At 56.7% G+C, this 113,400-nt stretch overlaps 1 protein-coding gene across 1 annotated transcript; it reads right to left on the bottom strand.

Annotated features, from left to right (window-relative positions):
* Positions 1-20,412: 20,412 nt before the first annotated feature.
* CDH22 (cadherin 22) lies at positions 20,413-95,439 on the bottom strand. Its single transcript, XM_054173347.1, has 12 exons — positions 95,321-95,439; positions 66,204-67,219; positions 61,541-61,835; positions 53,637-53,756; positions 46,014-46,181; positions 44,927-45,114; positions 43,926-44,179; positions 35,947-36,083; positions 28,076-28,197; positions 27,642-27,759; positions 23,828-24,079; positions 20,413-22,056 (listed from the first exon to the last, which is right to left on the bottom strand). Exons 2-12 carry the CDS (start codon positions 66,426-66,428, stop codon positions 21,518-21,520), a joined length of 2,418 nt encoding a protein of 805 aa, XP_054029322.1. The 5' UTR covers positions 66,429-67,219; positions 95,321-95,439; the 3' UTR covers positions 20,413-21,517.
* Between the last annotated feature and the right edge of the window lie 17,961 nt (positions 95,440-113,400).

The raw sequence follows: 113,400 nt of genomic DNA, 5'->3' as shown, positions 1-113,400 counted from the left end.
GGCATGTGGGTGACACGGGGCCTGCCTGCTTCATTACCATGGCTACTGGGCTCTGCTTTCACAGAAGGCCAAATCCTGAGCAGGGAGCAAGGGTGTGGAGGATCCCAGCTCCCTGAGCCAGCAGCACCCTCACTGCAGGCAGCCACAGTCCCAGAAGGGAGTGCTTGGTGTGGGGCACAGGCCAAGGGGGTGTAAGAATCTCTGTGCTGCACATGGCCACAGGAGTTTTCACACCTGAGCCATGGGTGTCAGGACCAAGCCAAACTCTTGGCAATGGGATTGGCAGGAGTCCCTTCCCCAGGCAGCTTAAAGCCCCTGGCTGTGCAGAGCTGAGCTCCTTTCCCTGCTAGCAGCAGCAGGGAGAGCCCAGCCAGGACCCCACCAGGCACTGCTCAGCTCTGCAAAGCCTGCAGAAACAAAGCCCTTCCCAGGCTGGGGATCGTCCTGCCCCGTGCCAGCTGCCTTGCCATACCTGCCTGCAGCAGGGTAGCTGCTGGGAGTCCATCCTGTAGCCATCCTGTAGCCATCCTTCCCTTAAGGCTCGGCTGCCGATGGCAGCAGATCCCAGGCCCTTTAAGGGCAGCAGACCTCTCATGGCTGCTCCTCCCCGCGGTGATTAGCTCAGGAGGCGCTGGGGCAGGGGTCTGCATGGCAGGACTGCTGGAGGCCACAGCTTTGGTACAGAGATGGCACACAAGCACCCGAGGTAAGCGAGGCAGGAGGAGAGCCCACGGCTCAGCACAGCCCCTGCCCCAAACAGCTTTCACCTGCTCCTGCATCTCAAGGGCTCCCCGGGGCCCATCCCCGCCCAGTGCTTACTGGGCTCCTGCCTCCCTGGGTGCCCCTTGGGCGTTCTGCTCCCCAGTGCTCTCCCACCCTTGCCCTGCATTTCCCTTCACCCCCTCTAAATGTTCTCTCATGCTGTGAAAGATCCATCAGAACCCTTCCACTCCAGAGGGATGTATATTATCTAAATTTGATAAGACAACTTAATTTCTCTCCGTGTCTGTTACTGGCGATAAAACCAGGAGACTTTTATGACCCGGAGTCCTCTGTAAGATTGTCAGGAACTTATTATACAAGGTATAACTGGATTTCTCTCCACAGATGGCTCGCAGCCATGAGCTGTAACGCAATTCTGCAGCACATTTGGTGGAATAAATGCAAAGAGCTTGTTACAGCGAGTTAGATAAGAGAGATGGGAACACGGCTCTCGCAGGCTAATTCCGCATCCGATCCGCCTTTTCCCTGCCTCTGAAGGACGACTTGGAGAAGTGCATTTCACGCTATGGAAGGAGCCAAGCCCTTCCCAGCGACAGCCGGGAGGGGCTCGGCAGCCGGCGCAGTGCCCTCGGCAGGACGGGAGCCGCCGTGCCGCCGTGCCGCCGCCGCCCTGGCCCTTCGCCCACGCCGCGGCCGTTTCGCAGCGGAGCGGCACGGGTGGGTGCCCCCCTCCCGGCAGCGAGGGTCCCTCTCCGAGGCCCTCTGGGCAGCCTCATCCCTTACAGTTATCACACAGCCCCGTTCGGGCTCTGACCAGATAAAGACTGGTGATTTTTTATTCACTGCTTTTTCAGTTGAGCATCCTGCAGGCAGAGTGCCACGGAGCAAACTCATTTATCTCAATTTGCTCCCTCCCACCTCCCATCCCTAATTTTTCATCAGAGCCTCGGAGGTGAAAAACCTTATCTGTGTGGCTCTCCTGCACACGAGCAGTGATCATGGCCTCTCCTTGTAGGGGTCCTGATGGAGCTCCTTGCTGGAGGAGCAGTGGCTGCTTGGACTGGAGATGTGATCGGTCCCTGTGCAGCCCTGGCTCAAGCCAGACCCTGTACTGCTGTGCCCAAGGCTCAGGTGTGGGGCTGGCTGTAGAGGCCCCTCAAGGACCACCCCCAAACAACAAATACTGCCCTGAGCTCAGAACGTGTTAGAGCAAAGGGGAACTGCTGTAAAGGATCAGTTGGTGCCAACACCTTCCAGGTAGTGCTGGGCCCTGGCACTGTGGGCAGCAGTGCTGGGCCCTGGCCATCAGACCATGCCAGGCACAGCAGGGCCAGGAGCCTGGCTCAGGAGCAGAGGCTGCAGCACAACGTGGCCATGTTAGCACTGGGTGAAAGATGTGATGACGTGCATCAGGCTTTGAAACAGAACATGTTTAAAATTCAATGGAAAGAAAGATTAAAAAAAAAAATAAGTTTCTTATCTGAAGGAGCCATGGAGCCAGTGAGGAAATTATGAATGTCTCGTTGTCCAAGGTTAAAGAGTGAGAGTTGAGGCATGAAAAGGCAGGAGATAAGATGAAATGTTTTCTGTTCAAATGAATGGGCTCCACTCTGCTCCCTAATAAATGGTCAGTGTCAGCGTGACAAATTAATTCTGCATTGAGCTCCATTCAGCATGTGCAGGGTGCAGAGGGGCTGGTGGAGCAGCAGAGCCCAGCCACAGCCTCCATCACCAGACCTGTGCCATGGGACCACGCCAGGATGTCACAAGCTGCTGCTCCTGGAGTGTACCCTGCAGGATGGTGCAGGAAACACCCCTGTCCCCGCAGCTGCCTTTGCTCACAGCCACAGCCTGACCCTTCAGCCTCTCTCTGCAGCTGAGGGAGAGGAGGGGATGCTTTGGACCCCAGGCACTTGTGGGAGCTGCAGCCATCCCTGGGCGCCCCCATGGCCCTGGCTCCGAATGCTCCTCTGCTCATGGGGAGGGCAGGACCACAGCAGCACCCCAAGGACAAGGGGACAGGGATGGTGCATCCTGGGCTGACAGCTGCAGTGGCTGCAGCAGAGCTGTGCCAGCATAGGGAGCTGCTGGCAGAGCAGCCAGGTGACCCCGTGGAAGAGATTGGACCTTTCAAAAGAGACAGTGACAAATGGAGCTCCCTTCCAGCTCGAGGAAGGAGGCACTTCCAGGAGCTGCCTGCTGAATGTCACCCAGACAGTGCTGCTATGGGTGAGAGGGGGCCTGGGAGAGGACAGGGTGGGACAGAAGGGTGTGGACAGAGTGAGACCAGTGGGTGCAGGGTGTGGATGGTCAATGCCAGAGATGCTGACAGTGGAGGGGGTTAGCTGGAGCTGTCCTCACCCTGGGAGAGCACAGGCAGAGAGGAGGGAACCCCAGCAGCAGCAGTTGGCAGAGCCAGGTGGCAAAGCTCCCTTTGGAGCCTGGTTCTCCCGCAACGGTGCCTGGTTGAGCACCCCAGCAGGGGTGGGAGCTCTCGCTGTGCCATCCTGCTCCTCTTGCTCAGCACCACAGGTGCCAGGGGAGCCCAGGGAACTGCAGCAGCCAGGCTTCAGGGCCTGCTCCTGGAAGGGTTAAACAACCTTCCCCATCTTGTGTTCACAACACTGACACGGGAACGGAAATGGAAACAGCATCTCAGCAGCTGAGCCTAACACAAGAAAATGAGGACAGAAATGATGTTTGTTAAAGCAAAATAGCTAATATCACCCTCAAAGGAGTTTTCCTTTTGACTTAAAGAAAAAAAAGCTAATATCTTCATTTCCATACCTTTTTTTTGAGCTAATTTGTGGGAAATTAAAATGGTGAGCCCACAAAGCCTGCAGTTTAATTGAATCTTGCATCAGCCCTTGGTGAGCAGTCTCTCTTGGATTCCTTGATTAGTTCCCTCCATTAAATCATTTGTGCATCGTTTAGCTGAGCTGCTGTCATCTGGCAGGCCTGGGACCCGGGGACCTGGACAGCTCAGTCTCCACCTGAGCAGGTGCAGAGGGACCTGCCACGCTCTAGAACTGCCCGTGGGACTTACCCTGCACCTCGCTGGCAGACAGTGCCAAGGCGGGCTGCCTGCTGGCACTGGGCACAGACAGGGCTCAGCACGTCCCCAGGCACTGGACATGGCACTGCGTGACTGGCACCTGGCAGAGGGAGTGGTTGGAGCAAGCCCAGGGGCAGCGGGATGGAAAACAGCAGGAGCAGCAGCACTCGGACATCTCAAAGCAGGTGGTGGCCAGGCTGTGGGGAGCGCAGAACAACTGTGGGTCATCCTGGAAATCCCTCTGCTCTGCCAGCCTGGCAGTGCCCTGTGCACGGTGCTGCGGGCACCAGGTCCTCAGGATGGAATACAGATGAAGGATGCATCTGCAGTGCTGGGAGCTGTGTGAAGTTCACCTTCTGTCCCTCCCTGCTGAACCTCCCCTCTCTCTAAGCGCAGATAAATCGCACCTACCAGGGACAGCTCCGAACGCGGTGGGAAGAGCATTCACAGCCTCCCTGTCCCGTGGCACAACACCCTGAGAGGGAAAGAGCCACTAAACCTCACTGAAGCCGCCAGGACAACCAGCACGGTGAGCCACAGCCCAGCCCTGCCAGCTGCCTGACTCTGCCCTGCTGCACCCCAGAGACGTGGGCACTTGAGGAGCCAACCCTCCCTCCTGGGTCTGCCCAGCTCCCCTGGCACTGCTCCCTGTCCCAGCCATGGCACACTGGGTTTCTGATGGCCTTGTCAAGGCTATCATGTCCTGTAGATTTAAACAGATTTATATAAAGTCCTTTTCACCCCATTAGATTACTCTGGATTAACCTTGATCTCAGTAATAGATGCTATAAATGTAAGTCCTGCTCAGGGGGATTTCATCCATATGTTCTTGGAAGGCAGAAAGTAGATAAATTCTTAGAGAAGGTCTTACTGAGCGATTAGAAAGATTTAACCTCTTCAGAGCCAGCCAGAGCAGAATGCCCCTCTGTGGGGCGAGTGCTCAGCCCTGCTGCCTCGGGCAGCGCCACCCCCACCACCCAGGGAACACAGCAGCTGGTGGGACGCTGGCATGACACCGCTTGGAGCCACCCCCTCAGCATGCTCACCCTGCCCAAAGCTCTAGAGGCAGCCCTGCCTTGATCCTCTCCTGAGGGACGCTGGCACATGAGCAGGGCTGGAAGGCAGGGCTCTGTGGGGCGAGCAGGGCAAGGCTCTGTCCAGCCACCCTACAGCAGAGCCCTGACTGTGCACCTGAGTGAGTCCCAAATGATTTCCCCCTGCACCCTGCAGGGCCGCGGGTGCCCTGCTGTGGGTGGCTGCCACTAGCAGCTGAGCTCTGCCTGGGAGTCTTGCATGGCCTCCTCAGAGCCAGGAGCTGCCCGGTGCTGCTGCTGCTGCAGTCCTTTCAGTGTCTGATGGCTAAGGAACAGTTAATTCAAGGAGTGGTGAAGGCAGGGCAGGGAAATTCAGGCAGCACTGAGAGCAGAGGAAGGAGGGAGCCAGCACATCGCTGTGCACAGCACGCCCGCGCCCGCAGGTGTGGCCCGGAGGAGCAGCGGCAACCAAAATTAATTCCCCATCCCCTCGTGCTGCTGATATTAAATTGCTCTAAGTGCAGGCTAGAGCCAGAGCCAAGCTCAGCTCTTCCAGGAGACTTTGGCCAGCAAAATTGCCTTCTGCTTCCTGATCAGAGAGGCACCTAATGGAGGAAGAAGAGTTTGGCAGTGGGCTGGGCTGCAGAGGGCTGGAAGCTGCTGCGATCACGCAGAAGACAGGCACAAGCTGTTGACAGCAAGCACCAGTAATGAAGAGGAGTAAGCTCTGCATTGCCACACAGTGCTGCAGGCAGCCAGGGTGCATCTGGAGTCATCCTGGCTCCTGGGGAGTCACTGCTTTTGGCTGCGGTGCTGCTGCAGAGTGCTCTCAGGGCTGGAGCTGGTGAGAGGGGCTGGCACCGCTGGCTTTGGCTTGACTTCAGCATTAATCACTGCCTGCCTGTCATGCTCCTGGCAGGGATGGGGCAGCAGTAGGAAGGGGCTGCAGTTTTGCCTCTGGCAGCTGAGCTGGGTCTGGCAGGCTTGGCAGTGCACTGCCCATCCCACCCCTCGTGCCCAGCACTGCCACAGGGTGCAGACAGCCACACCTGCCCTGCCAGCAAGTGCAGTCCTGCCTGGATGGGGTCACTCTTTGCACACCGACAGGATCCCCATGAACCACAGACCTACCTGCAGCAGGAGGGACAGGGAGAGGGGCTGCCCCCCAGCTCCTCTCCCCCAGGCAGGAACCTCTGCTCACGTGGCAGATGCCAGCACCAGAGGAGGACTCACTCTGGTAGCAAAGTTTGATGAATACGCAGACGGTCGGCAGTGGCCTGCAGTCAGGGTCTCCACCTGATGAACTGCAGCATGAGGACAGCTGATCCAATCAAGCTGGCATGAGCAAGAGCTCTCTGCTAGGCAGCAGGCACATGGGATGCAGGGTGGGGAATACACTGCCTGCCCTCAGAGGCCAGCGAGTTCTTTAGTGCATTGGCCTCCCTCCCCTGCCAGCATCCACAGCACAGCCTAGTCACACAGCTCCCCAGGCAGGGGAAGCCCCACATCCCCCACATCAGCCAGGGCCCATGCTCTGTTCTCACTCTTCTCCTGCAACAGGAGATGTTCCCCATGCTGGTTTTGGGTCTGTCTGCAGGGCTGCATCCTGCCCCACGCCCTGGGGCACAAAGCACTCTCTGCACCGCAGTGTGTGCTGTGGCTGGTGACTGCTCCCCATTAACCAGCAGTGGGATCAGGGCTGCTGGCAGCAGCACCGGGAGGAGAATGTCTCCTGACAGGCTGCTCCTCACCATGCCCCGAGCAGCCCTGCTTCATGACTGCACAGCACCACGGCAGCTCCAGGTCCTGCCTTAATGCTGCTGCCACTGTGGATTTGCAGAACAACTGTGCACACCCTGACAGGCTGCAGGTCCCCTGTCTGGAGGCACTTTCCTCCAGAGGGCAGCTCTCTGACCAGGCTGCTCCATGTGCCCAGCCAAGCCCATGCCTGGCTCAGCCCATGCCCCTGGCGCCAATTTCCCCAGGCCCCCATTCCTCCAGGCCCAGAAGCCTCCAGCACAATGCTGCTCCCTGGACCTTTGCTCAGAACATGACTGCTGTGGCCAGCACCAAAAATCTGGGGCATGCCAGCCCCTGCATGGTGCCAGTGAGAACCCCCAGAGCCCTGCCATACATCCCCTGTCCCACCAGCACTCAAAATGGCATGGTGGGCATGGGCAGTGCAGATGCTGCAGCTCACAGGGAGCAGCCAGGGGCAGACCAGGCACAGTGATAGCCTTGTCACCAGCCACCAGGTCACCAGCAACAGGGAGCAGAGAGAGCCCAGGTCAAGTGTGGTGTGGTCCCAGGCCACACTGTCCCCAGCCAGTGCCTGGAGGTGCCAGGGTTTGTCCTGCCGTGCTCCCTCTCCCTGGGGGCCAGGAGGTCTTCCTGAGATGCACAGAAATTCTGCCTGCTGCCATGAGCTGTCACCTCTCATTCTGCTGAATATTTAAAAACTGCCTGAATCTGAAGTGACAAATCCATCATTGACCATCTGCCACTCTGCACGGTCACCCTGCAGCAGTCCCTGACATTTCCAGCTCTGCCCTGACACGAGCCAGTAACTCGGAGATGAAAGGCAGCAGCCTGAGCAGGCTGACAGGCACTGCGCCCCCTCCCCCCAGCCCCAGGACACCGCATCCCACGCAGACAGGACAGCCAGGGTACAGGGACCCCTTCTGCCCCTCCCTGGAACAGGCTTGGTGACTGTCTGCCAACTGCTGCTAAGCACCTGCCCGCACACACACCAGCCCCACCGCTGGCACAATCTGCAGGGCAGAACCTTTGGGACACCCTGCTGAGGGCATGGCCATGCCCAGAGCTGGCTGGAGGTGCACCCCGGGCATCCCTCAGAGGGGTGCTGTCCCCATGAACAGTGCTGCCACAAGCCCTGTGGGCAGCACTGTGTCCTCCTGCAGTGGTGCCATGGGTTCCCTCAGCAGAGCCAGCATGTGGGGCTCCAGAACAGGATCCTTGGAATCCTGCCCCTCCTCAGGGCTGCACAGGAGCCTTGCCAGATCCCTGTGGTGGGACGAAGCAGCAGGGCTGCCACACTCTGCACAAGGACCTCTGCTAGTACAGGAAGGACAGCCCCCAAACAGGGTCCCCTCTGTCACCTGGGGTGTGTGTCCTGTTCACTCCAGGTGGATCAGCACTGGCATCCTGCACACTCCCAGTTTCCTGGAACAGGCTGCTCAAGGCAGGGTCATACCCAGGGCTTTAATTGCCACTTGTCCCCTTGGCAGCAAAACACTCAACACTCCTCTGCTTGGCTGCAGCAGCTCCTGCAAGGAACCCTCACTCAGCCCTGTCCCCCTCCAGCACCACAGGACTGGGCACACAGAGTCCCCTCACTGCAAGGTGCACCCTCCCCAGCTGGTCCCCACACTGGCTGCAGAACGAGGGGTGCCACTGCCAGCTTTCCAGCGAGGCTACTGCACCCTGGCAGCGTGGTCTGGGGCTCCATGACAAAGCTACCAGTGGCACTGCTCATCCCAGGCCCTGAGCCAGCAGCCAGTGCTGTGGCCAAGCCCCAGAGCCCCGACATGGCCAACAATGCCCACCAGGGCTGCTCCTGGCTGCCCTCCCACAGAGGAACCATGGCACAGCAAGCCCGCGGGGCTCCTCACTACCTCTGCTGTGCCCACAGAGGCCTCTTGGGGTGGGGGAGCAGGGCTGGGTGCCAGAAGACCCCCAGGGAGAATGCTGGGGACTGTGGCCCCGCACCTCCAGCTCGGCCCCGGGCACAGGCAGCAGGGCTGCAGGAGATCTCCTGCCTGCCGTTTGCTCTGTGCTTGTAGCTGGCTCAGAGCTGCAATTTACAATCAGCCTGCTGCTTGAGCTAATTGTGCTCTAATTGCTGAGCTGTGCTCCCTCCTGTTTCACCAGAGAGCAGTGCCTCTTAGCTCCTCTTGCCAAGCCGGCACATCCCGCCCTCAGCCCCGTGCTCACTCCCAGCCCAGCCGTGCCACAGGCAGAGGCAGTTTTCCTGCCACTCCCTCTGCCAGCAAACGTTTCCCGTGTCTGGGAGCTGCTGGTCCCTCTAAAGCCCTCCGTGGAAGAGGTTGCCGGAGGGCACAGGCTGATCAACATCGGCACAGCACGGGATGTGCGTGGGCAGGCGCAGGGCATGTCTCCAAGAGACGCCTCTGCCTCCTGGGAAGCCAGCTGGGCAGCGTTTCGTTGTGGTTAGAGAAGGTCTGTGCCAAGGGAGGAGCAGAGCAGACCACGCCTGTGCCCAGGGATCGGCAGGATGGGGTCTAGGGACCCCACTGCCCCGCTGTGGGGCACCGAGGGAGTGTCACCCGCTGTGATTAAAGGACACAGTGACTGGAGGTGCCAGGCTGGTGCCCAGCAGCTCCCCACCCTTCCCCCGTGCTGATACCGCAAAACTCGCACGTCCCCCCTGCTAATTAAGAATCCTACCGTTAACGGCTCCGGGACGTCGGGAACCGGCAGGGCAGGCGCAGGGCACATCAGGCACCGAGGGGGCAGGCGCAAGGGGAAGCTGGTCCCCGGGGAGCGGGGTGGGGGCTGCAGGCAGTCCCGGCCCCGACAGCAGGTGGGAGCTGGCCCCTGGACTCGATGCCCCCCGGCTAGGTGCGCCCAAGCCCGGTGGTCCTCGCCGTGCCCTGCGATCGCCCCTGGGGCCGGTGCGCAGTCGCGGCGGGCAGCGTCAGCAGCTCTGCAGGCAGCGCCGGGCTCGGGGGTGTTGGAGGGGAGCAATCAGCACTAATCAGGTCGCTCACTAATTGTTGGGCCTCCCGCCGGGCGGTGACGGCTGGAGGGCGGAGGGCTCCGGCTGTGCCCCGCTGCCTGCCCCTCGCAGGTGCCCAGGCTTCTGCCTACCAGCGCCTGCAAAGAACGGCGACGACAACAAAGACCCTGCCACTCTTCCGAGTGAAAAATGGGCTTCAAAGGCAATTTTTCTGGGAAAACTCTTCTTCCACATCCCAAGAGTTTTTCTCCAAGTGTTGTGCTCCCCACAAAGCATCGCTGCACGGTGCTGGCATGGGCAGTGTCCTCCCTGCCCACTGTGCCCACTGGCTGTCTGGCTGGGCAGGCGAGCTGGGCGCTGCAGGGTGTCTGCCCACACCAAGGGGCATTGTATCACAGTATCACAGTAACTAAGGTTGGAAGAGACCCCGAGGATCATCAAGTCCAACCTGTTCCAACAGACCTCACAACTAGACCATGGCACCAAGTGCCACGTCCAATCTCCCCTTGAACACCTCCAGGGACGGTGACTCCACCACCTCCCTGGGCAGCACATTCCAATGACGAACGACTCACTCAGTGAAGAACTTTCTCCTCACCTCGAGTCTAAACCTCCCCTGGCACAGCTTGAGACTGTGTCCCCTTGTTCTGGTGCTGGTTGCCTGGGAGAAGAGACCAACCCCCTCCTGTCTACAACCACCTTTCAGTAGTTGTAGAGGGCAATGAGGTCACATTTGTGCCACATTTGTGCCACAATTGTGCCACATTAAGGGGCATTGCACCACGCCAAGGGGCAGCACACCACACTGAGGGCCATCACTGCCCTGACAGAGGGCCCTGCCTGCAAGCACAGCCTGGCAGGATGTCCACAGCCCATCCTCAGCATAAGCTTGTTCCATCACACACACCTCCACCTGACAGGCTGGGCCCTCTGGAAATTCCCTCCATAATCACACCAAGAGCTATCAAGCTATCTAATTTAATTTCTTTCTGAAAATAAATAGCTAAAGTGGCCCTAGGTACATGCATAAACACTTCAGCTTTTTTGTTGGGCCTGTTATTACTTCTCCCAGCTTGTGTGGTTGTAATGCACACTTAATAAGTGCATATTTATTGCACATCTCGCCCTGGTGGAACACTGAGGAGTTTTTGCTGAGTAAGCAGGATAACAGCTTAGCCTGTAATGGAGAAAAGACAAAAAGGAAAAGGAAGGAATTAAGCAAACAAAAAACATATGCTGGGTAATTAATGACTGGGGTTTGAGCAGCCACAACTTTTCATTAAGCGAGTATGCAAACAGGGTGTAAGTGCTGGTGCTCGATGGCTTCTCTTAAACATGGGTGGCTGAGCGCTCCTCCTGTGTGCCTGTGTGCACAGGGAGGTGATGGTGAGCACCCAGCAGCGCTGCTGGGTGTCTGTGCAGGTGCTCAGGAGCACCCAGGGGGCACTGCTCGAGTGCAGCTGCAGCCAGCGAGGGCACGCATGGCCCCCCCCCCCCCCTGCACAAACCCCACCGCCCTGCTCCCATCCATTGTCTTCCTGCTGCTTGCTTTTCCTTGTCTGTGTGTTTGTTGCATGCTTCATTAACCCTGATAAATGTCTGATTGGTGCTAGATGGGGCTGGGGAGACTGGGCTGGGAGAGGCAGCTCCAGGGATGCTGCCAGCACGGAGCCAACAGCTCCCACTTCTGCTGGCACCTCTCAGGCTGCCCATCCACCAGCTGTGCCCAACAGCACTACCAGGTCCCTGCTGCATCCCAAAGGACAAGATCTTGCTGTGTACCTGTAAGTGTGTGTGGGGGGGAGGGGCAGCAGCCTTGACTGTCCTGGAGCTCCACCTGTCCTGCAACACCTGCAGCATCCCTGCAGAGCTGGGGGTTTCCCACACAAAGCTGCTCCAGCACCAAGCAGCACAGCCACACAAGCCAGGACAGATGTGCAGGTGACAAAAAGTTACTGAGCTGTGGCCAAAGCACCCAGGGCTGCCACTCTTCTGCTTTGCAGAGACCATCTGGCATGGTGGGGTAGATCAAGGTGCTGATGTAGGCCACTCAAGTGAGGAGGGTCCTGGGAGTGTGGCTGTCCTGGGGCTGTGGGGCAGAAGGGGCTGTGCTGGTGCTGCAGGTGGCCCAGCCACAGGGTCTGGTCAGGGCTCTTGGGGTGATGCTGTGACACTGTGGGGGCTGCCCACAAACAACAGAAGGATGCTTAACCCCCCCCCCCAGAATGAGTCCTGCTGCTCTCTAGTCAGAGAAGACAGCTCACCAGAGCACTTTTTGACCCACCAAGCTGGAGCTTGCTCTCTGGGGAAGCAGACCCCAAGTCCCCATCACCATGGAGCCACAAAGCAAGGAAAGGCACGATCAAAGCAAGGGCAGGCTGCAGGAGTGACAGGGCCATGGCAAAGCACAGGGCAAGGCTGGCAAACAGCAAGCTGCTCTTCCCATTAGCCCTCATTAGCACGTGGCTGATGAGTTTAAATCAAGAAGCCACAACAATAGTCCCAGCTGTGTACTGCTGCGCTCAGGAAGAGCCCACAGCTGCTGTTTGAGGTGCCTCCACGGTCCATCAGGACATCTGACAGGCTTCTGCATGGCTGCACACAGCCAGAGCCTGCCTCAGCGTGTGCCACTGCTGCACACGTGTGACACCGTGCAGGTGTGGGTGGGTACAGGGGGCAGGACACCAGTGCTCAGCCCTGCGTCCCTGTGCTGCCAGCCTGGCCCAGGGCACGGTGCCTCCAGTCGGCTGCCAGGGCAGAAGGATGTTTCTTTGTCACCAGAACACCTTGCCACGGCTCTGTGCTTGCCTTTATGCTGGGCAAGGAGGGTGTGCCCTGTGCACACCTCTGCATGTGGCACGGTTGTGCCTTATGTATGCCCCCCCTGCACCCCAGTGACACAGCTGGGAGGAGCCTGGCTGCAGGCTGGCACAGCCAAGGGGCAACAGGGCATGGGCTGCTGGGGGAGGTGGCATCACACCAGGATTCCTGCCACCATGAGAGGTGATACCAGCTCTCAGTATTTATGCTGCATGTTCCCAATGTGATGCTTGCTACTGACTCCCACTGACATGGGGGAGCTGGTGGCTGTCATGAGAAGGGAGAAAAGCAGCAACTTGCTCGTGGGCATGGAGGAAGCCAGGACCTGTGTAACAGGAGGTGTGTGTGTGTGGGTGATGGTGAAAGTGTGAGCTTATGCCTCTAATCAGAGACAGAGGCCTGCTTTGGAGGCTGAGCAACCTGATGGGGTCCCACACTGGCATCCCACACTGATGTCCCATGCTGCTGCCTTGCCTGCAAGCTCAGACCAAGAAGGGCACCTGCCCTTTGTGCCAGGATATGCAGGAGGGCTGGAGCAGTCTGTCCCATAATGGGATGGGTGGCAGGCTGTCTTTGAGACCACCAGAACCCTCTGCCTGAGTGCCAGGCACTGCTCACCCACCCCTCTATGTGTGGCAGTGCCTGGGGCAGGAGCCAGGCACCACTTGCTGCACCACCCTCTGTTTAGCTGCCCTTAAGGACAAGATCTGAGGCCTGACCAGTCTGTGCTCACCTCACTGCATGGAGCACACCTGGGAAAATCCTGCACGGCCTGGGGGACACAGCAGGAGTGTGGACACAAAGCACCAGGAACCCCTTCATTTCAATGATGATAAAGGGGAGAAGCAAAGGTCATTTTCCTGGGCCAGGAGGCTCACTGGAGGAGCAGAAAGCTGCAGCACAGAGCCTAGCCCAGACCTGCTGCCTCAATTATTTATAGGTACCACGGGTGGAACATGTTTAGGGGACGTTGGTGGTGGAGCTCAGCAGTGCAGACCTGCACCAAGCCAAGAGGAATATGTCAGAGGCTTTATGGGTGGTAAAAGCAGCACATCAATCACAGGGGCACACACACCCCCCTCAGCCCCTGCTCTCTGCTCCCCTGCCCTTCAGGGAGGCTGCCTGCAGCCCTCGTGATGGGTTGATGGGCAAACCCACGGACACACAGTCATAAGTCACCAGGCTTTTTATGAGTACATCACAAGGAACAAGCTTTCCCCCCAGGATCAGACTGACATCCTGGAAAAATCATCCTCTGGTTTTACAGCAGATGACAGAAAAGCAGTGGGCTCCAGAAGGCAGAGTCTGCCCTTCTGTCAGGCAGCCATGGGCAAGAGGTCGAGCAGGACCTCAGCACCCCGTGCTGGGCAGCCTTGGGGAAACTCTTCCCTGCTGTAGACATTGGCCTGTCCCAGCCACACATTTACCTCTTTGTCAGCCCCTCCTCAGCCCTAGGGTGGGGCAGAATGGGATGATGTGGCGCTAAGGGACATGGTTTAGGATCAGAGTCAGATGATGGTTGGGCTCGATGGTCCTTAAAGGTCTTCTCCAACCAAAACAACTTTATGATTCTGTGATTCTGATTCTATGTCTGAGCTGGCTGGGCAAGGATGGGGCAAACCTGGCAGAGGCAAATCCAAGCAGCAGACAAGGGAGTAGGACCTGGGGCTCTGGCTTGTGGCTGGGCTACCTCAGCTCTGCACACTGTAGTGGCCCCAGCATGATGGCAGAGGGTCGCTGTGCAGAGGCAGTGCTGGGTCTGTGCAGCCCTGGCAGGGGAGCACAGCTACCTTTGGCTCCCAGCAATGCCTGCTGCTGGCAGGAAAGGGAAGCCTCTGCCTCACCTTGTAATCCTCCAGCGACCTTTCTGACCCTGGTGTGCTGGAGGTCCACAGGCTAGGGCCCTGGCAGCCAGAGCTGAAAGCAGCAGAGCCTCTCAGCCAAGCCACCTGGACATAACACGCTCCAGCACCTCGGGCAGCTTCCTGGAGAGGAACCCAGGACACTGAGATGTGTTGCTGCAGCACCTCCAGCTCGCTGCTCTGGGATTCCAAGCTCATTGGTCCTAGTGTCTGTTTGCATTTCTGCCTGCAGAAGATCAGAAACTGCTCCTTTGCACCGGTGTGAATTACAGATGAAAAGCAAGCAAGCACCTATTGATCAGAGCCCGGGAAAAGCACCATGGGCATTTAGAGCAGATTAACTTTTTTTCTGGAAAATGGGTTCAGAGTTATTTAAAGAGCTCAAGCAGTTCATCTCAGGTCGTTTACCATTGTTTCTATGGAGTAGCCTCCCTCAGTGCACAGCTGGGAACATCCCCTCCCCACTATGGGAAGAGCTGAGCCCTTCCTGGGAGATGTGCCAGGGCAGCAGCCCTCGGCGTGGCAGAGCACAGGGTGCTGGGCACGGGGTGCTGGTCCCTGCTGGCAAAGCAGGTGCACACCAGGGCTGCCCAGGTGTGCACAGGGGATGTCCCCTCAGCTAGTGGAAGGAGCAGTGAGCTCCAGGTGCAGCAAGGGAACTGCGGAGCAGTGTGGCTGGAGGCAGCCCCTGCAGCAGGCCAGGGCCGGGCAGCAGCTCCTGGGAGCTGAACTTCCCAAGTGAGCTGTGGAGGGGCTGAGGCCTCACACAGCTGCGTGGAAGGGCACTGGAGAAGGCTGCAAACACAGGGGGCAGCTTTCCACTGCCTGACAGCCACCTCAGAGCCAGGGCCTACGCTTCATGCTGGGTGGCACCCACTGATCATCACACCTGCATGCCCTCACTCTGCTCCTGCTCCCCACGAGGCAGGGTGCTGAGGCTGCCCAGCACCCTGCAGACGTAGCAGCCTCACTCCCTAAAACATTTCAAGGCTTTTTTCTCCCCTCCTTGTAATTGTTTTTTTTGTGTGGTTTATTTTTTTTTCCCCCTTTTGGGAAGAAAGTACTGGAGTCAAAAGGCTCCTGTGGTGGAATACTTTGCAAATGTCACCACAATCCGTGCTGCTCGGTGGCTCAATGTGATCATCTTAACGCCTGGCTTCCTAATGGCAGCAGCACTGAAGGCTGATGGATTGACAGCCAGCCCAGAGTGACACGAGCCAGAGCTGATAAGGGCTCTCTCCAGGGAAATCACAGCTTTTTAAAGATGTTGGCAGCTACTAGCAAGTACCTTCTTTTTTACTCTCTCCCCCCCTTTAAAAGGATTACAGGCATTGATTGCACTTCCTGTTTTCTTTTTATCACTGTTTCTGCTCGGAGTCTGCGAGCTGAGCCTTTCAGACAATTACTGCGCGATAATGAAGGCGTGGTGGGGTGGCTCTAATGAGTGTTTTCAATGCCTAATTTGCGTGCAGCGTAGAGGGATTTCAACAGCCGCCTGGTTCCTGGCTGAAGGTGAGTGACTTCTGACCGGGGAGGAAGCTGCTGGAGGCTGACTCAGCTGGGGGGGATAGTGTCTGCTAGCAGAGCGTGCTTCCTCCAGCAGAAGAGGGATTAAAACTTCCCCAATTACTGTGATTAAAACACTGGCTGAGGGGATGCATTCTGCTCAGAGACACGGCTGCTGTCTGCTCCCCCAGCCCCAGCTGCTCACCTGAGCAGCTCCCCTGCACGGAGGAGATGAAAAGTGCATGTCCAGAAACCTGCAGTGTAGCTGGGGAGGGCAGCTAACAACCACCGAGCACCCAACACTCACTGTCACTGCCGATAGATGAGGGGTGGCTAAGGGCACCTGCCTGGCATCCTAACCTCCAATGCCTGGCAAAAGCACTAGCAGCAGAGGAGGGTGGGCAGCATGCCAGCCTGCACAACCCAGGAGAGGCAACTGCTGAGGCACTCAGCTCCCACTCCCATGTCTACTCTTCCTTGCTGTGACATCAAAGGGTGAGGGCAGCAGCATGGGCAGGCTGAGTGAGGCCCTTTGCAGAGCTGGGGCTGTGCCATCACTGCACAGGGGCCCCTGGCTTTGCTTTGCTGTGTCAGCCACACATCCCAGCTGCTTCAGGCTCTGCCCACCTATGCTGGGTCCAGACTTGAAAATCTCCCTAAAACTCTGAAGAACAGGCATTAAATCCTGACTCATCCAGAAAAGGAGGATGAGGCCACGGGAGAGCCCAGGCTGGGATGTGAGCAGCTCATGTCCCACAGGAAATGTCCCAGCAGGCAGCCGGAGTGCCCACCCCCACACACTGTCCTGGCATGCTCAGCCAGGCAGCAGGGAGGTTTCAGCCCCTCTGGCTGACTGCCCAGGAGCAACTTTCCAAGGCCAAGTCAAATTCAAAGATTTTGTTTCTCCCTAACTTCTCTGGCTTGTGGCAACACACAACCACGACAGCTGCCTGGGAACTCATCCCTGTCCCCACCAGTGAGTGGGAGGAGTACCTGCTGCTGCAGACCACAAGCCTAGGTCACCTCCAGGACGCTGGAAACACTCTCAGAATGGGCCAGGAAGCAGTGGAGAGAGCACAAACCAAAAGCACTGTGGCACAGCAAGAAACCCCTGACAAGAGAGAGGTGCTCTCTGCACTGAGCACAAGGAGCAGAGACACAAACTGAGACTGTGCTGAGCAGGGCAAGCCTGATACCAACCCCAATGGCAGCTCAAGGGCTTGGTTAATGGGAGGGCACAGGGAGTGGTGTATTAGCTGTGGCAGGAGTCAGCTTTCTGGTGACAGAGCAGCTTCCTTGGAGGACATGGGGGGAAGTGATCGCCCTCCTGAGCAGCATGAGCAGACGGCAGAGGCTTACACAGCCTTGCTTGCCCTCCCTTTCCAGAGATGTATTTTTCTCCTGGGGGTGCAGATATCACTGCCCTTTTTTCATTGCCCCTTAATGATCCCAGTGGATCACATCCATCTTTTGTAAATAACTCCCTGGAGGAGGCTTGGACACCTTGCCTTCTGGAGCTCACCGTGGCTCAGAGTGAAGGCAGCAAAGGTGACCTCTACAGGGAGTGGAGCTGCAGCATCCAGCTGCTGCCACAGCGCAGGGGCACCGACCTGGGAGCACTTGTTCAGAAAGGGACAGTGGCAAATGCCACCATGCTCTACCAGCAGACAGCTGTGGGCTGCATCCTGTGGGGCAAGGGTCCTGCATTGGCCTCAGAGGGGTGGTGAGGGGATGGCTCAGGCGAGGGTCTGAAGAGCCCTGGGGAGGGCTGGGGAGCACTGCAGGAGCTGGGGCACCTGAGGAGGAGCTGCTGTTCAGCAAAAACACCAGACAGTGCAGCACCACACTCTGCTCCTGCCAAACCAGCTGCAGCACACTTCCTTTGGGTCAAGAAACACCTGAAGCTGCTGCCATCAGCACACAGGGCACAGGACGGCCGGGTTCCAACCACTGCCATCACTCCTGAGCACACAGCAGCCACCTCCCCACACACCCACTTTGCTCTGCCCAGCCACTGCCCTGCTCCCCCCTGACAAATGCTTTGTGCTCCACAACCCCAGGACTGCCTCTGATGGAAGAAAACTCACCTAGAAGAAGCATCTTCGCTCACCAGCAGAGCACCTGGTTTTGCCAGCTCAGCCCCTGGGTCTGAGACATACTTGCCACTGGACACTAGCCTGCAGAGCAGGATGGGCTGCTCCTGCAGAAACAAGAAGGAGATCAGCTGGCTCTTGCCCTCCCCTGCAAGGAGCCAGAGGCTGCTGTGCAACTGCTGAAGAGAGAGAAGTTGCTACAGAAAAATGTCCTCAAAAGGGGCTGTGTTGAGGGGGCTTGGAGCTCTTAGAACATCTTCAGAGATGCTTCTGCAATCAGAGCTCTCAACAAGCCTTCTCTTTTGTCACTAAAGGTCTGATTCTGGCTGGCAATTTGTTGCTTTGAGCTCCCTCTGTTCTTTCACAATATCCAGAAGCAAATCCTTCTGTATGACCCAGGCTCATCACACTCAGTGCTAGGCACTTGTTAGCTCTGGCAGGAGCACACTAACTGCAGGCACTTCCTCTCTCAACACCAACTTCCTTGGATGATTCAGCCACCTGACCCCCCCCGTCTCAAGATAACTGGGCTGTTTGTTTGGGTGCCTCAAGTTTGGGTGCCAGCAGGATTAAAAGACAACACAACTCTGAGCTGGCTGAAATATCAGAGCTCCTGTTTCTAAGATCCTGACCTGAAAACCCAGCGTGGAAGCACACAGCAACCATCAGCACCCCTTTGCAAACAGCAGCTGGCTGACGTGCCCAGAGCTGCTGGAGCACACAGCTGCTGACAGTTGTGTGGGCACCAAGAACCACGGGCTGCCCCTGACTTCAAAGGGCACAAGGCTAAAGATGCAATTTTGAAAGAACATTAAAGAAAGCTGTTGGCTGAGAAAGGAAGGAAGGATGACTCCTTCCCAGGACAAGCTGCTGCTGCTCTCCCCCAGGGACAGTGCTGCTGGGAGCATGCCAAGGAGCCTGTGGTGGGCTGCAGCAGCTTGGGTCCTGGGCTCTGAATGCAGGGGTGGCTCTAGCTGGGAGCAGCCATGGCACGCAGACACCATGGCCAGCCCGGGCATACACCCAGTGCCTTGTGCCACTCACAGCACAGCCCTTCTCCTCCTGAAGGGATGGAGAAAGCCAAGGGCACTTTTGTCCATTTCCCTCAAATTCAGACATGAGAGTTGACTCTTCTCCTGGAGAAGCTCTTTGTGATGAGCATTTCAATGAAAACAGGAAGCAGCATCCTGCCAGTGGGAAACACGGCAGCTGCTGGCTCCTGGCAGGGAACTCGCTGTGCCAGGCTGTGCCACGGCCTGTCCTGCCAGCAGAGCAGCCAGACTGGTCCCTAAGAGAAGGTGAGGATGGGACTACACCGCTGGTGCCACCCGAGGAAACAGAAACAAGACGTAGTAAGCAAGCGAGATTCAGGTTAGACGACAAGGAAATAATTTATTCCCAGGTCCCAGAAAGACCTTGCAAAAATAACCGGGGTGAGGAAATTAACCTCCTAATTTCATCTGGGTAGAGAAAGAAAACCGAAGTGACTCCATCAGACGCGGTGGCAGCTGCCAGCTCCGGCCGGACGCGGCGGCTGCAGCGCAGGCGGCCCCGCGGGGGCGGCCGGCCCGGCCCCGCACTCCTCCCATGCTTAGGTGTGGGACCGAAAGGAGCCGCAAGCATGCGGGCATGCCGGGAGGGCTGGCTGGGGAGGGAGGGAGCCGCTGGGGGGCTGCTAAACACGGACCCTGTCAGGCCCCATCGCCTACGGACGGGGCCCTACTATTGCACAACACTTTTGCTAGAGGAAGGGCCAGCTCCGGAGGGACTCAGGCACAGCTCTTCAGCCCGGAGGGAAAACACAAACACGTTCCTGAGGAAAGAGAGGGCTTCTCCATTCTCCTGCTCCAGGGCATCGCCGTGGCCAGAGCTGGCACTCAAGGGCCAGTGCAAAGCAGCCCCTGGGCCCGGCTGCCTCCCCAGCATCATCACAGTGAACCAGCAGCACGCTGGGCGTGGGTGCCAGCAGCAGGCACCTGCCACCTCCTTGGGTGGGGACTGGAGAGACTCTGAGAAGCGAGCAGCTCCTGGTCCTGGTGTGAAAGCCAAGGTGCAGCTCCTGTGTGAGTAGACAAGGTGGCAGTGGGTGGGAGCAGCCAAGGGCAGGAGCAGCGGCGGAGATGCGTCCTGCAGCCAAGGGACCAAGGCCAGCAGCCAGGAAGCAAAACACAGTAAAAGGTGACCAGGCGTGGACATTTACAGTCACATCTCTGAGGAGAGAAAACACTGTGGCTAAACGAAAAGGACAAACCCAATGACAAGCCCAGGATGTGTCAGGCCTTGGGAGACCTCACCAGTTACCCATCAATGATGCAGTTGGGAGGTTTTCCAACGTGAACAGAGAAGGAGCTGCGGTGCTGCTCAGCTGACTCCAGGGAAGTCAGCAGCTGAAAAGGTGCCAGGCACTGGGCACTTTTCTCCAGCAGCATCTGCAATCCTGATGGCCTCCTCCTGACCTGCCTCCCAAACCCAGAGATTTCATGCCAAGACAGCTCTGCTGCAGGAGCTCCTACTGGGCACTGTGTCAGGGTGGGGACACCCTGTGTCCCCAGGATGTCACAGACCCACTGCCCAACCTACAGCAATCAGCTTGGTACCAGCAGGATCTGGCCTCAGGCATGTATCCTGGGGATGGTTTTCTATTGCCATGGTGATGCTTTACTGTCAGCTGGGTGTAAGCAGGAATTATCCCCCCAGAACAGGGAACTGGAGTCCCCTCATGCCTTACAGCATAGTTCTCTCACTGGGATGCAGCTCTCCTCACCCCCAAATGATGGCCAGGGTGCACTGACCTCTGCACTGTGCAGCCCACCCTGGCCCAGCTGGCCCCACGAGGGTGACAAAGCCAGCCTAGGGTGTGCCACTCCCCAGCACCATGGCTCAGGCTATAGCACCATGCTTCAGCAGCAGGCAGGATGTCCCCATCTGCCTCCAGGGCTGTGGTGCACATGAGGACCTTGCAGACGATGCCTGCTTGGTGGGAAAGAGAGAGCTCCATCACATCACCAGCCTCTTTGAAAGGCCTAAGCACTGAGCAGCGAGGAAGCTGCAGCTCGGGGGCGGGGTGGGGGAGTATGTTTTGAGGTGGGCTGCAGGGCAGCAGTCACCCCGTGGCAGGACGTGACTGTGGAGCCTGCACCCAAACACGATCTCTCCCACACTGTGCCACCTGCCGGGCACTGCCCAGGAGCCCAGGGGCAGAGAGCAGAGGGCTCCAAAACCACAGCAAATGTTAAAAGCTGTCCCCTCTGCAAGGAGAGCTCCCACAGAAATCAAAGCACGTCAGATGCTCTGACTCAAGTGACAAAAACAATTTAGACAACAAAAGGCTCCCGGTTTACTCTTCCTCTCCTGAACTGGGCTCACTGAGCAGATCTATTGAAATGATAATTTGCAGGGGCAGAAAGCCCCTCCAAGCTATCTGGAGCTACATTTTCTTTCTTAAATTAACGGGTAGTGCTTCAGTGGAGACTGCTGATAGGGAGATGAGGATGGCTGCAGCAGCTCCTTTGGGCTCTCCAGCCTCGTTGTGCAGGTCAGAGGTCCCCCGGGACGGGAGGCGGTGGCCAAGGAGCACATCATTGCCCGGTGCTCCTTGGTCCTGTGCTGCTGCCCAGCGCCTGTAGAGCCCAGCTGGTGGCACAGGCTGTCCCCTTCACGGCGTGGAGCCCTGGTGCAGGGGGCATCAGGGGCTGGCAGGGTGTCTAGGACTCCTCGCTGTCCTCCTCGCCCCTGCGCCCAGCGTACAGCGCCGCCAGCTGCCGGAACCGCGGCCCCCAGCCCCCCAGGTAGGAGAAGTCCTGCTCTGAGCCGCTGGACCACGTGTTGATGGAGCTCAGGGAGGGCACGGGGGAGTCTGAGCCCTCGAAGGCGTAGGTCTGGAAGGAGTCATAGGGTGGCACAGAGAGGTCCTCGTCTGCCTGCTGCACCTTCCTGCAGATATAGTCTCTGAACACGGAGAAGTCCAGGTCTGGGCTCTGCACCCACTGTGGGAGGGAATGGAGCTGGGAGGCTGGGTTTCTGCTCAGGACCCCTTCTCCTGGCCCCCCACCTCCATCGCCACCTTTGATCTCACTGAAGTCATAGAGGCTGCGCAGGGCTGACATGTCATAGGCCTCCGTGTCCTGCTCGCCACCCCCTTCGTCGTTGTATTTGATGACATTGTCCCTCATGTCCTCATCATCCTCGGCTGCCAGATGGCTTTTGTGGTGCCTCTTCAGGGTGAGAATCAGAAGGACCAGCACTGGGAAAGGAAGAGACGGTCAGGCGGGCACGGGGGCTCGAGGCAGCTGCGCTCCCACGGGATGAGGACAGCCCCTGCCAAGACCTGGCACCCTCGGGCATGGGTAGCCCCACACCAGCTGCTTCCCATCAGCCAGGCTTAGCGAATAGCAGCTGGGCTGTGTCACTGGCTTGGAGAGAGCTTTGCCTGGGCTCCAGTGCGGACCAGGAGCTTCCTTTCCCATGCAGTGCGACCGCTGAGACAGGAGGGACAGATGGATGAAGGCACAGCTGGACAGACAAACGGATGGATTCTGCAGAAGATGAGTAGGAAAAGGGGGGTGCATGAATCAGAGCAGCAGCCAAGGGTTGGGAGGGTGAATGTGGAGCAGATGGCAGTGAGCTGCAGCTGTGTCCTGGATCATCAGCCATTCATCCCATCACCTTTAAAGCACCCATCTGCACTTCAGTCCTTCGGGGAATTAGGCAGAAATTTGTTTGCACTGTGCTGGAAAATGAAACCAGGGCAAAGTGCACCCCGTGGGAAAGAGGTTTCTCAGTGCAGATGCAGCAGGAGATGGGGACCAGAAGTGTGCCAAGGAGAGGAGACGTCACTGAACACCATGCTGGCACCACAGGTGTCCAGAAAGCCTCAGGAGCTACCTGAGAGCCAGCACTGGTGCCAGAGGGCTTGCAGCAGCAGTGTCCATCCACTGCCCTGTGCTAAGCCTAAGGGCACTGCAGCACCTCCATCTATGCCCTGTCCCTTGCACACACAGAGCCGTGCTTGCCCTGCACCTTCACACCTTGCCCTGCAGACCAGCACAAGCTTGTGCCTGTGTGGCAGTGGCAGCCAGCAGCATTCCCAGGGTGCAGATCCTGAGCTGGGCAGTGTTCTGGTTTGTGTGCACCACTTCCTGCCCACATGCTCCAGTCCTGACCCTCCCAGCACTCCAAGGCAAGAGCTCAACTGCGTGCCTCGCCCCTGCCACCCTTGCCCACCACACTGGGACACACATGTGCCCCGTGTGCTGCAAGATGCCTGCTGTGGGCACAGCGTGGCAGCTGGCAAGGAGCTCTCAGCTCCAGCCTGTCGAGGTGAGGAGCAAGCTGGCAGCTTTGCAGGCTCTGCTGGGCAGCAGTTCAGTGCCTGCACACAGGGAGCCCTGCCCTGGAGCCAGCACGCAGGAGCTGGGTGAATGTGGAGGCTTCCAAGAAGGCTCTGGAGGTGCTGAAAGGTGTCCAGAGAAGGGCCAGGAGGATAATGAGAGGGCTGGAGCTGCTCTGCTATGAGGATGGACTGAGGGAATTAGGGCTGTTCAGTCTGGAGAAGAGAAGGCCCCAAGGAGACCTTCTTGTGGCCTTCCAGTATCTGAAGGGGGCTACAAGAAAGCTGGGGAGGGACTTTTGAGGGTGTCAGGGAGGGATAGGACTGGGGGGGATGGAGCAAAACTAGAAATGGGTAGATTCAGGTTGTATGCTGGGAAGAAATTCTTCCCCATGAGGGTGGTGAGAGACTGGCACAGGTTGCCCAGGGAGGTGGTGGAAGCCTCCTGCCTGGAGGTGTTTGCAGCCAGGCTGGATGTGGCTGTGAGCAACCTGCTGTAGTGTGAGGTGTCCCTGCCCATGGCAGGGGGGTTGGAACTGGCTGAGCCTTGAGGTCCCTTCCAACCCTAACAGTTCTATGATTCCCTGCTGGTGCCCACAGCAGCTGCTGGCGCTCATTCGGGTGATGCTGGCTGGAACGGGGATGGGACAGGATAGGAGGAGGCTGGGGACGGGCGGGCACTCACCGACCAGGATGAGGACGCACACCAGCAGCGCGATGAGGGCTCCGGGGCTGAGCGTGGCCGACACGATGTAGGCAGTGCTGTTGCAGGACTGGATAGCTCCGTCGCTGTCGCAGCCGCAGACGCGGATGGTCAGGGTCCCCGTGCTGCTGAGGGCTGGGGGACCGCTGTCCACTACCAAAATGGGGAGCAGGTACACGTCCTGCTCCTGCCGGTTGAACCCCATTCTCTGCGTGTGCACCGCTGCGGTGTTGTCTGCAGGAAGGAAGCAAGCCCACGGCAAAGTCACTCTCCCCAGCACGGACAGCAGGGCTCACCGTGAGCTCCCCCACGCTCCTCAGCCATTGCTTGTGTGCCAGCTCCAGCCACCACCCAAAAAAGGGACAGGGCCTCCCTCCTCTCTGTTACCGAGAGCACAGAGCCAGCTCCTGGCTACCCTGCAGCCAAGCCCTCAGCAGAGTGCTGGGAGTTTTCCAGCTCCTCTCCAGGCCATGCCCCTTCACTGGGCATCTTGGTGCCAGCCCAGCACCGTGCCAGCCAGCCCACCCTGGGCATGGGAAACTTGGCAAAGGAGCAACAGCACACAGGTGTCTGAGCCCTGATGACCAACCATGCAGTAGAAGCAGTCAGAGAAAAACCTTCCAGAAGAGGTGGCACAGAGCAGGAGATCGGAATAAGAAATCAGTTGCTGACATGGAGACCAGAGCAGACAGGGTGGCATTGAATTCAGGGAGCATTGAACCTGCAAGAGCAGTTACTGCCTCTAAATCTGAGAGCTGTGAGTGAGGGGTCCTGCCTCAGACAGAGGGCCAAATACCCCCAGAATTCTTTCTAAGTGCTGAAGGAGCAGGCAGAGCTCCTTCCAAGCCTCCCAGCCGAGCTAGCCAGCTCCTCCCCATGTGCTCAAACCAAACCCTGCTGTTTCAGGGGCTCAGCCAGCCCACGCTGATCCCATTACAACCACCACTTCATGGGACTCTCCAGAGCCTTGCTGCCAGAGATGAACCCAGTCCTAACATTTTGCTTTTGATTGCTGTGATTTTCAGATCTTCTATCACACATGACATGCTCTTAATGAGACCTGCAGAGAGTTCAGTCATCTGCTCACTTAGCCCTTGAGCTCTGGAGTCAGTAGCTCCATGTGTCACTCCGTGTTATCCAGCACCCCTTCCAGGTTGCTGGGCCTGGATGCTTTCTGCCATCTTTTCCAACATAATGAGCATTTTCCAGGAGAACAGGATTCCAGGCTTTAATTGCCTTTGATCCTTCTGTGATCAATTTTCTCAGGCCAGAAAGACCCAAGCAAAAGGCGAGTTTGGAGGCAGACGACGGCGAACGCCTTTGGAATGCCATCAACTGGATCTGGGTGACATCAGCTTTTCCCTTTCTGCCCATGGTTACCACACAAGGTTTATTCCTTGTCTGATGAAGGAGGAACTGCTGGAGCACTCCCTTGGGCAGAGCAAAGGTCAGGCTCCCCTGCTGCCAGCCCTGCTAGGGCTGGGTGCTCTTGCCCTGCCCGATAGACTCTAGCAGGAGCCGGTCCCTGCCACGCTGAGGACTGTCACCTGCCCCAGGTGGCTTTCTGCTGCCTTGCAGGAGGTGAGGGAAGTAAGTGCAAAGTAAAAGACAGAAGGATTTAAGCAAGAGCCCTGTGAATCCATCTGTGCTGACATCCATCAGTGTCACTCCTTGGCTGCAAAAGCAATATTTATAAATCACGTTTCAAAACTGGCTACAAATTTGTACAGAGAAACAGATGGGCTGGTGGCAGCAGTTTGTCACCACTGATATTTATATGGAGGAGGAGAGACAAGAGCGAGGGGAGTGGAACACTTGAGAAGGATGCAAGGGGGAGGACAAAGTGGTGCAGCAAAGGGAACCCACAGGAGCAGGGCGTGAGGGTGAGAGCACGTGGGGTGGTCACCAGGCTGGAGAAGGCAGGCGGGAAGCCAGGGCAGGGAGCTGGCACCGCCACACACGTTAGAAATGAGGGGTGCCACCATCTGCAGAGGCAGCCTCCTCCCCTGGCTGTGCATCACTTGGCAACTGGGAGGGTCTGCAAACGCCCTCAGAACAGCCCTGCAGCAACAGATTTGTTTTCCTGGGAGCAGCAGGCGGGAGGTGATGCCAGCTTGTACTCATTTTATGCAGTGTTGCACCACATGCAAAGTTTGTGGGATCATTTAGCTTGAAGGACTACCCTGTGCAACAAGAGCCTTGTCCCACTCAAGGGAGCAGCAGCTTGAGAGGAGGCAGCGGCACACGAGTCTGTGTCCTGCACTGCCAGCTCTGTGCTGGCTGCTGGTGAGCCCCAGCTGCACCAATGGGAGAGTGGGACCCCTGCCTGTGCTGCTCATCACAGCCCAGCCATGGTGCACCCCCCAGCTCGGAGCAGGGAGTGCAGCCTCGGCCCCCTTGGAGCTCCTAGAGGGGTCCAGAAGGAGGGATGCTGGGGTGAAAACTCAGCAGGTTTCCTAAGGTCCTTCAGGGAAAGCGAAGGGAGTTAATCGCTGGGTGTGGGGCCAGATCTTGCAGAGGATTAAGGCTTGCTTACATGATAAGAAGCAAAGGCCTTGTGAGCAGTGGAGGGGGAGGGTCCCAGGTCAGGGCCAGTTGCACATTTTTTTAGGGCATGAAGCCACATCAGCCCTTCTGCAATTCTGAGCTGAAGCCTTTTTGCTACAAGTTGCATTCTGACTACCCCTAACAATGCTGAACCAAACCGAGCAAGCAGGACCTCACAGCAGCAGGAGGCTGCTCTGAGAAGCTCAGGACAAACTAAATCAGAACTTCTAACAGATGAAATTGCAAAACCAGAAAAAACATGGCTTAAAAAAGCCACAAACCAGGTCAGCACTTTGGTGTAGTCTGCTGGCTTCCATCTGGGCTGTCCCCCTTTGACAAGTAGGTGCACACACAGCTAGAGAAGGTCCCAGCAGCTGCCAAGAGTCCCTGCTCCACTTGCTGCTGCAACCAACACTTAAATTCACCCAAAGCACCAGGCAAAAATAGGAAGGATATAACTACCTCTCAGAATTGCTCTCTTCCACACAAACACAGCATGACCTCCTCCCCCCCCAAGTCTGCAAAGCCAAACGGCAGCCAGGGCTCAGCCAGCGCCTGCATGGCACCCCTCCGTCACAGCAGCTGGTGGGGATGGAGCCATCCAGAGCCCAGAGCCGCAGTGAACTCCAGAGCTTCCCAGAGGAACAGCCAGGCCCTGCCTAGCTGTGCTTGCAGAGGACAGGATGAGCCTCAGGGAATGCAGAGGAACCACTCTCCTAAGCCACCACTTAGCAGGGAATCCAGCTGCATTCCGGATAACCTGCAACGGCCAAGGGCTGCACAGGACTTCTGAGCTGCTCTGTTTGTCAGGACCGTGGGGCTGCCCACCCACACAGCAGCCCTAGGATGACCCAGTGCTCCAGGATTTACCTTACCTTGGGGAGGGATAAATCATAATGCTCAAAAGAGAAGCAAGTTCATCTCTAAATCCATGTCATCTCCTCGCCTGCAGGCAGGTTGGAGATTTCGCATCAAAAAAGAAACTGAGAGCCCTGAAAACATTGAACATTAAGCAGACAGCGTGAGAGGAGCTTTGGCTCTGTCTGCAGAAGAGAAGAAAGCTGGCAGAGCCTCCATGAGGAAACCCAATTGCTGTCTGACCAGCCCAACCATTTCAGGTTGGCAAGGAGCCTTGTGGAGGGCCCAATGTGTCCCAAGCTCCATCCAGCACAGGTGGACCACGAGCCCACAGCCCCATGGCTGCTCCAGCTGGAAGCTGCAGGACTGGGAAGGGCACAGCAGGACTTACCCTGAATATCCAGCAGAGAAAAGTGGTGGTTGTTGGTAGCTTCAGGGGCCAGTGTGAAGTAGAAACGGTGGCCACCCTGAGGCTCATCGCGGTCCACAACGCTTATTGTCTGGATCAGCTGGGAAGAAAGAGCAGAGGTGAGGATCAGTGCTGGCTCCACAGCCCCTCTCATGGGCCCCACTCACAGGGTCCAGCCCAGCAGAGCACCACCAGCTTCTGCCACAGTAAGGGATGAGCTCTTGTCCCCATAGGTGAGCTTAGCTGTAGGACACCAGCACAGTGGTTCCCAGTGTGACAGCTGCTGCAGGGGACGGACGTTCAGGCAGAAAGGGAAGGACAGGCAGGCTGACACTGGTCCAGAGTCCTGCTCGCAGTATGATGCCACTGCAGGCGTTGATGGGGAGCTGGGAGAGGGGCTGGGGGACTCCTGCTACCTGGCCTGGCTTGGCATCCTCACACACAGCAGCTTCATAGGGGGTGGCGAGCTCAGGAGGATTGTCGTTGACGTCCAGGATCCGGATACGGAGGGAGGCTCTCGACACCTGTGAGTGATTATCTGAAACAAAAAAAGCAGCAGAGCTTCAGCAGGAAATGCCATCTGCTGCTAGCAGGGAACAAACCCTCCTCATCTCTGCCTGTCCAGAGGCCATTGCTCATGCTGCCAGTGCAGAAGGCGGCACAGCAACGTACCTCTGCCCACCCACGCACAGACCGGCTCTGTGGGCTCACAGAGCATGGCTCAGCCTCGCCACGCCTGTGTTCCAGTACAGAAACCCAACCTGTGTTCCAAGGACTCCTGCAATGCTGCTGTTGGCATCACTTACTCCTGGGAAAGCTGAGCAGCCCTAGGCAAGTCCCTGTGGCAAGGGTCAGTCACCACTGATGAACATCTGTGCCGCAGCACCAAGAGGGGACCATCAGACTCAGATGTGCAAACACCACCCCCTGACATGGACCCTGACCCTGAAACCCCAGGGGACAGCAGCTGTGGCTGAGAGTGAGCAGAGGCCTGATGTGGAACAGCTGGGATTGGCCAAGAGAAGTGGTGATGAAGGCTGTCACACACAGCTCCATGGCTCCCAGGTGAGTGTGGCTGCACATCTGCTGTTGAGGTGTGGGGCTCCCACCCTGGACCCAGGCCATGCACACTGATTTTTGCATTACCATCAGCAGTTTGAACGTGAAGCTGGCACCATCTTCCAGCTGGCACAGGGGGCCTAGGGCAGCCCCTTCACCACTGTGCTCTGCAACCTGTGACTTGCATGGGCAGGGGGCCCCAGGGGCCACAGCTATTCCTCTCCCTTGGGCCAGGGCCAGGTCTGCACCCACTGTGCTGCTCTGGACTCTCTGTGCCAAGGGGGCAGGGACCACATTTACAGCTCCTGCCCTGCAGTGCTGCTCTACCCTATGCTGGCACCAGGAAGGCACCCTGAGCCGTCTCTGTAACGTTATAAATGACTCTGGAGGACCTCATGTTGTCTGAAGCACCTCACGTGCTTCCAGAAACCAGAGCTCCCTCATGCTCCATCTCCTTGGTTTTACCCAGAGGCTGCAGCTGTGACAGACCCCATGCTTCTGTCTCCTCACCCAGGCAGGAATTCTGCTGCCTGTTTGTCTCCAGAATTACTGCTGGCCCCTGCAGATCTGGTGGGGGAAGGACCCAGGGGAGAGGAGATTTAGTGCTGCTCCATAATTAGCCGGGAACCTAAGCCCCCCTCCCCAGAGCTGCCTTCACCCTGTTCTCGTGTTATCACTCCCTCCCACCCAGACTGGCTGCTCTGGTGATTAGATGGTTGGTTTTGTTGGGGAGGGAGGCAGAAGTCGTGACTAAAAGCCTGGAACCTGCATTATTTTAAAAGGCACAGTTGGGGCAGTGAAAGAAATGAGGCTGCTCCTGGGGAGAGAGGAAGGGGAAGCAGTGGGGTGGGAAGGGAGCCCAGGGCAGGTAGAGGAGTCTGTCTGCTGCCCACCAGGACCACAAATGAGCAGAAGGTTAGAGGGTTCACTCCTGCAAGGAGGACAACAGCACCTTATCACCTCCTCCTCAGTGGATAACCATCCCTGCTGCTCAGCTCTGAAACAAACTGGCATCGCCCTGGAGGCACTGCCAAGAGAAAGATGAGGAAGGACAGAAAGAGAAGGGAAGAAGAGCCTGGGAGGAGAAAGAGCCCAGGACCTAATCTCATCCTGACTGTGACCTGGAGGAGCAGTTCCTCTCCTGATGCCAGAGCTGGCTGCGAAGAGGAGCTCATCCCAGCGCTGCCACGCTCCACCCAGGATCTCTGGGCACGGAGTGTGCCACAGAGGCTCTGTGGGATCAGCTCAGGACACCTGGGTGAAAACATCAAAAATGCTTGGGTGCATTTGAAAAAAAAGTTCTCTCCAAAACATCTCTGAAATGCTTTCTGTCCCTGTGTGGCATCAGCTGGATTTATGGTGGTCGAAAGTGTGACTAAGATTGTTTTGATGATGAGAGCCTTGCTAATGCAGACTCCACCACCTCTGACCTTTGCTTCCTCTACGTGCTCAGAAATGCACCACCCCCCCCTTCCATCCCCACTTGAGCTCCAGCACACAGGGCTGGAGGAGGGCACAGAAAAAGCCCTTGCAGGGCTCTGCCGAGCACCACTCAGCTCCCTGCTGGGGCAGAGGGGGGTGCCCGTGGGCAGGCGGAGTGCAGCTGGAGAGGCAAAGTCATCTTCCATCGCGGCGCCTCTCCTCGGCATTCCAGCTCAGCTGACTGACATGCAAATTAGTTTAATTATTTCTTCTTCTAAAATAAATTATATTTTGCAGTGGCTGCAATATGTTGTGTCAGGCAAAATTACATTCAATATTTTTAAACTAATTGATGTCAGCCTGGAGAAAACCTGACTGACAGCGGCGAGGCAAGCAGGCTGCTCCCCCAAATGAAAATTAAACACGCCGTTTTCCCTGCATTTCCTTCAGGAGTTGGGATGCTATTAATCTGGAAAGGCTGAGGAAGGAGACGTGGCGCAGGCACAGAACAAGGAGGGAGAACGCTGGAAGCGCAGCGGCGCCGAACGGGAAGCCCCCGGGGCTGAGGGCTGCCGGCTGCCCCTGCCAGCGCGGCTGGAGCCTGCCGGGGGCGGGGTGGCCAGAGGTCTGCCCACCGCGGCCATGCTAGCGACAGGGCAGCTCAGGATGGGCAGCAAGGGTGGGCTGGATGCCCAGGGCTGAGCTGCTTCTCGGTGGGCAGTGTGATGACGGGGTGGGCAGTGTGGAGAGTGGCAGTGCCCTGCCTTTGGAGCAAGAGATAACCACGGTCCTGCTGCGTGGCAGCGCTGAGGCCAAGCCTCAGATGCTCTGTCTGAACCTTCAGCCACATCCTAAAGTATTTTTCTTTCTGAATTAAATTAACCATGCAAGCGATCTGACCAGGACAATACTCCTGTCTTACACCTTCAGATACAAAACACCAACAGCTCACCCACTCCCTGGGTTCCAGGCAGCTGAGCGCCTGTGTCCGACACCAAGCAGCTCTGGGCAGCTGCTCTGAGCACTGCATGCTTTGCAGCCGGAGCTGACAGTGATGGGAAGGGATTGCCAAGCTGCTTGGCCACCCCTGCCACAGCAGAAAAGGAGGAGATCCATGGTACTGCTGCTCTGTAATCCAGCCCTTCCCCTGCCACACTCTCTCACTAGCTCACAATGAGGCACTTCACACCTTTCCATCCAAACCTCTGCTGCCAGGCTCCAAATCCAGCCCCTGCAGAAGCAGACACACCACTGGCACTCCTGCCTGCACCCAAACCACGTGCAGGACAGGAAGGTGCCTGGCTGGGCCTGAAGCACAGTTTGAGGAAAGCCCAGAGGCTCACTGCTGGTGGTGGCAGCAGCACCTGGGGAATCTCAGCTCCTGGTGCACTCGCCCCTACTCGCTTCTGCACCAAGGCTCAATTGGTTATAATGCTGAATTCAACATGTTCACGTTGGTAGGGAAGCCAGCAGAGGCAGGGGAGGAATTTATTCCTCACTCTCTCAGCAAATGGGATCGAACAAGATGCCAGAGAGCAGGATGGGGCACCCTGTCCTGCAGCGCCTGTGCCACGGCTGTGAAGCACAGGCTGCTGGCAAGCTGTTAGCGGAGCTGCCTGGCTGCACTGATGGCAGGGATGGAGCAGGGCCGTGCCAGGGGTACAGCTCGTTGGACACAGAGCCTGGGAGCTGGAGCTGTGGCTCCCAGCTGGGGGGGAAGCTAAGCGGAAGCAGCGGTTAAGCCAAGGGACATATAAATGGCTCTCACCTCTCCTGAGTCCTGCCCAAACTCAGCAGCATGAGACTCATTAAATCGCATCCAAACACAATGCTCTGATTACAGCCAGCCTCCAGCAGGAAGATTTATCATCTCAATTACCAGCAGTGGACACAGCAGTCAAGGCCTCATCAGTTAACATGAGCAAAGAGGGAAACAGGAAGAGAATCGCTAATATTAGCCCAGGGAAGGTAAACAGCTTGTGAGGGAGATGAAGATTTATCTCTGGGAATGCTTGGCCTGCTACCAGGGCAGACCTGCTGAACAGCCCCCAAGCTCCCCACTGCCCTCCATGCTGCGAGCCCAAACTCTGCTGATTGCCAGCTGGCCGAGCTGGCTCCTCCTGGGCACTGCCTGTTCTTGGGGGGCCTGCCCCTTGCTCCCCCTGGCAGCAGCCGACAGCCCAGCTGGCCCCAGGGGCAGCCAGGCACTGCTGCAGCTTCCCTCACCACTCCTCAGCCCTGCCTGCACCCCTTGGCTCTCTACAGGAGGGGTGCATGCCCTCAGGCACAACCTCTGCCACAGCAGCAGAGGGTCTGAGGGGGCTCCCAAAGGTCAGAGGGGGTCAGCTCTTGTACTCAGCTGCTCAAGCCTAACAGACAGGCTGCCTGCAGGAACAGTGCTGGCAGAGGCAAACTGCCCTTCAGCTGCTGCTGGGTAGACCCTTCCTGGGCAGTCCTGCCAGCAGGCAGTGCCAACAGTTTGAGGAGGTTGCTGGAAACGAGACCTTGGTCCAATGTGCTTCAGGCCACCTGCCCAGGTGCTGTGGGAAGTGAAAGGGCACAGCTGCCTACCAGCTCTGAGGAGGAGCTGGGGTAGCAGGCATGAGCCTGGGCAGTGAGAATGCCTTGCAAGTTTGATCTGTTCCCTCTGCAAAGTTTAACTCTGGCTGCTGAAAGGGAAAGAATATTTCACCACTTGCCTCTGTCTGGCTGTGCAGCAGCCTGCAGCAGCCAGCTGCAACCTGCATGCCTGCAGCGAGCACCACAGGGCACTGCCAGCTGCCCCTGGCCCCAGACACCTGTGTGCCACCCCACAGCCCAGGCTCCTGCTGCCACAGCTGGTGCCAGGCTGCCAGCTGCTGCAGGGCCCCATGCCAAAAGCCCTCTGTCCCTGGGAAGGCTCTAGCTTTACAAGTGCCCTTCCCACCAGAGGATTCGGACACAGATTGCTCTTTAACTTCAGTATCAGTCATTAATATTTCATGATTACAAAACGCTGAGGATAATGTGGCTGGGAGGGACGTCTGGGCAGTTAAAATGGATGAGTCAGAGCTCGGTGATGGGAGGAGGCAGAGCACTGAAGGCTCCTGGGCTGCTGAAGCGATGCAGGCTGACAGGCTCCCTGCTGGAGGGGAGCTGCAGCATTTACTGACTTGCTCCGAGATCCCTGCTGCTGCGTGCAGCTGCTGTCCTTCTGATTATTGTCACCTCCACTTCCTTCTGGATGCTGGCTTGTGCTGCCATGCCCTGATCCCCCCCTCCCCTGGCTCTGAGCTTTCCTCTAGACCCCCGAGGTATCCTGCAACTTTGCAATGAGCTACCCCCTCTCTGGTGTGGCTGGCAGTGCTGGCATGCCTGGGCACCACTGCCTGATGCCAGGCAGGGCTGAAAACAGCACCCCAGCCAGAGGGTGCAGGGGTCACCAGAGCAGGCAGGCACAGAGCACCGGTGCAGAGGGATCTTGGGACATGCTGCAGAGCCAGAGACATCCCCATGGGCAGTGCAGCCTGGCCAGGGCCACTGCTCCTCCTTCTCCTAGGGCCCTGGCAGCCCAGCCCCACTGGAGCAGACAGCTGCCACTGCAGCAGGAGCCAATCTCTGGCCCCAAAGCCAGGCCCTGACCCAAGTCCTAGAATGTGAACAGCATCTTCCTGCTCAAAAATGAGCGAGGAAATGAGATCCTAAACAGCATCTTCCTGCTCAAGAATGAGCAAGGAAATGAGAACCAGGACTCCTGAGGGGTGTCTGGGAGCAAAACCTGGGGAGGGGTCCTGTCCACAGGCCTTGGTACACATCTGCAGGTGTCAGAAAGTGCTCTGAACCAAAGCAGTTTCAGTACCAGCTGCCATGGGGTGGCCAAGCACAGCAGGTCCCAGGTAGCCCTGGTGACTTTTGCATCCAAAATTGTGAGGAATACAGCAGTGCCTTTCTGCTTCCCTGCAGGGTGCCTGGGACTGAAGCCCCTTTTACAGCTTCAGGCTCAGAAAAAGGAGGAAGACAGAGCATTCCCTGGGGCCCATGGGGCCAGATCCACTGCTATGCAGGGGGAGCTGCAGAGCCCCTGAGCAAAGGCACCGAACAAACACGAAGGAGGGCAGCAGGATGTGCCCAGGGCAGCTTCCTACCCGCGGCAGAACACCTGGAGAGAAGCAAAGCCTCCTCTTGGCTGCTGCTGTTTTCATTCCTCAAGAGGAGTTTATTCAGAGATCCTTTGAGCAGCAGGACCCAGGTTTGCTCTTTTCTTTCATCAGTAAAGAAGAAAAGATAAACAGAACTTCTGCTGGAAGCGTCCACACCAGGCTGCGTCGCCTGCGCTGTGCCAAGGGAGGATAAACCAACAGAACCTGCAGAGCCACTGAAGCTGTTTACCCTCCCCGGGCTCTCCCAGCTGGGCGGGAGCAGATGTGGCAGCCGCTGTAAATACAGCTAAAGAACAGCACAGCCGGGAGGGAAGGAAGGGACCATCTGCAGGGCTCTCCTGCGAGGGTCAGAAAAGAGCTCACTTCAGAAGGGGACAAAAGAACTTCACCTCCCCCTCTGCCTGAGGCTGCTCCTGAAGGGCTGCAGGGGGAGGTGAGGCACCGCAGCCGAAGCTCAAGCAGCCTGACGCTGCTAGCACCAGTGCTCCCCATCCCCAGCACAGGGACACTCTGCCCCCACGGGCTCTTCCCCCTGCTGCAGTGCTGGGACCCCTCCTCTGCGCCTTGCCGTGCTTTGCCATGCCTACAGCCACACCAGAGGCAGGGAGATCAAGGAGGAAGGGCATGGGAGGCATCCCAAGGCACAAATCCAGAGTGCACATCCCAGCCACCACAAGTCACCAGCAGAAGTGAGTGCTGGCAGCCAGCTGTGCCACAGGGCTCCAGCTGATGGGGCAACTGCCCCCAGCAGATGGCTGCAGCTGATTTGAGCACAGACCCCCCCCCCACCCCCCAGAGCCACTCAGGAGGTGCCAATATGGTGCCAGCTGTGCCAGGCTGCCTGGCAGAGCTGGTGGGTAGATAACAAATTTGATTAGTGTTCATCAAACACACTTGGACCACACTCCTTTGGCAGTGCTGGAGTCAGGAAGGGTATTTTTAGGTTGCCTGGGGAGATGCCAGACTTGGTGCTGCTGCAGTTTTATCCTTCCCTTCAGCATTCATTAACATTTGATTTTGGCCTTCTCTGTGGTGAACATACCCAGAGTTCCCTCTTTGCCCTCTGTGTCCCAGCCCAGCCCAGCCCAGCCTGCCTGCTCCACACAGCATCCCACCTGGGGTAGTTTTAGGTTATAGCTTTAAATGTGGGTGTTTTTTTTTCCCCCCCACAGATCTTGAACAGAAAGTAGTAAAATGTAAACCAATCACTCTTGGGTGTAAAAAGGAAAATAAAGGTGATTCTAAAGAATCCCACTGGAAGAGATAAAGGAGTCAAGCTGGTTGTACCTAAACAATCTTCACTTCTCTTCTCACTTCTTTGCTCTGGGAGGGACACTAACTGACTTCTGCTTGACCTTGGCTGCATTGTTTTGGTATTAAGTTCTTCTCTCTTCTCTCTGTTCTACAGGGAGGTAAGGGCAGGGGGCAGAGAGGCAGAATCTAGTAGCTTTGACCAGGATGGGGTCCTTGTGCTGTTTATTAACTGTAAATGCCTGTAAATGTTGTACATCCTGGATATTTTGTACACACTCACTGCACTCCGTTGTAGATTGGAGTTCTGCTTCTAAATACAGCTTGCATTTGCTTCCAGCTGGGCTGGGCTGGCAAAATTAATACTGGGGGGGCAGGGGGAGGGGTGGAATTTTCAACCCACCACACCACCTCACCTGCTTCCATGGCCAGGACAGTGATGTTGTGCCACCCTGCAGTCTCCCTGTCCAGGACCTTTCCTGTCACGATGGCACCTGTGTTGGCGTCGATGTCAAAGATCCTCTCTGCGTCGGTGCTGCGGTCGATGGCGTACCTGAGAGCAGGCAAAAGGGAAAGCTGTCAGCTGCCTGTGCCAAGCCCAAGCTGGCCCTCAGCCCCAGGAACAGAGGGAACTGTCCCTGTGTCACCATTCTTCTTCCTCTGCTGCAGCACAGGACACAAAGACCCAACCTCTGCCAGGTACGAGAGCAGAGCTCAAGGAAAATGGAAGTGTGGCTTTCAGTGCAAAAAGCAGAACAGCACTCAGGCAAGGGGAAAAGCCTGCTCTGATGGGAACCTGATGCTCAAGATAGACAGGGGGATACAGAAATCACGGGGTGTAACTCCAATAGTGACTCTGGGAAGCTTCTGAGCTCTAGGTTGAGGAGAGTCACCACCCCAGGGCAATGCAGTGCATTCCTGCTCAAGGAGCTCACCTCACTAACCACCCTCCCTCCTGATGCTGCCATGGAACCCACCCAAGAGAGACCTGGAAGGCTGTGTACCAGACCTGCAGACAACCTGAACTACAGCAAGGTCTCCTCTGAATCCAGAATGACCCTGGGCAACTGCAGCAAGGGCCCTGGAAGCAGAGAGGTGTGGAGTGGCCAGGATCCTCACAATCAGCACAGCACAGCATTCCCAGCAGCCCTGAGATCTGCCCTGGCTTTGGCTTCCCAGTTTCACAGGAGAAAGCTCAACAGCTCCTGCAGCTCTGACTGGCTCCAGCTGCTCAGCAGAGACCCTTCACACAAAGCTTTCATTCTTCTCCATCAGCACTGCTCCAAACACTCCCTCCCTGGATGCCACATCCACAAGTCCACCCACTCCCTGTGCCAGCTCTGGAGGCCACGACTCCCACCTCTTCCTAAAAGAGGAGGCAGACCCTCAGGCTCAGCCCCATGCCTCAGCCATGCCACCAGGAGCCCACACAGCCAGCCCCAGGGGCATGTCCTGCATTTCCAGCCGTTGCCCATGTCACACAGGGAACAAAGCAATCTAACACCAAATCAAGCCATAATTAGATGTGTGCTCCGTGGGGATGGGACTGGAAGGGAAGCCCAGGCCAGCTGAAGCAATAGGTTAGGAATCCTGGAGGTCTCCAAATCACAAACAATCCAGCATGATGTTATTGCTACAGCAGCTTTCACACGCAGCACATCCCCAAGTGAGCCACAGAATTAAATATTACAAGGCAGCAAAGAGTACAAAGGATAAATTACCAAAAGGATGGCTGTGAATAAATTAAAAGCCCTCAGTCACATGTCCAGCAACAGAAGGAAGACAAATGTAGGGACAAAGCAAGCTGGAGAGCTGAGGAGACAGGACAGAAAGGGTAATTGGCCATTGGAATGTGCTGCCCAGGGAGGTGGTGGAGTCACCAGTCCCTGGAGGTGTTCAAGAAAGGACAGGATGTGGCACTTGGAGCCATGGTTTGGTTGTCAGGAGGTGTTGGGTATTAGGTAATAGGCTGGATTTGATGATCTCTGAGGTCTTTTCCAACCTGGTTGATTCTGTTACAGTGCTGAGAGGCCACATCAGACAGAAGCAGAGCAGCACAGGCTGCTGGCTGGGAGCACATTCAGGATGGTGGAGTGGCTCCACACATTGCAGAGCTCCTTCCCTGACTGCTCCTGTCTCACCTGGCACAGACCAGCTGTGGTGTGCAGGTCCACCACCCACAAGGCTCACAGCTGGGGAACAGCAGCTTGCCTTCTGCATGCAAGGACTCTACAGAGGCATAGATGGCCTCCTGCCTTTGTGTCCTATGCTCTGAAGGGAACCAGCTGCAAATGAGAGTCCTCCCTGAGGGTACCTCTCCTCACAGCTGGGCAGCTCTGGCTCTAGTGAAGGCACAAACAAAGGCACTTCTGTGCTGTTTAAAGCTTTAAACAGTAGCAGGTTATGCTCTCTAGCTCTCTCCCTTTCAGACAGACAGGGGGGTGAGAGATAAAACACAACAGCATGCACTTGGAATGAAGGCACAATGTTCCAAACCCCTCTACACTGCACCTGCACAGTGCAGCATGTTCTGCACCTGCAGGGCTGGCTTCCTGCCCCCTCCCTGCATCTACAGGTGATGGGCATCTGCCACACAAAGCCAGGTACAAGCCTAGGCACCTCTCAACCAACTGCCAGGGACTTCCAGCCATCCTGGCATTTTCTGCCCAACTCCCAGCTGGAAACAGCCTCTCCAGGCACACAGCCAGCTCCAGGAGGGACAATGACACTCTCTTGGCACACGCTGCAGCCTCTCATCCACTCTGTGCTCACTCACTGCAAAGGGAAGGCAGAGGTCTGGCTGTGCTGACTTGGACACATCAGTCCAAGGTAATGCTAGAAGGAAGAACAGAAACTGGGCTAAGATCTTTCTTCAGGAGCATAATTGCTGCATTTGCATAACTGATTCCACTGTCCTGCCACACCACCTGGCCTTCAACACATCCTGTTCTTCCCTTCCACTTTTTGTCAGGGCTGGAGTTCAGGATGGTGCTTTGCTCTCCACAAGCCTTCCCTGCTTCTCAGGTAAGAACATCCCTGGTTTGCTCACACTTGTGTCACTGCTGCATAAACAGAGATGTCTGCAAGAAGGAGCTGTGCAGAAAGCCCAGTTAGAGATGGGAGACATCCCTGAGCCTGGAAACATCTGACACTGGCTGCCTGCACGGCCAGAGGGCAGGAGGCTGGAGGGGCAGTGCTCTGTGTCATGCTACTGGCAACCTTTTGTGCTTCTAATTGTTTTGCTGCTAGAACCATCTCCTCTCACTTCCAAATTGTCTGCTGAGGACTGACTGCCCATGGCAGGGCAAAACCAAACCAGAAATCTGGTCCCTTTGTCACCACCACTCCAGAGAACTGCCACCTTCTCCACACTGTGCCAGGGGAAGGGGACAGAGCTCTGAGTGCTGCCTGTGCTTGCCACAAAAGCAGGGCTGAGCCTGCTTCTAGGTGCTGTGACTCTGCAGTTGGCCAGGCCACGCTCTCCCTCTGCACAAAGTGCAGTGGAGGCCCTGGAGCACCAGGCTGGCATTGGATCTGAGGACAGAGGGAGCACAGGGATGTCCATCCTTGCCTGCAAAGCCATGACCCACTCAGAGCTCTGATCAACCTGCTCTACACAACGCTAATCTCCCCTTCCAAGAGCTCATGCCTATCCCTGTGCCACAGCAGCCAGAACCAGCAGCTCTCTGCTGTGCTCAGGCATTTTGTGCAGTATGACCTTTCCCAGCTATGGTCCATCACAAGCCTCTCCACCTCTAGCAGCCCAGCCCTGGTTAGACCACACCTAGAATACTGTGTCCAGTTTTGGGCTTCAAGACAGACAGAGAACTGCTGGAGAGAGTCCAATGGAGAGCCACGAGCATGATTAGGGGACTTGAGCAACTCCCCTCTGAAGAGAGACTGAGAGCCCTGGGGGCTGTTTAGTCTGGAGAAGACTCAGAGAGGATCTGATCATCTGAGGGGTGGGTGTCAAGGGAGGAGGCCAATCTCTTTTTGGTGTTGCACAGTAATAAGACAAGAAACAACTGGCTCAAGCTTGAACATAGAAGATTTCACCTCAACAGGAGGAGAAACTTCTTTCCAGTGAGGGTGAGGGAGCACTGGAACAGGCTGCCCAGACAGGTTGTGGAGTCTCCTTCTCTGGAGACTGTCAAAATCCACTACAATAGAGTAGGTTGGAAAAGACCTTTGAGATCATCAAGGCCAATCTAACACCCAACACTTATCAACTAAACCATGGCACCAAGTGCCTCATCCTGTCTCCTGTGAAACACCTCCAGGGACAGTGACTCCACCACCTCCCTGGATGCATTCCTGTGCAGACTGCCCTGGGCGCTCCTGCTTTGGCAGGAGGGTTGGACCTGATGATCTCTGGAGGTCCCTTCCAAGCTCTAATGTTCTGTGATACTCAGCCATCCCACGGAGCCAAGCAGTGCTTCTCACCTGGGGAGAAGCAACAACGAATCCCTGGGTGCTCCAGGGACTGGCTGTGTGCTCGGTTCCCCCTACAGCTGGCTGGTGCCTGCTCTCTGAACTGCAGTCCCCAGCTCTGCTTGGCATGCAGACCTTGTCAGCCCTTCCCCTCTCCTCCTGCTGGCACTGCCTGTTGGTTTGGGTGTCACAAGTGACTGTTTAATTTCGACAGCTTTCTGGGTGCTCAGCTTTCTCCTGAGTGCGTTTCTCAAGCAGTTCTGTTTCCCTTCACCCTCCCCTGAAAGCGAGGAGGAGCACATTTTCTGCCATGTGTTTTGTTAACAGGGAGCTTTTCAAACACTGTGTGAAAGGGTTTGTGTTGTGTTTGGGTTTTTTCCCCCCCCCCTCTCCTTTCCTCTCTTTTGTGTGGAAGCAGGTTGTAGTTCTTGCTGTGCTGTTGGAGCCTGTAAATGCCCATGTCCAACACGTGCCCATGGATTTGGTGAGTGCCAAACAAGAATATCTCTGAGAACCTTAAATCCCAAGCACTGTCCTCCCACAGCAGATAAAGCCTAGGATGCACACAAGCAGAGCACAGGCTCCCACTGCAGAGAGAAAAACAAAAGGCTCCCATACAAACAGCCTCACACACAGAGACAGTCTATCACTGTACTACCTCACACAATGGCTCAGCTGAGAAAAATCACACTGCACCCAGGAAATGTACAGCTGAAGCCAAAAAGCCAACTGGAAACCAAATTCTTTCTGGGGGGAGAAAAAAAAAAAAGGGGAAAAAAAGAAAAAGAGTGGTTCCAGGTTTTGTTCAGCAGCAAACAAGGATGGAATGAAATAAAAAGCTCTGGTCCTTTGGAAAGGCTTTTCCTGCATGTACAGGTGGGTTTCTGTGCTCCCCCTGAGGACACAGGCAGCCCCTCAGCATCACTCTGGAGGGAGTCTGTCCCCCTAAGCAGCCACAGCAGGGGCTGCTCCCTGGGCACCCTGAGTGCCAGCTTTCCTCCCTCCCTGGGCAAACCCTGCCAGGGGCTCTACAGCCACACACAGCCAGGAGAGGGGCAGTGAGCCCTGCCTCAGGGATGCCTGATGAGAAGTGGGCAGTCAGCCCCCCACAACCCTCACACCTTTAAACAGGTCACTTTGTGAGTCCCAGCATGGTTTATCTGGAAGGGATTCATTCTCACCCCAAGCGACCACATCCACGTGGGATGAGCAAGTGGAGCACAGGAGGGGAGGGGAGTGCCAAGCTGAAAGGTGCCTCCAGTGCTTCAGGCTGGATGGTGCAGCCTTCTGTGTGCTGGCCTAGGGATGGAAACAAAGAGCCAAGGGCACCTCCTTTCCCATTTGGCTAAAAATACTTCCCAAACCTTGTTATTGGCAGCCCGGTGTCAGCAGGACCTGGAAACGCTGACAGAACTGAATTCTGCTCTGCTGTCTCTGGCAATCCTTGTTCCCTCCTGCCTCAAGGGGAGAATGCATCTCATCACAACAGAAGGTTGTGGCTCTCCCCCACTTACAGGGCACAGCCAGCACACAGAGCAGAGTCCAGGAGGCAGCAGCCACTGCAGCAGCACAGCCACATCTTCGCTTCCACCTCCAGCAGACAAGGATCAGTAAGTTAAAGGGATCCACTGAACTGCTGCAGCTTGAAAGGGTTCACATCAACTTCAAGGAGCTGAGGATCAAATGCTGGTTGTGCTGTCAAGCCCAGTTGCTCTCTAATGTATCAAAGGTGAAGTACAAGTGCTGGCTTCTTGTGGCTGCATTTTGGAGCAGTGCACTTGAGATGCAAGGCGACTTACTGCCGGCTCCTGCTGACGGGCGAGTGTCACATCCTGGCAGGGTGCTGCAGCAGGCTTGGATTAATGTTTGTGCACCACTTTGAAGCTGTGAGCAGCCTACGTGGCAGAGTATTTTATTAAATTACCTGGCTAGCCAGGACAGGAAAGCAGGAGAAATCCAGCAGCACCTCCCTCCTGTGTCGGTGCCACACCGGTGTGACCAATACGACCTTAGCCTCCGCTTGGTACATGCTGTGATGGCCAGGAAGGGTCACCCACCCTGCCTGGGCAAGCACCAAAGGGGCATCAGACAGGGACTGAGCTGCCACTGCTCACAGCAGCAGGCTCTGCTAGAACAGAGGGGACTGGAGAGGTGGATGGGTAGAGACCAAATGCCACAGGGGAGCACGAGGGACACAGGATGAGCTCCCTGCCCAGGGGTAGCTGGAGGGAGGACACGGATTTGAATGCATCAGGCCTGATAAGGGAGAGCACACTGCAATTCCCAAGCTGCAGCAGGGAGTTCTCTTGGCTGGGCCCTCGTGCCTAAGCATGAGGCATTGCCTTGTCTGGCACTAAGCTTGCTGGAAGAGAGACACTTGCACAGCAGAGGTTGGGCTCTAACCCTCTTGCTCCTGCAGAGCACTTGAATCTGCTTCTCTCTGCTCCTAGTCCCTCCTGCACAGCAGTAGAAAGCCTGACTCCACGGCTAGCTTTTGTTCTGTCTGCAAACAATGCAACAGGCTCCAGAGGGAAGCAGCTCAAAGAACAAGAGGAAAAAAAAGGAGGATGAGAATAGTTCTGTCCCCAAGGCACCTTTCCTACAATTACAGATCAGAAAATCAAATCTGTGTTCCGTAGCACTGCTAGGAACAGCGGAGCGCCAAAGCAGCCGCACCACGTGTCCGGAGCCTGCACGCGTCCCAGCAGCTCCAGCCAGCAGCCACGTGCTTAGGGCAGGCCACAAAGAGAAACTGGACACAGCCTAAATGGGGAGGGCAGCCCCAGGACAAGGTGAGCAGAGGCACTTTGAGAACAGTGTCCAACAGACAGCACTGAAGAGTTGGAATGGTGCAAGGCTCCGGTAGGGAGTTCCTGGCGTGCCAAGGCTGATTCCATTCACATTCACCCCAAAGACAACCTTCAGTATCCAGCCTTGTGACACGACACTCCCTGCTGCCTGCCAGGCATCTGCACTTGGCAGCTTTCCACGTGTAAAACACTCTCTGAGCTTCCTGAACGTCTCAATCTTCATCTCTATGAAGATCAGGAGGTAGCCCTCGCTCCACCTTGAAGCAGCGCCCTTCCCACGATGGGTGCACAGCACTGGAGCTCAGCACCCCAAGCAGCCACCCTGGGACGTCAAACCAAACCTGACTGGCCACATCCTCCTCCATCCACATCCCAGTCCCTTGCTGTGCCCCAGTTTGAAGCTGCCTGGGCAGGGCTGGCTGCCTGCAGGGCTCTGGGAGGCGAAGGCACCGCCGCTGCCTGCAGCCCTGCCATCACCTGGCACCAGAACACACATTTCAAGGAAATTTTCCACACATGGAGGATTTTTCTGCACAGCAGCTTTCCAGCTCAACTGCTCCCCACTCCAGCCAGTTGGCAGAGCCAGAAGGCTGCTTTGTTGCCTTAGGTAATAACAATTTAACAAGGTAACAATCTCTTTAGCCACAAATTAATTGGAAATGGGAAATGTCCTGTGCAGATAAGCTGCTAGGCCTGGATTAAGTCCCCTGCCCAAATATAAACTGCTCTGATCTTTGATCCCCGTGCACGCACACAGCCGAGCTGTGGCTCTGCACCCCCAAGCCTCACCTCAGCTCTCACCCTTCATTGCTGCCCTCCTGTCAGCGCTGGTAGCTGCCTGTAGGTAGGTGCCTGCGTCAGGCACCGCTGCAGACGCCTCGCTGGCAGCAGCAAGGACATGCAAGCACCACCCTGCCGCTGCCCTGCCAGGAGCCCATGGCCCGCCATGACGTCCCTGTCACCTGTGTGAGATGCCTGTGCTGTGCAGAGGCTGCCACTCACCCACCGGGCACCTGTCCCACAGGACACCACCTTCGTCACCTCCACCTTCACTGCTCCTCCTCCTCCGCCCCCATCTCCCCTCTGCCCCAGCCGCAAGCCCCCCCGCCACGCGCGCGCCTTGCCCGCGGCTGGAAGCAGGAGGAGAGCTTCACCGGACAGGATGGTTTGCTGTGTCTGGGTCCAGGGCTGTGACCACCCCCACGACAGAGCCAACGTGGGCGTCCTCCTGGACCTCCATCAGGTTGGAGGGGGGTCGGAACTCGGGGGGCTCGTCGACGTCCAGCACCGAGACTCGCACAATGGTCTGGTCCCGGAAGGTGCCCAGGTCCACGAACCGTGGGTCCACGAACTTGTTGAGGGCCTCCACCACCACGGTGTGCACCTTCTTTGACTCATAGTCGAGAGGCTGGGACAAGAGGAGAAGGTTAATCATACCCAGCCCCGGGAGTCCCTTGCTGCCCCTTCCTTCCCTGGCAGCCTCAGAGACACCACAGCCACCTGCTCCTCCCCTCTAGTGCCTCCACAGGGGGCTGGGAACTCTGCTCTGCCCTCCCATCGGCAGCACCCACACCAAGGAGGGCAGAGTAAGAAGCAGCCTCCAGCCCAGGCTCTCTAGGGCCCCCAGAAGGGTGTCCAGGGTGTGGGCAGGCAGGACTCGGTGGGAAGCCAGCACGCTGTGTGCTGGAGCGAGCAGGCTCTGAGCATTCATCACCCTCTGCTCTCACTGCTCCAGGGGAGGAGAGCTGAACGCAGCAGCCTCGGGGAGCCATCACTCTTTCCTGCCTGCATCAAGTGTTTGCTTGATTGTTTTTGCCACCAAAAGCAGATTCTGTCAAAGTGCTGCTGGTCAGGTAAGGAATTAGGTGAGCATATTTCTCCCCTAACAGGAGCCATCAATAATGGCTGTAAGCACTCCTCTCCACAGCCCTCAGTAGAGTGCTGCTGCTCCTGCTCCTTCTCAACCTTTCCCCTCTGTGTTTTGCCACCCAGGCAGCAGAGGCAGGCCTGCACCTGCAGCAGGCACAGCAATGCAACTGCCGCTGCTAGAGCGGTGCTCAGAGCAGTTCTCATTTCAACTGGAATGCAGCAGCAGAAGTCCCCAGAGGAAAGGGCCCTCGGAGGGATGTGCCCTCCCTGTCCTGCCGTCTCTCACCTTCTGTACCATGATGACAGCCTCTTGGGTGTCGCTGTCCGTGGTGACCCTGAACATCTCCATCCCCTCCTCATCCTTCACCTGGTAGGTCATGTCTGTGTTCTCCCCCACGTCAGAGTCCTCTGCCTTCACCCTCCCGATGGCAGTGCCCACAGGGGCGGTTTCCACAACGCTGAACTGATACATCTCTGCAGGAGGAAAAGGTGCCAGGGTCAGAGCTTCTGCCTTTGAACCCCTTCCATTCTTGCACAGCCTTCACAGATCTCCCTGGGGACAGCATCAGACTGTGAGGCCTGCCCTAACCCTGCCATTGTCCATGGTCCAGAATGCAGCAATGTTTCGTGGTGCCAGGGGACTCCAAGGCTGCTTTCTGTTTGGCTGCTGCCCTGCTGTCAGTGTTCTCAGACCCTTTGCAGACTTTGCCATTTCCAGTTTCTAGCAGATGCAGCTGAAGAGCTGAGCCTCCTCCAGCTTCAGCTCCTCTTCTGCTTTGCCAGCCCCTGCAGCTGGTCTCTGCACTGCAGCAAAGGCACTGCCCCTCTCTTCAGGAGGTGTCACCTCCTCCCCATGCCCGAGGAGGGTCCCAGACCAGACACAACAGGAGCCACAGGTCACTAGCAGTGACGTGGAGAACAGAGCTGTCCTGGGACAAAGCTTTGGTCTCTGAGCTGGGCAGTGTCACCATGCCTCACACTGCACAGGCTCTGTGCAGCAGCCAGGAGGTACCAGCAGCCGAGTCCCTGCCTGAACTCCTAGGGGAGAGCAGCAGGACAAGGCTGCTCCCCCCAGCACTGCTCAGAGAGGGCTCAGGAAAGCACCAAGCCTGCGGTCTCCCCGGGCTGGCACCCGGAGCATGGAGCAGCCAAGGCAGCTGCTGCTGTCACGCTGCCTGGCAGGGATGCATCCACACCCAGGCAAAGGAGCTGTGTGCTGTAGTACCTCGGTGCTGCCAGCCTGCAGGTGGCACGAGCAGCTGGGCAGACGTGTGCCAGGCTGTGCTGAGGGCTGAGCATCGCTCCCGCCACCCGCGAGGGGCCGGGGCCAGGCCCAAAGGGCAGTGCTCACCCTCACTGCTGCCATGACTCACTCTGGGGGAAGCGTGGGGGGTTGTCATTGACGTCAGTGACCACGATGGTGACCGTGGTGGAGCCGGAGAGGCCGCCCAGCTGCCCTGCCATGTCCGTGGCACGGATCACCACCTCGTACCGGTCCTGCGTCTCGCGGTCCAGGTCAGCCACGGCCGTCCGGATCACACCTGGGAACGAGGAGCACAGGCAGGTCGCAGAGATCTGCAGGGGCAAACGAGCTGAGGCTGGGAGCAGCTGCTGGAGGTTTGCTCCTCCAAGCCCTGGCTCTGTACAGGACCAGCTAAGAGCTCCCAGACTGTCTGCATGTGGCAGATGCTCCAGAACCTCACCGAGCCTCATGGCCCATCCCTGAGCTCACCCCAGCATGCCCATGTCCCTCAGAGCTGGCAGCCCAGAGCCAGACAGCACTCAGATCATCTCACCAGTGCTGAGCAGAAGGGACAGGTCACCTCCCTCAGCTCTTCTTAACCCAGCCCAAGGTGCTGTTGGTGCCAGCAGCATGCTCCTGTGGCAAGGGCAGCCAACCAGCATCTGCTGGGTCCCAGTGTGAGGGGGAGAGAAGCCCTTTGCAGCTGACCAAGGGGTGCAAAGGGAACCACCTGAAGTGAACCAGCCCTGGAGGTGGCCCTGAAAACACCCTTGAAGCCCAGGAATGGCCACAAGCCCAGCATGGTCCTGGCAAGTCTCTGCAGCTGATTGCCAGGCGTGCTGTGCCTGGAAGGTCCTTGACTGCTGCTCCCACAGAGGGCTGCCAGCAGCTCTCACAGGGTTAAACTCCAGCTCTCTTCTTCTCTCCAGGGAGGCCAGGGGCTGGGTGAAGGGTTGGTGGGGGCCAGAGGCACAGGAGTGAAAGCTCTCATGCAGGGGCTGCACTGGGGCCAGCCTCAAGGTTTTCAGAGACTGGCTCTGAAACTTCCCAGGCTGAGTCACCAAACCCCTGCAGCACAGATCTGCAGCAGCCCCACTTATCCTTATCTGCTTGGGCAGGAGCCTGGCTGGCCACAGCATCCCTGCAGAGCATAGCTGCTCCAGCCCAAGCTCCATTTCACAGCTGCCTGGAGGGCCCTCCTGTCCCTTCTGGAACAGGAGGAGGGACAATCTATCTCCCCAAGCTCCCTCATTTTCAAGTGTCCCTGGAAGTTAAGGAGCACAGGTGATGCACATGGCTCTGTGTCAGGGCCTGGGCACCTGGACACCACAAAGCTCTGCAGGATCTGTGTGCATCTGTGAAATGAAGTCTCTCAAGAACAAGTGTTTATAGGTCTCCAGTAGCCAGCTAGGCTTGGTGGGAATGACCAGGAGTGGAAAAGACAGGGATGCAAGGCAAAAGACAGAGCAGTAAACCCCAGAGCATGCTGACAGCAGAAGCAAGGACTCCCCCCACAGCAGGGTTTCATTCACATGGAAACAGAGAAGAAAGAAATGACTCTGCCCTGAGGTGGCACCAGGGGCACAGAGGGGAGCAAACATGCATACAAGGACATGAGTGGCACACTCCCCATGCCACCATGCCAGCAACACCCCAGGACAGTTAAGAACCAGCTCCAAATCCCCTCCAGCTCAGTTTAGCATTCCCACAGACTCAGACATTATGTTTTTGTAATTGCTTTCTCTTCCAGGCTTTTCTGTTAGCTATTAACTGGCTTTACCTCCTCCTCCTCCTCCTCCTGTGAGCTGCCAAATCCAGCTTTCTTTTGTCTTACCACTCATCCTGGCTGTGTGGTGGGGGTCCCTAGAGAGGGGGGCCTGACCTAGAGGGAACAAGGAGCTCCCCCCTTGCCAAGCCAACAGCAGAGAACCATCCAGTTGCTCTCAGCAGCTTGCAAGACATTTGCAGGCATGGGGGAAAGCAGGCAGCACAGAGCACCACAGCCATCCAGGCACCTGGCTCCAGGCAGATGATTCTGGGAAGCCTTCAGCACAAGCTGAGTGCGGGGAGGGGTGAGCTGGGAACCAGCAGGCTGCAAGGAGACAAGATGTGGCTTCAGGGACACAGCCCAATGCTTCCAGGCATCAGCCCTCCACAGCCAGCAGGTTGCCAGAGTTTCCCTCTTCTGTGCCTGCCACGACCCAGTGCATCTCCTGACAAAGGCTGTGGGTGGACAGCTCACGCCAAGGAGTCGCTGGTGCTGTGGCCCAAAGGCAGTCAGAAATGCCACTGAGCTGGAAGGATGAAATCCTCCCCACTTACACCTTTGCATGACATTATGAGTTCAGCAGGAGCTGGCAAGGCTGTTCTGCAGGCTCTGAAGACATTTATCCCTCCTTGTTTTCTGAAACCAGCAATTATGCCAACAATTACCCCTGTTGGGATTTATTACAAAGGCATAACGACTGTCTCAGATCCCTGCAGCACCCCAGGCCTCATGGGCAGGCATAACTGCACCCAGCTTCCCTTGTCCCTCTGTCATTTCAGTTCCTTAGTTACCTGGGCTCCCACTGCCTTCAGCCCCAGCGTCTGGAGAGGAGGCTGTGTCTCACCCACCAGCTCTGCAGCACTTCCAGCATCACTTGGGTAACTCTCAGCCCCCCCTGTCCCTCGATTGCCAGGGGCCACGCTCCTGGTGGGTGTGCAGCTGAGATGTAGCATGGAGCACTGCAGAGTTTCTGCTGGGGAGCATCCCAGCCCCTGCACGGCAAGGCAGGGTGGGGGCCAGGGTCTGCACCAGCTGCCTTGCTCATCCTGGGTCTGCTCAGAGGAAGCCATTTGGCCAGGAGCCCCACCCCCACCCCCATCCGAGGGGGCCAGAAGGGGGTGACCAAGGTGCCTCCAGGCACACGTCCCAGGAGAGCTGGAACCTCCCACATGAGCAGATCTGGCCCTGCACAGCACCCAGGGCTGCACTGGGCTGGCCTCAGCTGGTCGTGCAGATGGCCCTCTCCTGCCACTCCACTGTGAATACCAACTGTTATTTCTGGGCATGCAGTAGCTCAGTGAAGTTTAAGCAATTCTGTTAATTAACAGGGTCTGAAGCGTTTTATAATGAAAATGATTCATGTCAGCACAATAGTGATGAATTGGGATGAGAGGGAAGAAGCTCCTGCATTCACTGAGGCAGTAATGACTTCACTGAGCTGCTTGCAGTGATACAGCTCACAATACACCAGGCAGGATGGGGAGGGAGTGCTCAGGCGCTTCCCAGAACACCTCCAAGGTCACTCATCCCAGCAAGGAGCAAGTCCAGGCCGCTTGGCACGTGCAGAGCAGGCAAATGGCCCCAGCTGGCTCTGGTGCTTCCAAAGGCACGAGGCAGGCAAAGCCCCTGCCTGGCTCAGGTGTGCAGACTGAGCAGAAGCCACCTCCTGCCAAGGTGCTGCTGTTGGTCCAGCATGGACAAGTGAGGTCTGGTGCAGGTGAGCTGCCCCATGCCCTAGGAGCCCCAGCAGGACAGTCACTGAGCAAGCTACTCGCCCTGGATCTGATGAGCTGCTCCAGGCTGCTCCCACAAGTGTCAGGCTGGGTTTGTCTGTCAGGCTGAGGCACCACTGCCCATTTGCTAGTGGCCTTGGAAAATCAGGGTCTCCAAACATACTCCAACACCAATTCCTTGCACATGACACTACAGTTGCTGCCTTAAACACCCACCAGCAGCAAGCTTGCATGGTTCCGTCTCCTCGAGCCAGGACAGCCCCTGGTCCCAAACCCTGAGCCCCAGAGCCTCTGCAAAAGCAGCAGCAAGTGATGGTGGCAGAGCCTGTTCTCAGGATGCAGAGACAGAAGAGGCAGAGACCTCCAGGGCTGTGTAGAACATGAGAGAGTCCTTGCTGTCATCTCCTCCTTTCCCAGCCAGAACAACTGCCAAACTTCATCCTTCCCAGACACTGCTAACCAAGCAAGAACAACCTTCAGCTCAGGCTCATCTCCCCAGCTCTTGTCAGCAGCTGTTGGAGCTGAATGATACAGACACACCATGGCACACCTGCTGGTACCAGGCACATGGAGCCTTCCAGCATGAGCCAGATGAATCAGTGAAATTACCAGGCAAAGGGACACTTAGAGCACCACATAAATGCCATCCAACCTGCTCAAACAGCAGACACTCTTTGGGTCATGAAAACAAAGCAGGACAAAGCACTCAGCAGGTAAGTACCTTGCAGGAATCCCATCACTACAGGCTCTGATATCCACATCCTCAGAGACCCTCCAGACAAGCCACCTTCCAGCTGGAGTCAAGAGTGCTCCATGCCACAAAGCCCAAAGCCAGGAAGCTGTGCAGCAGTCCCCATGGCTGTAGCCTCAGGAGGTCCCAAACCAGCTGAGGTTTGTGCACTAGGCTCTGGAAAGGGCTTGCAATCGTTCAGCTCTGCTAACAAGAGCCATCCCCTTCAAGAGGTGTCACTTCCCTGCAGACTCCTCACCATGCTCAGAGTCCTCATCCCTGTGCACAGGTCTGGTGAACCAGCTGCTGGGATGGGGCACAGCCCTCCAGAAACCCATGAGTGCACACAGCCACACTCCCCCCAGGATCTGTGAGCAGCATTTCTAACAAACTGGCAAGAGCAGCAGAGGAGCAGCTTCTGCCTCCCACCACCAGCCCAACCCCACAGCTCTTCCAGTGCAGCGAGCTCCCAGCAGCAGCTGCTCCCCCACTCTGCCCTTTCTACCCCAGCACTAGGGCTGTGGTCAGCTTCTAAGCAGGGCAAGGCTGGCAGGTAAGGATGGAATGACTGCACACAGATAACCACCACCTTCATCCCAACAGGCCAATATTTCTTGTCCTGCCCTCCCTGGCACAGGTACCCCTAAGCTCTCACCAACTGTCTCCACATTGGGAGAGAAGCTCTAGAGCTCAGGAGCTGCTTTAAATGACCATAAATGCCAGACTGCTTTTCAATCAGCCTCCTGAGTCACTCATCTCCCTCCAAAAAGAGGTCTGAGACACTGTGGGAATCCAGGGCTCACTGGCTGTGGCAGAGCATGGCACCCAGACAGCTTGGCTCTGCCTTTGGGAGGCCCACCAAATCCAAAATCCCAGCTGAATACCACAGCCAGTAACACCTGAGAGCAGGAAACAGACAAAGCCACCTCCACATGGTCCACATCCTGCCCTCAGGTGTGCAAACCACACTTGTAGCTGCAGCACCCACGCTGTGAGGGACAGTGCAAAGGGAGCTGGTTGGGAAGGCAGGGAGGGGAGAGAACCCCCTGCTTACATGGGGTGCAGGGGAGCACGGCCACAGAGGGACCTGCAGAGGCAGAGGAGGAGGTCAAAACCAAAAAGGTGAAACAAATTGCTCCTCATTACCATAGATTATAAGAAATGTAACATGCCAGGGTTTTATGGTTCTTTTTATGGCCATTAATAACAATGGTGGCTCCCAGAGTTATGCTGCTGCTACGGATAATTAAGTCTTATGCTCAGGGCAGGAGCAGGGCCACCCAGAGCAATCAGAGCAGGAGTCCCATGTGGAGCACTAAAAAACCTGTTCAAGAGCAGAGTGGGAGCAGGATGGGATTTGCTTGGGTGGATGTGCTGGCTCCTAGCCAGTACCAAAGAGAGAGGATGAAACAAGGTCCCCTTGGCACCACCAGTCCTCACACACCTCTGTCCTCAGCAGTGCACAATGAAACAAGGTCCCCTTGGCACCACCAGTCCTCACACACCTCTGTCCTCAGCAGTGCACAATGAAACAAGGTCCCCTTGGCACCACCAGTCCTCACACACCTCTGTCCTCAGCAGGGCACAATGAAACAAGGTCCCCTTGGCACCACCAGTCCTCACACACCTCTGTCCTCAGCAGCGGGTCCACATGGGCTGGCACTGACACAGGGCACAGAGCCCACGCTGGGCACACGGACACAGTGGGGCAGGACAGACTGACCTGCATCTAAGTGGCTGAAGGGCAGAGCTGCACACTCCTGGAGCCCAGGTGAGGCAGCTGCCAAGAGCCGTTCGCAGATCAGACATCAGCACCAGAGTCAGCACCAGGGCCAGTGACAGCTATTCTGGAAGGTGACATGCTCAGGGGGGGGCGAGGAGCCGAGGACTCTTTGCAGGCTGTCAGCAGTTTGCTTTTATCATGAGCAAGCAGAACAGTAAATCATCCCCTTCCCCCCACCCCTACCCCTGCCCCAGAGTCTGAGGCAGCCAGCCTGAGAATTAAGACACCAAAAGGCAAGGAATCCAGGAGCTTGGATTCCCAGAGTGACATTAATTCTCACCACAGTCCCACTGGGCATATCTTACTTTATGCCTTAATACAGAGCATTAGTGTTGTTGTGGGAGGCTGAGCCTCTGCACGTCCTGGCTTGTGCGTTTTGCTTCCCAGTGCTCCCTCTCCACTCGAGCAGCCAGGCTGCTGCTGCCACAGAGCTGCCTCAGATCAACAGCACCTCACATGCACCTGAGCTCTGTGTTCGTGCCATTGCCCATCCATGTCCCTGCCCCCAGGAGAACAAAGCAAACCTGGGAGAGCAGCAAGCCCAGGTGCAGCACCTGCTGGGCCAGGAGTGGTGGCAGCCCCAAGCTGCTTCTTGCACACCCTCCCCACCGCTCCAGCCTCTGTCTGGACACCAGCATTTGCCGCCACATCCCCTGCTCGCAGGAGCTACCGAACCTGAGCTATCCCCCGAGGGCAGCCAGGGCTGGGCACACAGCTGGGGCTAGCAGCCCAGAGCGGTTTCCAGGAGGTGCAACGGTTCCATGCAGAGGCTCAGACACCTTCCTTACACTCTCCTTACACCAGAGCAGATTCCACTGCCTGACACGAAGGAAGCATCAACCAGCATCGACACGGGTCAGCCTGGCACGCCTGGCACGCCAGTGCCGCCGATGGTCACAGCCTGGGTCACTGTGGCTCGGTGACAGAGGAGGGGACTTTGTCACGCAGCTTTCCAGCAGGAGCTGCAGCTACCCAGCCCGCTCATCCTTTGACAGTTTGTCATTAAACCTGGGTGCTTTACTGCATGCTTTGTGCCTTAAATACCCCTGATTAGCATTTGAGTGTTCTCCCTCCTCGGAAAGCTTGCAAGGCTCCCATTAAGGGTAATGAGAGTCACACTCCTGGGAGGCAAGGAGAATATATACCCCCAACATCTCCTGGTTATGGGCTGCTCTAACCAGTATGCCAGAGCATCATCTGCTGGGGATTTATTACAGAGGCCTTTTACTACAGACTCCATTATAAGTTATTAAGGAAGGGAGCAGCTTCTACTGTTCTTTCATTAAATATTAATAGAACATTTATAAACCAATCCTTAATTTAATGTGTTACCTTTAATCACAGCCCTGGCAATACAACAGTGCAGCCTGGGCAGCCCTGAAACTTTCCGAGCTGAGGTTTGAGGTGCCCTGTGCAGAGGGCACAGAGGGGCTCTGGCCAGTGCCAGCCGAAGCAGGACACGCTGGGCTGGCAGCTGCCAGGCTTGCTCCATGCTGCTGCCTGCCTGGAGTCGGGCAGCAGCCTGCAGGGCTGCCGAGCTTCCTCTCCACACCCAGCAACACGGCACAACATCAACGGCCAGCGTGGGGGCACAGACCTGCTGGCACCCGGCCGCACACCGAGGGGGCACCGGGCGCAGGGCACACGGTGCCAGGCACACGGCGCTGGCTGCTCTGCTGCTCTCCCCGTGTCCTGGCTGCTCTCTCTCCCCGTGCCCCGGCCCCCTGGGTGCTGCTCACCTGTTTTGCTGTCCACGGTGAAGTGCTGCTCCCCCTCCAGCACGCTGTAGACTACCCGGGCACTGCTCCCATAGGTGGGGTCATCGGCGTCAGATGCCATCACCTGCATCACTGAGGTGCCTGCAAAAGTCGTGGAGGAGGAGGAGAGACAAGAAACAGAAACCTCAGGGCCAGGAGGAACGTGAAAGCAGAGGCCAGCGCTCATCCCTTGCACATGGTGGTGAACAAGAGAAGGGCTGGGTGCAAATGCAGCACTGCCTGCCCACAAAAGCCTGAGAGCCAGGACCCCAAATGCCCCTCCTGTCCTGCAGAGCAGCAGGAGGGACAGGGCCTTGGGCTGTCTCGGGGCTGCTGTCTAGACTGGACGCCTGCTCCAGATCACAGGGCTGAACAACTGAGGCCTTTTCTTCCAGCAGGACCACCTGAGGAGGAGCTGGGGAGGAGACTTTATCAGCGTTAGCTGCCCCTTTCCTGCCAACGATGAGCAACCTGGTAACCTCCAGCCTGTAGAGGGACTTCCCTGCCAGGGCCTGATCCACCCTGCAGCACCACATCTCTGCTGCAGACCTGCACAGGGGCGACAGCCATGGGAGAGGAGAAGCTTTCACTTGCCCAGAGCCAGACACAGCAGCACATCCTCATGCTCTACACGTAGCAAGGCAGGAGGACTATAAATAGGATAAAAGTCCATCAAATGTCTGCAATTAAGTTATTGATTTTCAACAGTGCCTCATTAAACTGGGTGCTTCACTCCAACTGTCCCTGTGATGGCTTTAATTTGACATCATGTTCAATTTGACAAAAGCAGGACCCAGGACATGAGAATTGCAGCTGGGAGCAAAGGGGCTGAGATCTAGAGACAACAGAGGGAGGAAGCAGGAGAAACCTGATCCTACCCACGGACACCTCTGAGAAAGGAGAGCTGAGAGGACCAGAGGCACACACAAATCAGAAGCAGCCTTTGTTCCCATGACACAGCAGGGAGAAATGGAGCTGGAGCCATCCAAATGGAGGACGAGGAGCTTCAGACCCTGGTGCCTTCCCTCCTCCCTTGTCAGGGGACTACAAGCCCATAGCTTGCAGGCAAGCCAGGATGCTTCTGCACCAGCCTGGCCTGGACTCAGGCAGGAGATGAGGCAGTGGAGATAGCAATGCTGCAGTGAGCAGCTGGCATGCACAGGCTCCCCCAGTCCAGTTCAATTCTCATCTGCTGGAAAGGTTGCTCCCTGAAGAAAATGAGCAGTTACCATGGTTGCTTTTCATTCTCCCTGGCTGCAGCTCTGCTGATAACAGAAGAATCCCCCTCACTGCTCTTCAGCAACAAGCTAGTTTGAGTCAACTTATTGATGCTTTGCTGTCCCCAGTGAAGTTGTGGTGCACCCCTGCCAGGCACAGCCACAGCAGCTCCCTGCCTTCCAAACAACTGCTTAAGAAATACAAGTCCTGCATTTCCCTGGAAGGGTCTGTCCCACCTCCTCCTGCCCCTGCTGCCCTCACACAGCTCTTCCACCAGCTATGAGCCAAGGCAGACCACCCCCACGTCAGCACCTGCACTGCACAGCCCCTTGGGCACCCTTGGGTGTTCCCTTGGGAAGCCTCTGATCAGAAAGCAGAGAAGGGATCAGACAAGGTAAGCTCACACACCGGGGCCTCCAAGCATCCCTCTCCAAGCTGCAGCAGGGAGGCTCTGCTAGATGCTCTTCCCAGCCTGGCAGCAAGCAAGCTGAAAGCCCACATCCAGTGCCACAGTGGCACCCACTCCTGCACCCATCAGCACCACAGGCAGAACATGCTGAGCCTGCACAGGCATCCCACACTCCAAGAGCCACCTGCCCTTGCCCAGGCACCTCAGGGGTGAAGGGAGCCCACCAGAGTCCTGAGGACACCTGCTCTGCCTGCCTGGCCCTGTGTGCAGTACAACCTGTGTCAGGACTGCATGCAGGCAGAGCAGGTGTCCTCAGGACAACCCCACAGCCCTCTGTGCCACCTCAGTGCTGACACCCCACAGGTGCCAGCCCAGTGACCATTAGACTGGGGCTAGCCACTGAAAGTTTGCATCAGGCTCTGCATCTCATGGAGCTTCTCCCCAGGTGCATTCCCTTGGTGCCAGCACCCACCTGCTGCTCCATCCCCCTCAGACACAGCCACACTCGTGCTCTGGTTTTCACCTCACCATTGCAACACTGCATCAGTGCCCAGGCCCAGTGGGAAGGAGATCTGTGCCCACCCAGGGCTGGCTGTGGGAGGGAATGCAGCCCCTGGCTGCCGGCCATCCTCCAAGGGCCCTGCCTGGGCTGTCCCCACTCAGCATCCTGAGCCACTCTGGAGACCTGCCAGGGACATGAGCCAGCCCTTGACTCTGGCAGGCCATGGAGATTAACCCTGTCTGCTGTGCCCAGCTGGCACTGGCAGCACCGAGAGGGGCTGCTGGCACCCAGCTCCAAACAGTGCCTGGCGATGCCAGGGGAGCCATTTCCCACTGCAGCCATGGGCACAGAGCAGCCCAGCACAGCTGCCCCCCACTGCAGCACAAGGTGCTCAAGGCTACCCTGAGCTGCTCAGCCCCAACTGCCTTGGTCTGGATGGATAAGGCTCTGCAGAGCACCTCTGGAATACCATTGCAGACGTGTCCTGGCACCTGTCACCACCACTGCCATAGGACCCAGAGCCTCTGGGACAGGGTCAGTGATCCTGGGAGGTGCCATGTGAGGCTGATGGCCTCAGACCACTCAGTATGTGTCACTCACTCCAGTCACATTTAGCTAAGCTCCAAACACATCCAAGAGCAAAGATGCCCTGCTCAGAATCCACAAGCAAGCTGGCAGGACCTGGCACTGCCCCAGAGACAGAAGCACAGCCAGGCTCCAGGCCTGCAAGAGGTAAATAGGCAACAGCTAAAGCCAAGACCTGATGAATCTGACAGCTCCTCCTCACAGCAGTCTTCACCTCTTCACCTGCTGGAGGTCAGAGCCTCCAGCCACTCTCCAGACCAGCTCTGGGGCTGCCAGCTGCACCTCCAGCTCAGCCTGAGCTCGGAGAACAACTCCTCAGTCTTAGAGCACCTTCCTGTGCAGACCTGGCTTGCTCCAGGACAGCACATGGTCATTTCAGCCCTGCAGAATATAAAGGACCCTGAGGAATGCTTTGTCATGCAAAGCCACACACCCTGGACTGATGCCAGAGTGCAGCACTCCCATCACAGGGCCCTGGCTGCTGGGAGGGCAGCTGAGATTTTATAAACAACCTGGTTTACAGCATGCCCCAACACATGCAGCGGCTGATGCACCCCAGAAGCAAGCAGGCAGGGCACCAGGGGGAAAAAAATAAACTAGAGGAGCTTAAAAATTACTGGAGCAGAATTGAGCTTCTTTTGCAATCTCAGGAACATCCTGACTTGGTAGAAAGCCAAATCCAACCCAGAGGAGATTCACTGCAGAGCCCTCACACCCTGCAGGACCAGCCTGAGGGAGCTGACCTGCCTAGGGTGGAATCACTCAAAAACACAGCTGGTGAAACATTCTTTGGGGTGGCTGGCCAGAGAAACCCATTGCACAAGGCCTCCCAGCCCATGGCCCCAAGCTGGCAAATGTGGTGTCTTGGGGAGCAAACCAAAGCATTAAGGGGGCAGAGGTTCCCTGAGGGGCTTAGCACATGCTGACTGGATGAGAGAGCATTGCAGGTGCTCAGGTGTGCAGGGCAGAGGGCTTGGAGGCTGCACCATGACCAATAGTGCTGTGTGGAAGGGGTGGTCTCACTGAGGACCAGCAGGCAGGGGCCCAGCAAGTGTTTTGAGCACTTCCTATCAAGGAAAAGAGCTCACTGCCTGCAAGTGTTCTGGCTGCATGTTATTTTTCTCTGCTTCCAGCTGGGAGATTAAACAATTTCTCTTCACAATAATCACTTCTGCATTCAGCCAGCTTTGTGCCAGAGCCAGGGCTTGACCCCACGTTTCTGTCTGTGCAGCCAAATCGTCTCTAATCTGGACTTGGTGCTACACAGAGAAATAAGGAGAGCAAAAGGCACCCGGGGAAGAGTGATGTCCTGGAGAGAAGATGCATGTTTCTCAGTGTGTCCCTCCCCCCAGGCTCTGCATGCTCCCCAAACAACCCAGAGGTGAGCTCTGGGCTGCAACACCCACTCTGTGCAAGCAACAAGGTTGTCTTGCAGGAGACACTGTGCTGGGTTTGTGCTCATGCCTGTGTGCAGCAGACCAGTGTTAAGCAGACCCCAGGGACTCCATCAAGGGACCAGATGCTAATTTTAGCATCTGTTATAAGCTGAAGCTCCTGCAGTTCCCAGGCTCCAAGCACAAACCTCTGCCCCTTTACAGATCCCAGATTCTGACCTTACCTTCCCAACCATCTTGCACCTGACAGTTTTGATCCATCAGATTGGAGCAGCAACCCAGTTCCCTTTGCAGAGGTTTGCAGGCAGTCTGGATGAGCCCACGGAAGACAGACCCTGAAGTTCACTACACTCACAGAGACCAGCTGAAGAAATCCCCAAGCTGAAACTGGTTGCTGGCTGGGGGAGTATTAAGAGGAGCATCATGTGCTGTCCCTCCTCCTCCTCAGACATCCACTTAGGCCGCTGTCAAGATGAGACCCTGGAACAAGTGGCCTTTAGCCCACCCTCACTCTTCCATTTCCAAGCAGCACATTGCTGTCACCACCAAAATGCTGCCCCAGCCCCAGGCCAGAGCAAGGGGCAGGTGTGCTGCAAACCCAGCTACTCTGTGAGCTTGTGCAGCTCTCTCTCATTTGTTATTCCCTCTTAGACACTGAGAAATCAAATGACTTTGCCTCCCAATTAGTACTCCTTCATTATGCAAATAATGTCCTTTGATCTGCTCCTGCTGTCACGGAGCGGATCTGACCGTATTTGTTTTATTCCTCCTTATGCCCCGGGAAGGTGCCCACTTCTGGGAGCTGGGACTGTGCTTTTGGCAGGGAATGAAGAGCTGCAGCTAATAGCTGCTGGGAGAGGAAAAACCACCCACCCGGACAGCCCCAGGCGAGGTCTGGGAAGGCAGGAGCCTGAGAGGAGGAAGGAGGAAGCTGCCTTTCACTTCTCCGTCTGGGGCACAGAGCAGAGGCTGTCAAAGCAGCAGAGACAGGGAATGAACAGCTCCATGCCAAAGCAGCAGAGACAGGGAATGAACAGCTCCATGCCAGCCCCTTCCCTGGCAGAAAGCATAGCTGTACCCCCAGTGGAGCCAGTGGAGCCATATCCACCAGCAGGTCCCCAGGCACTGACCTTGATCTTGATGTATCAATGAGCAGCCCAGGCTCTCCTCAAGCTGCTCAGCCTTCTTGCCTCTGCTTGGCCAGCACAGCCAAGCACAGCATCTCCATCCACACTCAGGAAGGCAGCAAGCCATGATCCCCATTCACTCTCACAAGAACACCTTCCAGGTCTAGGGGGGATGACCTGTCCAGCTCAGAGACAGCAAACAGTGCTGTCAGCTGCAGCTGCACCTGGCCTCCACACCACAAAAGGGGCACTCCCCCACAGCCAGGGCCTGCCAGGGTATTTCCCACAAGAAACTCCTGAACTTCACCTCCCTGTCCCAGGCAGCATCCCATGTCCTGCACCCTCAACCCTTCCTATAGTGGCAGGGGCTGAACCTCACATGACAGGTCCATCTCCCTCTGTGCCCACACCAGGACCACAGTGGAGGAGCAGAGCAGCTGCTGAGCCCCAGAGGGTTGAGACAAAAGCTACTTCTCAGGCTTGCTTATTTACACTTTCACAGGACGTGTTCATCCTGTCCCCTCTGCTGCCTGCACCTGAGCAAAGCCCTGGGAAGCCAAGGGAGAACAGGCAGGGAGCTGGGGACTTGTGGCAGCCCCACGTGGGTACCCTCCAGCGCTGCCTTCACCCCGTGAGGGCCCATGCGGCAGTACCACCTGAGGACGCAGTGTGAGGCTCTCCCTGCGCTGTCAGCTGAGCCATCCGAGGGTGAGGCTGCCACGGAGCAGCAGGCCGTAGGCTCCCTGCGGTGGCCAGGCTGCAGCCTAGCTCCGGGGCTGCCACAAGCAGGCAGGCACCCGCCTGGGAAAGGAGCAGCAGGCTCTTGGCTCCAGCTCCCCTCCTGGGCGTGCGGCTCGGGAGCACAGCCCACGCCCTTCACAGCCCCGCTCTTTTAAAGTTCTGAGTGTTTTAATTTGCAGGAATCGCCTCCTTTCATGTTGTGAAACCATGTTTCTTTCTCCCTCTGATCTGCAAATCCGCATAGAAACTGTCTCCTTTGATATGCCTTGTTCCCATCAGCCTGATCAGGCGGCTCCGTAATTGTCAGTGCTTTTCAAAGGAACCGGGATCCTTGTCTAAGGCTCACAGTCGAGAATTCCTGCCTTTGTAAATGTTGTTCAAGCAAAATAAATTAATTTAACTCCCTTCTACCCTTTGGGAACACGATGCCTCCTACTCTGCTGCCCGTGTGCTCCTGCTCGGGAGCGCAGGGCTGCAGTTCAAAGGGTCACTCCGACTCGGGAAAGGATTGCACAGGTACGTGGAAGAGGAAGGAGAGCCTGAGGTGCCTCGGCACAGCCTGTTCTGCGTTCCACAGCAGACATCCAGGCAGCAGCAGCTCCTCTGGTGTGGGCAGCTCTGGCACATCTGTAGCTGCTGGAGGCCATGCAGCCTCCCAATATGCTGCACATCAACCACGGAGAGGCAGAGCTCTGTCCTGAGGCAGCACAGACGTAAGCACCATCCCCTGCGCTCGCCTCACAGGATGCATCTCCACTGCAGGAGCACCTCTGGACCCAGTGGCTCGGCTCTCCTGATCTGCTGACCGCCACCCCCCCCAGTGCTGCTCAGCCCTGCTCCCCAGCCCCAGGGGCTCCCCACCTCAGAGCTCACTGCCTTCTTGGCACTGTCACTCTCCCCCTTGCTGACTCAGTGCTGGGGACCTGCCTTATCTCTGATGCCAGTCAGTCTTTTGCAGGCTCTCTTCTACCTGCAGCCTTTTGGAGAGCAGTGATTGATGGCTCCCTGCCCGCAGCACACGCTGGCACACTCGGGCTGCTGCACGCTCCGGCCAGGCAACGGGGAGAGCCCGACGTGGGTGGAAGCAGCGTGGCTCTGGGCAGTGCCCCAGGGCACTCACTCTGCCTGGGCTGTGCATCAGCCAGCAACAACACTGAGCCCACGTATCATCTCCCTGTACCAGAAGTATCACCTCCCTGTACCCCTCCTGCAAAGCTCACTGCCCTGCTCCAGCATCTTGGGGGATGGACTCACAGCTGTGCCACTTGTCCCTGCCTAGCCCTCAGTGAGGCTGGGCACCAGTGACTCAAAGGATGTCTGGTAGCAAGGGGATGGGCAGGCTGACAGTAAGAGGGCAAAGTGACACTTCTGTCACAGGGCCCATGAATTCCCCAGTCTCAGCCAACAATTCCTGACAGCCAGCGAGAGGGGCTCAGCAGGGCAGCGTGGGGTTGCATGAGGGGATGCCTGGCCAGCCACAGGGCTCTGGAGCAGCAAAGCAGCACAGAGGCAGCCAGAGGAGGAGGACCACCCCCACCAACTCTGCCTGATCTGAGCACCAGCAGCCACGAGCCCCTCAGCACTGCAAGGGTTTAGTCATCCCCTCCCCACCCCCCCCCAGCATTTGTGAGCGAGGGGGCTGTGCAGAGCCAGGGTAAAGGCACAAGCAGGCAGCTGGCACCACCGGGAGCTGTCTTCAGGGCACGGCTTAGGGCTGAGGGCTCAGCACGGGCTGGCAATCAGCGCCGGGGATTTGTTCACTTGTTTTCCTTAAGCCACCTTATTTCCTTTTCCCTTTCGGCTCCCTAGCTATGCTCTCAGCTGGAATCCCTGGGATTTGCTTGCGGGTGGTGCTGCAGGGTGAGGCAGACTCAGGGTTTCCCAGCCCGGCGCCTCCCACCCCGACCTACCGACGGGGGAGAGCTCGGCCACGCTGCCGATGTAGGGCCCCTCGAGGAACCGCGGCTCGCTGTCGTTGATGTCCTGCACCTTGATGATGAACTCGGACTCGGGCTCCAGCAGCTGGTCCGTCTGCCGGTCGCGGGCCTGCGCCCGCAGCGTGTAGAAGGTTTTCTGCTCCCGGTCCAGGCGCTCGGTGGCGTGGATGTCCCCTGTGATCTCATCGATGAGGAAGATGGTCCCGGCGCCCTCCCCGGAGATCGTGTACTTGATGGAGCCGTCCCCCTCGTCCGAGTCCGAGTGGATCTGCCAGGGACAGAGGGAGAGGATAGGAGCAGGCTGGGGCCATGCTTGTCCCCCCCCCGCGGCTGGGATCGTCTGGGTGTGGAGCCCCTGCACAAGGTGCCCGTGGTCCCTGCACGGCACCCATCTGTTCTCTCTGCTGCTGCTGGAGCAGGGTGGCACAGAGCACTGCCAAACAATGCTTGTGCAGGGTGGAAGGCCCAATAAACCAGAACTTCAGCCCTGCCTGGGCCACCATATGCTCAAATGCCTCCAGTACCCACCCACATCACAAACCAAGGGACAACCCCCACTGCTGTGAAGTTAGACAATGAGGGAAAGGGAAGGACAACTCAACAGCACTCCAGAAACAACCCCCCCCCCCCCCCCCAACACACTCCAGGACCCTGGCAGCATGGGACCACCCCCCTCCAAGCTCCAGAGCAGACCAAGGTGCAGAGGCAGCTCACCACCAGCATCTGTACATCCATTTTCTGAGCAGTCCATGCTACAGAGTCCCTCAGCCTGTGAGCTCCCACACTCGCTGCACAGCTGTTGTGGGTTTACATGGCAAGGTAATTAGGGGTGGTCAGCCCAGCCCAGCCCATCCAGGGCCCCCACCTGAGCAAAGCCTGCAGGGGAAGGTGGCCAGTCAGGCCCCGTGCTCAGGATGAAGAACACATGCTGTGGAAGATGCCTCTGCAGCCAATCTTCTCTTCATTTTCTAATTAAGACAATGTTTGAAATCAGGAAAAGAAAGGGTAAACAGCAGGTCCCCATGGACCAGGAGCTGACTGGAATCCAGGTCAGATGTCCAGAGATAATTTTATTGGTGGCATTAAACTGAGTTATGATGTTTCTACAATCCAGCCACTTATGGGAGATCTATTAACAGGAACTGGACAGGCAAAATGCATCTTGACAGAGAGCAGCATGGGCATTAATTGGGACAGTCCAGAACAGGACAGGCCCCAGGAAAGGTTTCATCAGCTGCTTTCATTAGCTTCCTGGAATTTCTGCTTAGAATCAGCAAAGTCATGTGTGTGTGTGTGTGAGTGTGTGTCCAAGAGGGAAAAAAATAGGGGGGAAAAAGGGCCATCCATTAATGGGCTAATGAAATATGAAAATGTTTATGGGCCATTCAATCTTCCAAACTGCACTTCTATAATCCACCTTGCAGACATACAGCTCCACCAGCAAGAATTTATACCAGAGCTGCCTCTTTTTTTATGATGGCTTCATTATATTTGTCTTGTTGGATACAGTTTATATCTTTATTTCATGGGTGAGGGGCCCAGGCCTTAGACAATTGGATGCGTTTTACACAGCATTCACAGATTACTGCCCAAGTGGAAACAGCTCCCAAGGCTTGCCTGAGGAGGAGGCCTTCACTCAGCCAGCAAACAGGGCTATGAGCCATGAGCCCAGCAGTGCTTGGTTGGCTTCACCACCGACCTGCTGGGGCAGCACCCCTCGGAAAACACCTGCAGGGGTGGTCTGCAGGACAGCCTGAGAGGGCTGGGGCTGTTCAGCCTGGAGAACAGAAGGCTTCAAGGAGAACTTATTGTGGCCTCCCAGTATCTGAAGGGGGCTACAAGAAAGCTGGGGAGGGACTTTTGAGGGTGTCAGGGAGGGATAGGACTGGGGGGAATGGGACAAAACTAGAAATGGGTAGATTCAGACTGGATGCTAGGAAGAAACTCTTCCCCATGAGGGTGGTGAGAGCCTGGCACAGGTTGCCCAGGGAGGTGGTGGAAGCCTCCTGCCTGGAGGTGTTTGTAGCCAGGCTGGAGGTGGCTGTGAGCAACCTGCTGTGGTGTGAGGTGTCCCTGCCCATGGCAGGGGGGTTGGAACTGGCTGAGCCTTGAGCTCCCTTCCAACCCTAACAATTCTATGATCCTGCCCTGATGATGCAGCCCCAGCCCTCCCCGCTGGCTGCTGCAGAGCTCACTGCCCCCCTTCCGCTTCCTGATCCTCTCCCCAAGGTTCACTGCTTTAGAGATCAGCCTTTTCAGCATGAAGAGGTGCAGCTGGTTTGCACAGTGCAGGTAACAGAAACTTGAGTTTTTCTGCTGAACACCTGGCTCATGATTAATAATTAGGCCAGAGATAAACCACCAAGCACCTCTTCTCAGCGTCACGCTGCGCTCTCAGAACATCCTCTTCACAGATTTGCTCATTGCTGATGGCTTGGAGCAGACACCAGCATCCCTGCAACTGGAATGCTAGGAAGAAAAATGGAGCCTGGGCTCAAGGGGCTGTAGAGCCTGATTTACAAGGGAAGATTAGAAGAGCTAAATCTGTGCTGCTTGGCTAAACAACAACTCATGGGGGAGGGCTGGATGACAAACTACAGACACTGGAGGGGAGATGCCACAGGCTCAGGCCACATCCCAGGGATGCTCTCTCCTGCCTTGCCTCTTCCTGCCACCACAGTGGGCGGGTCCCTGGAGCACCACTGTCACCACTGGGCACAGCAGGAGAGTAAAGATGGGCAGGCCTGGCATGGCACAGACCCATGCCAGCCCCAGAGCCTCACTGTGCCTCCCCCAGCTCCCCCCCATCCGCAGAGGAGCAGAGGGGCTCAGCTCCTCCAGCCAAGGACAAGGGTGTCCCCAGCAGCCAGAGCCACCCAGAGGATGGACAAAAAGCTGATCTGCTCAGTTAATCAGGAAAAGCCTTTCCTTGTCCTAAAAGGGCTACCACCAGCAATTTTACAAAGCCATTAATTACTTACCAACAAAGAAATCGAAATTAAATGTGAGCAGAAGTGCACATTCCTCATTAAAAGTGATTAAACAAAGCCCAGATACACACACACACACACACACACACACACACACACACTAATCACTCTGGGGCTGGAAAAGAAAGAAAACCAAATGAAAACTAGCCCCACCATAAAGGCACACTCTGTTTGCTCCAACTCACAAAGCTAGACTTCATCAATTTTCTTTAAATATTAGCAACTTAATTAAATCTGCTTTTTCCCCCCTCCCTTTAATCCCCTCCTCTATCTAAAATAGATCTGTCCACATGCAGAAGTTTGTTACTAGTGCTGACCCCATAATTCTATTTAAAAAAAAAACCCACCAAGAAATCCACATCAAACTGACAGCAGCCTCAGGGGAAATTACAGTTCAGAAGGAGGATTAGCTGGAGAACCCAGATTTCATGGAAGCTCTCTCTCAGCCCCCTCGGAAGGCTCACGGAGGTGTGCAGGAGGCATCCGTGGAGGGCCAGCCCCGGCCACACGGCAGGGAACTGCGGCTGCCCGGGAGGGAAGGCTCACGGACCCTCCCCCCGACGCACCCCGGGCCGTGCCATGGGGGGCTGACACCCTGCCCTGGGAAGCCAGGGGTCACCCCAGCCCTGCCTGCTCCAGGCAGATAACCCAGGGCACCCCAGCTTCTCCCAGCCCCAGGGAAATGCCCAGCCCTGGGTTGCCTGCAGCCCTGAGAGGCGCTGTTCATGGGATGGCTTTCAGCGCGGGGTGGGTGGTGCAGTGAATGATGTGGAAAGGGGCTGTAAAATGGGTTAGTTGTAGGTTCTTGAGTTCGTTTTGGAGACAAGGTGGTTGCTAGGCTACCCCTGGAGTTTGACAGGGCCTGATGCTTCCAGTGGCTTCCCAAGGGAGCTGTGAATTAGCTGTAACTGCACTGAGCACGGTGGCGGAGAAGTGCAGCTTCGAGTGTCTGCTGAAACGGACACAAATCACCACTGAAATCCCAGCTGGACCCTAGCCAAGAAGCCCATTTTCAGCCTTCTCCAGACTCATGACCAGAAAGGCAAGGCCATGAGACAGCCCTGCTGCAGGAGCTCTTGGGCATTTTCCTTTGAGGGGAGCCCATGCCCCACCACTGCAGCTCTAGCTGGCTTGCACAACACTCCTCTGGCTGGTCCCAACAGCAAGTCCTGCCTTCAGCACTGCACAAATAACACAGCTGGGAACCACAAGGCAGCTTCTCTACAGCTCCCAGGGAAGGACAAAGCCCAACAACCCCAAGGTAAAGTGCTTGTTCAACCTCAGAACACCAGGAGTGGTGCCTGATCTGCACACCTGCACCAGCGCAGCAGATCCTCCCAGGCATGGGGCAGAGCCTTCCCCACCTCCTCCAGCACACCCAGAGCTGCACCCCTGCTTGCACCCACCCCAAACACCACGGGAACCAAGAGCACAACTGGAAGAACACAGACAGGAGTCATGGTGTGCACCTGCCCTGCAGTCCCTGGCAGCATATTGATGTTCCCACCCCCAGCAGGGCTCCTGCCACCCCAGACTCTACCCAGGTCCTCAGGAGCAATCTTCATGCACGTCCTCTCTCTCTCCACCCCCCAGCCTCGACTGTGCTGCTGGCTGGCTCAGCCCCACGGGGCACAGGGTGGCCTTACCTTCCCCACATAGAGTGGCTCGGTGCCTGTGTACTCCTCCACCACAAAGAACTGGTTCCAGACCCAGCCACGCTTCACTCGCCCGCCGGCCAGCAGCGCAGGGTCCCCTGGCTGCCCCAGGCCAGGGCCCTCCACTGCAGTGTGCGTGGCCCAGGTGCCCAGCTCCTGGATGGCACAGAGCAGCAGCAGCATGGTCCATGAGAAGCCCTGCAGACCCTTTGCCATCGTTCTCTAGCAGGCTGCATGAGCAGCAGCTGTTGGACAGGCAACCAGCATCCTTTAGGAGACGAGAAGGGGACAGTCCACAGCAGCAGCAGCAGCAGCGTGGGGCTCAGCAGCCAGTGCAGAGCAGCTCCATCCCTGCTGCATGCTGTCCTCTGCAGTCCCAGTGGGCTGGAGTCACATCTGTGCCAACAGGCATCCCGGGCCACCCGCTCTCAGCGCAGGAGTGATCGGTGCCGCTGCCTCACAGGCTGCTCCTGGCTCTCCAGACAAGAGTCTGGCAGCTGGCATTTGTCCCTGGGGACAGAGCCACACAGGTCCCAGCTCAGCTGCCACAGGTCTGGCCAGGGACAGGGGGCACAGCAGGGAGTAGAGTCTCACCAGGGAGCAAAGTCACAGCAGGGAGCAAGGTCACACACAGCCTGCTGCCCACCTCGGCAGCAGCCCCACAGTGGGGCACAGGGCACGGGCACCCACAGCTGGCACCCACAGCTGGCACCCACAGGGAGCAAAGAGAAACTTCCAGCGATGGTTTCAGAGGAGTTAAGAGGAGGAGCTGCTGTGGCCAGCGCCTGCCTGTCCTGTGGTGGCCCTGGGCTTCGGCGTGAGAGGTCTGGCAGCGCAGGGGCCTGTGCCACACGTGTGGCTCACAGGCACATTTGTAACTCCCATCTGCAGGGGGATGAGGTCTCAGCAGCTGGCGAAGGGTCCTGTGCCCAGCTGATGCTGGTCGCTTCCATCCTGTGCTGGCTCAGGCAGGGAGGAGCAGGGCAGCTGGCAGCATCTCCAGGAGCCTGGAAAAGGTGAGGGTGTCAGTGCCAGTGTGACAGCAGAGGTCTGTGCCCCCCTGCACCACCCATGCAGCCTGGCTCAGTACCTCCCACCCTGCCCGGCCCCAGGTGCCTCACAGCAGAGCCCAACCCCGCAGCTCCTGCTAGAGCAGGCGCCCTAGAAAGGAGGGCAGCAAGCTGCAGAGCTCTCACCACAATGGACATTTGCTCCAGCAGGAGCTCTGAGACCCAGGTGCCACACTGCCTCTGCTGCTGGTGGGAGATGTGCAGGTAGCATCCCCAGCACTGCACAGCTGCTGCTGCCTGCACAGGGCCAGGCCACACCAGTCCTGCCTGTGCCAGCACCTGACAGGGAGAGCTGCTGGCTGTCCAGCTTCTGCTGCTAGCCTTCCCAGCTGAAATTTTCCTGGCATCTCAGCTCTACAGCCATGGGCTAGGAGAAAAGCTTTGGTTGAAGGGCTCACCACCCAGGCGACTTTAAAGCTAACCAATAAGAAAGGGCTTTGGAGAAAGCTTCAAGCCACCCACAAGGCACTAAGGGTAAAGAGCTGAGACCTGTGGCCAAGGGTAGGTTGCACTCAGGGAGCATCTGGGAGCAGCATCCACATCTCCCTGCACCAACACTGTGAGCTTCCACCAGAGCTCTTCCAGCACCCACAGGCAGAGCCTCTCATGAACCCAGCACATCTTCATCTGCTGGCAGAAATAGTCTCCTGTCATCTCTTCTAACTAGAAGGGGGAAGGAGGATGATCCTGAACTAGAAGTTCATCTGCCCCCCATAGAAGGGGAACTGGACTGTGCTCCACACAGCCCCCTGTGAGGCTGCTGAACAGCCTCAGCTGCTCAGAGCAGGGGCAGCTCAGGAACACTTCCATATTGTGTCCAGACCAAGAGGGCAGCTTCCCAAAGCACCCAGCCAGCTGCACTGCCACTCCTGCCCCTGCCTGTCTGCACAAGCACTGACTAAGCAACGTGGGGCACCAGTGCCAGGCCTGGTTCCATGCTGCCTGGCCATGTTTCCAGGGTGGATGTCATGCCACCTGCACAGCCTCTTCACACAGCGGCTGCTCCGTGCCATGCGCAGCTGAGCACTCACACACTGCTGCCCTCCTGTCCCTCACTGGCACGTGGAGGTTTCCCCTCCATGTCCACCTGCCACATTCCACAGACAGACCCACAGACAAACACACAGACAGACACACAGACAGACAGACATCAGCTGTCATGTGTGCAAGCCTTGTGCCCTTCATGCAGGCTCTCCGCTGTGTTTGCGTGGCAGCAGTCACAGCGCACCAGCACCGGCACTGGCAGCTTCCCAGCCCTCTGCCCTGCCAGGCTCTTTGGTCAGACATCTGACCACTAGCCACCTCAGGGTGCTGCTGGCAGTGCTGTGACTCTCTTGCAGTCAGGCCTCTCCACGCAGAAACCATTCCTGCCACAGCTTTGCCACTCTTGCCAATCTGCTGAGACCCCTTAGCTATCATCAAGCATATTTGACACCAGAGGCTAAATGTACCTGGGGGAGCGAGGTGGCTGCAGATGGGGGTTGGAATGAGTGGCTCCTTCCCACTATTACACATCTCACAGGGTAAAGCAACTTCATCAATCAAGGTCCTTGCTTTGGAGCGAGAGAATTGAGGCTGCCTCAGCTCCAGCAAACTCCAGAGCAAGACACCCACAGTGACAAGCACAGCACACCTACAAACCTGGCTTGAACACTGAAGAGTGAAAGCCTAGGCTGAAATTGGAGCTAGAGACTAATTGCTCTCATTCTTCCACCTCCTTCACAGCTGCTCATTGCTGCAGACCTCGTTCTGAGTGCCAGGGAAGCCTCTTCAGGCTGCTTTAGACCCAAGGTACCTGCAGTAGGAAGTTAGTGCCTGCTTCTAGTCTGGGCTGTGCACAGAGAGGCTGAGGGAGCTGGGGTTGCTTAGCCTGGAGAAGAGAAGGATCAGGGGAGACCTTCTTGCTCTCTCCAACTCCCTGCAGGGAGGTTGGAGCCAGGTGGGGGTTGGTCTCTTCTCCCAGGCACCCAGCACCAGAACAAGAGGACACAGTCTCAAGCTGTGCTGGGGGAGGTTTAGGCTGGAAGTGAGGAGAAAGTTCTTCCCAGCAAGAGAGATTGGCCCTGGGGATGTGCTGCCCAGGGAGGTGGTGGAGTCCCCATCCCTGGAGGTGTTCAAGAGGGGATTGGATGTGACACCTGGAGCCATGGTTTGGTTGTCATGAGTTATTAGGTAATAGGTTGGACTTGATGATCTCTGAGGCTTTTTCCAACCTGATTGATTCTATGATTCTATAACCTCCCCACTTCAGCGTCAGTGATCTCATGCTGCCTTGGTCTTAGCCTCAAATGATGCTGTGCTGCCACAGGATGAGATGTCCTTGGCCTCATACATCCTGTAAAGAGAGACCACATGCCTGCCCCTGTGAGGACTGAGAGGTTTCCAGGGACAGAATTGCCAGGAGGATTAAAATGTATAGGGAAGAAGAGTGAGCAGCAGCAGTTGCTGCCTGCCTGGTGTTTTATTTATCCAACTGAGCCTGAGCTGACCTTGAATTCTGGGCAGCAAGCTGAGGGAAGTTGCTTTGAACTCTTCTGGCTCAGCTGAACACCCACTTGTTATTCTCTGTGGGAATTTGGGGAGATTTTCAGGAGAAGTGGAAAGCTGCAGACAGAAACCAGGGAAAAAAGAAGGTGTGAACTCCTTCAATCTTCCACTTCATCACACAGGGCTGGATGATAAACCAGGCACCTGCCAAACCTTTGTGGACAAGAACCCAGTTCCCTCCACATCTGTCAAAGTGTAAGGATTCTGCTTGGGATTTTTAGCCTCCTTTTATAACTCCTATCCAGATGCCCACTGCTCTGGGCTTTCAGCTCTGGCTCTGCTAGCCCTCTTTGGGGCTGTCTGGGGCTGGCTTCTTTCCTTTCTTGTCACTTCTGCTGGTTTCTGGGGCCCAAAGCAGTGGCAGCAGGAGGCAAGGAGGAGTGATGTTGGCTCCTGTGTGTCCTTGGGCTGTGCCACAGAGATCAGTTGTGGTGCTGGTGGCTTGTGGGGGTTCTCTGCCCTGCTGTATGCAGCGTTTCTGGCTCCCAGTGAGACAGTGGGACACAGATGCAAGGCTGTTGGTAATGCAACTTCTGCCTTTCAGATGCAGCTATCTATCCCGGTCCTAAAACCAAAGACCTGCTCTGAGCAAGGGAGCTTCCCTCCACAGCCTGAGGCACTCAGTCCACCCCAGCAGCTGTGACAGAGATGCTGCAATGGCTACAGATGGCTTCCCCATAGCCAGCACCACTCACCCTTGGTCTGGGGGCGGGGGAGGAGAGGGGCAAAGGGTCTCTGTTGCTCTCTGCTGGGGATGCCAAGTTCGTGGCAAGGATGTGCAGGAAGGTGGTGGCTGGATCAGTGTCCCTTGCTGCAGGCAGGCATTGGAGGAGCAGCAATGTCACCCTGTCCTCCTCTGTCAGGAGACAGTCTCCTTTGTGTGCTGGTTTTTAGCTTCAGCTGGGTGTTAATGCCAGTTTGGCACTACCTTGCAGCTGCTGGTTGGCCAGCCCCCTGGCTCAGGCAGGCTCTTCAGAAGTTTCTTACAATAACCTTCCCCAAGATAATCTGCTGTCATTTATGGATTTGGCTTCCTACCTGGGGTCCCTTGTCATTTCCTGCCAAGTCATTTCTGGATGAATTTTCATTCCCTCTCAGTTTTCAGATCAGATTTGGGCTCTTGGCACTGGGGCCTCTCTCTTTCGTTTGCCTGGGATTTTTGTGTCTCATTTTTTGTCTCCCCTCAGCTGCTAAGATCTCTGATTCTTCTGCCCTCTCTTAATGATGCTGCTCACAAGCCCTTGAGATCCAAGGTGTTTCCTTCCCCTGCTGAAGCAGTTGGTGGGTCCTAGCACAGGTGGTGCTTAGAGTGCAGCTTCCATGTGCCAAGGCTGTGCCTTAGGTCTGAGTGCTGAGTGCTCTGGATTGCTTTTTAGCACTTCAGGCAGTCAGGGTCACAGCAAGGAGTGACTCACCTGGGATCTCTTCATCACCCCTTGGAAGCAGCCTCCTCTCTCCCACTGGGTCAGAGATGGCAGCACTCCTGATGCATGGGGCAGGCTGGGGTGGCAGCAGGAGTCTGCACTGCAGGGGGGTGCTGTGTGTCTGTCTGTCCAGCTGTGCCAGTGCTTGCTGGGTGTGCCCCAAGCTGCTGCTTACCCAGGCTGGAGCACTGCATGGAGTCACCAGAGAGAGGTGAAGAGGTCAGTGCCTGCTGGTGCTGGGTCGTTGGCCAGGTCTCCAAGGCTTCTGCCTCTGGAGCTGACAGGTTTGTGAGGCTGGGGAGTCCTCCCCTCTGGGAAGCAGGAGGGCAACATCTGCTGCTGCTGCTTGTTTCAAGCAGTGCTGAGTGTTCTGCACATAACTGCAGCACAAGCAGGATGCTGAGGGGAGCAGTGAGAATGTCCAAGGAGCAGGAGGGACCGGATGGGGCTAGGCAGGGCTGCTGTGCAAGGGATGCACCACGCAGGCACTTGGGGTCCCTCTGCCCAATGGCAGGAAGGGACCTGGTGTGCACAAGGGCTTGGAGGGCGAAAGGAAAGGGAAGTCCTACGTGGCATAGCAGAGCAGTGGCTGCTGTCTCTGAGGCCAAGCAGTCCCTAGGCTCTGGCCACAGGCAGCCATCCTCTCTGGGGCTGCGCTTTCTCCTTGCCACCTGACTGATCTCCTCGGCACTTACAGGCAGGGCTTTTGCACGCTCAGCTAGGACAGTGCTTTGTCACAGAGGCTGATTGCCCTGCTTGGTTAGAGCCTCCTGAGAGCTGTGGTCAGTTGGCTCCTTGTCCAGGGATGCTGTAGATGTGTGCTGCCTGTGCTGGTGCAGCTTGCTGTGACCACCAGCTGCCCCCTCGCCTGCAGCCTCGCAGCTCCTTCTCGACTCGGAGGTGGCTCCTCCCAGGCCCAGACAGGGGGAAATCTTGTCTGTATGTATTCAGCTGCCTTTCCTCCTGCCTCCTGTGTTTTTAAAAGCAAATTAAAAGTATTGTATTCACGTAGACAAGGCATGAAAATTCCATATTTGGCAGAGAATCGCTGCAGAGCGAGACCGTTATGGCTGTGAAACCTCTTCCCTGAGGCAGCCTTTGAGATTCCCCTTGCAATTAAAATGTCTTTGAAACTTGGACCAAAGAAGATTTGGAGGAGGGGAAGAAACAAAAAAAAAAAACCACCCAAGTCTCCTGAACTTGGAAAATACCTTAATACATTTCTTTTTGCCTTCTCCAAAATGTGTTTGTCTGAGAGCTTTACCTAACTCTGGTCCTCCCCAGATGGCAGAAAATAACTGAGCAGAAGTCAGAAGGTTGTGGCTGGCTCCTCCTCTAACAGTTGCTGCACTCTTCCCTCACAGAATCACAGAATCACCAAGGTTGGAAGAGACCTCATCAGGTCCAACCTGTCACCACAGACCTCATGGCACCAAGTGCCACATCCAATCCCCTCTTGAACACCTCCAGGGGTGGTGACTCCACCACCTCCCTGGGCAGCACATTCCAGCTAACAACTCTCTCTGTGAAGAACTTTCTCCTCACCTCCAGCCTAAACTCCCCCTGGCACAGCTTGAGACTGTGTCCTCTCATTCTGGTGCTCTAAAGGCAGCATCAAAGGCCATGAGAATTAAACTTAGAGCAACTTAAAAGGAAAAAAAAGAGGGAGAAAATGGATGTTTAGTCAGACAGACCTCAGCATTGTGTAGGTAGAGATCGCTGGGGGTAGTGGTTGACAGCTGGCTGAACATGAGCCAGCAGTGTGCCCAAGTGGCCAAGAAGGCCAATGGCCTCCTGGCCTGCATCAGGAATAGTGTGGCCAGCAGGAGCAGTGCCCTGTGCTCAGCACTGGTTAGGCCACACCTTGAGTCCTGTGTCCAGTTCTAGCTCCTTAATTTAAGAAGGACATTGAGACTCTGGAAGGTGTCCAGAGAAGGGCAACGAGGCTGGGGAGGGGTCTGGAGCACAGCCCTGGGAGGAGAGGCTGAGGGAGCTGGGGTTGCTTAGCCTGGAGAAGGCTCAGGGGAGACCTTCTTGCTCTCTCCAACTCCCTGAAGGGAGGTTGTAGCCAGGAGGGGGTTGGTCTCTTCTCCCAGGCACCCAGCACCAGAAAAAGAGGACACAGTCTCAAGCTGTGCCAGGGGATGTTGGATGATGGAGGTGAGGAGAAAGTTCTTCCCAGAAAGAGTTATTGGCCATTGGGATGTGCTGCCCAGGGAGGTGGTGGAGTCCCCATCCCTGGAGGTGTTCAAGAGGGGATTGGACGTGGCACTTGGAGCCATGGCTTAGTTGTCAGGAGGTGTTGGTTGACAGCTTGGACTTGATGATCTCTGAGCTCTTTTCCAACCTTATTGATTCTGTGATTCTGATTCTATGATTCCATGAACTTGGCCTGGACTCTGTGCAAGGTCACCCAAGAAGAAAACAGAGGAAGAAGTCCCTGGCTGGGGAGGAAACAGAGGAAACCCAGAGATATGCTTCCAGGACAAGCATGCCTGAACTTCTCCTAAGTATGATGAGCCTTCTGCACAGTTGTCAGCTGGGGCTGGGGTGACATTAGTGAGAGATCCTGATTGCTATCATCTTCTGCCTGCCCTCTGTGCTCTGTGGCAGGGCTGAAGACTTGCTGAAAGGCAGATTGCTATCAGATGTTGCTTTGCACAGGGCAGAGCTGCTCTTGGGGGATTTCATCCATTAGCTGTGGTTACACAAGACTGTCACTGCATAAGTAAATAATAAAAGCAATTTAAATATCCTCTTTCAAAAGCCTCTGCAGATTTGAATCCCCTGGCCCCTTCTCTCCAGCCTTTGTACCTACAGAGCTGCTGTGTGCCTTTCCAGAGCAGCCTCTCTAAGCCACCTCTCACTTGACTGGCAAGATGTGCTGAGATACTGCACAGGACAGGGGATCAGTGTGTGCCTTCTGCAGGGGCTGCCTCAGCAGAGGGCTGCTGTGGGGGTTCCAGAGCTTGCAGTGCCCCAAACCTGTCTAGCTTGCAGTTGCTCTCTGTGGCACCACAGGATTCTGACATTGTCCTTCTTGACTTTTCTCTGAACATTTGGCCTTTAAAAGCCACATCACTGCTGGGCTCTGCTGGGCAGTAAGAACTTGCAGTGCAGTTGGATGTTAAGTTCTTCCCCATGAGGGTGGTGAGAGCCTGGCACAGGCTGCCCAGGGAGGTGGTGGAAGCCTCATCCCTGGAGGTGTTTGCAACCAGGCTGGAGGTGGCTGTGAGCAACCTGCTGTGGTCTGAGGTGTCCCTGCCCATGGCAGGGGGTTGGAGCTGGCTGAGCCTTGAGGTCCCTTCCAACCCTGACAGTTCTGTGATTGTATGAACTGTCCTGCTGTGAGTGCACATCCCACACCATGCTCTCACCTTAGCAGTGCATACTGATGTGTTCCACTTGTCCTTGGTGGCTGTGGGTGCTGCAGTGGGCAGAGGCAACTGGGGCAGCAGCCAGGCTGTGGTGCTGATCCCTAGTTAAAGTCTGCAGAGCATTCCCTGGAGGGCTGAGTGCTGGATGCCCTGATTCTCCCACTGCCCAGCCCGAAGGGGTGATAGTAAAGCGCCTCCTGGGTGCTAGCAAGGAGCTGTGAGGAGCTGAGGGGATACAGGTGGGTGCTTGGCCATGGTGCCTTGGTGCAGGGTGCAGGAGCATTGCCAGAGGCAGGGTGGGATGTGGGATGCACTTGCCCTGTGGCCTAGTCTGGAGTTTCTTGTCTGGCAAGGCTGCCTCCTCCCTCAGCTCTAGATTTCAAGAAGTTCATAAAAGATAAAAAAAGTATCTTTGCCTCTTCTTGTTTTACAACATCCAGCAGAGAAAGTGAGCTCCAGAGAGCCTGAGCTCCTGTCTTAGCCCTAGGCCTGGAGGTTATGAAGCATCTCCAAGCTTTGCAGGAGCCTTGCTGGCATGGTCCCCGCGGCGCCGCTGCTGCCAGCCTGCTCCTTTCCCCAGCAAGGGGAGGATGAAGTGGATCTGAATTCTGTTTGGCAGAGGCAGAGGAGGCTACACACCGTGTGCTGCACTCTGGGCAGCGCCAGAGAAGCACTGCTGCTGAGGCTTTTTGCTGCTCCACCTCCCAGCAAGGCTGCCCATATGCTCAGCTGAGGCAGGTGGGCTCCTCGTGGCTGCAGGCTCTGAGCTGGCACCAGCGTGGTGCCCAGAGCTGCTGCTGTGCTTGCACATGGCCTCAGCTGTTCCTTGTGGCTGGCACAGCTGGCACATGCCTGGCTCTGCAGCTGCTGCTCACCCTCTGAGCTCTCAGGTGAAGGCACGCTGGGGTTGGGAGGTGCTGGGCAGGGAACGGAGGGGCCTGGCTGGTACTGGGTGTGTGCCCCACAGTTTGAAGGGGGTCTCCAGACAGACTTGCATGTTTGGGGAAGGAGCTGGTGTGAAGCTGTGCTCTTCTTGCTGCTCAAAGAGCAAAGCAGGTGTGGTTGCTCTCTGGGGAGCCTAGCTGGAGCTCTTGACCACCACACTCTTGTCCTGGGTTGTGTCCGAAGGTGCTGTAGTCCTGCCTGCTGGAAGCAGGCTGCTGAGAGGGCTGTGTCTGCGCTCTCCATCTCTCTCCAACTCGCCTCCTGCCTCTCCCCGGGCTCCTCTCTCCGCTCTCCCTGTGGAGTTGCTACCCTTGGTGCTGAAGCTGACAGAACAGCGTTGGAACCATGTGGCCTCCTCATGACTTCAGTGAGATGCCTGTTCCAGACCAAGCAGGCAGACCTTGGGATGCAGGCACGCCACAGCTCTCCCCCGGCCCCCGCCGGCAGTGCATGCTCTGCTTTTGGGAAGCCAGTGCAGCAGTGCAGCACGAGGAGCAACTATCCAGAAGCTGTGAGGTTGGGGTCCTGCACCTGAATGCTGCAAGCAGCTGCATCCTGTCCCTGTTGTGCTGCTCTCTGCTCCTTCCTTGTCTTTGTTGGCTTGTGTGGCTCCCAGTTTGAACTCATTTGCAGGTAGCTAACTGAGCACTGAGGGCATGCCCAGGACCATGGCATCAGGGCTGACCTATTGCCTCTGAGCAGAGAGATTCCTGCTGCAGCCTCCATTTCCCCATGTTCTTTGGGGTGTGGGTATGCCAAGGAAGAGCAGGAGAGGACCCAAGCTTTAGGGAGCTCCTGTCTGTTCTATGGCTCTGCCTTCCCAAGGGTGGCACAAGCAGTGGCTTCCTCTTGCCTTACTCCTCAGCAATTTTTGGAGCATCCTTGCTGTGATTTTGAGCAGCTGGAGTAGTGCTGATGCTCATGCAGGCAGCCTGTGCAGCTCTGCCAAGGAGTGCCAAGGAGTGCCAAGGAGCTGGAGCAGTGCTGATGCTCATGCAGGCAGCCTGTGCAGCCCTGCCAAGCAGTGCCAAGGAGCTGGAGCAGTGCTGGTGCTCATGCAGGCAGCCTGTGCAGCCCTGCCAAGCAGTGCCAAGGAGCTGGAGCAGTGCTGATGCTCATGCAGGCAGCCTGTGCAGCCCTGCCAAGCAGTGCCAAGGAGCTGGAGCAGTGCTGGTGCTCATGCAGGCAGCCTGTGCAGCCCTGCCAAGCAGTGCCAAGGAGCTGGAGCAGTGCTGATGCTCATGCAGGCAGCCTGTGCAGCCCTGCCAAGCAGTGCCAAGGAGCTGGAGCAGTGCTGGTGCTCATGCAGGCAGCCTGTGCAGCCCTGCCAAGCAGTGCCAAGGAGCTGGAGCAGTGCTGGTGCTCATGCAGGCAGCCTGTGCAGCTCTGCCAAGCAGTGCCAAGGAGATGGAGCAGTGCTGATGCTCATGCAGGCAGCCTGTGCAGCTCTGCCAAGGAGTGCCAAGGAGTGCCAAGGAGCTGGAGCAGTGCTGATGCTCATGCAGGCAGCCTGTGCAGCCCTAAGCAGTGCCAAGGAGATGGAGCAGTGCTGATGCTCATGCAGGCAGCCTGTGCAGCCCTAAGCAGTGCCAAGGAGATGGAGCAGTGCTGATGCTCATGCAGGCAGCCTGTGCAGCCCTGCCAAGCAGTGCCAAGGAGCTGGAGCAGTGCTGATGCTCATGCAGGCAGCCTGTGCAGCCCTGCCAAGCAGTGCCAAGGAGCTGGAGCAGTGCTGATGCTCATGCAGGCAGCCTGTGCAGCCCTAAGCAGTGCCAAGGAGATGGAGCAGTGCTGATGCTCATGCAGGCAGCCTGTGCAGCCCTGCCAAGGAGTGCCAAGGAGCTGGAGCAGTGCTGGTGCTCATGCAGGCAGCCTGTGCAGCCCTGCCAAGCAGTGCCAAGGAGCTGGAGCAGTGCTGATGCTCATGCAGGCAGCCTGTGCAGCCCTGCCAAGCAGTGCCAAGGAGCTGGAGCAGTGCTGGTGCTCATGCAGGCAGCCTGTGCAGCCCTGCCAAGCAGTGCCAAGGAGCTGGAGCAGTGCTGGTGCTCATGCAGGCAGCCTGTGCAGCCCTGCCAAGCAGTGCCAAGGAGCTGGAGCAGTGCTGATGCTCATGCAGGCAGCCTGTGCAGCCCTGCCAAGCAGTGCCAAGGAGCTGGAGCAGTGCTGATGCTCATGCAGGCAGCCTGTGCAGCCCTGCCAAGGAGTGCCAAGGAGCTGGAGCAGTGCTGGTGCTCATGCAGGCAGCCTGTGCAGCCCTGCCAAGCAGTGCCAAGGAGCCCAGGCAGGACCTCCAGGCAGCTCAGGCAGCAGGCTGGGGGATGGGGAGGGAGGACTCTCGCGGAACCAGAGAATTGTTTTGGTTGGAAGAGACCTTTAACACCGAGTTCAGCCATCAGTCTTCTGCTCTGCTGCACCCTTTGTGGCTGATGGGGAGCTCTGCATTTGCTGCTAATCGTGAGGGCTTGTCTCAGAGGAGCAGTACTGCTGTGGCCGTCCTTCCAGTGCTGCTGCAGGCACGGGGAGCACTGCATGTGCCGACAGGGCACTCACCTGGCCTCTGGCTGGGCTCACCCCTCCCTGGGCTCTGAGCCTGCAGCTGTAGGGGGCAATAGATGCAGGAGTGGGAGGGGTTGGGTAATGCTATCTTTGTGTGCTGGTGCCTGCCTGTGTGTTCCCCACCCCCCACCCCCTGCGCCAGGCTGCGTTTGTGAAATGAAATAAATATTGACACGGGCAGGATGCTGTTCAATTTGTCCTGCTCACTGGGCTGTGGGCAGCTCTGACAGAGCAGGGTGTAAAGCAGAAGCTCAGGATGTAATTTCTGCTGTCAACATGATGTACAGGGTGGCTGTGCCACAGGCACCCACCGGCTGCATGGGCACTGCTGGCGAGGGCTGGGAGCTGTGCTGGGGAGCAGGATGGCAGCAGCGGGGTGGGGTCAGGGGGGAAACCACGCTGGGCCCAGGCACTGAGAGGCTGGAGCTCCACTGCCCTGCACCCCAGGAGCCTGGGGGCTGCTATGAGGGAGCCCCTGCAGCGCCAGCTGCCTGCCAGCTCTGGCTGCAGCTCCCACGAGGCAGTTATGGCTTCACTGCTCACATGTGGCAGAGACAAGAGGCCCTTCCAGCTGGTGGGGGAAGGTCTGCAAGAACAGAGGGAAATAAATGTTGAGCTGCTCTTGGTTGCTGTGCACAGGATCACCTGTGGTACTTTGCAGCCCCAGGCTGCAGGACTTGAGGCTCTTGGGCATGCTGCCCCTGCAAGAGGTCTGTGATGAGGCAGCCAGCCAAGTGTGCACACAGAGATGGGACACCACACTGATCCCAGCTGTGGCCTGAAGCTGTGACAGAAGAGAAGCTGGCTGAGAATGTAGGGGTGGAGCAGAAGAATCCAGTTTGTGGCACTGAGCCATGCCACAGATGTGGCTCCGAGGGCTGGAGCTTGCAGTAGGTTGTGCAGATGAGCTTTGCAGTCTGGAATCAGAGCGTCTCAGAGGTGCACTGAGGCCACCTGGGTCACACCACCTCCACTGCTGCCCCTGGGAAGAGCATGCAAGGAGCTCTCCCGAGTGTGGCTGAACTTCAGACACGAGACAGCCACCAGCAAACCACATTAGCTCAGGCTTCAGCTCAGCAGCCAGATGAGAAATGTGTTAAAGAGCAGCATCACGACTGAGACTCTAAACACAAGGTTGTGGTTCCCACAGCAACGGCAGCCCAGCCCATGCTGCTCGGTGGGACTCTCCTCTCCTGGCTGTAGCTGCTCTGTGGAGTGCTCAGATGCAGCAGTGCTGAGCGAGTTGCCTTGGGAACTGTGGCCCAGCTTGTCCAGCAGCCAGGCAGCTGTGCTGCTCCGCTCGCCCACTGTGCCTTCCTTTGCCCTTGCTTCCTCCTCCCTGTCTTGCTCCAGTCTGTGCCTTCCAGCTGCTGCTTTTACTGGCTTGCTGGTAGTGTTTATGATTTAGCTACTCCCATTTATGTGCTGCAGCCCTGGCAAGGCTGAGGGCCAAGGCACAGTGCCCGTTTCTGAACGCATGGCAATGCCATCCCTGTGCGTGAGCAAGGATCACTCCAGCCTGTGGCTCAGGCAGTTGGGTGGTGGAGGTGGGATGCAGAGGATGAGGAGAGCTCCTGCTGCCCCCACAGAGCTGGGGTTGGTGCTGTCTGCCTGCTGTGTGCCCTGAGCTCTGCGTGCTGCCCTCCTGTCAGCTCAGTCAGGGCCCCTGGATGCTCACAGTGCCTGGATTGGCACTGCTGGGCTGGCTTTCCTTCAGCCTCCCTGCATGTTCAGGAGGCTGTCAGTGGTTGCAGAGCTGCTCTCTGGCAGTGGCACTGCTGCCTTGTCAGGCTTCTGGCAGGGCTTTACAAACCAATGTGGAGCAGCCTGGATGGCAAGGAGAAGGCGTCAGGGAGACTTCAGCAGCTGGTGCCTGCCTCTCCCCATGGCTCTGCTTAAGCAGCAGTCCTTGAGAACATGTGCAAGTGGAGTATTTATTGATAAGTTCTTTCTGGCAGTTGCATTTACCAGGTCCAGCCCATCTGTACTCAGACTTTGGACACAGCTGGAGGCATTGACAGCAAAAATGCTACAGAGAAGCTGGGCAGGGAGTTCTTCCCTCACAGCTTGCCCTAGGTGCTGGCCAAGCTCTTCTTCTGGCAGACCTTGTGCTGTTCAGGCTATTGACATCTCTTGCTGCCTGAGGGGTTTACTCCAAAACAGCCACAAGTTTCCCAGATGTGAGGAACTGGAGAGCTGCTGGTGGTGGCAGTGGTGCAGTAGATCTCATTACATGCATCCTCTAGATGGTTATGTACCAGGAGCTTGTGACCAATCCAACAGCCAGGCCAGGGCTGGCCCAGTGTATAGGGTCCCACCAAGCAGTCCCCACTGGCCCTGCCAGGGCAAGAAGCCCTGTGGAGACAGGCTGCATGGAAGCTGGCCTCCCCCCAGGGCAGAGCAGCTCCTTCTCTCCCTCCTTGCCACAGCCCTGCTCCTCCTGCCACAAAGCTGAAGGCAGAGGTGCCCCTGCTGTGCAAGCTAAACCCAAGCAATGGATAGAAGAGGACAGAACTTCCTTCCCCAGAGGGACCCCTCCAGGAACAGGACTGAGTGAGAATGAGAGCCCCTGGAGACAGGGGTGGGAAGGCTGTGTCCACCCCAGAGCCTTGTGTGGCAGAACAGTTGCAGGTGGCTGCACCAGAGGCAGAACCTCACTGGGATGTACAACCAGAGGCTTTTAGCATCCTGTCTGGTGGGGTCAGATTTTTATACCCTTCCATGCCCAGTAAGTTCTGCTCACAAAGAACAGGAAGAAAGGAAATAAAAGGCTTAATAAATGCTGGAGGAGCAGGGAGCTCAGCCCCAGCTCCCAGCCCAGCCCAGCTCCTGGATAATCCAGGCAGCAGTTTGTTTCTGCTCTCCAGTATCATCTCCCCAGCCTGATCTCCACTGTCGCAGTGTGATGGTTTCACCCCATTAGCCTTGCTTAAAAAAGTGATCCCAGGACTGTGGCTGTTATTGGCCACATAAATCAGGAGGCTTTGAATAGGGAGCACCTTTAAATAAACAGCTGATGGCAGTGAAGTCCCAGGATCATTATTAATAGCTTTTCATTTCGGTGGCTGCTGTGCTGTGACATTCTTCCCCAGCACAAAGCCTCTGCTTCCTATCCCCAGCACATCTGATCCCGGGAGTCCCCCAGGCAGGAGGAACGACTGCGCCTCGGTGTTAATTGCACAGCCCCTTCCGCCGGCGGAATGCTAATGCTAACCAGCAGGAGGAGGAGGAGGAGGAGAGCTTGCACAGCAGCAGCGACGGGACACCAGCCCCACTGCCTTCCCTCTGCTCAGAGGGGAGGAACCACAGAAAGGCAGGGGCTGGAAGGGACCTCCAGAGATCATCCAGTCCAACCCCCCTGTCAGAGCAGGCTCACACAGGAAAGCATCCAGGTGGGTTTTGGAAGTCTCCAGAGAAGGAGACTCCACAACCTCTCTGAACTCCTGTTGCTGTCCCCCCAGCTTCCCTGTATCACAGAAATCACAGAATTGCCAGGGTTGGAAGGGTCCTCAAGGATCCACCCCCCCTGCCATGGGCAGGGACACCTCACACTACAGCAGGTTGCTCACAGCCACCTCCAGCCTGGCCTTCAAAACCTCCAGGGATGAGGCTTCCACCACCTCCCTGGGCAACCTGTGCCAGTCTCTCACCACCCTCATGGGGAAGAACTTCTTAAGGTCTAATCTAAATCTCCCTTCCTCTATCTTGGAGCCATTCCCCCTAGTCCTGTCACTACCTGGCACCCTAAAAAGTCCCTCCCCAACTTTCTTGTAGCCCCCTTCAGATGGTGGAAGGCCACAAAAGGTCTCCTCAGAGCCTTCTCTTCTCCAGACTGAACAATCCCAACTCTCTCAGCCTGTCCTCACAGGAGAGGGGCTCCAGCCCTCTGTAGCTCTATGAAGCAATGACAGCACACAGGAGATACAGCAAAGATATCCCAATGGCCTGCAGCCAGTGACCTTTGCTGTGTGTGAATCAGAAGGGCTGCAGACAGCAGTAAACTCCAAAGCAGCTGCTTGCCTGCTGCTTGCTCTTTCCTCTATCCAGTTCTCAGCAAGGGGATTCAGGGCACAAGCACCCACAGGGGCACAACAGAAGTTCACCTAGGAGAGAGAGCTAAAGTCCAAGCAAGCATCAGAAAGCTCTGCAGTGTGGCTGAACAAAGCCAAAAGAGACCACTACAGACAGGATGTGCATTTCTGGGAGGACTTCAAGAAGAGAAAACAATTAAGAGTGCTAAATCTCTCTTAGAATCACAGAATTGTCAGGGTTGGAAGGGACCTCAAGGCTCAGCCAGTTCCAACCCCCCTGCCACGGGCAGGGACACCTCACACTGCAGCAGGTTGCCCAGAGCCACATCCAGCCTGGCCTTAAAAACCTTCTTCTGATTTCAGTCTTTCCCTAGCTGGAGTCTGAGTCACTGATGGAACAGCACAGCAGAGAGATCAAGAAGAACACCTTAGGTTTCTGGATGTGCTTCTGTAAGCCAGAAGCAGCCTCCCCTCTGCAAGAAAACTCCAAGCACTTTGTCAGGCAAAAGAAAACCATGAAACAATCAATGATTCCTCCTCCACCTGCCCCAGCATTGCATTTGCAGTCTGTGGACCGGCAGCCAGCAGCCACACAGGACCTGTAAGCAAGAGAAAAGTCGTGGGCAGCACGTATGCAGAGCGGGGCAGCCGCCGTGTGCCACCAGAATTGCTGCCTCCCCAGCCCCAGGCTTCAGCATCCCATTGAAGCAGCAGCTCTCAGCAGAGGCCAAACGTGCAAACTGCAGCTGAAAAGGAGAACATCTCTGAAAGCTCAAAGCCTGTGAGAGCAGCAGACTGGAACAGAATCCACAAGCAGCTTCACTTTCATGTCACTCCCAAACCAACGGCACAATGAGGAAGGGACGGCCTGGGAACAACCACTCCACTCAGCACAAGGGATAAAGGGAGACTAATTGGCCAGTTCTTTAAACCAGGCATAAAAGTTCAGGGCTTTGGTGTAAAACTCCATCAAACAAGGCCAGTGCCTGCAATTCTTGGCATGCCAGGATGGACACAGTACACAGCGTGGGGTTTTGTACAGGTCACATTTCACAGCCAAGCCCTTTGCCCCTGCGAGTCCTGGCAATGGAGAGACTGTGAGAATCTTCTCTCTCCAGCACAGCAGCCTTGAAGGGGCTTTCCTGATCTAGCTGCACAAAGCAGGGGCCTTGGGGCCTTGCATGTAGGTTCTAATGTTATCATCAAAAGGAATAAAGAGGGCCGTGGCTAAGTGAGAGGAAGCAAAGCAGCCCAGGGAACAAAGGGAGGAAGAGAGAGAGATCACAGCAGCAACAGGGAGGACAGGAGAGCAAGTGGACAAAGTCCATGGGGAAGAAGGAGCCAAGGAGCGAGATGCACACACGTGGGGAGGGCTGTGCTGGCACACGTGAGCCTGGCTGCACACAGGAGGGGCACAGCAGCCCATGCAGGCAGGTGCCAGCATCTGCAGCTCTGAGTCCTGCATGTTTGCAGCCTTCAGCAAGGCACCTCCTCCCCTGGAGTGCTCCGGTTCCTGGGCAGGACTCCTGTGACCTAACTCTCTCCAGCCACTCAGGCCCAGTGACAGTGAAAGAGCTTCTCAACCAGATGGAGAGAAGCTGGCTTTGAGTACCCTCCTCACGTGCTCCAACCCCCTCCCCAAACCATCCCCGTGCTTGTGCTGGGCAGACCTGGCAGCACCTGCACACAGACCTGCTCCCCCTGCCCCCCAGGCAAGCTGGGCTTGCTCTGGCTGTCACCCTCACCCCCCCTGCCCCTTTGCATCCTGCTTGCTGTGTCACTACACTGCAGAACCTTGCTGTCTCTCCCCTTATTCCCTGGGCTGTTTCACTTCCTCCACTCTCTCCACAGTCCTCTCTGGTGGCAATCATGTGGGAACTCGTGCACATAGCCCCCAAGTCCCAAGCATGTGCCCAAAGAGGGGCAGGTCTCCCCAGAGCCCATCTCCCCCAGAGCCATGCAGCCAGCTGCTGAGACCCTGAACTGCACCTGCACCCTGACTGCAGCCATGCTGTGCCAGTCCCCTGCTTGCTGCCACACCAGGCTGCAGGCCTCCATCCCTCCTAACACTACAGGAGGGCAACACTGGCCTGGCTGAAGCCAGCCACATTGAAGTCAATTGAGAGCACTGCAGTGCAGACAAATGTGCTCCTTTGTGTCCTACCCTCCAACCCTTCTCAGGCTGCTGGGCTGCAGCAGCCTCAGGCAGAGTTTGGGCATCCAAAGGCAAGCAGCATCACAGAATCACAGGCTGGAAAAGACCTCTGAGATCATCAAGTCCAGCCTATGACCTAACACCATGACATCAGCTAAACCATGCCACCAAGTGCCACATCCAAGCTTCTCTTGAAGACCTCCAGTGGTGGTGACTCCACCACCTCCCTGCCAGTCCATTCCAGTCCAAAAGCACACACTGGACTCAGGGCTGTGCACATCTCTTGGCACTCATCTCTCCCATCAGACCTCCCAGTGAAGTGACAGCAAAACTCACACCTGAGCACACAGTCCCTGTGACTGCAGAGCAGGACAGCACAGCTGTCCCAAGCAGGGCTGACAGGTTCAGGGCTGAGCCAGACACAAGCACTGCACTTGTGCAGCACCCCTCAGCTTGAGGCAGATTCCCTCCTCCTGGTGCACAGAGGCAGAGACAGACCTCTCACTCCACCACCTGAACTTATCCAACACCTCACACCCTGGCTAGAAAGGAAGAAAGAAAAACCCTCCCTGCTCTTTCTAAATATACCTGGGAGGCTCCAGGTAGCCCAGTGATGGACCAGATAGAAAAAGGAGAGAGAGATGAGTCTCAGTGCCAGCCTTTGATCACTCACAAGGGAAAGGCACGTGCTGCCTTGTGGAAGGCAGAGCCAGGCATTGTGTCCTACCTCTGCTTAAGCCCAGCTCAGCTGTGGTTTAAGGAAAAAGCCTTCCAGCCTGGTGCTTTGTGATCCTTCCCTCACATTTTCATTTCACAGCAGCTTTGCACAACCAGGATGGGGCTTGGTACAAGCAACACAGATTCAGCTGCTTGCTTTTCTGCTCCTGGGACAGTGTAAAGCTTGCAAAAGCCCTCCCTAGGAGCAGCAAACCACAGCAGCCACAATCCCAGACTGGTCACAGGTTAGCTCCTGTCCTGCCAGCTCCACCACTCTGATGGACTGAGGCTAATTTACATCAGCTGAGCTGCAGCTCGCTTGGTGCCTGCAGCCCAGCTCCAGGAGGCTGGAGGCTTCCAGCACCCATTTGCCTCTCTAGCTTCTCACAGCACAAACATGCCTGGCAGCCTCACAGGCAGTGGCATGCCTCTGCCCAGGCCAGCTTGAGCATGCCTTTGCCAGCAGAGCCACAGCAGTGAGAATCACAGAAACATTGAGGTTGGAAAAGACCCTCAGGATCACCCAGTCCTGCCATTAACCCTGCTCTACAAGGCTCACCTCCAAACCATATCCCCAAGCACCACATCCAAACCACCTTGAAACACCTCCAGGGTTGGTGACTCCACCACCTCCCTGGGCAGCACATTCCAGTCCCTGACCACTCTTGTTGGGAAATTTTTTCCCCTCCTGTCCAGTCTAAACCTCCCCAGTTGTAGCTTGAGGCCATTCCCTCTTGTTCTGTCACTAATTACATGTGAGAAGAGACCAGCACCAACCTCTCCACAATGTCCTGTCAGGGAGCTGTAGAGAGCAATGAGGTCTCTCCTCAGCCTTCTCTTTTCCAAACTAACCATCCCCAGCTCCTTCTGTCACTCTTCATCAGTTTTACTCTCCAGACCCTTCCCCAGCTCCTTGCCCTCCTCTGCCCTGGCTCCAGCACCTCCACATCTCTCTTGTATTGAGGTGCCCCAAAGTGGCCACAATACTCCAGGTGTGGCCTCACCAGAGCTGAGGCCACATCTCCCCCTGCCTGGCCCAGGTCTAATGAGGGTTTGTTTGCAGAGGGCACCAGGCACCCCGAAGGGGCATTCAGTTAAAGGTGCTTTGTGGTCCCTGTACTGGGTCTGGCTGGGATAGAATTCATGATTGGCTTCCCAGCAGCTCCCATGGTGCTGAGGCTTAGGTCTGTGACCAAAACAATGCTGAAAACACACCAATGGTTTGAGCTATTGCTGGGCAGTGTTCACAGTGTCCCTGCCCACTCTGCTGCTCCTTACCTGCCCCAGTAAATAGGTTGGAGGTACAAAAGGGGCTGGCAAGGGCCACAGCCAGGCAGATGGCATGGAGTATCTCTGCTTAGTTTGGGTCATCTAGCATCATGCTCAGCAATAAAAAAGGGAGAGGAGGGAGCTCAGGGGAGCTTACAGCCACCTCTTGCTCAGGAGCAGGCTGGGCATCAGTCTCCCCATGGAAAGTGGTGAGTGCCTTTGAGTCCTTTGTTTTGTTTCCTATCTCTCTTCTTCCACTTCTTCACTTACTAAACCATTTTTATCTCAGCCCACACATTTTCTTGCTTTTATTCTTCCTTTCCTCTTCCCCTGCTCCACTTGGGAGCGAGGGAGTGTGCAGGTGGCTCTGTGGTGTGTAGCTGCTCACTGGGCTTAACCCACAGCAGCCCCAAAACTCAGGGCAGCACCCCTGCAGCCTTGTTCACTGACAGAGCAGAGGAGGCCTGAGCCTGTTCTCAGCACAGCAACCAGAAGGCAGCAGCAGCAGCAACGGCACAGTGAGAAGCTGCCACTCTGCTTGCACAACAGTTTGAGCCTCTCAGTCCCAGGATGTGAGCTTGCTGCAATCCTGTCCTGGAGCAGCCCAGCACCACCAGCTCACCCAGCTGCCATCACCTCCCAGTGAAGCACACAACCCCCCACCCCCTCCCAGCTCCAGTTCACCAAAGTACCTCAGCACCCGAGGGGCAAAAGCAGTTCAAGCCTGAACTGATGGTGCCACCATCCTTCCCAGCCAGACATGAGTCTCCCATTACAGAAGGATGTGAGCAGCTTGGGTTTTTTCTTACAAAATCCATAAATGCTCACCTGTGGTTGCCACTCCAGCTGGGGAGGGTTCAGTGCTTGCATTTCACTTCATGCCTCAATAGCTTTGTGGTACCAAGGAAGGGAGCAGCAGCATCTGCCAGCACGACAGACAGTGCTCTAGGCAGGGCTAATGATGTCAGACTTCACAATGCCAGCTCCAGCTCACAAGCTCTTAGCAGCCTTAGCTAATCCATTGCCAGATCCTGGGCAAGGCACAGCAAGGCCATGTCTGCATCTGCAGGGTCAGCCACAGTCCCTGGGCACTCGTCCCACAGTCTGTGGAGGCTCCCAGTTACAGCCCCAGTCCGTTGCATGCCCACACACCAGGCTGACCATCAGGCTGGCATCAGCCTCTGCCACACCTGCAATGGAGGTTGTTCATTTCTTGCATGGCTACCAAAGCTGGGCCAGATCAACCCCACCTGAGAGATGAACTTGGGTAGCAAGGCAGAGAGGAGAGGTTTGGGAAGGATGTGGTCACTCCTCAGCCCCAGTGAGAGCAGCAGAGCCATCGCTCAGTGGAGCATCCTGGTTCTAATCTCAGCTCTCACAGCACCTTCCAAATTAATTTGTTAATTGGCTGTGTACAGGAACCGAGGCTGCATGGCTCCCTCTGCCGGCATGCGGCCCGAGGAAGAGCTCCCTGCTCTTCCTCCCCTCCAAAGCCAGGGCACAGCCAGACCTCCTCCGTCAGCCTGCGGCTGCTTCGGGTGCCAGCGGGCAGAGCGGACCTCGCACCTCGGCGGCGGGCACTGCCGCAGCCAGTCCAGTGCCCCGGGGATGCCCAGCCGAGGCCATTTCTGCCTTTGGGCAGCAGCCCCGGAGCAGCAGCCCCGGACCACCGAGAGCAGCCCAGCAGGGCTGCAGGGACAGGTGCAGGGCTGATGTGGAAAGTTGAAGCAGGGCTGTGGTTTCTTAAGGACCCTGCTGATGCTCAGCTATTCCTGCCTGCCTGCCATCAAAAGCTTCAGCTGTATTTCATAAGTGGGAAGGCAGCCAAGCTCAGGAAGCTGGCAGAGTCCAGCTCCTGAAGGAACCTCTCACCTGTACATCCTCAACCTTCTAGACTCCAGCGACAAACAACTCCCTCCCCCGCTCATGCACGACAGTCACCAGCAGCCACCTGCCTCGTCAAGGGCCAGAACAACAGGGGAGGGAACGTGTTCTCACACTGCTAAAAATGCAATTAATTGTGGAAATGCAGAAGGATCCAAGGTCAGCTGGAGTCTGGGGGAAGGACAGCTGATGTCCTGTGAGAGGTTAACGAGCCCCTTTGCTCCGTTTCAGTACCTGCCCATCTCTAAACGCTCCTCTCCAGAGAAGGTGGCAGGGTGCCGGTTGTGGAGAGGAGGAGGTGCTCTGAGCTTAAGAGCCACTTTTAATGACAAGGATTACTGGAGAAACAGCATTTTGGGGATTTGGGATTCCAGGAAGCAACTGCAGCAGGAGCAGAGGGAGATAATCCCAGCGTGACAGAGCTGCAAGGAAGCAGGAGTGGAGAAGGGAATGCAGCATCCACAGGCACACACAGAAGCTGCTGTCTTGCACAGAGGGTCCCACACAGGGAGAGCAACCACCCCACAGAAGAAAGAGGCTGTCAGGACAAGGGCCTGGCCCAGGGATCCCTTCTGCCCTGGGATGGCCAGACCATGAGGGTTTCTAAGCCTCTAGAGCAGCTAAACCTTTACCTGTTCTTCCTGACCAGCCCATGTGGGGACTCAGACCCAGAGGAGCAGTCTGCCCCACAGCCTGCAATTAGGAAGCTCCTCAGCCAGCTTGCAGCTCCCAAGTGTCTTGTGAATGAAGAGCCAACTAGGGGAATCCAGGCTCTGCCAGGGAAGGCAGCAGGGGGACACTGAGAGAAGCAGACCTAGGACAAGGCCTTGGGATGAAGGATGCATGCCCTGGGTACCCCACTCCAGTGCCTCTCAGGTGGGCACAGGCCCTCAGACCCTCTGCAACCTGGGATCTGTTTGCAATCAACTCCTGTGTGCCAACCTATAGGGAAGGGCAGCAGTGGTCAGGAAAAAGGATTAGAGGCAGATGGGTGCCACCCACAGAAGCTGTGCTGAGCTCCTGGTGCTTGGGACAAGGCTTCCTGAGCTGCTCCTACAGCCTGTGGGAAAGGCTCTGTGCTGCAGGGCACTGGGTGCAGCTCACCTGCAAGAAGGAGCTCTCTCCTGCCAGACCAGTGCCAGGACCACATCACACACTCCTGCTCTAACTCACTTTTGCAACCAAAACCTCAGGGAGATGCTAGCTGTGGTTGAATCCTGTGCCTGCTCCTGCAGCTGCTGTTTCCCAGTGCCACCCATCCTTCCTGTGCCTTTCCCCATCCAGAAGCACACCTCTGCCTGCCCACACTCACACACAGCCTTCTGCTAAAGGGAGGCTGAAGCTTCTGAGGCTCCATTTATTGCCCAAGATGTTACTATGGTGACTCCCTTCACATTCCATCATTGGCTGCAGAAAGCTTCTGGCCATCAACTCCTTCAGGTGAGTTGAGGGCTTCAAGTCACCTGCAGCTGTTAAGGACACAATCTGTGGTTAATTAGGAAGAGATTAGCAAAATCCCATCTGAAGTGGCAATGTTAGCAAGTGAAGAGGGATGATCCCATGTCTGCTTTCCCTTGGTGTTCTCTGGAATACTGAGGCAGGAAGGAGTAACACAGAGGGGTGGGGGAGATCTGCAAAAGGTATTAAACAGAGAGTTCTGCTTTCATGATTCCCTGGAAGGAATTCCCAATCAGCAAGGCTCACACAGCTGCTGTAGCCAGAGCAGAGGACCCCTTCACCTCATGCAGTGGCTGGCCCTGACACATTGCTTCCCAAACCAGAGGCAGGATGCTCTCAGCTCTGCTTGGTGGGCACCTGGCTGGGTGTCTCTACAGGGCAGCCTTGGATCCGTGGCTGCTGCTGCCAACCACCAGGCCAAGCACCACCTCCATCGCACCCACAGCTTCCAGCATCAGCTAATCAGGGTCAGATTCAGCACAGGCAACAGCACTGCAGAGGGTGTGAGACAGGCAGGGCTGCTCTCTGCTCGTGCAACAGTTTGACAGTAGTGCTAATAGGCACTTTGCCAGGAGCCTGCCCTGCAGGGTGTGAGCTCTGTCACAGGGAAGTGTCACACTGAGTCAAAACTCAAAGTGCCCTCTTGGGTCTGCTTTCCAGGCTCATTGATGGCACTGCCAGAGCCAGAGTGAGGGGCAAGGAGGCGAGTAAAAGCAGGGCAGAAGGATGGGGCACAGCACACAGAGAGAGGGCAAGTGCAGGTTTCCCAGAGACAAGAGGAGCAAGGCAGGACTAGGAATCCAGAGCAGTGCTGCCCTTTGCTGAAAAAGTGTCATCACCTTGCAGTATTATCACCTTCACTTGTGTTGAGTGAGCTGTCCTGAGATGGAGCACCCAGCAGAAAGGAGACACTCGCTGAAGAGCAGCTTGCTTGCCAGCACTGCTGGTAGGTGAAGCAGCAGTGAATGATCCAGTCCAAACCCATCCTGCCTGCCCTTCCTATCCCCAAGGGCACATCCACCCCAGCTCTCAGGAACAGGGGTTTCTGCTTAGCAGGCTCTGCCTTTCACCTTTTGCCCACAGAGACCTTATAGGACCTCTGGGGCTGCCTGGAGCTGCCCCTGTCCCCAGCTGGTGCCAGTGTGCACACAGTGCCACAGCAGGGCACTGGCAGAGGCTGGGTCAATGTCAGAAGGAGGTGGCAGAGCAGGCACTCTGACACCCAGGGCTTGCACACAACAGCCATGCCCAGCTCATTGAGGCTCAGGCAGCCCCAGATCCCAGCCCAACTGTGAGCATCTCTCATGCTCCCACCTCCTAGTATTGTGGTGTGTCCCCTTCCCCTGTGCACCAGGCAATGCTAACAGCAAAGGGAGCTCTGCAGCTGCAGTGGGCTTCACACCTGGCTGCCAGCTGCCACATGCCAGTGCCCACAGTGTCCCACAGGCCCTCAAAGGGAAAAAGAGCAGGTGCTGTAATGCTGTTAAGGAACCAGAGACATCCATTTGCTTGCAGGGAGAACTCAAACCACGCTGCAGGAAAATCAGAGGAACAGCACCACCAAGACCCAGAGCTTCCATGTGAAAAGAAAGAACCTCCACTCCCTGCAGGCATCCTGGCCAGCCTTGGGGGATTAGGGAAGGCAGAGACTGCTGAAGAACACATCCACACCTGCTACCCACACGCTGCACTGCAGAACCTCCACTAAAGTGCCACCCAACAACCCTTCCCCAACAGGATAACACAGGACTGTCTCCTCCCAGCTGCAGCACAAAAGACCATGAGAAGAAAGAAGAATGAAGGAGACACAGATCCAGACTAAAGTCTGGGCTGCTCTCTGAAACCAGGGCTGTCTCAGAGAGTAAGACTGAAGATCACTGCAACGTGCAGTACTCCTTTTATGGACTTTGCAAATGATAGAAAGTGAGGATTAAGTGAAATTGGGAACTGGGAGGGTGGGGTCTCTGTAGTGCCTACCTGCAGGAACAGACAGCTGCCCCCTCCACAGCTCTCTAAAGCAGAAACTAACCCACAAACTGGATGCAGCTGCAGATGGAGATGTCCCACAGGTCTGAGCAGGTGGTGGGCACCCAACCCATGCAAGGTGAACAGGTGAGTCCCAGTACAAACAAAATGAGCTCCCCATATACCAGGTCTGCACAGAAGCAGGGAAGGCAGCTGGGCAGCAATTTGCTGCCCAAACCCAGCCACCAACACCTGGCTCTTCTGCTGGGGTGGAGCAGGGACTGTGCTTCACAAGCAGCACGGCTCACGGGGACGTGCAGCCACGAGCCCTGCAAATGCAGTCACAGCCAAACCAAAGGGACAGAGCTCTGCACCCTCAGCTGCAGCCCAGGGCACAGCCCATGCTCAGCCACCACAAGGACAAGGGAAAATGGGGGGAGCCCTGCCAGTTGGAGAGCAAGTGGCTGGCAGTCGCCAAGGGTGCAGGGCAGGAAGCTCTGAGGGCGACAAAAGGTCCTTGCAAAGCTGGTTATACCCTTCCCCATCAGCCTCCCTTCCCCGGGAAGAAATGCAGTGGAAATAAACTGGTGGTGGAGACAAAAGAGATCCAAGCACCAGCAAAGTGTTCACTGCCACCTGAGGCAAGGGGTCTGCTTGGGACTCACCCCCACCCCAACTGGACATGCAAAGCAGCTCACCCCAAACGAGCTGTGCCTAAAGATCTCCATGGACTTGCCTGCAGGAGAAGTCCCTGCCTGTAAACCCCGAGTTGCATAACCACATGGTTAAAAGACAACGACACAAATTCATCCACAGCTGTGCTCCAGCCCTGCAAACACTGTTCAGGGACGTGGCGCCAAAAGAACACCAGCAGCACCACACCACTGCCCCTCCAATCTGTTTTGCTTTACTTTCCAAACCAGGGACAACTTTCAAATAATTATTTCAATGTGATGGCACTTGAAAGGTTATTAACAAGGTCAGAGCAAATTCCACCTCAAGTCCACTCTTGTTTTAAAGCCTCCACCAACAACCTAATCTTTCCAACACGATGGAGCCCATGGGTAGCAAAAAGGGTTTCAAACCAACAAACCTTCCCCACCCCCACCCCAAGATTTCCAACCAAAAGTTTACTGCTGTGGGGGAGTGATTAGGAGCATGACAGTAAAATTTATTAGGGAAGAAAGTCAGCTCAGCAATTAGAATCATAGAATTGTTAGGGTTGGAAGGGACCTCAAGGCTCAGCCAGTTCCAACCCCCCTGCCATGGCCAGGGACACCTCACACCGCAGCAGGTTGCTCACAGCCACCTCCAGCCTGGCTGCAAACACCTCCAGGCAGGAGGCTTCCACCACCTCCCTGGGTTTCAAAGTGCACAACTGTGGTGGTTTGAGCCTTAACTGGGATTTAAGAGCTCACCCCCCAAAAGCTGATCAGCCACAACAAGCAGAAAATTACAGCCTCCCCTCTTCCCCCCCCTTACACTCTCTACACACAAGCAAGGAACTATGGATTTTTAGATATATTTTTAATGAGATTGCATTTTAAATCATGAACATATCAAATTGTATGATAAAGAGCTAAGGGGGGAAAAAAAATAGGAATGGAGGTGTTATTTTTAACCCAGGGACAGCCTTTTCATTTTATTTGTTCCTGGAGACCTGCTTAGCTTCTTTTGAACAATGCAGGGGGGGGAAAGGAGGAGTTTTAAACCTGACCTTGTTTCAGTGGCCACTTCTCTGTCCTAGGTATGAAATCACCATATCAGATTAGAAAGTGTCACTGCACCAGCAGGCAAAGGGCATGTTTTACCATTTTTGGGGGGTTTTGGGGTTTTTTTGGCTGCTTCTCTTCACCCCCACACTTTTTTCCCCCCTTGTCCCAAGCCCACCAATTTCAAGCTTGTATTATTCAATGACCTGCTCCTGCAGGGACCCAGCCTCGCTTTTGCTCTGACCCCCACCTCACTGGAGCAGAGATGCACCTGACACAAAAGGCAGCACAGAATCTGGGGCAATTTATTCAGAATTCAGTGAGCCTAACTTGTGCTGCACTCAGGGAACTGCCTACATTTGCAAGGGTCTCGTCAGTGAGCAGCAGAACCAGGCTTTGCCCTTAAATACAAGCACAGCATCAGTGCAGGAAAACCTTTCAGATCCTCCTTTTCATTCCCCCCCCCTCCTATCTGATACCCAAAACCAGCATTTGAGAGCTGATGCACCAGGATCATGATCTCCAACCCTGGTAATTGTTTGCTGCAAATACTCCTTACCCAGTGCTCATGAAAGAGGTGGAAGGCATCCACCGGTCTCACCGGGCAAAGCCTGGCAAAGCCCAGGCTCTGTCCGAGCTGGGCACAGGATCTACAAGTACAGAGATGGGAGGCTTCAGCTATTCTCTGAACATCAGATACCCTGAAGACACAGAAACAGGTCCCAGAGAAACAGTCAGCATCTGAGATTGCCCTGTTGGCGTGCCAGCCTGTGGTGTTGACCATCATTTCAACACATGGTGTTTCAGCAGCAGAGGAGCAGTGTAGCAGTGGGGACAAAGAGGACATCTCCCTGTTTATCCCCTCATGCCATGCAAGCAAGCTCTGGAGAACCAGAGCTCAGGTGGAGCCATCCTTCTTAGCTGTCTCAGGTCCAAAGGCTTCCCTGAGATGCACTGCACTCAGGAGTTAGGTTTGAACTCTTTGAGCCTGGCTCTCCTTGCTGCTGTCTACACCATAATCCCTGCAGCTGGTCTTGTCCATGCATGCAACGAGTTTATAAGCACCTCGATCTGTGGTGTGGCACAGATCTGCCCAGACTGTTCCAACTGTTAGAAATCACAGGAAAAAGAGACCAGAGACAACTGCTGCATCCCCCTCCTTGTCCTGCCAGCGCCGTGAGCCACCGCAGGAGCCCAGCTGCCACAGGACACTGAGTGAGATGGACTTAGTGTGGCATCTCTGGTCCTGGGTAAGCTGTAGCTGGGCATGCAGGAGGAGCAGCCGCGGTGGCAGCTCCCAGAAGGCTACTCACAGCCATTTGGGAACCATGTTTTAAATGAGGAAAGTGCTAGTTCTGGCACAGTTATTTTTAGTTTGCCGTTAGAGGACTGTGGCTCTGCACAGAGATGTTACAGGGCTCCAACAGGACTCCACAGGCATCTCGGCTGCGCCTTCCCCCAGGTCCCTGAGCAAAGCCCCTGTGGGAACTTGCGTGGAGGGCTCGCCTCAGAACGGGGAGAGAGCTCCTGGGTAGGAAGAAGCCCAAAGATGTTTCAAGACGCCACCAGTTTAAACGGCCGTTTAAGCAGACGAGCTTTAATAGCATGGATGCCGATGCCCTGCCGGCGGGAGCCGCGGGTGCCACACGCCCTGGCAGCGATGCCCAAAGGGGCACAAAATGTCCGGCCACACCTGCCCCCCAACACTGAAGGGACTCAACGCTCCCGCCCCGGTGCGAATTTCGGGACACCCCGGGGCGCCGGGGCTGGGTGGCCCGAGGTAGCGGCAGCCCTGGCCGCAGCCGGCAGTGCCGGAGCAGGGCCGGGTCCTCACTGCCCCGCGGGGAGCACCGGCCGCGGCCCCAACGAGCGGCGGCAAAGTTTGCGGCGAGGAATGGAGAAGTTGGGCTCCCCCACGGTATCTGCTCCGCCAAGCCCCCCGAGCCCCGCCGTGCTCCGCCGAACCCTCCGAGCCCTGCCGCCTGCGCCGGTTCTTACCTGGGGCGGCGGCCGCGGCGCCCCCGCAGCGAGGGGCGATCGGTCTCCCGCGGCATCCTGCACGGCAGCGGCACGGAGCGGTGCCTCAGCTGCTCGGCACGGAGCAGATCGCAAGCTCGGTGCCCCGGCAGCCCAGCACGGAGAGGGTCGCAAGCTCGATGCCCCGGCAGTCCGGCGCGAAGAGGATCGCAAGCTCGGTGCCCCACAGCCCGGCACGGAGCGGATCGCAAGCTCGGTGCCTCGGCAGTCCAGCACGGAGCGGATCGCAAGCTCGGTGCCCCGCAGCCCGGCACGGAGCGGATCGCAAGCTCGGTGCCTCGGCAGTCCAGCACGGAGCGGATCGCAAGCTCGGTGCCCCGCAGCCCGGCACGGAGCGGATCGCAAGCTCGGTGCCCCGCAGCCCGGCAGGGAGCGGATCGCAAGCTCGGTGCCCCGCAGCCCGGCACGGAGCGGATCGCAAGCTCGGTGCCCCGCAGCCCGGCACGGAGCGGATCGCAAGCTCGGTGTCCCGGCAGCCCGGCGCGGAGCGGCTCGCAGTCCGGCGGCTCGCGGAGCCGGCTGCTGGCACCAGGCGGGCACGGCGCGGGCGGGGCGCGGTGCGTGTCCGGGGGTGCATGTGCGGCCAGAGCCGCCTTCCTCCCCCTCGCTTCCTTCGCTCCCTGCCTTCCCTCCTTCTCCGCCAGCCCAGCCTAGCCTCTGCTGGAGACTCTGAGAATGCAGCGCCGGGTCCCCGCCCGGGACCGGCACTGGGCAGCCGGCCCCGGGGACCTCCCTTGAAGAGCGGCCGCGGGGACCGGCCCTGGGGACCCCGCTTCAGGGAGCAGCCCGTGCCGCGCCGCGAGGCTCCGGGGCCTGCCCCACCCCTGCCCTCGGCACCCGCCCGGCCTCGGCCCTGGGCTGCCGTAGCTGCCGGGAGTGGCTACGCGCAGCGCAATGCCTCTCCCCAGCCCCTAGCCCCTGTACCGGGCCTGCCCGGGGGCCGTAAGGGAGGCAGGAAGCGAGTGGCGACACCGGGGGCAGACCGAACCTCCCCAGGGCCCCTCCGCGCCCGGAGCTGAGAATGCACAAACTCTGTTCACGGCAGCGCGGGGCTGAGCCGGTGCCAGGATACACAGCAGGGCAGGGAAAGCCTTCCCTAGCCCCGGATCCCCAAGGCCCAGTGGCAGCTTGGCAGGAGCTCTAGGAGGGGCTCTGGGCATCACCGGGGCTGGAGCTGGGGAGTGGCAGATGTCCACCTGGGTGGCCATGGCAGCTGGCATCCTCAGCACCTGCCTGAGGTGCCTCCTCCAGAGCCCTGCCTGAAGCATGGCAGGCACCATCCTGGCTCAGCAACACTTGCGGGGCCCAGGGGCAGGAGCAGCACAGTCCACAGGAGACAGCCAGGTTTACAGACCACCCTGGCCATGATCAGGACAGATGCAAGGTGGAAGCAGGGAAGAAGCTCAGGACTAGTGAGGCTGCAACATCATTTTGGTACAGATAAATCTGATCATGCAGGTCAGTGTTTAGCCACACCTCAGGCAAACAGTCCCCACTGGGACATCTTCCATTCTCCACTGTCCAAAGTCTCGTGTCTTACCTGGAGAAAACGCTCTCCTGCTTCCACAGCAATCTCTGGTATTGAGCCTTGGAGTTTGGCCCTGGAAGGAACACAGAGGAACACCAGAGAAGGGAATGTTCAGTTTCTCCACTTGTGCAGCACTTTGCACAAGGCAAATGAATCCTCTGCTCAGCCAGTATGGACCAAGGAACAGTAGTAACCCAGCAGCAGGTTATCCACAAACCACCCAGGTCTGGTGCTTCTTGTGCAGGGAGGTGGCCTGCAGGTCAAGGAGAAGTGGATGTGGATGTACAAAGTGGTTTACAACCCCAGCAGGAACCCAGGAGGAATGACTCCTCCTTTCCAGTGCCAGGAGATGAGCAGGGCACAGATCCAGCAGCAGGCTCAGGCAGATGTCTTCCTCACCTTTACAACGGCTGGCACAAGGCTTCCCATCCTCATACTACTGCATGACTCCCATCCTCAAAGGCCAGTGGGACTCTGAAGAAGACCTGGGAAATGCTCCACACCAGCCCCTTCAGACATGGAAGCATCAAGGAATGTCCCCAGTCCCAGCATGAGGGTGAGCAACCTTCCAGCTGCAAGCACTGCTGCCAGAGCAGATCCCACTTGTGCCTGAGGCTCTTGTAGGGCAGAAGCAAAGCCTGGAGCACAGCTGCTCTGCTGCTAACACTGTCTGCAAACAGAGACCTTGCTCAGTGCCAGTCTAGCCCCTGGACAGCTGCTAGGCTCTTGTGCCAACACTGACACAGCCATTGGGAACCCCCAGCTCCTTTCCCTGGGACAGCCAAGAGCCTGCTTCTCACAATGCAGGTGGAACTGAGCCCACCTGGCAGAAAGCACCCAGTAAACTGGTGTGATGGTGGAGATAGGTCCAGCACTCATGTGTAGTTTGGGGCCCTTTCCTGTTCTTGCTAAGACCCCCTGACCTTGAGGCCAGGGAAGGTTTGTCTCTCCTGCCATCATCTCCTCCCTGATGTCATAGCTGCTCCATGTCTACTCATTGTAGAGAAAGGGGGCTGAGCTAGGTGACCTTTAAAGGTCCCTTCCAATGCAAGTCATTCTCTGATTCTCTGCCCTCTTGCTGCTGCTCTGCAAGGTGGTGGCAAAGCCCCAGCCAGGTCTGCCCCAGCCCAGGTCCCAAACAAGCCCCAGGGAGGACTGTAACAAGGTGAGCTGTGGACAGTCCTCCTGTGAGACCAAACTCAGCAATGCTCCAGAGCCTGCCCAGGCCACACAGCAGCACAGGTCAGGAGCTGCCCTGTGGGGAGGGAATGATGGAAGGTGCAGAGCAGGAGAACAAGGACCACTGGTGCTGTGGTTGCTCCCTTTCTGAGTGTGGTTCCCTCACACACAAACACTGAACACAGCTCTGCCCCACAGCCTCTCCCAGACGCTGCCATGCCACTTTGATGCCATGTCCTGCACTTCAGTGACAGGATGGATGGGTTACCCTTTGCCTTGGCTGCCATACCCTTTAACTGCACGGCAATCTAGTCCTCATCTGGCTTCTCCATTCCTCCTATTCCCAGCACTGCTGCAGCCCAGCATTCAAATAGCTCTTTTGTATTTCTCAGTTGTCCTCTACCTGCACCACTCTTCCCTTTCTCTGACAGACTCTCCCCATCTCACTGAGCTTCAGGTCCCTTTGCTTTGTTCTCTCCCTATCTCTCCCTTTCTTTCTGCTAGTGACTTGTTCCTTTTCTTGTTGTGATTTGTCTCCTCTGCTGTTCCTTCCACTCATCTATTCTCCTTATCTCTTTTTGCTCCTTCCTCTTCCTTTTCCCACTCTTTGCACTGCCCCCTCCCTTCCTCCTCCCTGTGCCTTTGTCTGTAAGGAGTCGAAAGTTAACAGCTTTTGCAACTTGATCCTGAGCAGCTTTCCCTGGCGCTTTCATCTCCACAACACGCCTGCAAAACTGCTCAGGCTGAGGAGCGATCACATGAGCAGCCAGAGAAAGACCAGAAAGAAAGAGGACTCCCCACAAGGGGTTGGAGATTTGCCTCCTCCAGGAAATCTTCCTGGTTCAACCAGCACTGAGGCTCTCTCTCCCCAGCTCCTGTAGGCACAACATGCTCCTTGTTTACCCAGCCACCCCTTCCTGGTCTCAGCCTCCTCCTTGGTGTGTCTACCCCTGCTGGGAGGGGTAGACACAGGGGTGCCTGAGAGCTCCCCACCACCTCTTGCCAGCCAAAAAGCACCCATGGCCAACCTGCTCTCCTCCCCTCTCGCTAGCAGAGAGGGCCAGGGTTGTCATTCCTGCTGTGTCACAAACCTGCAGCCATGGGGCAGAGCTGATCACATCAGGAAAGGTGCTCTGCCTCCTGTCCACTCCTGCTGCCCCATCATGCAGAGGTGGCAGAGCCCTAGCAGACCCTCACAGCCGGTGTCAGCAGCCCCTCTCAGCTGCCAACAAGAGCTCTTCGTGCCATGTGTTCTGTGCTGGGCTCAGCCCTGTTTGGGGTGGAGCAGCTGCAGACAATAATGTCAGGAAAATTCAGGAGAGAGGCTTCTGAGGCACTGCTTTCTTGGTGCTCTGTGCAGCTGGTGCTCTGCAGGGCTCAGGTGTGAGCGTGGAAGTGTGGCCAATCTCACCTGTGACCCGTGGGAGGGCCTTCCAGAGTCAGCAGCAGAGCCCTGTGCTGTGCCAGCTGGAGCAAGCCAAAGTGCTGTCTGCTTCCTTGGGAATTTGTTGCTGAGATGCCCATGAATCCTGGCTCTTTTCACAACTTTACAGGAGATTAATCTCACTAAATCCTCCTACTTCTTCCCTACTGGAGGAACAGATTCAGCACAGGACAAGCTCTGTGACTCACCTCTCTGCTGGCAGAGCCAACTCCCATTAATCTAACTCCCTGTCTCATGTCCACATTTGTCTGGCAGGCAATCCATCTGCAGTCCAGGTCTCTGCCCAGGATCCAGCTCCTCTGTCAGTCAGAGCTTACCTAACCCTGAGCACCCTGCAAGGATTGTCCCTGACAGGACAGGGGCAGACTGCAGCCCACTGCCCAGGATGAAAGCAGGGGACAGCATCTGGGCTGGATGGGTTCTTGCTAGTCAGAGCACTGTCTGGCCACAGTGGCAGTGCCCAACAGAGCTGTTTTCATTCTCTGCCCTCACCCTGACTCATCTGAGCAGAGCAAAGGCTCATGTGGCTCAATCCCACCAAGTCTCACTCTCATGGGGTGCAGGATTCAGTCTTCTGGCCTCCAAGTTCACCTGGCAAGGAGCTGAACACTGGCTGTTAGGACTGACAGACTTTGCTCCCAGAGCTGCAGCTCTGGCTACCATGAAGGCTGCATGGAAGTAGCCTCTGCAGCCCCTGGAAGCCCCAGCACTGTGATTCCTGCTGGATAGGATCAGGAGCTGAAGGCAGCAATTCTGTGCTCACACAGGTCCTGCAGAGCTGGGCACTCCTTAACACCCCAGAAAACATGCCCAGGTGAAACCAGAGCTGACAACACATGCTTGGGAGGGGCACAGGCCACTGCTGCCTTCAGTTTGGCAGCCACACAAGGGCCACCCCCACCCCCCCTAGGCTATTGCCCAGAGCCCTTTCTCACATTGCCACTCCACTTACTGCTGCCAGCCAAACAGCCCTTGCCTCCCTGGGGCTCTTTGGTGCTGCTTTGGGTCTTGGCTGAGGGCCTTCCCTCCATCCCACACCTTCAGGCAGTGCTTGTCACCAGAGCCTGGCAGCTCCCCCATCTTTATTCTCCCCCAGTACTGTGTCATTTCCAGACTCCATGGTGTCAGCCTTCTGATTAGATTCCAGTGCCTTTATGAATAATTTGTTGTGCAATTATAAAGCAAATATTTAATTGAACTTTATGTAAAATTGCTTCTGCCTGTGAGCACTGAACCACTGGTTTGGGACAGGGTGTGGTGGGACCACACCAGGCCCCAGGAGCCCTGTGAAGAGGCTAGCAGCAAACTGCCAGACCCCCCTCCCCAGCAGCCTGTACCCCACATGCAGGCAGCTGGCCCTGGCCACCCTCCTCTGAGCCTATGGAGGGTACAGAGCCATGGGGTGGCTCTGCACTGGCCCCAGACACTGCCACAGAGGCACTAGCTGCAAGACTGCAGCACAGCTCCCTTCCCCTGGGAGCATGCCCTTGGGCACTAGCAGGAGAACCTCTCCTCCTCCTCAGCTGAGCAGCAGAAGGAAGCAGCTGGAGCATTCCCATGGTGTGAGCAGTGCTGTGCTGGAAGAGCCCAGGAGGAAGAACATCACTGGAAAAAAACCATCTTTGCCACAAGCTGTTGGCAGTCAAGTTTCAGCAGCAGGATAAGGACCCTGGCTTTGCTTCTTTCCAGTCCTTTTCCTTGCAGCACAAGCCTGGAGAATGCAGATGGGAAACGTGGATGGCAGCTGACTCTTGAGGGGAAGGAGGGAATGCCTCTGCTCGCTGGCCATGCCTCAACACTGGGTGCCAGGCTGAGCTGGTAACAACAGCTCTGGCCCCAGGGTGCCCATCCTGGCAGAGGCTGCTCAGCACACACTAAGGTCACTGCAGAAACCCTCTGTACCACGGCATCACCTGTGGGCTCAGCTGGAATGGAGGGGGTCTGGACACACCTCAGACTGGCCATGGCATTGCCTGTGTAAGGAAAAGCACCTGCATCAGCAGGGCTGGCCAGAATCCTAATTCACCATGGCCTGTGAAAGAGGCTGAAGTGCCCATTTCCAGTGAGGCGAATCTGAAATTGAAAGAGGCAAAGGAGTGCACTGAAGAGATCAGAAGCTCCTTTCCAAGCAAGAATCTGGTGCAGGTAATTGCTAACTGACCTGGAGGGGCTCTTGAAATCGACCTAATGCAGCAGATTCTGCTGCTCAGAGTGACTCCAGGGCTGGGGATGGGCACACATGTGTGCAGCATGGCCAGCTGAGGGGCTGGCATGACAGGACAGGCTGCTGTGCCATCCAGGGGGAGGCCAGGGAGAAGGTGGTGGTGACCTGTGTGGTGCTCACCCCCATGAAGTACCCTAAGCCTAGCCAGAGTGTGTCCAGCTGGGGAGAGGGCCTGGTTAGCTGTGGGAAGCTGGAAGCTTGTCCTTGTGTGGGGCAAGCTGCCTGCAGTAGAAGGGTGTGGAGCCCAGGCTGGAGCAGCTGTGCTGCCACACTGGCAAGGGATGGATGGGGAGTCTGCCCAGCTGAGCTCAGCAGCTGAGCCACTGGATCTGGACCATGAGGTGGGAGCTGGAGTCCCTGCTCCAGTGCTGAAGGGCACAAAAAGGCAAGGTGCCCTGCTGGCAGAAGAGCACGGGGCTTGGTTTCTCCACACAGACCCACAGCTCCCCCTGGCAGCCTGGAGATACCTCCTTCCCCAGCAGCACCTTCCTGCCTCTCAGCTCAGCTTGGGCAGCCCCTTTGCTCAGCTCTCACTTTTGTGGCTCCAGATGAAGCTGTTTGACTTTACCCTTTGGCTCCCTGCTGCCAGCTCACCCCAGCACCAGGTCCATTAGCTGCAGCCTCTGGCAGCTCCCCTCACTTCCCAGCCCTTGTTGTTTTTCACTCACAGGAGTTAAAGGCTCCTTTCAAGATGCACCTTTCTTCTTCCTCTGCAGCCCAGGCACTTCTTTAATAAACAGCATTTGTACTGCCTCTGTGATGTCTGTTTGGCTTCGAGCTTTCATTCCCACTGCTGCTGGTGCCCAGCATGAAACGCTGCCACTCAGCCTGCAAAAATGAATGGTTGGGGCAGATGGTTGTAGCAGTGGTTCAGCCTTTGCCTTGCTGGCCCAGTCCCAGGCTATGCCCTGAAGAAAGCCCACAGGGAAGCGTTTGGCTCTGCCGGTGGGCTGCAGGCAGGCAGAGGTGAGCTGGGAGCAGCCCCCTGCTGTGGGAGGGGTTGGCACAAGGCCCTTCTGTCACTCACGTCCAGTGGCCTGATCCTATGACCTACCACCCTACCAATGTACCTTGAAATTGCTTTTGTCTTGAAGTTAGCCGTGGCAGAGAATCTCCTGACTGTGTTCATCCCTTCCCAGGGTGAGGGCTGGGAGCTGCTCTGACTGCCCTGCAGTCCCCCAGAGCCATGCCGACGGCTGCAGCCCTCCGGAGCACTCAGATCACATCCTGCAGCTCTCCCAGGGCCACGGCTTAGAGCTGCATCTGTTAACTTGGAGCTTTCCAGGACGTGCTCCTGCTCTCAGCAGGTGCTCCATGGCCATTGCTGGTTTCTCCCCTCCAAGGGGTGCTCCCCTGGGTGGGCAGAGGAGCAGACCTGTGCCGCTGCAGCCTCTGGCTCTTGCACACACTCTTTGCCTTCCCCTTCCCTGCTGTGTGCAGGGCGCTGCAGCTTAGGCTGCGTTCACAATTCTCCCAGCTCCTCAGCTCCAAGCTTTTGCTGCAGGTCTTTAATTCTGTCACATATTGATGGACTGCTCCTGCTTGCATGGGAAGGAGTGGAAATGTTAACCTGACTCGTTGTTTTGTGGGACGCACAGCCACATTTTGTCATGTTTACATTTTCCCCTTCCACATTCCCTTCCTCCTCCCACCCGAAGCAGCGTCTGGGGCTTTCTCCTTAGTGCTTCTTTCATCTGCACTAATTGCTGTTAAGTGGATCTCAAACTGCCTGACAGTTTCCGTTCTCTGCTGCGTCCCAGCAGGGAAAGATTTCATGCTGGACCCTGTGACATGCTTGTTAGCTCTTCCCCGAGCTCCTGCAAACCGCTCAAGTTCAGGCTTACATTTTGTCAGAGACACCTTGGAAGGGGAAGTCTCTGCAGGAGGAGGAGGCTGCCTCTGCTGGGGCTGTTGCTGAACCAGCCCTGGCAAAAGGCACCCAGCTTTCTGACCACTCAATTGCAGGGGGTCCAAAATCATTCCCCAGAGTATCCTTCCACGCCTTCTGTCCCCAGACCCAGGCACCCTTGACACCGTGCAAGCACAAACCCCACTGAGCTCTGACGGCAGGACGCCCCCCCCGGGACACGGGGAGGGAAGTCCTACCTGCTGTGCAGCTCTGTGTTGTTCACTGCACCCTGGCAGAGCCTAGCAGCAGTGCTCTGCAGCAAGCAGAGGTGAGGAAGGCAGCCAAAGGTGTGGCACTGCCCCTGCTCAGCATGCTGCAAGTCCTTCCTTCCTCCGCCAGCGTCTGGGGACAGCAGGCTGCTGAACCCAGAGGCACCTCTCTTCCCCCAGCAGTAGCTGGTCCCTAAATCAGCTCTGGCCCTTACATCAGCTCTCCAGCAGGTCCTTTTTGCCCACTGCCTTCACTCATGCCTCAGAGCTGCCAAGACACTTACCTTGCTCTGGCACCCGGCCCCTGCTGGTGCCCTCACCGTGGCACGGTGCTGTGGCTCAGTCCATGGTGCACAGGGACCCTCCAGTGCTGGTGCTGGGGAGCTGCCTCGTTGCACAGCAGCAGCCTGCAAGGGCAGCTGTGTGAAACAAATCCATTGCTCCTGTGGTGCCCCAGGAGCCTTGGCCTCTAGGCTGCCAGGACCAGGAAGATGCCAGCTGAGCAAGGTTCAGAGGGTGGCTCCTTGGGGGAATCCTTGAACTTGCCTTTGGAGAGATGGCAGCAGCCTGCACATGGCCCTGGGGCAGGCATGAGGAGCAGGCTCCACATGCCACTTCCTTCTCTTAAACTTCAAACACACCACCAGACTTAAATTATTCACTTGTAATCCCTGGAGCTGGCAGCAGCTCAGAGAGGCTCCAGCTCAGGTGATAAGAAGGAAGGAAAAAAACCCCACCAAAACAACAAAACCAACCCAACATATTAAATTGAAAAGCTCTGAGTCATAACATGCAAAAATGTACTGAGGACAGGGCCCAGGCCAGGAGGGGGAAGCTGAGGGCAAGAAGGGTCTGACACTGGCAGCGCTCTGACTGTGGTGGAGGTAGCACAAAAGATGAGGGAACTCGAGGCTGGGAAGGCTGGCAGGGCTGGGTGCTCCTGGCTGCTCTGCTACCTCTTCTGACTCCTCACAGTGCTTTGTCCTCTCACTGTGGATGGGGTAAGAAATGAGCAAAGAGGTGCAGAGGGAGCAGAGCTGCAGTGAGCATCCAACCCAGGCTGAGAGCAGGGTCCTGCTCTTCAAGGTGGCAGTCAGGGGCCTGCCCTCTCCCTCCCCACACCCAGACCCCTGGCTCAGTCTCTCAGGAGAAGGTGTTGAGGATCCCCAAAGCCAGGGAGTGGAGCAGCTGTGTCACTGTGCCAGCAGCACCTCCCAGGCCTGTCCCCAGATGTGACCAAGCTGCCCAGAGCTGCTCTCGCTCTGGCAGCGTTCCTGGGAAGCTCCTGGTTACTGGGACCTAGCAGCTACAAAGCTAAACCAGAGAGCAGCTCCTGGCAAGGCACAGGCTGCAGAGAGCTGGAACAAAAAAAGGCATTTAAAATGTCTTGCTTCACCAGCCTGGCTGCTCCTGTGCCCACCAGCTTTGGTCTGCAGTCAGTGCTTCACCACCCCTGAAACAAATTGTGTTGACCAGGGAGAATCATTCCCAACTCAGGACTGGAAACATGTCCTGGCACAGCTCCCCAGGAGCCAGCACCCCTCCCCATCTGCCAGGGACAGAGCAAGCAGCCAGCACCTGGGGTACTCCTGCTTTGCCCTGTGCCACACAGAAATGTCTGCAGCTGGTGGCACAGCTGGAGCCCAGCTCAGTCTCCACAGCACAGCAAGCCCAAGCCCCACACCTCTGCCTCAGGCCAGGCCACACCAAAGGCAGAGGGTCTGGCAAGAGGGTGGTGGTCCAACCCTTCCCAGGAGCTCTGGGAATGCTTGCAGCAGACACAGACTGTCCTGGCTTGGTCTCAGTGGCTCTGCACTCCCAGAGCTTGACACCACCAGGGGAAGGGCTTCAGTCTGCACTCTGTCCCTTTGGCTGCTGCCAGTGGCACCCTGCAGATGGCTGTGGGGAGCACAGAGAGCAGCAATACAGGTACTGACCACACCTGCCAGCAGATCCCTGATCCCAGCTGTTCAGTACCCTGAGAACCCCACAGGGCAGAGGGGAGGCTGCAGGGAGGACTGTGTCTCACAGCAGCTGGGCAAAGTGCTGGCTTTAGAGGCTGCAGGGCTCACGGGAGCCCACCAGCTCCCCATGCCCATTGCTCCGGCCCCAGAGCCAGGCTTAGCTTTTTGTTGCCAGCCTCTTGCCACCCAGCTCAAGCTGCCTGAGCTGACTCAGATGCCCGGGCTCTCCATCAGCTCTCATCCACCTGAGAGATGAGGAAAGGTGCTGCAGGCACCGTCAGGGGTGCGCTGGCCTGGCCTGAGGGGGGCAGGCTGAGACTGCTCCTCACCAAGCCTGACCGGCAGAGCAGCCGCACCTCCTGCTTTGGCTGCACCCTCCAGTGAGGGCTGCCCAGCAGCGGCAGGGAGCAGCAAGGCTCCTCAGAAGAACAGCCAGCTGGGAAGGGCTGTGTGGCACTGATAACAGCTGCTGCTTGGCTTCTCTGCCTGGCCAGCCCGGATGGGGCACATGAGTGCCAGTGTCTGGGCTCTAGAAGAGGGAGTGAGGGGCACAAGCCCTGAGGCCAGGCTGGCATCTTCGTCCTTGAAGAGTCCCCAGCACAGCTGCTCCTGCTAGAACCTCTCCAAGGAGTGCTCAATGAAAGCACAGCACCACGGCATGAGGGTAGCTGGAGGTGCCCTCAGTGTGGTCAGACACCTTGCAGATGCTGAGCCAGGCTCCTAATGCCCACAGCAAGCACAGAACTGGGGGCTGTGGGAGAGTGAGAAGCCAGCACCTCCTCCCTACCAGGGCACTCAAGGACTTCATCCCTGCCCTGAGGCAGATTTGTAATTTGGGTGGGGGGTAGGTGTGCTTGCAAAGACAAAAGCTGGGCTTTGCACCCCATTTTCCCTCTTGGTGCCTGTGAGACAGGCTGCTTTGCTAGGCAGGGGAAGGGGCCACAACAGTTGAACCAGAGAAAGAGGCAGAGAAGGCAAAGGGAGCAGTCACAAAATAATCAACCCAAAACCTAAAGCCCAAGCTCCCACACTTGGCTTGTTCTCAAACCCCTCTGCACCCTTTTCATCAGCAAATCTGGACCCAACCTCAGCCCAGAGAGGTTGCAGAGTCTCCTCCTCTGAGGTCTTTCAACTGCCCCCTGGACACATTCCCTCCCCACCTCTTCCTGACTCTTCCAGATCTGGGCAACAGGGCTACAGCTTCTGGCCTGGCTCCATGGCAGAGGCTATGCCTCAACAGCTGCCCTGCAGCATCAGGGAAGGGCAGGGGCAGCAGCAAGGAGGGCAGCCACGATGCTGAAGTTGCCTGCAGGAGGGACTTCTTCCTGCACAGGGCCAGTGACTCGGTTCTGCAGCAGCCCTATGCTGACACCCAGACCCCAGCAGAGCTGCCAAGAGCCTCCCCACTGCAGTTACACCCTACTGACCCCACTCTTCACCAGTTCTTTGTGGCCTGAGGGGGCACAGACCCCAGCCCCCCAGCCCATCCCAGCTGCCTGCTGCTGCAGAGCAGGGCCAGGCAGAGAGCTCAGCAGCCAAGCCCTTTGCTGAGCAGCCTGGGCTGCCTTGCCTGGGGCTCAGCATCCAGAGGAACCCTGCACCAGCCCTTTGATCAGCAATTCCTCTCCCCACGCCGAAGGTTTCCTGCAGCCTGGCGTTTCCACCCCGTGCTCAGCCCAGGTCCCAGGAGCCTGGCAGACAGGTGTGAGGGATTAGCCACAGGGAGGGTGGCTCTGACAGGAACCAGCAGCAACCACAGGGGACAGGGAAATGTTTGTTCCATCTGAAGCAAAGCAAACATGTGGCCTACTTCTGTATCTACAGAGAATTAATTGGGAAGCTCCACAACGCAGCAGATTATAAATTAGAGTCATTTTCACCAACTTCAGCCCATTCATCTTATGTCACACCAGGCCTGGCAGTTCAGCCTGATGTGGCCACGTGCAGCCCCAGCCCCCAGGCTGCTGTCTGGGGGCCCAGGAGGGCTGTCAGCAGCCAGCCCCACGAGCAGTGCCTGCCTGAGCCCACGGGACGCGTTGTGCGTGGGGCTGAGCCGAGGCACACGTGTGCAATGGAGAGCAAACCCACAGCCTGGAGGGTGGCTCCAGAGGTGCTGAGTGCCACCAGTGTCACCTGCAGGGCTATCCACAGTGCTCTGCTCCAGGAGGTCACTCCTGGGGACACCACCTATGAGGTGCAGGGAACGCTCTGCATGCCCAAGGCACCAGAGGTTGGGGACCTGCACCTTGCAGAGAGGAAATCTACTCCCAGAGAGGTTCCTGTGCAAGGGGCAGCAGTGGCCCACCACTGCTGAGGTCCACATTGGTAAGTCTCTGTGACCAGATGCCCCAGCCCAGATACCCCATGCCCCACATATCAGGTCCCAAGCAGCTGCTGCCTTGTCCTGCCTGGCTGTGACTCTGTGGGGCACCCCAGGGCAGCAGCCAGGTAAGCAGTGTCTGCCACAGCATGGGCCCATGCCAGAGCAGCTCTCCACTCTCTCATCACTGCTCTGTGTCAGCTGCAGCCCCAGTCAGCACCTGGCTGGCTGGTAATTTGTGGCATAAAGAGAGAGTTTGTTCAGCTGGCAGTCCTGACTGGTGCAGAAACTCTGCTGGCATCAGGAGGCACTGCAAACTATTCTGCAGGCTGGCACCAGCTGAAAGCAGCACTGGGGCAGGGATCGAGGTGGCAGAGACAAACCAGAGCCCACACTGAGAGCCCAGCTCAGTTCTGCTGACACTGAGCAGTGAAACAGCATTGTCTCTGCTCCAGAACTTCTCTCCCTGGTACAGCAGCCAGTGACAAAGGGACTTTTTGTGTCCCTGTGTGTGTGACAGAAACCAGCCAGCATGGGAACTTCAGGACAAGAAAGTGGTAGAAAGCAGCAGAGACAGACATGGGGGTAGCAATCAGAGCAAGTGTAAAGGGGATGAATCATTTACTGCAAGACACAGTGGTGAAGTCACTTACTGTGGCTCGGTGCATCCTAAGCAGGGTCGGCAGCGTCTCCAGGCCCTCCCCGGCGTGCTGAGCGGCTCCTTCACAATTGGATGTGTGAGCCTGGGCTAATCTTATGAGAGACTCCAGAAGATCAGTTTAGTATTGATCATGTGCTGAATTTAAAGGCCTTCTACATCCATCTGCTGCTGCTGCTACTCAGGTGACAGTTCAGCTGGGAGCTGGGTGCTCCCCGGGTGCCTGCACCCCAGAGCCTTCTCGTTCGGCTCCAGCCCATGGCTGAGCCGAGGCACAGCACCTCGGGGGACAAAGGCAGCAGCTCCCTGGAGCCTGGTTTATGACCCAGCAGTCATTCAGCTGCTCACCACTGATCCTTTTGGTGATGTGCCCCCCGTGGGTCAGTCTGCTGTGATTCTGTCATCACTGGCTGTGGATTGCAGTGCATCAGAAGTCCATCCAACAGCAGCGAGTGCCAGAGACCAGCAGCAAACGAGTGCCAGGGTATAGGGCAAAGTTTGCACAGACCAGGACCTAAGGCCAGCACCCTGCACTTGGGCACTACTCCCAAGGAGGTTCCAGCTGCCACTGCAGGGTGGCCACAGCTCCTTGTCCTGTTCAGCACAGCCCCCTGCCAGCTCTCAGACAGGTGCTGCCAGGAGCCACTGCCTCCTGCATGGAGTAAAGGCTTGGCCTTGGGCATGGAGGAGGAAGCTCTGAGCACTTGGTGCCTCTCTGGATGCTGCAGACAGGACTGTGGACTGAACAACCCCTCCTGAGCAGGCAAAGGCCCCTGATGGGGGTTTTTTTCCTGCAAAACAATCCAAGTTAAACACATGAAAAGCCTACTGATTGACTGGAGTGGAGGAGCAGGGTAGGAAAAACAAAATCCCTCTTCCAAGACCATATTTTAGTCAACAAAAGGCCTCTATTCCAACAGCTCTTAAGAGTAGGTCGGTGGCATTCTCACAGAGGATGAGTGGCTGAAAGCAAGGCTGCAACATCAAAAGGCCTCTTAGTCAGCAGAGAGAGCAGGAATTGTGTGGACATGCTTTGCACCACCAAATGCCTCTTAAAATTCCCAAGGAGAAAATGTGAGTTGAAAAAAAAACCCAAACCAACCATTTTTGCAAAACCCTCAGCTGGGGTGAAGTGAGGCTGAGCTGCTGCACAGCTGCCCACAGATGAAGGAGTGCTGGGAGGCAGCACTCTGGACCTGAGGCACTGAGGACCTCGGTGCCCTGCACCTGCTGGGTGCTGAGCTGCAGATCTGCAATCCAGACATTGATAAGGCAACCAATCCTTTTGCTGCTGTTGCTGCTGCTGAGCATCTAACCTTTACCACTGATGGAACCTAAGCATGTTCTCCCAGGCTCTGGGCAGCCAGGCTGTCTCACAGCAGGCAGAGAAATGCCTTCCCTTTCAGCCTGGCAGATCAATATGCTGCTGTGTGCCTGGCAGACTTGCAGGGGGTCCCCTGCTCAGAACACATGGAAGGAAGGGGCTCAGAGGGGGCGTTTCTCCAGACTGCCAGGTCTAACAGAGAGGTGGGCATGAACCTCCACCTCACTGGGAAGCAGAAGAGCAGCTCAGTTTTCAGCTGGGAGACTGGCTCTGGCTGTTGCTGTCACAAGCCCGTGGCTCTGCCAGAAGCTGAGGCTCTTGCTCAGCATCTTGGGGTTTCAGATGGCACAGGAAGAGTTACAGGAAGGAGCAGCAGAGTAATCATGAGCTAATATGGTCCCATGTTTTTTAGTACTCTCTGAGCATTAAATTGATAGCCTTGTACCAAAGGCCAGGAGTGTCACCTCTCAACCTGATGAGATTCATATAGCCCATGGACAGAGGAAAGCTGCAAGATTTATACAGGCATCCATAAAATTAACATTTGGATGAGCAGGGGGGAGAAGAGAGACCATGAACTGCAGCTGCAGGCTGGCAAGGACCTGCTGCCCCTGTGGCTTGAGCCCAGCAGGCACTGCTGGCTGGGTGCATCCTGCACTGGTGCCTGCCTCAGAGCTACTCTAGGAAGGAGCTGCCAAGGAGCTTCCAGGACGTGGTGGAATTTTGGTAGTGCCATGGGGCAGGTATAGGCTACAGCCCAGGTGGCCCCAGGGGACCACTCCCTGGTCCTGGTGGTGGAAGCAGCCTCTCTTGGTTTTGCTTAGACCAGACAGGAAGGGCCAGACCCTCTCTTTACCCTCAGCCTTCTGCACAGCTCAGTCTGTACTGTCTGAGCAGGCACCAAGTACAGCAAGGCTGTGCTTTAACAGCCCAGGGAACCCAAGAGCTGTACTTCTTGTGGCCATGAAACGATGACCCTGGGCACATCCCATTGCCTTAGAGAGGCCAAGAGGCCCTGAGAAGACCTTGCCTATCTCTTACTGCCCCAGGACTCCATCCCACCACCCAGGAGCCCAAGGGCTGTCCCTCAGCACAGCACACACTGGACACCCAGCACCCTGGCAGCTTCCAGGCTGCACAGCAAGGTGGTTGTGTGCATGTCAGTGCAAAAAGCACTGAGCCTGTTCAATGCTCCACTGCTTGCAGAGTCAAGTTCCTGGCACCTCTACACAGTGAGGATGATCCTCCAGCCCTGCCACAGACCTAGGGACACCACAGACCTGCTGGGATACTGTGGTGCACAGGGCCCCACACTTGTCCCAAGTGGCTGATCCTGCATTGCACAGCACCCACTTCTATCTCTGGACACCATGGGATGTCCCAGCTGAGCTGCAGGCTCACCCACTTGGCACTGCCTCAACAGCCAGGGCAAATGGAACCACTGCCACTGCTGCCTGCAGTCTGACTGCTTTGCAATTAATGGAATGAGATGTTTTGTTTATACAGGAATAAATCTGTGTTAATGAGGAGAATCCTGCTGCCACCCCAACAGGCTCTAAAGCAAGGCTAGGAACTCGGAGGAGGTTCAAGTGTGTGCTGCTCCCAGCCAGCAGCTGGGCCTGCGAAGGGAAAGCTGTGGGCAGAACTCAGTCATCTGGCTGGCTGCACACAGGAGCCCCCAGCTCTTTGATTTCTCTTGGTTCCCCCCCCCATGGAGCTAGCAGAAGAGCCTAGAGCACTGGTCAGGCTTAGTCAGGTGTGTGAGCTGTTTCCCTCCCTGGGAAGGGGCCAGCAGCTGGCCCAGAGGTTTAGGGAAAGCAGAAGCAATTTGGAGCGATGCTGCCACAGAGGGGACACATCCTGCTTTGGGCCCCTCCACCTCAAAAGCCTGTTCAAAAGAGTCCTTTGCTGAAGCCAGCAGCAAGGGCTATGCAGGAGGGAATCCCTGTGCAGGGATCCCTGCTCTCCTCTCTTCCCCAGGAACACAGCATTAATCCCTGTCGCCTGCCTGTGCGGGAAACCAGGGAGACACAGAATCCAATTAGACTGAAATCCTGCTCTGGCTGCCACACAGCAGCTCCCTCTGACAGAGCTGAAACCAGAAAGGCTGCATTAGGATTCCAGTGGAGTCTGGCAGGTAAGGATGGCTTTGAAAGTGCAGCACCAGCCCAGGGAATGAGGGAGGCACCAGTGCACCTTTCCCAAGCCTCTCTCTACACCTCTGCCACACACCAACCTCCCTGCTCACCCTGCAGCACCTCTCCCTCCGCAGAGCCTGGCTGTGTGAGGTAGAACCCAAGGACTGGAGCTGGAGCTAGAAGTCCTCCAGGCTGGTTTGTCTACCAGAGGACCTCCACTCTTCATAACAGGAGGAAAAGCTCTCAGGGACTGAATGGCATCAAAGTCTCAGCTGCTGTGGGAGGACAAGGTGGCATGAAGTGCAGTGCCAGGGCACATCTCATCACTCACCACTCCAAAGCATCTCTGTGCCTGGAGATCCCTTCAGCACCAGCATGGTGCATGCCACTCTCAGCTCCCTTATCCCTCCTTCAGCAGGGACTGGCCCTGGGCTGCTGGCTCTCCAGAATGATCTGGGAGACAAAACAGGTCCCAACCCCCCCAGGGGCAGTGAGAAAAGGCACTGAAAGAGGCAACCCTCTCTGGGGCCAAGCTCAGCACAGCCTCTAGCCCTGGCCAAGCACAGTACAAGGGGCAACTGCTGCTGACTGCTACACCCTGGCAGTGCCTGTGGCAACAAGCCTCCTGCCCCTGATGCCATCAGAGCCACCTCTGCTGCACTCTCACCCTTCCTTGCACCCACAGTAAATTAGCTGCTTTGCATTTGGCAGCAGCAACTTAACAGTATTAATTCATTGTGCTCTGTCTTTAACAAACACCATTATCATATCACCAGCCAGGATTATGCAAATCCTGCAAAAGGAATTATTCCTCTCCCCAAAGTCACCTTGATTTATCAGTTTTAGCCCAAAATGAAACAGGAGTTGCTTTGGATAAACTGTTAAACACACAACTACAGTCAGGAGGGGGGCTGGGATGGCCCCACAGGGCACAATAAACATCCAGGCCAGGCACAGCTGTGCCCAGCTGGGTGATCTTTCATAGCCACAGTGACACAGGGGCAGCTCTCTATCCTCCTGGCCTTTGAGAGGCCAAGAGATGCATCCTCCCAGACACAGCCACTGCTGCTGCCCACCTTCCAGCTGGGACAGTCCCTCTGCAGACACCTCTGCTCTGCTGAGGATGGGGACAAGGGAAGCCAGA

This window comes from Dryobates pubescens, chromosome 26 (assembly GCF_014839835.1).
Source record: "Dryobates pubescens isolate bDryPub1 chromosome 26, bDryPub1.pri, whole genome shotgun sequence".
NCBI classification, from domain to species: Eukaryota; Metazoa; Chordata; class Aves; order Piciformes; family Picidae; genus Dryobates; species Dryobates pubescens.
Note: the sequence above shows the minus strand (reverse complement) of the source record. Positions and strands in the feature narration are given on the sequence as shown.

What these genes read in the sequence shown, in the direction of transcription:
- CDH22 (XM_054173347.1), bottom strand. Translation starts at nt 66,428, where the DNA reads ATGGCAAAGGGTCTGCAGGGCTTCTCATGGACCATGCTGCTGCTGCTC. An exon ending in CCCCCCACGCTTCCCCCAGA is followed by an intron (nt 45,115 to 46,013) that starts GTGAGTCATGGC and finishes TTCCTCCTGCAG; the next exon opens with AGATGTATCAGTTCAGCGTT. An exon ending in ACAGCAAACCATCCTGTCCG is followed by an intron (nt 36,084 to 43,925) that starts GTGAAGCTCTCC and finishes GCCTGCTCTCAG; the next exon opens with GTACGCCATCGACCGCAGCA.